We start from the raw sequence: 116,244 nt of genomic DNA on the forward strand, positions 1-116,244 counted from the left end.
CCAAAGGCATTCATCCCATACAAGCGTACTTTTTCTCTTATGTATATTTTAGAATTCTTGTAAGCATCTTTGGGCAGACTTTACTAAAAACCGAGAAGGTGATAGGCGGGGACCAAAAGCAACTCAGAAGAGTCTCCGGGGGCAATGCTGCCCCCCGTGGGGGATTCAAGCAGAATATAAATAAGCCTGGCAGGCGACGATCCAAGAAGGCAACCCGCTTTCCACCGCGGAGGGGCCGGTGCCCGCCCTGTTGACTTCCGCTCGGTAGTAGTAGCTGCTGGAGAGACCTTGCTTGACGTACGAAGCGGGGATGCAGGAGTGAGAAGGCGGCCAGGGAGGAGAGCGAGACTGTGAGGCGAAGAGGTGGGGGGGAGGCGAGCTAGGCGACCCCCGCTTATCATCCCAGGGCCGGGAGACGATCCTGAGGCTCTTCCCGCGCCCACCCCCCACCTCCCGCCTTTCCCTCTTTTGGTGAAGCCCGAGCTGGTGAAGTGCAGCCATGAACGAGACCGGAGAGGAAGGGTAAGTGAGCGGCGCGAGCGAAGAAGGCGAGCAGCCCCCTCTCCCCCCCCCCGATGTGTTTCCTTTGATTTTGATTTCGCCTGGATGGGACGAAAATGCTTTGCCAATCAGGATCGAGGCGCGTTCACACTGGCTGCACCCGCCATCTCCAGTGGTAGAGGGACCGCGTCAGGCAATTTGATGCCAGCATTTTTGTTTTGTTTTTTCCAGGGGGGCTTCTCTCGTAGCTTTGGGCTGCTGAGGCCCGGAAAGGGAGAGCCTGATGTTTAGTAAAAAGTTTCTGAAGAACGTGAAAACGGAGCGATGCGTGTGATCTTTCCGTTTTCTACAGTGGAATGGAGGGATTTAGGGGCAGGGCTGGAGAAACCGGTGGTTCGCTAAATATGAACTTCGCCGTCTTTTATTTTTCCATTTCATTTTTATTTTGTTTTTGATTGTAATGTTTGCACAGACTAACACGGCTAACTCTTCTTGTTGTTGTTCAGTCGTTTAGTCGTGTCCGACTCTTCGTGACCCCATGGACCAGAACACGCCAGGCCCTCCTGTCTTCCACTGCCTCCCGGAGTTTGGTCAGATTCATGTTGGTTGCTTCAATGACACTGTCCAACCATCTCATCCTCTCTTATCCCCTTCTCCTCTTGTCTTCACGCTTTCCCAACATCAGAGTCTTTTCCAGGGAGTCTTCTCTTCTCATGACATGGCCAAGGTATTGGAACCTCAGCTTCAGGATCTGTCCTTCCAGTGAGCACTCAGGGTTGATGTCCTTCTAAATGGATAGGTTTGTTCTCTTTGCAGTCCAGGGGACTCTCAAGACTCTCCTCCAGCACCACAATTCAAAGGCATCAATTCTTTGATGGCCAGCCTTCTTTATGGTCCAGCTCTCACTTCCTTATATCACCACAGGAAAAACCATAGCTTTGACTATTCAGACTTTTGTTGGCAAGGTGATGTCTCTGCTTTTTAAGATGCTGTCAAGGTTTGTCATCGCTTTCCTCCCAAGAAGCAGGCGTCTGTTAATTTCGTGGCTGCTGTCTCCATCTGCAGTGATCATGGAGCCCAAGAAAGTAAAATCTGTCACTGCCTCCATATCTTCCCCTTCTAATTGCCAGGAGGTCATGGGACCAGTGGCCATGATTTTTTTTTTTATGTTCAGCTTCAGACCATTTTTGTGCTTTCCTCTTTCACCCTCATTAAGAGGTTCTTTAATTCCCCCTCACTTTCTGCCATCAGAGTGGTATCATCTGCATATCAGAGGTTGTTGATATTTCTTCCAGCAATCTTGATTCTGATTTGGGATTCATCCAGTCCAGCCTTTCGCATGATGCATTCTGCATGTAAATTAAATAAGCCGGGGGACAATATACAGCCATTTCGTACTCCTTTCCCAATTTTGATTTCTCAGGAGATAGATAAGGTGGTCAGGCACTCCCATTTAAGAACTTGCCATAGTTTGCTGTGGTCCACACAGTCAAAGGCTTTTGTGTAGTCAATGAAGCAGAAGTAGATGTTTTTCTGGAACTCTCTGGCTTTCTCCATAATCCAGTGCATGTTAGCAATTTGGTTGCCTATGAGGGCTATTCCATTTCTTCTACAGGATTCTTGCCCACAATAGTAGATATGATAATTGTCTGAATTGAATTCACCCATTCCCATCCATTTTAGTTCACTGACGCCCAGGATGTCAATGTTTATTCTTGCCATCTCCTGTTTGACCACCTCCAGCTTACCAAGGTTCATAGATCTTACATTCCAGGTTCCTATGCAGTATTTTTCTTTGCAGTATCGGATTTTCCTTTCACTTCCAGGCATGTCCGCAGCTGAGCATCCTTTCAGCTTTGGCCCAACCACTTCATTAGCTCTGGAGCTACTTGTTCTTGTCCTCTGCTCTTCCTCAGTAGCATGTTGGATGCCTTCTGACCTGAGGGTCCCATCTTCCAGCGTCGGATCTTTTAGGCTTTTGTTTCTGTTTATAGAGTTTTCCTGGCAAAGATACTGGAGTGGCTTGCCAGTTCCTGCTCCAGATGGATCGCATTTAGTCAGAACTCTCTACTATGACCTGTCTGTCTTGGGTGTCCCTGCACGCCATAGCCTATATTTTCTCTGAGTTACTCAAGCCTCTTTGTCATGACAAGGCAGCAATCCGTGAAGGGGCTACCTCCTCTACAACTTCAGTAACCATGAGGCTCAACCGGAGCAGGCTTGGTGAATTGTCATATATGACGTCTATGATGGGAAGGGTGATTCATGAACTTCTGAAGGGAAGTGCTTTCCCCTCCGCCCCCATGCCTAATTTTAGGATTAGGAGCCTACGTTCACCAAACAGATATGCAAAATAATCAGAAGGTATTTTTTTTTTAAGGGAAAGGTTTGGAAAGGGTGTGCCGCAAACTTGATCCCCGGAGGGGAGGGTGTGTATGTGTGCTTAATTGACTCCTGTTACCTCGCGTTCTCTGCCAAGGCTATTTGTCTTCTGACGGTTTTTCTTCTCATTTGAATGGTGTGTGTGTTTGAAGATGTTTGTCCTCCCTGGAGATATGCGTATATAAACATTGATGTAGATTATGGAAGGAGCAGCGTGGAAGTAACCAGTTACAAGCAGACTAGTTACTTTTATGGATAATGAGGATGGGTAGACGTTAACATTCCCAAAGCAACATGATAAGCAGGAACAAAGTTACATTGCTGGCTAACAAACAATACTTAAGTTTGACATACATATTTGACATTTTGACAAGCCCCACGCCCGCCCAAGTTTTACACCATGACTGACCCGAGTTTTCATTTCAGAAAGATAACAGAAACTAAGTAAGTTAGTTCCCAAGCTAGTTCCCACTGTTTTGATAGTGAACATTTATATTTCATACGGTAATGAATGAAGAAATGAATTGTTTTTAAAAGCTAAGAAAGGGTGTTGGCTTATCACTTCCCTGGCATGCTGTTTTTCCAGTCAAAACGATCCTCCTTTACAAACTGTTTTTCTGTTCTGCTAAAGGGTATTGGTCTCTGTGTATATTGCTGGATGAATTAAAGACACAGAACATCACATAAAAACGAGGAAATCTTTGTTGTCTGGTTCGATTAGTGTGGAATCACGGAACACTGTCATGGCGCTCTTTTGCTTCAAGGAGGTTGGGGGGGATGTTGATGGAGGGGGGGTAAATGGGGTTATTTCAGGGAAGGGCGTGCACCTGAGGCTGTTTGACAGAGGAAGGGGAGTGCTGAGCCAAGGGTATTATGGGAAAGTTGGTTTTGTATTACATGCATGCTGTATTTGCTTGGCAGAAAGCCTGGTGGAGCTCACTGAGACATTGAGGCATTGTCGAGAGTTCATTGTATTCCATATATATAAAACAAATTTCTTTAAAATGTTTTTTATCTCATTTATTGTATTTCTTTTTACTACATTAAACAAGTATTTTTCAACATCCCCATTTATTTCTGAGGATTCCGTATCCCACCACATTAATTTTTCTTTATTGTGTATAATCTCTCCAATAAATTGATTTGCTATATAATAATTTTTTACATTAGAAATACCTGAACCTCCTTTTTTGTGCCTGATACCAATATCTTTTATTTATTCTAGCTTTTTTACATTGATTACAAAATCCATTAACTAATCCCTGCCAATACAGTGGTGCCCCGTATAGTGACATTAATCCGTTCCAGGATTAACGTCGCTATCCGGAAACATCGCTATACGGAACATAAAACCCCATAGGAACGCATTAAACTCCATTTAATGCATCCCTATGGGGGGAAAACTCACCGGTAAGCGAAGATTCCCCATCCGGCTGCCATTTTCGCCGCCTCGGTAAGCAAGGGCAGGGTGCGAAAACGCTGCAGGCGGCCATTTTCTGCACCCGGCAGCCATTTTGGAACCGCCGATCAGCTGTTTTCTAAAAATCTCAATGCGAAGATCGGTAAGCGAAACGCTTACCGATCATCGCAATGCAATGTTTTGCCACCTAAAACATCGCAAAGCGATTGCATTAGCGATCGCAAAAAACTTGTCGCTATGCGGATTCGTCGTTAAACGGTGCACTCATTAAGCGAGGCACCACTGTACTTGAAATCTTCTTCTAATTGAATTGGGAGCATCCTAAATAAAAAGGCAATTTTTGGTAATATTTTCATTTTAATCATAGCGATTCTCCCAAACTATGATAATTTCAATTTAGAATGCTCTTGCAATTTATCTTTAATATCACTTTTTAGTTAATTAAAAATTTTCTCCTTTAATTTTTGAGGCATTTTAACTATATTTATACCTAAATATTTAACATGATTACACATTTTAAAACTATATTTATAAACATTTCTTGTTCATATTTATTATGATTAAACATCATTATTTGTATTTTTTTGCCATCTAATAGTTAATCCTGTTATTTCCCGAAATTTTTCGAAGTGCTTTTTGATATTATCCATACTCTCTAATGGGTTTTTAATAGTCAATCATCAGCAAATAAATTAATCTTAATTGTATCATTTTTTCCTAATCCTTTAATTAATTCATCATTTCTTATTGCATTAACTACCAATTTTATAACCATACAAAATAATATTGGTGAAAGTGAACAGCCTTCTCTCGTGCCTCGGCCTAGAAAAATCCAGTCCGTTAAACCATCATTAACTATTACTCCTGGGGTGGGCATCACAATACAGGTGGAAAGTAGCACTGTCCTCTCCCAAGAATTCCTGCCCTCTTTCTGCTCTCTGTTCATTGATCCATTGTTGTTTAGTCGTTAAGTCGTGTCCGACTCTTCATGAGTCATATATTATGCATGACTAGAGTTAGATTCCAACAGTGTCTGAGGTCCCATCATTGGGCATCACTCTAGAGCAGGGCTGGGCAACTGTGGCCTTCCAGAGTTTTTGGATTGCAGCTCCCATGATCTCTTACTTCTGGTGTTAGACCACCTCCTTATGAAGGAAGGGAGGAAGGGAGGGAGGGAGGGAGGCAGGGAAGGAAGAAGATGACCTTACTCAACAGGACAGCCCTCAGAACTGACTCTTCCATCTGATTCTTCATTGAAAGATCCTACCCTTCCAGCAGGATTAAGGAGCTCAACTTCTTGCGAGTTATTTGCAGAATTTCCTCTTAATACAGGTGATTAAATCTACTCCCTCTGCTTCTTCTACAAGCGATCTACTTTAGTCTCTCCCTCCTCCTCCTCTATTCTTCCCACTGGGCCCTTCAGTCCATAAGCTCTTCTTCCACCTCTTGCAACATCCAGAACAAGCTCATTGCCTTTTGAATCCCTTCTGCTAAAATCCACAGAACCTTATCTTTCACCACTGCTCTGTTTATTATTCAAAAGCAAACACGTCTGTCATCTTAGGGGCCAGTTGGCTACATGGGAGTTTAGCCCACTCTGTAGCCTCCTGTTGGAATTGCTGGGTGTGATCTAAAAATGTCTGCTACATGACATTCTTGTTAGAACATTCCAACCCATCTCTAATGCGGAGCAATCCATCCCAGACTGGTCTAGGGTTCGCCCCTACTGTTTATTTGGAATGATTAAGATTGGTCCAAATAAACATGGTTTTCTTTCTGTGTGATCACTAGATCACTCCAGTGTAGGATTGGTGTGTGTGTGTTCTTTCTATACATGAAAGGTGGGAGAGAGTGGAAATTGGACAATCGCTCTCTTCTCCCCCTCCTCCACTCTGCTTTCTGCACTTGCACAAGTGTGTGTGTGTGTGTGCGCGTGTGTGTGTGCGCGTGTGTGTGTGTGTGTGTGCGTGCATATGCAAATGTTTGTGTGTGTTTGTGCATTGCAAGGATTACGGGATTTGGTCACCAACTGTGTGCATCAGTTTAAAACTTTTGGGGGCGGGTGGGCTGAGGGAGCAGGTAAACATGTTCATGAAAGTAGATGCACACAACACACTGATCCCCCTTGGCAGCACCTGTGTGTGTGTGTGTGTGTGTGTGTGTGTGTGTGTGTGTGTGTCTTCCCTCTTTAACTAGATCAGTGGGGCCCACTTATATGAATTCAAATGTCTTACTCCATCCTTCTCACCTTGCCCCCCTTTTCTGTCCCACATTCCGCCCCCCCCCTTTCTCTGTCCTCTGCCCAGCAAAGGAAATGCTTAATTTGCCAATATCGAGAAGTGGCTTGTTGATTAAGCCACTTGGCAATATTGGCTTTGGCCCAACCCGTCACATGGAGATGGCGGGAGCCGTTCTAATGTGGTCTGCACCATCTTACTCTCTGCTGTTAATATGCTCTTAGGGACTACTTGTAGAAGCCTTCAGAAGTGGCAATTCACTTTTGAAGTAAGTCACAGCAAACCTTTTAGTAATTGAGTACCAATTTTTCAAACCTGGATTTTTAGGTGTTTCTGTTTCCATTTTTGTGTGTTGGCATTTTGGGTGGTCTGTGCAACCTCCCCTCAGGTTCCAGGGGCAGAAAAGTGGCCCCTGACCCTTTCAAAGTTGTCTGTTCCTTTCCAGACCAAGTGTTATCTGGCAAAGGTTCTCATAGATTGCAGCCTGGATGCAGTCTATAAAACCTTGCACCAAATACCAATCATTATCCTTTGAACTGACACGGATGTCCTGTCTGTATCTCTCTGTTCATCTTAGTACCACTGCCACTGTCCTTCGTGTTGGGCATTTAAAGCCCCGTGAAAGGGCACAGAATGCCAGGATGCCAGAATATTTCTTTGAGATACTGTACCTCTACCCCTTCTGTACTCATTTCCTGCTCATTTGGCTGCTGTAGTGAGCAGAAACACCATTTTTTATTCTTCACATCTTGCTGTTGGCTATACATTTTTAGCTATGGCTGACGGGAGTTGCAGTCCAACAACATCTGGAAATCACACCAGTAATTCCAAATCTGAGTACCAAGGACTTATTAATGGACTTCAAACACTCAACATGTGCATTAAAAAAAATAAACACAGTAGATGCTATGTCTACTGTGCCTCTGCTTTGGCCCTTCCCACCCGCCTCTGTTGTGAATGGCTGACTTTGCCTTAGTTCTGTACTCAGTGTGGCTGGATCATTGTATCTTTTCTGATGCAGAGTAGCGCTAACATAGTTGGCTCTTGGAGAAGGCTGTCTGTTGTATCTCTGCTTGAGCTACTGTTCTGAGCATGTCTCCTTTCAGGCAGTAGACACAACTGAAACTTTAGAAGAGGTAGCCGTGTTAGTCTGCGCTAGCATGTCAGATAAAAATGAAACAAAAATAAAAAAAATAAAGAACACAAAAACATTGCAGCACTTTAAAGACCAACTGCTATATTTTAATGTGAGTGTTCGTGGACAGGCCCACTTCTTCAAACTTGTCCATGAAACCTCACATTAAAACATAACAGCTAGTCCTTAAAATGCTACAACATTTTTCTCTTCGTAATTAAATGTTGTTTGTTTGTTTGTGCCTGACAAATGGAACTGTGAACCACGTAGGATCACAGGAATGGCTTCTTCCAAGATGAGTCATTTTAATTCCTCAAGCTCTCTCTCTCTCTCTCTCTCTCTTTTTTGTGTAAATCTTTCTGTTGTCATTTAGGGCAGTGGTCCCCAACCTTGGGCCTCCAGATGTTCTTGGACTACAACTCCCAGAAGCCTTCACCACCACCTCTGCTGGCCAGGATTTCTGGGAGTTGAAGTCCAACGACATCTGGAGGCGCAAGGTTGGGGACCACTGATTTAGGGTATGATTCTGGTCTCAAGTTGAGGGAAGTGGAAAGAAGTGTGTTTCAGCTAATGGAAGTTTCAGACATGGTTGATCTAGAGACATCTCCAGCAAAGATGGCGATATATAAAAGCAGGATTTTTCAAGCCCTATGCCTTTGTGTAAAACTATTTTATATAATGATAACCTAGTTTACTCGAACAATTACCAAGTTTATTTGCTCATTTCTTGCTTGAATGGCTTTCATGCCTGTTACAGTATCTCCCAATCATGTTGTTACTCTATTGTACCTTTATATTTTTAAAGTGAGATGCAGTGTCCTGGGATTTGCGAAGAGTCTTTTTCTTTAGTGAATCTGAAAAGAATTTATTCTCTACCATTTTTGATTCTTTAATAGGGACTATGACTTCTTCGAAAATGTGACTTGTCAAAGTCCAATAGAAGTGGAGCCTTTTCTACGTTACTCCCTTGCTCCATCGGTAAGTGGATCAACTGCCAAACACATATTGGCTTGACATTTCCTGATTAATGCATGCAGCTCTAGACAAACAATAGGAATTCCCTGTCTGAATCTGGGCAGGGCAAAATCAGTACAGGATTAGATTCAAATAGAGGAGCCAAGGGTATGAGTGGGTGGGTGGAGAATGTATTTATTTCTCAAATTAATTCATTCTGTATGCACCATAAGAAAGGTGCAAGAAGGAAATATATTCTGTTGATTCCATCTTGGAGGGGATGTGAAGGCTGTATGTCTCCAGGAGGATTCTCACCAGCTTTTGTTATTGACTAGCGCAGCCTTGACCAACACACACCCTTTAAGTGTGTTGCACTAGAACTGCCATTGCCTCCTACCAACGTAGACCTCCTTGTTCTGTATTAGAGTCTGAAGGTTTGCCAATGCCTTTGTTATCCTTGTGGCTTTTCTTTTTCTTGCAGCTCCTGATCATAATAATCTTGTCCTTTCTTGAAACAAGAACAAGAAGATGCTGGCTTGATGAAAAATTGCCTCGGTGCAGTGGCTGTATTGGGGTGTTGACGTGAGTTGAAAACCTCGTTTTCTACTGCTCTTTTAAGTCACATATAAAAGAGAAGTGCATCAACCCCTCAATGGCTATTCTTGGGTCAAAGCAGGTCACCTTTTCAGATCTGTTCTTATGCTTGCAGTGTAGAGAGATGTCTTCTATTTTCCATCCAGAATTAAACCACCATGTTTCATACCCAAGCAGAGCAACCTCTATCTGTCGTATCGGGTGGGGGACCTCTGCATGGTCACTTGGGGGGCAACCTTTACATTCATCCTGCCCAACTCCACTGGCCCCAGACTGTCATAATGCAAAGGCAAAAGCTGATGAAAAGAGAGCCTCTAAGTAGGACTTCTGTCTCATCTAAATCTTCCAATCAGGACAGAATAGATTGTTGCAGGAAAAGTTAAAGTTAGCTGAGGTGAAACAGAACAGAATGAAACACAAGTTTCATAAACTTGTATGTCTCAGTCAGGCTCAAGCAGAGAGCTTTGGTGTGAGAATTGGGTTTTTCGAAAGTCATAAGAGTGATTGTCATATTTGTCTCTGAGATGTCAAAGGCAGGGGCCTGATTTATCATTAGGTAGAATGAACCAGCCACCTCTGGCAGTAGATTTTGATGTAATGCAAAGACAGCAAATGGTTAGTTAATATATTTTTTTATGCCGGCCACAGAGACTGGTGAAACGTCAGGAAGAACAACCTTCAGAACACAGCCAAAGAACCCGAAAAACCCACAACAACCATTAGATCCCGGCCATGAAAGCCTTTGCGAATACATATTTTTATTTTGTTTTTTACTGTCAGGAAGGTCCTCCCCAGCCCCCTTTTGCCCCATATACTTAAATAACATTGTTGGCTTCATGTACGCTATATCTTGATTTGGAGGGCACCATTTGTTGCTCTGCCTCAGGCAACCAAATATGTTTGGCTGGCTGTGGTTGGATGGTTTGTGATTCAGGTAATTTCAGTTCTCTGAATTAAGAGCTACAGGACATTTGCGATTGTTACCTGATAATATTGGCCACTTAGAATGAAAGTTCTCCTCACAACCAAGAAAAGAACTCTCTCAAGCACTGTGTTGCTCAGATACCATTTTATAAGCATTTTAAAAAAATACGATAAATGTGATGAATATATTACCTATGAAAAGGTATAGAACAGTGTTTGGCCTAAGGAGCTATGAAAAAACTGTAGACCAGTAGTTTAGATAGTCTAGCATTCTGCTCAGATAATAACCTACTACAGTGGTGCCTTGACCTACAAACGTCCCAACCTACGAACATTGTGAGTTACAAACAGCTCAGTTCGCGAAATTTTGCTTTGACTTGCGAATGGAGCTTTGACATGAATAAAAAAACACGGGGGAAGCAGGAAATGGACTTTGTATTGCTGGGTACTGCCTGGTACTGTAATTTTAAAATGTAAAAATTGGTTTAAAAGGTGCTTGGTTTGGTTTAAAGCTGTTTGGTTTTAAAGGTGTTGAAAAGGTGTTCGTTCCCTCCCTCCTTTCCTGCCCTTTTTTTAAACCTAAGTTCATCTTAGGTTCATCTTAGGTTAAAAGAAGAAAAATTCTCCCCCTAGTGGTAGAGGATGGATTAACTGGTTACAAACTTACAAACCATGCTTTGATATAAGAACAAAAAACAGCCGGAACAGATTGCAGTGGTGCCTCGCATAACGAGCGCACTGTTTAATGATGAATCCGCATAGCGATGTGGATTTTGCGATCGCTAATGCGATCGCATACCGATGTTTCCAATGGCCAAAAATCGCTTTGCGACAATCGGTAAGCGTTTTGCTTACCGATTTTTGCATAGCGATTTTTTAAAAACAGCTGATCGGCGGTTCCAAAATGGCCGCCGGGTAAAGAAAATGGCCGCCCCCTCCGTTTTCGCACCCTGCCCTCGCTTACCGAGGGTGCGAAAATGGCGGCCGCATGAGGGATCTTCGCATAACGGTGAGTTTATCCCCCATAAGAAGGCATTAAACGTGTTTTAATGCGTTCTTATGGGGTTTTCTGCCCCGCATAGCGACGAATCCACATAGCAACGTTTTTCCTGGAACAGATTAACGTCGCTATGCGGGGCACCACTGTAATCGGTTTTCATTGCATTCTTATGGGAAATGCTGATTTGACTTATACACTTTTCCACTTAAGAACATCTTCTGGGATGGATTAAGTTCATAAGTCAAGGCACCACTATAGTTGCCTGTGGCAAATCCACAGGCAGATCATGTGTAAAACTGTTTTCTTCTGGTTTTGGATGTCATGAACATGATAGGGCTGGCTTTCTTATGAATTGCAGCTTTGGTCCACAGACTCCATAATGTTTTTTTTTTAAGTTTTAGTGGCCATTCTTTTGCAGCTGTATGAACATAATGAACACCCAGGATGTATGCACAAGCATATGAAAGAACACAGTAAAGAGACAGAGGCCAAAATCCTGTTCCATAAATTGTATCTGTGTAAGAGTGATCATGTCACTGCTTAGGGGAGACTGCTGCCGCTTAAAGAGTTTCTGCTTCAAATCCAGGGCTTTCTCAACTCATATGTAATCCTCCTCCTTGAACACAAGTTGGGTGAGCCCCAGAATGGAAGCAGGTGCTCTTTAGTTACTAGAAGTAATTACTATTGCCTTGCTTGTAATGTCATCTGCCAGGGAAAGACTGCTGGTAATTGAAGAGTTGGTGTTTCCATCCTGGGATTTCCTCAACTTGCATGTAATGAAACTGATTGTACATGAGTAGAACAAGCTTTGGGGACAAAGCAGGATCTCTGGCAATCTCTCTCTGCCAGCAATACGGATGACTCTTGTGCAGATGTTATTTACAGAACAAGATTTTAGCCAGAGTGTATGGCACAGTAAGTGTATTGTACTTCTTTGGTTGGACTTAATAAAGACTCTTTGTAAATAAGACAACAGCTACATTGTCTTGCATTGGAAACCCCCAATTAAAACAATATTACAGTGAGATCTTATAGAAGAGTGCCAAGATCACTTTAAAATGTTTTGTACTGATATATGAATAACGTTACATTTTAATGTTTCCTTTACTGTCCTCATATCATGCTATATTTTAATAGTGTTTAATAGAATGTTTTCTATAAACCACCAGACATCCAAGGTGCTGGCACAGATGCGTCTTTTTAAAATCTATTTTATTTCTCTTACATCCAAAAATTTAGATTGCTTAGTTTGGGAGACAGGAATGATGGCTGGGTTTGCAGTCCAATGCATGCTTATATAAGCTATTTGTATTTAAGAACATAGAACATCGGGGGGGGGGGCTCAGGTGAAAATCTGGCTTCCATCTTTGAAAAAATTCCTTTTCATACCTAAGTTTCTCCAAGACATAAGTATCATGCACAAGCTGTTTCTCCATTTATCATTGAAAGCCTGGTAAAATGATACAAGTTGCTGGTTCCCCTGGTGTCTCCATTAACTCCTCATTGCTGTTACATCTTCTGTTTTAAACAATGCATAAGGCTGTTTAATTTGCTGGATGGAAAGAGAGAGGACTATATATATGGAGACATATATATATTCTGGGACTCTTCCCCCCCCCCCCATGTAAACCATTACAGGTCAGTTCATTAAAGATAAAGTGACTCCTACAACATCAAGCCTGTGTTTCCAGAGAGATAAAATCTTGTATTTCACAGTCATTGTGATTGGGTTCTTCATGCAGTGTAGGTGGGCCTAGGGATTTGGCGGGAATGACAGTCGGGGTAGACGTTTTTGTTCCGATCAACTCAGGTTTATTAACTTTAACATCGGTTAAATCCGGACCAAGCGGGTCCAACAGCTCTGCATCGGTTAACAGGGTATACTTCTTAGGTTTAACAACTGTTCCAACATTCCCCACTCTTAACGTCTCTTCACTCCAGGGAGGAGGGTTGTGCCCGAGTTCATTATGGGAATACTCAGCACCGCACATGTCGTCCCACAACAAGGATGCTTCACGACAGTACCCTCTAGCCTCGGTAGAAAGGGGCTGGTTCCACAAGGGGTCCCGCAAACCTCCCAGGGTTGGGCGACCGGATCCGCTTCCTTGTTCCATCCCTTCTTTTGCTCACCTGCTCCCCGCTTCTTTAATTCTTTGGGCAAGGGCAGCAGTCCATCCTCCTTCATGAGGTTTGGAAAGCTTTTCACCAACCGGGCTATTCTCTCTCGTTCCGCTCCTGTCTCATCTGTCTGAACCCCTCTTTCCACACTTTCCGTTCTGCCTCTACCTCCCTCCTCCTCCTCTTTTATCTCCTCGTCCCATCTCCATACACCCAACTCCTCCCCCCAATCTCTCGCTCTTTCCACCAGGAACACTTCAATCGCTTTATTTGTTCCGCCGTCATCATCATCCAGTTTTATTAGTTCCCCCACGACACATCCTTCACTTTCTTCCTTTGGCTTTTCAAGTGAGGACGGCTCACTCCTGTTCCTCCACTCACAGTCATAGATGAGGAAAGGGAGCAAGATGCTAGACTCTTCATACAATCTGAACTCTTCAGAAGTTCTTACACAGGGATAAAGGGGCTGGTAACTTAATTCTCTAACGTTCTGTTAGCCTCTTCCAATTATTCATTCGGTAGCTTATTAAGTGTGGAACAAGCCTTCAGTTGCACAATCCTAGAGAGATGTGGAACTCTTTTTCCAGTCACAAGCTACAGTATTCCAATCAATCCATCAAACACCTCTCCTAATGGTTTCACCAGGTGACAAAATTAGGGTATATCACCAAAAACAATTCTGCTGAAGGGCACATGGTAGCTTGAGGATGTTCTTACACTGGTGGTGGGATTTGCCCCAAGCAAGATGACATTAAAATAATATCCGATGGCTCACTCCAGTTAGAACTCATATTCACACTATTAAACCTATTTGCTGGTGGGCGTTGCTCTTTCCTGTGGAAAGATTTGGACACGTTTTGATGGCTCAAAGCAAAGCAGGAAATAGCCAATGGTAGGCAGGCAGTCTTGAACTTCCTTTAGAGAGTTAGCACAAATGTGTGTGGTGCTTAGCACTATTAGAGAAACTGTATAGGTACAACTCAACACAATTTGTCCCATGGTTTGGCCTGCTGGAGATGGGTTTCTTTTCCTTCCAATCACATGGACTACAGATCATCATGAACTAATTCATCCTGATCGAGGTCAACCCACATATTTTGGGGATCTCTGTCAGGGCTAGGGTTTGTTTTTGTTCTTTTGTGAGGGTATGGTCACTCTGTTTTGTTTTGGTTCCAGCATGTGTGATTGTTGGGAATGAATCAAAGTTGTCCTTTTGTTTAAGCCACTTCATGGTCTTGGGAAATTGAAATGTGGATGCAAGGATCACCCCACATCACACCTCAAAGCAACTGTGTTTAGCACAATCTAGCCTGACCCGGGCCAGAATAATTTAGCTGTCTAGTCATACCCTAACATAGGAAATCAGGGAGGTCAGAGACCAAAAAAGACTTTGAGTGTTTGGTTTCCTTTTCTTTGTTCATCTCTGTACTTCAAAGTGAAAGTATCTAGAAAGAAGCATCATTTGCACTTTGGAATACTGTACTTGGGAAAATTCACTTGGCTGAGTGTGACTTCCTGAGTCTCAAAAAACAATTGGATTTTTCCATGTCATGATTGAGCTTCAGAGAACAACAATTTCCTCTGAAGAACCACTGGCATCTGTGCAAAACTCAAGAATGCAATGGTAATTTTACATTGTGTTTTGGTTATGTGACTCTTTATAAAGCCTTGTTATTGCTATATCTGCACATCTGAGCTATTGCAATATGTCTGTACTCAATAAAGAAAGTCTGTATTGCTCTAGATGCATATTTTCCAAGAAAATCAAGACATATCCTAGAAGTGTACACTCCCAGATGTTCAATTTCAGAATTAAAAACTTGAGGAGAACATGTAGAAAGGGTGATAAAAAGAGGCATATCAATAGGTTTTGCAATTTAAAACACCATTAAGATATTAATTTCCAAATCTTAAAGTGGTGTTCAAGAGTTGTATTTTTGTGGTGGACTTGAATACTGTTTGTAGGTTGTGTTTTTACAAACGTTTCCCCATGCGGTCTGTGACCCCTTTTATGTATGGCAGAATACTCCCGCCCACCTCCTGCACGCACTCCTGCACTCCAGAGCGCCCGTGCGAGCACTGTGCCACTGTTTGCACATGCGCGTGCATGCACACTCATTCTCGAGAGAGAGTCTGTGTGTGTGCTCGATCACGCATGAGTGTGGGGAGTGCCCCGCCTTCCCCAGCCACTCCATGGGGTGAAAAAGGTTGGGGAGCCCTGCTTTAAAATGTCCTACACTGTGTGATCCACCTTTGGAAGCCACTCTTAACATGGTGAACAGGCCTGTCAGACAAACGTAGAATAATATTGTCTGGAAGCTATACTCTGTCTTATTTATTTATTTATTTATTTATTTACTTACTTACTTACTTACTTACTTACTTACTTACTTATTACTTACTTACTTATTTTATTTATACCCCACCCATCTGGTCTAAAAGACAACTCTAGGCGGCTATATATATAAAGATTGATCCAAGCATCCACCCAGTAAACCAGCTCCCTTGTCAAAAAGGCAGCAGCTAGATTATTAGTCCAGGTCACAAGGAGTTCCAAGGGATCAAGGCAGGCAGTAAACAAACAAGCCCCTTATCTTCAACACCAAATCAACTGTGAAAGGAGGATTTATTTTATTTATTATTATTATATGGTCATAGACCCGAATATACAAAGATAAAAACATTATATAAGATATACAGAGTAAGTTGTTAAAACACATGAGCAGTACGAAACTTGAGTCATGTGGTTGTCTTAGTATAACATTTTACCAATTCTTAAAACTGAGAATAAAAACTTAGCCACCGACTGTGTGAAAGGAGGATTTACAGCTCTCAGGATGACTATCCCAAGTGTCCAGCTGTTTTCAGTTAGTTATCAGGAGCCTGTTGGATTTTGAGATCCCGAAGTTGTTTCTGCTCCAACAGCAACAGGTGATGTTGCTCCCTCAAACAACTACCCTGCTGTCATGAGTGCAGCTGAAGACCTGGAACCAGAAGGGTTAACTGAGGCTGAGGAGAATGCTGAGCAATCAGAAACACTTGAATCGCCTCCAGATTCTCCTTCCCCAGCAGACAAGCTTCGGGCCAGGCTTCGGGGAAGACTTATGGCAAAAAGGTCAGAGGATCGCTCAAAGGCTGTCCACAGAAACATCCGTTCAACTAGCCCTGAGCACTGACAGGATGGAAAGGTTTCCAGCAGCTCAAGGGGCTGTTTTACTATAAAAACAGCTCCTAGTCATCTAGAATTTCGTGGAAGCAACAAGTCAAAACCTCTGCATCCACGCTCCTACAACTTTGAACCGTGTTTTCCTGAACTCCTGACTCTGGACTCTGACCTTGGACTACGTTCTGTGAGTTGGTTTAGTAATTGGATATCAGCTTTGCATTCTTGGTATTCCTGACCTTTGGACTGGTTTATCGGACTTTGGCTGTTGTAACCCCCGGGAACATGACACCTGCACGTAAATTAGGCCCCCTTCATCCTCTTCTCCTGAACCTCTGAAGGAATCTGCCCAGGTGAGGTGGGGACCCAAATTCCCCCTTAGGTTCTGGCTCAGCTTGGTGAGGTAGGACACTCTTCAAGCAAATGGAAACAAATCATCAAGCATAAATGAGATAGTGGCATTGCTATTTGATGTTGTAGAGAGTACGTCTATCAAAATTCTAACAAGAATATGCCAGCAATGAAGCAAAGACCAACAGACTCGAAATATTCATTATACATATGAGTCTCAAATGGAGATGGGCATGAACCTTGGTTCAGAGGTCTGGTCCAGTTTGTCACTGCCCTTGCACATGGCCCCCTCCCCTGCACACTCATCCATTCCTCGGGTGATGTGCGCTTCCCTTCCTGCCTACCCAGAGCCACTGGCCACTCCCCTTTTGCTGCCCGCTCTCCCCTCTTTCCTCTTCTCCATCAGCCACCCACTCAGACAAGGAGGTGGGACAGGGATTCTTGCAGTGCTGCCTTTGAGTGGGCAGCAGACAGAGAACATGGAAGAAGGAAGAGCAGGCAGCAAAAGGTGAGTGGCCAGTCACACTGGGGAGGCAGGGAGGGTCACCCGAGGAATGGGCGAGTGTGCAGGGGAGGCAGGAAGGGGAAGGGTGCCGTGTCCACACAACATCGGTGCAAATGCAGCGACGATTGGGATGGGCCTCTGAACCAAGATTCGCACCCATCTCTAGTCTCAAAGAAACAAGATCTAAAGACAGCAGTAACGAGAGCCTCATTAAATTAATTTGCCATGCAAACAAAGTGATATTCAAAATTTTACGAAAAAACTTGTTTTGGTTTGCCCCATATGGAACGGAGAAGGAAAAGGAAGATGTGATGGAGACTGTATTGCAAATATACATTGGTTACTGGACCATACAAAAGACTTTAAAAAGAAAATCAATTTGTACTTAATAGATTACAATAAGCCTTTGACTGTGTGCATCAGGAATAGCTACAATTCTTTCTAAAATAAATGGATGCTTTTCTTCTGATAAAATGACTATTGCTTCCCAGGGTCCTAAAAATGTTTCATTGCTTTGCAGACCTATGGATTCCCTCAACGTATTCAGCAACCGATGGACCCTTGGATTCGCTTTTGGAGTTATTGCTGATAAACTGATATTTCTGTTTGAAAAAGATTACTTTCCAGAGGGATTTCCTTCCTGGGCTAAAGGTAATCCACATTATTAAGAACTTGGTAGGCGTTTAGGGTAAAAACTGTTATAAGAGGAAGAAATATTAAGGAAGCATGTGGTTTTCAAAGAACAAAAAGGATTAAACATATGGAGAAGCTGAAAAGGGAAATAAAGGATTTGGAGAGAAAATATATAAAAGAAATATATATGAAAATATATAAATATATAAAAGACAAAGAATCTTACCAGAATTACAAAAAAAGGTTACAAAACATTGAAGTGGAAAAAATACAGAGGATTTAAATATATTTGAATTTAGTAATAAGAATTCAGGATTATTGGCCAGAGTCACACACTTGAAGAAAAGCTGACATTAATTGGGGTAGTTAACAATGAAAACGGTAAGAGCTGTAATTTAGCAAAATTAAAAATGGGCACATTTTATAGATTTTTTTGTATACAGGTGAAAAACATTTGATGGGTAAAATTACAGTATATATAAAAATGTTGGGAAGAAATTGCAACAGACGGATAAGGATTTGATGGAACCACTTACTTATTAGAGAGGAAGAAACAGAAGATACTATTAATATGTTTAAAATAGGGAAGACTCCTGAGATAGATGGATTAGAACAAGAGTATTATAAAACTTTTTTTAAAATGTGTATTCCAAATTGAAGTCTGTTCAATATGATTTTGGAAGGAGGAAAGATACCATTATCTTGGAAATATTCTTCTATAGTATTAATTCCAAAACATAATAAAAACTTAATTAATCCTGGACCTTACAGACATCTTTCACTGGTAAATCAAAATGCACAATTTTGCACCTGTTTTTAAAGACTGTGTTAAACATATGGTACAAGTATAGAAAGAATTTATGTTTGTTTAACTCTCCATTAGGATTAGTGACTGAAATAGAGAATTTTATTTATTTATTTTTGTTTATTTATTAAATGTATACCCCGCCCCTCTAGACCATGTCTACTCGGGGCGGCTTACAACATAAAATAAGACAATATAAAATATAAATAATCATAAAATACAATTAATATATTAGTTAATACAATTAGATTAAAATTAGCAGAATGGAATGAGATGAGAGAAAGAAAGAAAATAAAAGACTTAGCTGACTGGAGGGAAGGCCTGCTTAAATAGCCAAGTTTTTAACTGTTTTTTAAAAACACCCAGCAAGGGTGCCAGCCGAATTTCTGCTGGAAGGGCATTCCACAGCCGAGGGGCCACCGCCAATATGAAAGTTTATGCAGAATTATTTAAAGAAAAAAGTGATTAGATTTAAAGACTGGTTGTATAAAATGAGACTGAAAGATAAAATGAAACAAATCCTTTAAAATAAGAATATATCATGGTTGAATTATATGCAGTTAGAAAGACGGACTAGTGAATGGGTAAAGAAGTATAATAAAGGTAGAGAATATACGAAGTACTGTATGAACAAATTTCTATTATCATATGGAGATATTCAGATGACTGATTCAGTAAAGGGTGCAGTGAGTAAAATTTATAGATTCCTGCTTGATCTGGAAGAAGAGATTGAGAAAGAAGGGTTGAAGTTAGTGTGGGAACAAGACTTAGGAAAAGAATAAATGATGAAGAATGGAGGAAGATGTGGCAAATGAGGTTTTTACGATTTATGTTGGTAAGAATAAGAGAAAAAAATTCAAATAGGGTTTAAGATGTTATTTGACACCGACAGAATTGAATAAAATTAACGCTAGTTATCTGAATGTCTGTTGGAAATGTGAGAAGGAAATTGGTACATACTTTCATATGTGGTAGGAATGCGAAAAAGTCCAAAGATTTTGGAAACTAATCTTTAAAGAACTAAATGACATATGTGAAAAAAATATAGAATTTAAACTAGATAGCTCTGTTATCAATATTTGAGAATGTGGAATATGATAAAATGACTAGAGAATTGATTACCAGTTTATTAACAGCAACCAGATTAATAATAGCTAGGAATTGGAAATCAAAGTCTGAATTTCGAATGGAAGAATGGTACAATGAAATATGGAACATTACTATAAATGATAAATTAACTTGTAACTTAAAGATTAAGAAAGGAGAGCTGAAAAAGAATAATTTATGTGATACATGGGGCAGATTTCTTGAATGTGTGCTAACAAGAGGAAAAGGGAAAGCTTCAGATCAAGAATCAATGCAGTTCTGAAGAAGAGGACAATAAAGGAAGAATAATAATAAAGATAGAGGAAGAAGAGGATTACTGGAAGAGGTCCTGATTATGGTGGTGGGGAACACAGTCAATTTGTATTTTGGTTTATATATTTTATATTTATGTTGTAGTTTAAGGGAAAAAAGTATTAATGGATGGAGAAGGAACCCCCCCCCCCAAAAAAAAAGTGCATTCCAAAATTGAGGTCTGTTCAATATGATTTTGGAAGTTTCCTTTTTCTTTTAGTTTGTATTTTTTTTGTATTGTACTATAGGGTTTTTTATTTGTATTTTTTTCTTTGCTTTAAATAAAAATTACTTTAAAAAGCAATAGTGGAAGGGTGAGAGAACAAACAGCTTGCATCTTCTCTGATATTTCAGTTCATCTATAGTACTCTGTTTACTATTAGTTTAGCTATTAGATATGCTTAAGGCTGCTTCTGAGAGTACACTTTCTTATCCACTACAAATCGCGAAATCCCAACCCCACATTCAACTATGAAGCCAGTCAATGACTAGCCATCCAATATTTCCATTACTACAGATAAGGTAGTCTTCCCCATCTAGTCCTCTCCCTCCTCCATGATCTGATCCCTATGGTGTAGAAGTACACTTGGGTTCTTGTAGCAGCAGCAAGGAGCTGATCTTGCAAAGAGCTCTTGTGCTTTTGCCTTTGTGCCAGGGCAGAAGGCTCAAATGTCAAGCAGAGAGAAATCTATTTCTAGAAGGAGTGCTCCCTCACATGGTGAAAAAGGTGTAGTTGTGAAAGCATCTCAGAAGAAGGAGCATCAGTGTCATCTAGATTATCTCTGGATTGGAAGCAATAACTTCTTTCACATACATAATTTACAGTAGAAACACCAGGAACCAAGCTGTGCTGATTTTAGTGTTGTCATACTTTGACCACCACATGGAAAAGTGGAGCATTTTGCAACCTTCATGCCCTTCTGGTTAGTTATGCGAAGGAAGGGGAGTTCCTATCAGGACAAGGAAGGTCAATAATTCAGTTGGATCGGAACCAGGCATTTGGACTGACTGGGAGCTCTGAGCCGAAACAATTGTAGAAGTAGCTGGTGTATTATGGGAAAGTGGAAGGTCAAACACAATGGTATAATTCTTCCCTGTAGCTGCTGTAAAAGTAAAGCTGAAAGGTTTTAAAAATTTGATTAGTTTCCAAGGCCCAATTTTTTTTTGAAGTGATAGCAGCAGCTGTTCTGTGGAAAATGCGAGGCCTCAATATGGAGTAACTATTGTTTGTTTACAGTGACGGAAGAATGGAATCAAAATACGCTCACTTGCGCTCTCTTTCTCTCTCTCTCTCTTTTGCAGTTTTCTGGGTGATGCTCTTAGCCATAGAAGTGGGTGTCTCTTCATACCCTTTCTTTGTCTGTCTTTCAACAAGATACGCCATGACGGGAGCGGTGCTTGGGTTCCTTTACACAGCAGCTTGGTGCGCAAAGTATTCGCTAGAGCCGGTGGTCGGAGGGCCACTCCTAAGAATGACTAAAGTTATGGGAGACGGGCTATGACAGGAGAACCTGAAAGGCATCATCACTGCTGGAAGAGGGAAAGTTATGTTTGAAACAAGACAGGAGGGGCAAATGCCAACTAGCCAAGATGGGCAATCTCAGCCTGCACAACAGTTGTGCCACCAGGTCTGAAATCAGCCAGCCCAAGGTGGTTTTGTAGGCATGTGAGACTTTTGGCCATTCAAACCCACTCTAGCCAGCATAGTTTTGAGTCTGGATTGCGCTGAGAATCCGCTGCTTAGTCTAGTTACATCTATAACTTCTCAAGGGGGTTGTTACTTATTGTGGAGTTCCTTCTGGATCAAAACAACCAGGAATGGGACTGTTGTGATCCCCCCAAATACAGTGGTGCCTCGCATTGCGACGTTAATTCGTTCGAGCCAAATCACTGTTGAACGAAAACGTCGCAATGCGAAATTTAAAAAGCCCATAGAAACGCATTAAAACACGATTAATGCGTTCCTGTGGGCTTAAAACTCACCGTTCAGCGAAGATCCTCCATAGCACGGCCATTTCTGGTGCCTCTAAAGCGAGGAATCCGTCCCAGAAAACAGCGGGCAGCCATGTTTTTTCCCCGGCGGTCATTTTGAAACCGCCGATCAGCTGGCTGAAAATGGTCGCTTTGCGATGATCGGTCATCGTAAAGCGAAAATACCCCGTAGGGAACATTGCAAAGCGATCGCAAAATCTTTGTCGCAAAACGATTTCATCGCTAAAAAGAGCGCTCGCTAAGCGAGGCACCACTGTATGTGGTTCAGTCAGTACAGGGGGCCTAGGACATGATAATTTACCCTTGGTTTTTTCTGTGCTCTTGGGCATGGGAAGGAACTGGCATATATCATCCTTATTTGGAGTTGCAGCATTAAGTTTAGTTTTTAATCTGCCTGCCTGCCAGCCAGCCTATCTATTATCAAAGACTTAAAATCAGTATTTTTCTGACTTAGATAGTTTTCCATACTACCTTTGATTAATATTAAGGAATGGGCAGATGGGTGATCAAGTCAAGAATGTGGTACTGTACAGTGTTACAGCAGCTATCAATTACAGCTGCTGCCCAGGATGAAACAGTTGTGTCTTTGTTTACAGGCAAAATTCAGAAGCATTTTGTACCCCCTAAAAACGTAGGCCTAAATCAAGTTGATAGTCCCTGTTAGGGTAGACCTATGGAATCAGTTGCTGAAATAACTGGAATAACTATGGAATCAGTCGCTGTAATAACTTACTTTGTTTTGCTTTGTTTATATCCCACCTTTTCCCCAGTGAAGGGACTCATTTATCTGAACATATAAAGATATGTTCAGGCAAAAGAAAGAAAAGAGAACCCCACTGTTTTAGTTGGTCTGCTCTAACTGGGAACAGAATCTCAGTTTAAGCCTAACAGATTTTTAATGACATGAGGTTTGAGTAAGATGAATCTATTTTCCTAGAGCTGCATAAAGCTGTATAAAGAGTAATCCTCAGCTTTCACATTTATCAACACATGGTCAGGAAATGATGAAGAGGGAGGAGTGATGTTCAAGAAGGAAATTAAAACCCACAATCAACATACAGGTATTGTTACAATTACAGAAAAGCAGATTAGTCACAGTGAACATTAACTTAGCAGCAATGGTAATAATAAAAACATCTTAGCATTGGTATGCAACTTGCCACATGTAAGAGGATTAAAATAAGCAAAACTCCAAAGACCCTTCTGGCAGGATGAGCCCAATCCAAAAGGTGTGCTAACTTTGCAGCCTCTCCAGCTTGCTCTCTATCTTGTTGTGTATAATTTAGGTCTCTATACAATTTGACGAGGCCACAGTGAGGGGAATCCCAGCAAGCAGGTTGAAAGTAGCGTTGTGGCAATGTCTCTGTGAAAAGGAGGCAGGTTGGAAAGTTGCTTCTTAGTCCTTAAATTTTGAAACTTTCTTTTTATTGGAGAAGATTGGCTTTCAGGTAGAATGCCATAGGGACAGTTTGAATACTTTGGTCTTGATCTAGTTTAATTAAGGCAAACACCACCATCTTAGGGGGCCTACTAACTCCTGTGTTCTTTGCAGGCTAGCAGTCACGATTGTAGACAGTCTGCACTGCCCTGAGGAAGATGTAAGTATATACGTATTGTTATTACACTTGTTTAATGAACATTGCGGGCTTCAGGGCCTAGCGCAGAGGTGACATCTTAGTTAGGGTTGCCAGATGTCAAGCAAAAGGAGGACATGTCCTCCTTTTTAGCCTAATGTCCTCCGTCAGGCAGGCAAAGATAAAAATCTTTAAAATGTCAGGCTTTTGTTTATTTTATGTTAGAATTTTGGATGGGAGGGGGAGAGGTGGAAGGACCCCAGTCCCCCTTGCTTTCCCCACCCCCACCTGCCCACCCACTCCCGGTATTTTGAAAAAAAGCCTCCATTGAATTTATTTTTATTTATTTAACTTGACTGTTTCTTGGTCGGTTCACTAAGAGACCTTTATTGGCAGCTATTGTAATAAAATTGTATTGATTGTGGTTTTAATCTGGAACGATTCAAATGAAACATTCAATATGTCCTCCTTTGTCCTCCTTTTTGTCTTTCTATGTCCTCCTTTTAGTACCCATGTATCTGGCAACCCTAATCTTAGTGGTTATGAGAGTGGCAGGTTTTTGCCACTCATGGACTTCTGGGGTGGGGTGGGGCAGCATACTGAAAGAAAGAAAGAAAGAAAGAAAGAAGCCATTTAACTAACTAGAAATGGCTTGACATTCACTTCCAATTTCCAGAAAATAATGTTTGGGGAGTGTTAAAAAATGCAGGCCCTATTTCAAAGGTAAACCATCATTCATGGAGGCTTCCAGAATGTGTAGCTTTTCCTTTTTTGCTGGGGGAGGGGGAGAAGGGGGCTGGGGCATGGCTCCCCCCTCTGCGAAAATAGCCTTCAAGGTGCTAGCCAAGCTTGAAAATGTGTGACACAGCTGTCTCACCAAAGCTTAACATGTCTGGATCTGATCCCTGGAGCAGAAACGCTTAAGGACCCCTTCCATATGTATGGTGCAAATGAATTCCTCCTTGAAGGCTCTCTAGTTATATTAGCTGAGCGCTTCAGGAATCTATAGCACTGGTTCTTAACCTTGGGTTACTCAGGAGTTTTGGACTGCAACTCCCAGAAGCCTTCACCACCAGCTGTGCTGACTGGGGTTTCTGGGAGTTGCAGTTCAAAAGCATCTGAGTAACAAAGGTTAAGAACCACTGAATAGTTTAAAAAGTAACTTTTTGAAACACAGTGGGGAGTTCGATTCCCCACTGTGCCTCCTTGATGATCCATAAGATCCCTTCCAGCTCTGCAGTTCTGAGAGGAGAAGGATGATTAATATTACAGTTCAAAACAATGATGAATGGGGCTGTTATGCTAACAGGTTACGGAGAGACCCAACGTATTTTTACAGGTTATCACAAGAGTTGGGGATATCCGAGGGTCCGGTCCCTCTGGGACCGGACCCTGTCCACTCACATGTCCTGCTGCAGCACCAGTCCCGCTCATCCTTCCAATGGCACCTGGAGCTCCGCTCTCTTCCTGCTTGGCTGGCCACTCCAGGCAGTGGGAGGGAGAACAAGTCTCTAGTTATCGCCTTAATACAGTGGTGCCTCGCTTAACAATTGCCTCATTAAACGACAAAACCGCTATACGATGACTGTTTTGCGATCACTTTTGCAATTGCAAAGGGATGTTTTAATAGGCAAAATCCGCTGTGCGACGATCGGTTCCCTGCTTCAGGAACTGATTCTTCGCATTAGGATGCTTTTAAAACAGCTGATCAGCGGCTTCAAAATGGCCGCCCGCTGTGTAAAATGGCTCCCCGCTGTGTTTTTGGACTGATTCCTCGCTATATAGGCACCGAAAATGGCCACCCCTAGGGAGGATCTTCGCTGGACGGTGAGTTTTTCAGCCCATTGTAATGCATTGAACGGGTTTTCAATGTGTTTCAATGGGATTTTTTATTTCGCTTAACGAGGATTTTGCTCTAATCTGGAACAGATTATCCTCGTTAAGCGAGGCACCACTGTATTTGGTCTGTTATTAACTACATGCGTTGTTTGAATGGGTGACCTTCCTGTAGTCAAGCCACCGGTCACAACATGAGTTTGATCTTGATGGGCTCAGTTGGCTGGCTCAACGTTGCCTGCCATCCTTTTGAAGTCAGCTGAATAACCAGCTTGCTGGGAAGTTGGTATAATTCTTGTAAACTGCCCAGAGTGTGCTTTAGCATTACAGTGGGGTCTTGACTTAAGAACGGCTCGAGTTAAGAACATTTTGACTTAAGAACCACTCTCATAGGAAAATATTCTTGACTTACATACTTAGATTTGAGTTAAGAACTGAAAAAAACCACGTGGGAGGCAGGGAAAGTGCAAAATTTGAACTTTCAGTTAACTGTTGGCCAGTGAAAAGGGTGCCTGTCTGCTTCCTCACTCCTCCCAGCGTTTAGAGAGTGGATTGGGAGACAGTCTTCAGACTGCCTGGTACTGCCTGGACTGTATTTTCCCTGCCTTCCCTGAACCTTTCTTGACCTAAGAAAAAAAGAAACAAAATATCCCCCTCTAGTGGTCGAAGGCGGAATAGCAGCTTCCCATTAGTTTCTATGGACAGAAAAGAGCAGATACGGATCAAATGGTTTTCAATGCATTCCTATGGGAAATGCAGATTTGACCTGAGAACCTTTTGACTTGAGAACCACCTTCCAATACGGATTAAGTTCTCAAGTCAAGACCCCACTGTATAGGGTGGCATATAAATTGAATCTGTGACCTTTCCTGCTAATAAAAAATATGCCCCGCTCCCTATATATTGTTGTTTCCCAGTTGGAATTTGGACCCCAGACCAAAAAAGGGTTTTCTCTTCCATAAAGATTAGCAGATATTTATCACTGAGCAGGCCAGGATGAATGTTCAGACCAGCCTGGGTATCGCCCATTTCATAGATTAAGCCAGCTTTACAGAATAGAAGCAGTCATGGCAAGTGGTGTGCATTGTTAATTTTGTTTTCTTTGCATAGGTTTGGGGCGAATATAACAAAATAATTCTGCTGTGGCCATCCTTGGTGTGCTACGTTTTCCTCCTAGGACAATTTGTTCGCCTTTTTGTGAAAGCCATAAGAGCACGGTATGGCCTAGATTCTCTAGATGTGAGTATTACAGTATCTGCTAAGTAGTCTATTCTCTTTTCTTAAAAAAAACTAAATGAAACAAAAAATCCTCCCCGCCCCCTTTGTTGGGGTCTGTGTATCAATGTGTAGCCTGCATAATTAAATTGTAACTCCCCCCTCCGAAGAAACTTTTTTTTGAAAAGTTGCCAGTCATCTTCAAAATCTCATTCTCCTGTTTTTAAACAGACTTGCATGGTCTGTTGGAAGCTCACTTGTGATTTTTTTCTGAAGATTTCCTGAGAATACAGTGGTGCCTCGCTTAACGGGCACCCCGTTTAACGACGAAATCGCATAGCGATGAAGATTTTGTGATCGCTTTTGCGATCGCTTTGCGATGGTCTGAATGGGGTTTTTTCGCTTTGTGATGATCAGTTCCCAGTTTCGCTTACCGATTATCGCAAAGCGATGATTTCCCCCCGCCGATCGGCGGTTCCAAAATGGCCGCCGGGTTAAAAAAACGGCCACCTGCTGTGTTTTCGCACGGATACCTCGGTTACCAGGCAGCGAAAATGGCCGCCGTATGGAGGATCTTCGCTTAAAGGTCAGTTTTAAGCCCATAGGAACGCATTGAAGGGGTTTCAATGCATTCCTATGGGCTTTTTTAAATCGCATAGCGACGAAATCGCTTAGCAGCGATTTTTGCTGCACCGATTAACGTCGCTATGCGAGGCACCACTGTATAGATACCAATAATTATAAAACATACCTTTTGTATGATTGCTTTTTTTTAAAAAAAGGATTGTACTTCCCCTCCCCCTTCTTTTCTTTTCTAATGGTCTCATCCTGACTGTCCTTGGTTGCCTTGGTTTTCCACCGGAAACTGGTACATCCTGCGGCAGTTTCTCATGCTCTGAGTAATCACTAGAGGGATCTTACAAGTAATGAGTTACAAGTGATATAGTTACTTGGAATGAGTTACTCTTTTATGTGTGTGGTAACAATGGCAAACAAAGGGCCAGTACATGTTTCACATAGCCCATGGTTATAGGAAAGAATTCCTTGACAGCAGATTACATGATATTGTCACAGCAGGCAGTTTTCTTGCTGCCTGTAATTTGCAAATTAACTTGGCTTTGTTTCGTGATTAGTCATCAGGACCGAAGCATGTTCCTTGCTGCATGCTTGACTTCCAAGACAAAAGTCCGCCTGAATCCATTTCTTAAAAATTAAAACTATTTTAGCCATAATCATGGGGGTTACCCGTAATGTATAATTGGACTGAAAATTACATTTTAGATATAACCAAGAACAGACTCACTTTCCTGATGTATGAAGTAATGTTTTCTAGTTGCCTTTAAATGTTGCCTTTAAAAGATGTCGTAGGCAACTTTACAGATATTTTGACAAATCCTAATTTTTTAAAGAAAACAATGGAAAATGAAAAGAACAAGGAAGAAAATCAGTAGAGAATTTGCCTTTGTATTAGCAGCAGTGAGTTGTTTATTTTAAACATTATAGTGTGTGCCAGGCATAAATTAATTTATAGCAGTCAGTTTCCAAGCTCTAGTGATATAGCACATTAGTGGGAACAGGGAATTGTCCCAGTTTATTGCTGGAATGAGAGGCCAGTGGAGTGCATTGTGCTGCCTGCACAATATAAAATAAACATTTATAATTAAAAGCCTCACATCTGTTTTCCTCAGTTAGAACCCTGCAGGTGGGCAGACGCTGAGTTTCGCAACTATAAAGTGTCATTCATGCAATAAAATATGTCTGTTTTCTTCCACATGCAGGAGGAGACATCCCTGCTGGAGGCATCTCAGGCTCAATATGTCCATCGCCTGCTGAGGAAACCTCCCTTGGAGTGAGATTCATTTTTTTCTTGGGGTCTGTTCCTTTTCAAAGTGAAAAAAAGCAATACAGTGGTGCCCCGCTAGACGCTTACCCTGCATGATGTCAAAATCGCTTAACGATGACATTTTTGCGATCGCTATTGCAATCGCAAAACGATGGTTCCAATGGGGAAAATCTGTATTACGTTGATTAGGAGCCTGCTTCGTGAACCGTTTGTTCGCTATATGATGATTTTTCCGATTCCACAAAATGGCTTCCCTCCGCAAAATGGCTTCCCTCCCTTCGCAAAATGGCTGCTTTCCGGACCCCTGCTTCGGAAGACAGCCATTTTTAACAGCTGATCGGCTGTTTTATATGGGCAGTTTTCACTGGACGGTGAGGTATTTCCCAATTGGAACGCATTGACCGGTTTTCAATGCATTCCAATGTGTTTTTTTTCCGCTTGACGACTATTTCGCTTAACAGTGATTTTCCTAGAACGGATTATCATCGTCAAGCGGGGCACCACTGTAGGTAATGTTGATGTAGTCATCTGGTGGCAGCTGAGGGGCACGTATCATGAGCGCTTAGTTTGGTGAAACAAGCAGGGGCCACGTGGGGATTGTGATAGTAATCTGTATTCCATTGTGGCTGAATGTCTCTCCTTTTGCTCTTTTTCTGCATGGGTAGAAGGGTGCTGGATGGCAGAGACAGAAAAACTGGCGTGTGCTGTATATGATACTTCCATCCTGTAGCCTGGCAGAACCCCAGTGACTGGGATCATCTTCCTTCTAGGCCAGTGGTCCCCAACCTTGGGCCTCCAGATGTTCTTAGACTACAACTTCCAGAAGCCTTCACCACCACCTCTGCTGGCCCAGATTTCTGGGAGTTGAAGTCCAAGAACATCTGGAGTCCCAAGGTTGGAGACCACTGTTCTAGGCCATTAAATGAATGCCCATTCTCAGTAGGTGACACAAGTTGTCAGCTTGGGCTGAGGCAGGGTGGTAACCTGTACGCACCTTTGGACTGGCTGAGTCTGCTTCCTCCCTCTATTTTTGAATTTAATGGCCTGGAGGAAAGCAGGTCTCAACTTACTGGGCAGTCAAGAAGAGTCTTGGTAGCCTCCTGGTTTTCCTCCACCTTGCTTGCCTTCCACCAAACCAGGAACAGTTACAAATGCTCCAGTTTTTGAGATGATCATAGCCACAGACTGACAGAGCTTCTCTCCTCCTGGAAGGAGGCCAGTTTTTTTTTTACTGCTTTTGGTCTGCCTTCCAAGGAAGAGGGAGTTATTCCTCCCCCCAATTGCTATGTGGTCCCTCCCTGGGTAAGACAAACACTCACAACAGGTTCTGTTCACACCAGTGGAGGCTGGAGACTCTTATTTCAGAGGTGGCTGGGAATCCAGTATGGGTTTTAATCTGTGCTTTACAGGAGACAATCCAGATACTGAACCTATTCTTGGAGTAGGGTTCAGTACTGTGGACAGCTTCTGTAAAGTAAGGACAAAAAATGGGAATGGATTTGTAGCACCTCTGAAACTGGAGTTACCAGCCTCCAATTTAAAAAAAAAAGACATATGAGTAGGAGCCTCAGCCATAAGGGGTTTGAAATTCTGAGCAAAAAAGGGGAAAGAGCTTCTTTCTCCAAGCATTTGGACTGGTCATCAGCAAGGCAAGAGGTGCTTCAGAGCACCCCTTCTTTGAACTATGTTAATCTCCCACTTTATATCTCTGTCTACCAACAGGCAACCTCAGAAATCATGGTTTCGGAAGAAGTTGTACGAATGGGATCCTTACTTCCAGTTCCCAAGCAGGATCATTAGCACAACTGTGCTTATCATCGTTAGCCTTTATATAGTATGTAAAAGAAAAAATTCTCTGAAGTATTTGCTACTGACCCGAAAAGCAGTCTAATGGCTGGTTTTGCTTGGAAGGAAAGCTGGCTGGTCCAAGCAAGGTCTGCTGAAACCAGCAGATTCCCGATGAATGGCATCTGTGATAGCCATTGTATCCCTTAAAGATAGTCCCACCCTGTGAGACAGGGTGGTTCCACCCGATGCCCTCCAGATTGGTATTGTCTCAGTCTGAGAGATCTAGGTGGAGTAGTACTGCAAAGCATCTGGACGCTCACAAGAAGGAAAAGGCTGAAAATATGTTTATATCATTCATTTGAGAGGCATGATTATTTTTTCAATTATTTTTAAAATTATTATCTGCATTCTTTATTCGAGATATACCTAAGTAACTTTAACCCATGACAACTTATTGCATGATTTGATCTTATCACTTTCTTCTTGAGATATTCAAACCCACTACTGATATTGGCTTTCATTCACCCTCCAGTTTGTTTTAGGTGAATTTATTATGGTCCAGAGTCTAATGAAAATGATCAGAAAATTATTTGATATCATCAAAGTGAAATTCTATGACGGGTCAGAGGAAATGACATCGTTTTTCTATATTATTGAAGAATTTCTTGATATCACCAAAGGTACAGCAAACATGATTTTTCAATTTAATGTAATGTTATATGGTCTGTTGGGACTGTCTTTGCATAAAAATGGTGGGGAATGTGTTGCAACATAATCCATAGATGAGATGAAACAAAACCGAACAAGCAAAGAGAAAGTGACAGTGCTTACACACACTGGCCCATTCTTTTTTCCTTTTGATGGGAAAAAGATCAACGCGATATGGGAAAAGTCTCTCCTTCAGGGCCAGAAAAAACTTATCTCCTTGCTGCAGATCCAAACTCATATCTGCATCACAGGAGATAGCTTCAGTTTTCTTCTAGAGCCTGTCCCCGCCATCAACAAAGCAATAAAAAGAGAAAACAACAATTTCTTCGTCTTAGGGCCTTTCGACATTTCTCCAAAACCCCCACAATATATAGTGAAAATAATTTTATTTCTAAGCTTCATGTGATTTTTGAGCCATTTTCTGCGTTCCTATTTAGTAATTGAAATGCATCTTTTCTCTTAATGTACCGATTTTGGAGGCAACAAACTTTTCACTTGTGTTCTTAAATCGGCCATGCATGGACAAGCTCCCTTTTAAAACTGGCTGTAAGGTTCACAATGAGCTTAAGTCGATTAAGAAAACAGCATGCTAAAATAAACGGCCCTCTAGTGGTTGTTTGTTTTAACTTGCTTCCTAAGAAAATAAACCAAGTCAGAGGAAAAATCAATATGCATTTCGGAATCCATTGTGTGAATGTGAAACTTAGCACAGTTTTTAACAAAGGTCAAATCCCAGGTTTTTTTGGCTGTGTGACCAGGCTCAGAGAAGAAGGGTAACTCCTGTGTACGTTTTCCATCTCTCAGCTTCATCCGTAGGAGAGCCTTTTTCATGCCTTGGCCACCTTCCCCTTAGCCTTATGTCAGTGCTGAGGCAATTTAAAATGGCTGTGCCTTGACACCTCCTCCATTGCAAACTTTGTATTGGCTGTTTTGGTCACTTCCAACAAAACCACAAAATTCATTCCAGCTGCTATCCCAGGCTCTGAATAAGCATTTGACACTGTTAGGTTTTGTGGCTGAAGGATACTCACAGTCCTAAGGAGGTAGAAAGAACAAATATATTTCCTGAAGCTTCTCCCTCCAGATTTCTGGTGGCACCATCTTTGGCCACCAGAAGGGTAAAATGAATCAATTCCTTCAGCTTTTGGTTACTTGGATGAAGACCACTTTTGACCCCTGTTTTTGTATAGGATGCTATACAACCACATTCTTCCTATTTCCCCTGAATGCATTTAGGAGGATCCTCTCCAGAATCCACTTGAACAGACTGACAGCTTCACTCCCTGTGTGTATAGATTTTTCAGCGACCCATTTCTGTGACCATTTCAGGAAAATGTAGAAAAGTGAAAGCACTACTTTCCTTCTTCTTAGAAACATAAGTAACAAAGCATATTCTCTGTTTCCTTCTCCAAGCATTATTTCTTTGAGATGTCTCCCTCCTAGGTTGTAACTCTTCTTAGAGGAGAGAGAGGATGGGTAGCACTCAGAGGAAGGTCAGTCACAAGGTGCTGACCAGTGCTGTGGAGGAGTACAGGAAGCTTCCTTAAAATACGTCACATCTTAGGTTCACGTAACCTAGTATCATTGACTCTGCCTGGGTTTCAAATTTACTTCTCTCCGTCCGTCCGTCCGTCCGGCGGTCCGTCCGTCCGTCCGTCCGTCCGGCGGTCCGTCCATCCATCCATCCATCCATCTCCCACCATTCCTCTTAAAAAGGACCCAAGGAAACTTACAACCTTGAAAGACAATACAGTGGTGCCTCGCATACCGAGCGCACCGTATAACGACGATCGCTAATGCGGAGGCATAGCGTCTGTCCATATGGAGAAAACTCGCTTACCGAAGAGTGCCAGGAAGGAGCCGCCGCCGCCGCCGCCACAAGAGTGATGCGGGGCGGTGCTGGCTGGGAAGAGGAAAGCAGGCTGCAAGGCAGGCAGGCAGGCGAAGGGAGGGAAGCCGCGCGTTTGCGCGTCCTCTTCCTCCTCGTCCTTCTCCTGCCGCCCCCAGGGACGAAAGCAGGCTGCAAGGCAGGCAGGCGAAGGGAGGAAAGCCGCGCGTTCGCGCGTCCTCTTCCTCCTTGTCCTTCTCCTGCCGCCCCCAGGGACGAAAGCAGGCTGCAAGGCAGGCAGGCGAAGGGAGGGAAGCCGCGCGTTCACGCGTCCTCCCCCCCACTTTCCCTCTTCCTCCTCGTCCTTCTCCTGCCGCCCCCAGGGACGAAAGCAGGCTGCAAGGCAGGCAGGCGAAGGGAGGGACGCCGCGCGTTCGCGTGTCCTCTTCCTCCTTGTCCTTCTCCTGCCGCCCCCAGGGACGAAAGCAGGCTGCAAGGCAGGCAGGCGAAGGGAGGGAAGCCGCGCGTTCACGCGTCCTCCCCCCCCACTTTCCCTCTTCCTCCTCGTCCTTCTCCTGCCGCCCCCAGGGACGAAAGCAGGCTGCAAGGCAGGCAGGCGAAGGGAGGGACGCCGCGCGTTCGCACATCCTCCCCCCCACTTTCCCTCTTCTCCTCCTCTTGCTGCCCACTCCCCAAACCTCCCACAGAGTCAGGCGATCAGCTGTTTGGCGGTTCTAAAATGGCCGCCTGACGCCCGAAATGTCCACATGCAGCGTTTTCGCGCCCTCCCCTCGCTTACCGAGGGCGCGAAAATGGCTGCTGCTATGGAGGAAACCTCGCTGAACGGTAAGTTTAGGGCCAATTGGAATGCATTAAACCAGTGGTGTCCAACCTTGGCCCTCCAGATGTTCTTGGACTTCAACTCCCAGAAATCCTGGCCAACAGAGGTGGTGGTGAAGGCTTCTGGGAGCTGTAGTCTAAGAACATCTGGAGGGCCAAGGTTGGACACCACTGCATTAAACGATGTTTAATGCATTCCAATGGGCTTTTACATTCCGTTTAGCGATGATTTCACATAGCGAGGATTAATCCGGAACGGATTAACCTCGCTATGCGGGGCACCACTGTATTTAAATCTGAAAACAATGAATATACAACCATGATTTACATCATTAAAGGGCAATATTTAAAGCTAAGAACAATGAGTATAAAGAGGCAGCTTACATAATTAAAAGGCAGTATTAAAGCTAAGAACAATAAGTATACAAATATTAAAAAGAGAAAAAAAAACTAAATGCCACTCTGAGAAATGGAAAACACAAATAAGTGCTAAAAGAACAGTGAAAGAGGTAATGCATAACAATCCATGTATTACGTATGTCCCCCCCCCCATTTAGCCTTTTGGAGTGATAGGATACGTCTTCATTCTCTTGTTTTCGCTCCCTTTCTGACTTGCAGATACATGTAGGTGTGCAAATATTCCCACTGTTACCATCAAACTATTTCTGCCTTTGTGTGAACATGGGCACTCATGTTCAGAAAATCAAGCTTCTCATGTTGACAAACTCCACAATGTTTGCATGGTTGAATCCCAAGATGTATAGCAACCACTGATGCGGTCAGCATTGTCACTGATTGAAATCTGCCCTGAGCAGAAAGCACCCAGTAACCAAGCCCAGTCAGCTCAAAAATTTGGTAACACCTTTCATAATTCAATGGCCAGTACCCGTTTGTGTAACTCCACCTGCACAATGAGATTCATGTCACTGGTTGTGGCAAATTGCCACTAATTATAGAGTTTCTTTTTAGATTTTGGGTTGCACCCAACTTTGCATCTTTATGTGTGAATGCACCCTACAATTGGAAAAGGAACTCTTTAATTAGTGGCAACCTGCCACAGCTAGTTGATGTCACTGCTATTGCCTAGGTGGACTTATGCAATGTGATACTGGCCACAGAGTGTAAAAAGAAAGGGCAACACTTCAGGTGCCTAGAACATATAATGATCAATATTTACTGCTATATGTATATTTCACACATAGAGTGTGTAGTACTTTTCTAATTTAGGGTGATTGGGAGGTTAGAATGCTACCAGTCTGGGGTGTGAAGGCTAGAGGGAAATATCTTTGAATAACAATGATATTGGTTGGTTGTTTTGCAGGTGCTTGGTTTTTCTCCATGGCTTTTTCCTCTGTCACATGCATTGGTTATATATTTAACCTCTTAGCCTGTTACAGGTATGGATCTATTTTGTATTACAGAGGTCTGGTGCAGAACAAATACTGATCAGTGACTGGGTGACCAGGAGTGCTTCTCCTGCTTTCCACTTGCATGGCATTCCCTCTTTCATTTGGGTTTAAAAGATAATATGGTTGCCATGCAGTTGATGCTGGTCGTTCCAACCTTAGCTAGCGAAAAGCCATAGTTCCCAATCATGGGCCATAACAGGTTTGCAAAAACTGTGCCTTGGATTAACTATGGATACAGCGTATTCATGTGCAGGCATAATGTTAATTTTAGTTAATTCCACAACTGAAAGAAAAGATGAGATGTCAGTATAAAAGGAAAGAAGAGAGATGGAAAGAGGGCAGGATAGCTCAGTGGTTTAGGTCTCTGGCTACCAAGCCAGAGGTTGGGAGCTTGATTCCCCTTGACAGGGGCTGGACTCAATGATCCATAGGGTTCCTTCCAGCTTGGCAGTTCTAAGATTATCATTACTATGAGACATTTAACCTCTGGTTTGCGTTGTGACAGTCAGGCCAGAAGTATTCAGCCTTATTGGTTTCTTGCAGTGGTTTCTTGTACCACAGAAGCTCATGGTAAACAGCTATAGTTGGACCAATTTTTTTCCAGGCCTTCCTACTAAAAATAGAGGCAACAGAACATGGGGAATTTCTGGATCCCAGCTGACCTTTCTGTCTACTCTAGTGGTTCCTACCCATGGGTAACCCAGGTATTATTGGACTGCAACTTCCAGAAACCCTGGCCAGCACAGCTGGTGGTGAAGGCTTCTGGGAATTGCAGTCCAAGAACAGCTGGGTGACCCAAGGTTGGGAACCACTCTCCTGCTCCTTCTGCCATCAATGTATATGGACACTCCTTCTATTTTCATTCTGGGTCTTTCTTTCATGTCACATGTTCATCTTCTCCCATTACAGTCATGCCCCGCTTAACGTTTTACCCCGCATTTCAACGAATTCACTTCACGACGATGTTTTTGCGATCACAATTGCGATCGCAAAATGATGTTTTAAATGGGTTTTTTTCACTTTGCGAAGATCGGTTCCCTGCTTTGGGAACCGATTCTTCGCATTACGATGATCAAAATAGCTGATTGTCGGGTTTTCAAAATGGCCACCGTGTGCTCAAAATGGCTCCCCGCTGTGCTTAGGGATGGATTCCTAGCTATACAGGCACCAAAATTGGCTGCTGTATGGAGGATCTTCGCTGGACGGTGAGTTTTTAGCCCATTGGAACGCATTAACCGGGTTTTAATGTGTTTCAATGGGTTTTTTTATTTTCGCTTTACGACGTTTTCGCTCTAAAGTGATATCGCTGTGAAATTAATGTCGTTAAGCGAGGCTCCACTGTATTTTCTCCAGCTTCCTACTGGTTTTACAAGCACTTCCAGTCAATGCAGCTATGTGTTGTGAGTCCTTGGCTTTGCCAAATTCGGCGGTTTTTTACAGTGCCACACTCTCACCCTTCATAGCACACCCGCACTGTTGGATTAAGCAGGGTTCCTGCCCCAGTTTAGACACATGCCCTTCTGCTCTAAGCTAGCGATCGAATCACAACCAACTTTTCCACACCGTTGGAGAATATTGTTCATTCTCTCTGTGCTCTGTCCAAACTAGTACCACTCCTGCTACGGTTCAGTCCTTTTAAAAAAATCCATGCAGTTCTGATGTAAATACAGTGGTGCCTCACTTAGCGATTGCCTCGTTTAACGATGTAATCGCTTAACGATTAGTTTCCCGGAGCGATCTTGCGCTCCGTTTAGCAATGTTTCCTATGGGTGAATTTTGCATAGCGATGTTTGGGACCTTGCTTCGCTTAGAGATGACAGTTTAGGTCCCCCTGTTTCGCTTAACGATGGTTTTGACAGCCCTGTGTTCGCTGTTTTTTAAAGGTTTTAAAATGTTTAAAAAGGGTTTAGAATGCTTCAAATAGTTAGTGCACTTAATAAACCCTTTGTTAAACTAATTTGGCTTTGTTCTGACTCTTTTCGAATTTTTTGTAATTTCCCCCCATTGAAATGCATTGAATAGGTTTCAATGCATTTCAATTGGGGAACCGCGTTTTGCTTAGCGATTTTTCCTATGGCGATTTTCGCTTAAGGATGGCAATCCGTTCCTATTGGAACGGATTATCCGGTTTTCAATGCATCTCTATGGGAAAACGCGTTTCGCTTAGCGATGTTTTCCCTTAGCGATGTTTTTTTTTTTGCACCAATTAAAATCTTTAAGCGAGGCACCACTGTAAAGACATCAGTTGGTTGAATGTGCCTGTGCTAGACATAGGTTCGCTTGTCTTTCGTAATAGCCACAGTGTGAATTTTCCAAAGGAAGTGAAAAATGACTGGTGGTAATTCCATAATAAATCCTTGCCTGGAAGTCATCCAAGAATAACTTCTGTTTTACTGACTATTCAGTTGAATGATGTCCTTCTCCTCCTCCTCCTCCTCCTCCTCCTCCTCCTCTTTGCAGCCTTGTGGTCCAAGACTTCAAATAATAACTACATGCTGTCAAATTAATTGTGACTTAAGGTGACCCTTTGCAGGGTTTCCTAGGTACAGAGCACTCGGAAGTGGTTTGCCATTCTCTTTTTCTGAGGGCACCTTGGGACTGCCCACCTCCCCCAAGGTTGCGCAGGATGAGTTGTCTCGTGGGAGACACCGTGGGGAATCAAACTCCTGACCTCTGTCCATGCAGCCGGGTGCTCAATGCACTCAGCTATCTAGCCAGTTCTACTATGTCAGCAAATGTCAGATTTTTCATGCTTCTCATAAAGTAATTGCTTACTTCTCCAGCTATGGTAGCAGAGGAAGTGAAATGGAGGATTCATGCAAATGGTGTAATTTTTTAAAAAAATTTAAACAAAAACAAAAGCAATGAAATAATTATAGGCAGGAGAAGCCCTTCCTTGATTGAATTTTAAGGTTTTTGATTGCTGATGCCAAAGAAAACCGGAGACATGCAGTGGAACCGAAAGTGAAGGAGAAATAAAATGTAATGACGTTGAAGAAATTGATGTATGATACGTACTTTAAAAACTGCTTAACGCATTTTGGCCAGATCTCCATGAGACCATTTCCTGGGGCAGTAATTAAGCGATATGTAATGAAAATCTCTTTTGGTCTGGTTCCCAGCTAGAGATGGGCACAAACTGAAAAACGAACTAGAAAGTTCATGGGAAATTGCTTGTTTGTTGTTTTGGGTCAGTTTGGGTTCATCCAAACCAGAGAACCCGAACCGCAATTTTTTTTAGCAGTTTCCTAAACTTCCTGGTTCATTACCCCCTCCCCCACAGCCTGCTCTGCTACCTTCCTTCCCCCCCCCCCCGGTTGCCTCCCTACCTTTGGCTGTGGACACCTCTTCCTCCGCCAACACCATCTTGAGAGGAAGCCTGGTTGGCTCCCACAAGCCAGGCTGTCTCTCAAAAAAAAAAAAATGTTGTGGGTGTTTTGTTTTTTTTGAGAGGCATCCGAGTGGCCTTCCCCACCCCGCCAGTTCTGCCTCTGTGCATGCGCTCACCTCTCATCTCCGAAGATGGCGGTAGTAGCAAAAGGTGAGGAGGAGACAGGAGTGAAAAGGGGATGAGGGTCAGGATTTCTTCTTGTTGTTGTTTGAAAAGGCACAAACTTTTTTAAAAAATGAACCGGTTCATAGTTTGTTTGTTTTTTAAAAAAAGTTCAGATGGTTCGTGGTTTGTAGGTAGCCACGAACCACTGCAAACCATAGTTTTTATGGTTCATGCCCATCTCTAGTCCCAGCAACACAAAGCCTCTAACGTTACATTTGAGACGTCTCCCTCCTGGCCATGTAAACGGGTGGCGGCGGCGGCTTTCATGCCACTATAAACTAATAATTCTGTAAAAGTTCTGTTTTATTGGTTTCTACCCTAGGAAACAGATAAAGCTGCTCCGGGCTGGCAAGAAGTACCTCCTAGTGCCAGAATCTATAACAATATCTCCTTCCCTAAGTGTGGTGAGTTTTCACTCTTTGTCTCTGAAACATTGTCCACCATTTTCCTGGCAGACCTGGATTCGGAAGTGTGACAACCCCAGACCTACTGGGATATATCACCCTATAACTGAGCTGCCACCAACCATTCCCTATAAGGAGTCACACAGACCAGGAATGGATTTAACAAATAAAAGAACAAGGTTTATTTAAATAACAAACAGGGTAAATAAAAAGATCAAGTAAATAAGATACTGTAACGTGGCAAAATCCCAAACATATACATATAACAGTTTGGTTCACACAGAACACTTTAAAGTAAAGCACAGACCCTGAACCTATCAGTTCTGGCTACCTATAAAGAAACCTGAACCTATCAGGTATGTACAAACTGACACACAGTTGTACTCAGTCTGACACACAGACTCCCACTCCAGCTTCTCCACACAAGCTCCACATATATATACAGTACAGCTCCTCCCCCCTGATGTCCCGCCTTCCACTCCCCATAGGATGGAACTTTCCCTCCAAACCCATGACAGACAGGTACCATCAGTGCTGTATGTGACACCTCCCCTCTTTATAAGTTGTTTTGCAGGGGAAAAGCTAAAGTGCTTTTCTCCAAAAAACAACCAGGATCAAAACACAAAACAGTTATACAATATCATACAATCACATAACCCATACTTACTCACTCTAGGTTAAACATATCAATTAGGCATTTAAACATTAACATTTACAATACATTAAGTTACCTTTATTAATACAAACCAAGCATGTTTAATAAACAGGTACAATTAACTTTTAGTCACTAATATATACATAGTCCATGGTTTCTTCGTCGTCTTCATTCTTCGGGTCTTCTTGACAAGGCGTCAGCAACACAGTTCATTGACCCTCTGACCACCTTCACTTCAAAGTCATAATCTTGCAGGTTTAAAGCCCACCTCATAAGTTTACTATTGTGGGTTTTCATTGTCTTTAACCGTTGCAGTGGTGAGTGGTCAGTGCACAGAATAAAATGTCTTCCCCAGATGTAAGGTTTGGCCTTCTGAATCGCGTATACTATGGCCAGGCACTCCTTTTCCACGGTTGCCAAATGTCTCTCACCTTTCTGGAGTTTCCTACTCAGGTAGGACACTGGATGCTGGTCACCATTTTCATCCTCCTGGCAAAGAACTGCTCCTACCCCGCTGTTAGACGCATCGGTGTAGATGATGAACTCCCGGTCGAAGTCCGGAGCACGCAGCACTGGATAATTGATGAGCGCCTCCTTCAACCTCTGGAACGCCTCCTCACAGTCGCTGGTCCACGGGATGCGGTCATCAGTCTTCTTCCGCGTCAGATCGGTCAACGGAGTCGCCATCTCGCTAAACCTCGGGATGAACTTTCTGTAGTAGCCTACCAACCCAAGAAATGATTTGACTTTTTTCTTGGTGTTGGGTCTGGGCCAATCACGAACAGCTTCTATCTTGGCCTCTAGGGGTTTGATCACTCCTCCCCCTACTATGTGACCCAAGTATTTTATTTCTGGGCTACCCAGCTGACACTTGCTTGCCTTTACTGTTAGCCCTGCTGCACTTAACCTCTGCAGCACTATCTCCAGGTGTTTCAGGTGATCTTCCCAGGTATTGCTGAAGATCCCTATATCGTCAATGTAGGCCACAGTAAAGTCACTGAGCCCTGCTAAGGTCTGGTCCATCAGCCTTTGGAATGTGGCTGGTGCATTTCTGAGACCAAAACTCAGGACTCTAAACTCATAGAGACCAAAAGGGCTGCAAAATGCGGTCTTTTCTTGATCCCTGGGATCAATCCTTAATTGCCAGTATCCCTTTACTAGGTCCAATGATGAAATGAACCCCCTATGGTTTCAATCAGGTTGTCTAGCCTGGGCATTGGGTAGGCATCAGGAGTGGTTACGCGGTTTAATTTCCGGTAATCTACATAAAACCGAATGCTCCCATCAGGCTTGTCCACTAGGACTATCGGAGAGGACCAAGGACTAGAAGAGGGGACGATTATGTTCTCCCTAAGCATCTTGTCCAGCTCCTTCCGCACCTTGTCCCTATAGGGTCCCGTCACTCGGTATGGGGATACTGCTTGTGGGGTTGCATCCCCTGTATGGATCCGATGCATCACTCCCTTCACTATCCCCGGCTTATTTGAAAACACCTTTTGATATTTGGTGAGCAGCACTTTTAGTTCTTGCTGCTGGTCTTGGGTGAGTGCAGGACTGATCTTTACCTCATCTGGGTTGTATTTTACTTCCCCTCTACCCTCCCAGAAGGGTAATTCAGCTTCCTCACTCTCAGCTGCTTTTATTGCAAATAAAACCCTCTGTTCCCCTCTGTAGTAGGGTTTTAGGGCATTCACATGTACCACCCTCCTCGCTTGGTGTTCCTCCTGCTCTATAAGGTAGTTCAGATCCGACATCTTGGAAATGACCCTATATGGTCCTGCCCATTTGAGCTGCAGTTTGTTCTCTTTGCAGGGCCTAAGCCAAAGCACTTCCTCCCCTGGGTTAAAGTGCCTCTCCCTGGCTTTCTGGTCATACCAGGTTTTCTGTCTGACCTTCTGAGCTTGCAGGTTCTCTGCTGCTAGCTCTAGGTTTCTCTTTAGGTCATTCATTAAAGAGTCTATATATGTCACAACGTCTTGTGGGTCATCCTGGGTGATCTGCTCCCAATTCTGCTTGATTAAATCAAGTGGCCCTTTCACCCTTCTCCCAAACAAAAGTTCAAACGGACTGAACCCGGTACTGGCTTGTGGCACTGATCGATAAGCAAACAAAAGGGATTGCAGCTTCTGGTCCCAATTGTTTGGATTCTCTGCCAAGTAAGCCCTAATCATGCGCATCAGAGTCCCATTGAACTTCTCCGTTAACCCATTACTTTCAGGGTGATAGGCAGTGGTTTCCTTGTGTTTAATTCCACAGATTTGCCATAACCGTTTCATGAGCTTTGATGTAAACGATGTGCCCAAATCTGTGATTATTTCTGAGGCAAATCCCATCCTGGACATATACCCCACCAAGGCATCTGCCACTGTGTTAGTTTCAATGTTAGTCAAGGGAATGGCTTCGGGGTACCTCGTGGCATGGTCCACAATGGTGAGAATGAACCTGTTCCCCCTCTTTGTGGCCTTGGGCAAAGGTCCCACAATATCCACTCCTATACATTTGAACGGGGTGTCAATCACAGGCAAAGGGCACAACTTCGCTTTGGTCCTGTCACGGTTATTCCCCTGCCTCTGACACACATCACATTGTTTACAGAACTCCTTGATCTGCTTCCCTATTTCAGGCCAGTAAAAATTTTGTGTGATTCTCTGCTGTGTTTTGTTCACCCCTAAGTGCACAGCAAACATGTCAAAGTGCCCCCTTTGTAAGATCATGGGGCGATACTTTTCAGGTACCACTAGCTGACTTCTGATCCCATCTCCCCCTTTTAAGATATTCAATAGGGTCTCTCTATATAAAATTCCCTTTTTCTCACGAAATCTCGCTGTGGTTTCAGGTGTTAGCTGGGTGTCTGTCACCTGTTCAAAACACTTTTGGAGAGTGGCGTCTGCCTTTTGCTCTTGGCCAAATTTGCTGTCTGTGGTTAAGGTTTCCACCACAGCTTCGGGACTACCCTCATCTGCTTCCATCTCGGGCTCGACAGTACCCCCCTGAACTGTCCCCGTGGTAGCTTGTGAACGTGTAATCACTAGCACCCGTTTCACATGTTCAGCCAGGTCATTTCCCACGAGCACGGCTGCTGGCAGAGTCGATGAAATCGCTAGCCGCCAAACTCCCCTCCAGCCTTGAAAGCTCACAGGTACCTCAGCTACTGGCAGTGAGATCACCTGCCCCTCAATCCCTGCCACCTTCAGGCTCTCATTTGGGATTATATACTTCCCAGGAATAATGTCTGGATGGCACAGGGTCACCTGGGAACAAGTATCCCTTAGCCCCCTATACTGATGGTCAAGTATTCCTACGTCCACCCCTGCGGTCTCAAACAATTGTGAATCTGTTCTCACTAGTAAGCAGCGCTTGACCTCCACAAGAGGACCATTTTCCCCAGCCTGATCAGCAGATGTATCTGTTCCAGATTGAGTAGCCATGGCAACAGGCTCCCTCAATGGCAAAGAGCTTTGCTCTGTCTGGACACAGAACACAGCTTTTGGCTTGGTTCCACTCAAATCATGAGGCAAATTTCCCTTTAGCTGCTTCCATTTCTCACACCCTGAGATTAGATGGCCCTTTCCCTGACAGAAATAACATTTTCCGCTGTATTTTGAGTCTTTCTCATCTGGTTTTGGTTTTCCCTCCAAAATCTGAGGTCTTTGTGGTTTCATGTCTGAGGGCTTCCCTTCACCATTATTGTTATTCCTATTTCTACTCATTATTTCCATCTTCTTCAGCTCAAACACCATTTTGTCTACTTCCAACAGTCTCTGTTTCACTTCCCTTTCAAACGCCAGTTCCCTCACCCTCAGTTCACGCAGTTGGGCTCGGAGCATTTTTCTGAGTTCTGGGGTCAGTTCTCCCGTGCTCTCATCCCCCATTTCTGCCATTTGGCTTCGAGTCAAGGGCATAATCCCCCCCAGAACAGGCTGCCTTCAAAAGTCAAGCCTCAAAATAAAGCGACGACTTTTTTCCTTTTGCCTCAGAAACAGCCTTCTATAGATTGCTGCTGTTCCTTCAGCACTAACTTGCAACTGTTGCCAGGCAGAATCCACCCCCCTCTGCTAGGCCTCTCAGCAGACAGGCTAGATCACTGTTACTTCACACAGCTTTGCCTCAGCTCTTTTCCCGCCAAAACGGGTTGCCTCAGAGCTCCCTAATCTAGTTCCCCAATCTGAGTGTGCACGTTCTTCCACTAGCGCACCTCCCTGTGAGGTAAGCCTAGAAGATTACCTACGCGCCCTCAGATTGTCCCTGACTAGACCCCCCTTGCTCTGGGCACACTTGCCAAGGCTTTGCTGGACCACTGGACAACTGGACTAGTCGTTGTGACAAACCCAGACCTACTGGGATATGCCACACGTTAACTAAGCTGCCACCAACCATTCCCTATAAGAAGTCACACAGACCAGGGATGGATTTTCAACAAATAAAAGAATAAGGTTTATTAAATACAACACACAGGGAAAATAAAATGATCAGGTGAATAAGATATAGTAACGTGGCTTAGTCTCATTCATACATGCATACAGTTTGGTTCACACAGAACCCTTAACTTGAAGCACAGACCCTGAACCTATCAGTTCTGGCTAACCAACAGACACCTGAACCTATCAGGTTGGTACTCTGACACACAGTAGTACCCTGTCTGACACACAGACTCCCACACCAGCTTCTTCTTCCCAGCTGCTGCTTTGTCTCCCAGCGTCTCCTGAACTTCACCACACACGCTTCACATATATATACAGTACAGCCCCTCCTCCTGATGTCCCGCCTTCCACTCCCCATAGGATGGAACTTTCCCTCCAAACCCATGACAGACAGGTAACATCAGTGCTGTATGTAACAGTCGTATCCCACACGCTGGACACCAATCAATGTGACAACCCCAGACCTACTGGGATATATCACCCTATAACTGAGCTGCCACCAACCATTCCCTATAAGGAGTCACACAGACCAGGAATGGATTTAACAAATAAAAGAACAAGGTTTATTTAAATAACAAACAGGGTAAATAAAAAGATCAAGTAAATAAGATACTGTAACGTGGCAAAATCCCAAACATATACATATAACAGTTTGGTTCACACAGAACACTTTAAAGTAAAGCACAGACCCTGAACCTATCAGTTCTGGCTACCTATAAAGAAACCTGAACCTATCAGGTATGTACAAACTGACACACAGTTGTACTCAGTCTGACACACAGACTCCCACTCCAGCTTCTCCACACAAGCTCCACATATATATACAGTACAGCTCCTCCCCCCTGATGTCCCGCCTTCCACTCCCCATAGGATGGAACTTTCCCTCCAAACCCATGACAGACAGGTACCATCAGTGCTGTATGTGACAGGAAATAAATCTGCATTGATTTCACTGGAGCCCAGATTCATCCGCCGAGACTCCAGGGAGCCTTCTCTTTAAAGTCACTGAAAATGATACAGTTGTCTGCAGAAGCGACTGTATAACACAGAGACAAGGGACACATGGTCCTTCAGGAAGGAATGGACTGCAAGTCCTAGCATTCTTCACCACTGGCTACGTTGATGAGTACTGACAGGAGTCAAAGTCCAACGACATTGGGAGGGCTGCACTTTGTTCGTGTCCGCTGAAAAGGCAATTAAGCAACATACAGTATTCTATGGAGAGAAGGCAGGGAATTCATTGTGGGGCAGTTTCACTTCATAAGGGCCAGAATCCTGTAGGAGATTTATGCTGGCGTAAGTGTAATTGTGCAAAAAGAATTGTCGCTAATTGACAAAAGACTTTCTGTACTACTGGTCATACACCACCTGGAGTGTGTGTTCAGTGGCAGCTCATTAATTAGTGACAGTTAGCTTCTGTGTTTGTGCTGACGTAAATCGCAATAGGATTCTGGCCAAGATGTGTAACAATTTTTTGAAAGCCTCTGGAGCTTGACTTTTAGATTATAGTGGAAGCTGTAATTCTGAAAAGTGTCCTATAGATCACAGATTTACAAAATGCATGTGTTCTGTGTCTTCAACGGAGTAACGAGACATGTACAGTATATATGTTGTTTCCATAGCATGACTGTGTTGAATATGTTTTCATTTGTGTGAATCATTTCCGTATGTGATTCGATGCACCTTTACCCTGGTCCTTATGCTGTACAAGAAAGGAATGTTAATAGGCCCTGTTGTTTCTTCTTTTTTTCCAATTTAATATTGAACATAGGAACTAACCTTTCAATGGTTGACATCTCCCTTTCTTCGTGGATTCTACCCCTGCTGAAATCTGAAACTGTGTGTCCAGCATATCCATTTCAAAACTAGAAATTGCTTCCAGGCTGTAATGTTTGAAAGGCCATGATTCTGTACATGCTAATTTTAAAAATATTCAGTATTTTGTTAATAACTGACAGTCAAGATGGTGGCAACACTACAAAGATACCACAAAAGTCCAATACATATTTAATATTTTGCCAGATTCAGGACCCTCTAGACATAATAGTGTCTGATCAAAAATTGGTCTGAATTGGTCTACTTGTCCAGTTAGGTGATATTATTTTCAGATAAGATATTCTGATGATGTGAACAGGGAGTCTGGAATTATGGGGATCATCCTCTGTTAAGGGGAGGAGATACCTTAGACTGCCGGAAAGACAAAGAAATAGGTCCTAGATCAAATCAAGCCTGAACTATCCCTGGAAGCAAAAATGTTGAAGCTGACACTGTCTTATTTTGGGCATATTGTGAGAAGGCGGGATTCTCTGGAAAAGACAATAATGCTGGGAAAAGTGGAAGGCAGCAGGAAAAAAGGAAAACCACATATGAGATAAACTGGCTCCCTAAGAGAAGTTGTAGGCTTCAGTTTGCAATTCTTGACATTTTGAATTCTTGGACATTTTGGAGAGTACTCATTCATGGAGTTGCCATAAAACAGGACAGAACAACATCCCTGTCAAATTGACCTTTGACCTTCTTGGCTTATTACATCTGCCAAAGTGAGACTGATGTCATGATTATGGGATTTGATTAATGACTGTTTGTAAAAGGGAATTACCCCTCCAAGATTCAAAAGAGGGTTTCATAAGATCTTTATTAAACAACCCTCCCTTGGATCTGGTATTTTTACTGAATGATAAAAGTCAGTCTGAAATTGATCATACTTGGCCAAACTGATAAGTTGGTAATGGTATAATTCCATGCAAATCCAGATGTTGCTGATTATAGCAATCAGGTTTTCAAATGGAATATCAGATTGAAATTGCTTTGGACACCTAGTTGGGCAACCTGTGCCAGAGACTGGATGAGAGAGTGTTGCCTCTCAGTTATCCTAGACATCTTGGTAGTTTTTGGTACCATCAATCGTGGTATTCCTTCTGGAACTCCTGGCTGGTCTTGGACATTGGGCAACGTGGAGAACATTGTCTAGAAGGGCTGAGTCTCCCATTTCTGTTTGGGCTTCCTTTAAAATTTCACCCTTTTGAGTTCTTGGAAATTGCAATGAGCCCATCCTGAACATGCATATGCTGTTGTCCTATAAATACGTTGTGCTTTGGTCTTGACTTTGTAGGATTCCTACATAAAAGAGCTGCCCTTCTGTCTGTTTGTTTTACCTACAGATATCACTAGGGATATTCACAGCCTGGCAAGTTGCATATATCCTTTGGGGTATGTAGACACTTCTGCTGTAGGCATTGGGTGTAGTTGTCTAGGGTTGGCGGGGCGGGGCTTGCCATTTCCTGTCTGTTTGGGAACAACTACTTCTGTTTTTCTTTGCTAGGCTACCTCATCATGCATCTGTTGGAAACAGTGCTTGGAATGGTTCTCATGTATGTTCTGATTTTGCCCATGAAGCGTGGTGAGTGGATGGAACTTCTCAACAAGTGGGGACTTGTAATGTAAGTGCAAGCAATTAAAACTATTTTTCCTTTAAAGACCCCGGCAGGCAGAGCATTTCCGCATGTCCTCAAGGAAGGGCCAATTCTCGAGGGGCCAAATGCGTCTGTAAAAGCAGCATTCCCTCAAGTGGTGAAAGGCGTCTGTTTGTTGGAGCTTCGGTTTTTACTCTCCCTTCTGCGGTCTGTATATTGCGGCAAACTGTTTTGTGATTGCTATGGTAGGAAGGGAAAATAAGTTTAATTTGCAAGTCTGAGGTGCTTGTCTTTGAGGGAATCGTGCTGTAGGAGGGAGAAGAGGCAAACTGCAGGGGGTGCACATTCCCTTTAATGTCTAATTTGATCCCCAGTCACACCGCTGCTGCGTGCAAGGCAGTCTGGCTGGAGACCAACTGCAGGAAAAGAAGGCTTCAGCCACTGTGAACTGGGGAGCATCAGACAATAAATGCTTAACCTTGAACCCTGTCTTGTAAAAATGCATGAACTGCCATGACAAATGGTCTCTTGTGTTACATTAAATGGGTGCACATTTCCAGGATAAGCTTCCAGACTGATCCTTGTGTTGCTCATTTCAGCAAAAATGACCAAGAGCCTTGTGACACTTCAAGGACTAGGACATTTACTATGAAATTAGTAAGCATTCATGGGCCCCTCCCTTTGTTTGATGAAGTGGATCGCATCCACAAAAGCCATCATATATTTCCATGGTCTTTAATGTTGCAGAAGATTCTGTTGTTTAAGATGACCCTGTAAGCTAGGATCCAAAGAAGGAATGCACACATCCAGGAAACTTCTGTGTACGCAACTCCAACTTTCCTTGCTATGCTACTGTCCCTAGTGAGAGGCAACTCCCTCTCTCGTTCTTTCGTAAAAGCAGCACACCTCTTTGGCCGCGAGAAATGAACTGAAAGCTTTAGTTGCCTAGGTAGTTGTTTAATAATAATCATGTGCTGTCAAGTCAGTTTGGACTTAACGGTGACCTTTTTCCTGGTAGAGAATAGTGACAAGAGGTTTACCATTCCCTTCTTCCAGGGGTGCCCTGGGGCTGTGCAGCTTGCCCAGGGTTACACAGGCTAGCTCTACTTGAGAAATTGAACTCCCAGCTTCTGGTTCTGCAGCCGGATACCTACTCAGCCAGCTATCTTTACCCCATGCATGTAGTTTCCCCTTGGATCCTAACTTATCAAAACACCTTTAAAGTGTTTCACTATAACACTGGATGTAATCCCTGCCTTTGTCTACATCAGGGCAGTCAGGACCTCTGAGCCTCAGGATACGTAAGCAGCTTAATGTGGTTCTCCTAATTGTCCTTCCGTAGCTTCAGACTTTGCCACAACCTTCGTTTTAGTTTGTCTATTAAAATTGGGTTTTTTTTTCTTTGTTTTCTGTCTCTCAGCCTTCCAATCATCATCGTCATGATTATCAAGAAGGTGCAGATTTTTGTAGCTGGCAGGGTTTTTCTCCAGCCAAAGATATCACCTAAAGACAAGGAGAAGCCTTTGGCGCTTGACAACCGGTTAGTGCCAGGAAGTGAGACTCTTCCTGCTGTTTACTTCCTTGAATAGTTATTTCACTGCATGACACCTCTTTGTTGAAGGTTACTAAGGAGAGCTGTAGAACATCTACGAGGAGTGGCATGGAAAATGTGGCTGTTGTTGGCATCTGTGTTAATTTATTTACAATGGAATCCTCTTTGTGTTTACTCAGAAGTAAATCATATTGTGTTCAGTGGGGCTTACTCTGAAGTAAGTTTGTATTGGAATGGCACTACCAAACGTACAGGTTTTGACCTCATAAAACTCAAAGCAAGCAATTATGGAGTCCCTTTTGCGTGGAGAATCTCAGCTAGATAATTGCTTGTGCATCATTAGATGACAGATAAAGCAAGGCTTGTTCTGGATTGTGTTTCCTTTCCTGGAGTTCTGGCTCTTTGTACATTTTGGTTGCCAGACAAGAAGGGTTTCAAATGCTAGTAGAAAGACCTTCATGTAATGGCCAACTTACACCCTCTTGGCAATGATTTCCAATTTCCTGGGAGTGGCTGCAGAGAAGGCCTGGTCTCATGCTCCCACCAAGCGAGGCTTTGAAGATGATGAGACTGAGAGAGGATCCTTCCGATCTTGAAAGCCTAGGCACACTTGGTATGAGCAACTATGATCTTTCCATCAGTCTGGACACAAGTCTTACAGGGCTTTAAAGGAGATAACTAGCACCAAGAATTGTGCCCCAAACTAAACTTGATAACCAGTGAAGTTGTTGTAACACGAGTTTTACATTCCCTGTCACTGACCCCGGTTAGTAGCAGCATCATTTTGGATCAACTAAATAGTTTTCAAAAGCAGCCCCATGGACAGCGCATTACAATAATCCAGATGGGATGTAACTAAGGGCCTGTCCACACTGGCATGTAGATATGATATATAGATTGTTGTGGTCACAGTTTGGATCTGAGGGGAAAAGACCTTGTCTGCAAGTGTGTCTACTTTTAATTATCCATCCTTCCCATTTAAGAGCTGTCACACACCTTTCTGATCCAATGGTAAGGCATGTATTCTTTTTGGTATGCTTGTTGTTTAGTTGGGAGATTATAGCCTCCAGCAGCCTCAGCTTCCAACTGCCGTTGTGGATAGAGAAAGTAGAGAGAGGAAGAATAAAGGAAGGGAAGCAAGTGAGGGGAAAGGAGAAAATGGAATGGCACCAACAGAGGGGGATAGGAGTGATGTAAAAATAATAATTTCACTTCCCCTGACCCACCACAAACAATTAGAGGAAGTGCTTAATTGACAGCTGATCAGGCTACAAGGGGTTGTTTTCTGTTCAGACGGGAGAAGCAAGGCAAAGGGCACATCCCCCCTTCCCTTGACTTCAGCAGACCATTTGTAGCCCGATCCAGCACATGCCCAAAACAGCCAGTCTAGATAGGCCCTAAAGGCATGTATATTTGAGCCAGATCAGATAACTCCAGCTAATGTGTTAGCTTTAAATGGGGAACCAGATTCAGGGCTCTACAGTGGTGCCCTCGTTAAGTGAGGGGAGGGCGCGAAAATGGCTGCCGGCCATCCTGGAACATCGCTGAACGGTGAGTAAAGGAGCTTTTTGGAACGCATTAAACATCGTTGGCTTTTCCTGCCCCGTTCAGCGATGTTTTCACATAGCGAGGGTTAATCCGGAACGGATTAACCTCGCTATGCGAGGCACCACTGTATCTTGGAATATTCATGTTCTATGAGCCTGCATCTTCAGGGGGGAATGTAACCCTATCCAGTGTCTCTGAATCCCTCTGTTCCTTGATCTGTCTTTCAGCTGACCAAGAACATTGCTGTCATGCCTGGCTGATCCAGTCCACTCTGATGCCTTGTTCAGAACGCAAATAGCTTCCTCAAATTTAGAAGGAAGGGAAAATAATGAGGGATATCTTTTATTGATAACATGGGTCAAAATCCTCTTCTTCAGCAGAGAGGAAATGATGCTAATTAACAAGTCCCCATTTGGATTCCTAGTTATGAGCCTGGTGGGAACTTGCTAATTAGCGCCAACTTGCCACTGTGAGCAATACCACTTCCCTTCTGACAGTGTAACTACACAAGAGGATTTTGGCCATTGCTGTAGTTGCTGGGTGCTGAGAAAGAACCACAGCAGAAGTTCTGAAAACATACTAGCAAACATCAGGTCAGCAAAAACTCCAGGGACAAGGGTGATCATTCAGTAGTTTTCCCCTTCTGGAGAGCTGCCCTCTGTGATGTTGAACCCAGTGCATAATGGTAGCATAAAGCAGAGAGCAGGGGAGGAACGACTGTGTAATTACTTTTCCACGGTCGTGCAAAATAAGCCAGTGTTTGTTAACAATTTAATTTTGTCTATGTCCATATAAGGCTTTAATCTTGATGAAAATCATGCCGACCCTTCTGATTTTAATTTGCCTTCTCCTCTGTGAAATCCAAAGTGGTCTGTCTACCCCATCATTCTTCTGAATTGTAGGCAATCTCTGGTTTTATCATCTTCATCATCTTTCAACAAAAGAAATTGCACTGGCCCTGTTGGTGCAGCCTATGCTCAAAGCACTTACACATATTTTTCTGCTACTCTACACAGGAGCATCACATTATTTTCAGATGCCCACTGTTTCAACAACAGGAATACCAAAATGCCTCTCTCTGTCTCTTCCCTACACCCCCTGTTTTAAATTTAGGCTGCTGAAACCAAGAGTCAAGAAACCAAGACTTCAAGAGGAGAGGAATAGAATTGTATGTGAAAGGATTTGTGTGAGAGACCCAGTTCTGATACTGAAAATACTGAGCTTGGAAGTGGCTGATTCTTCCTCTTGCTCTAAATGAGTTTTATAATTTGCATCCTATAAGAAATGGCAAAGGACTCCTGAACATTTTGGCCAACTTACCTTGCCTCTGCTCCAAATTTAAACTCCCTGAATCTTTGTACGTCATCCAAAACTAACTCTGGTTCCACCCAAAGGTGTGTCAACCCAATCTGGCCTCTGAATTCAGGGGGAAATGGTAACAACTGTGCTGTTATTCACTGGTGATCTCCTTTGCTCTGCAGGAAAATATTCGTGAACTTCATCTACTTTTTGTTCTTCCACTCGGTGGTGGTCGGCCTGGCTTCTTGTCTCTGGAGACTGCTGCGTAGTGTCATTCTCGGAGCTTGGCTGGTGGGACGAGTTGATAGGCCCATTATGCCAAAAGGGTTTGAAGAATGGGATAATGGTAAGTGTCAGGGCTTTGCAGAGAAGGTTCTCAAAGTCTTTCCAAGGGAGGCTACCAGACAGGGCAGTTTCTCCTTTCAGTTCACTCCCCTCCAATTGACCCCATGTTCTCTCCAGAGGGGAAAAGGTGAAACATATTTGGTGACTTGCTCAAAGGAACTCTTCTTCCTTTCACCGCAGGGTTCAAAACCTGGATTCAAATGCTGTTCCTGGACCATTACCACACAAATCCCATCCTGGTTTGCTTCTGCCACATCCTCTGTACCCAAAACAGAGAAAGACAATTGCAGACAGTCAAAATGGACATTACTGGTGCTGAGTGCATGAAGACAGGTAAACGAATAACAGCCGTCAGGGATAAAATTGAATGCTGAACAGGATAGAAATGGCTATTTTCTACTGGCAAGGAAACTTTCCTCATTGCAGGTCTTTCCGCCACCAGTTCAAGACCAACCTCCATGCAGAAAGGAGTAACTTACTAGTTACATATTCAATTGTAACTGAATGTTCCTTCAAATATACAACTTGGCTTGTTAACAAAAAAAAGTACTTCCAAAACACTGAGCTGATAGTATAGTAAGCAAACTGAAATACAATGGGAAAGCATGCAACAACAACATAAATAATCCACCTGAGCCTTACATAGTCCTTTGGGTTGCCAGTTTTTAAAAAATTCTGAAATTTGAAAGGCCTCTTGTTGTGTAGATATTAACTGGCAGCTATGCTTGCTTTTATGCCACAAAAAAAATCCATTTCAGTTTCTGCAGACCATACTGCTATTAAATACTTGAAAAGTACCCAAGCCTTTTATTTGCTGGTTTGTTTTTCTTGCCTGCTTGACAACCCCACGTATTATGTAGCCAAATTCTACTCTCACACAATATGGGTCAAATTCCATTCTAGTAGAACAAACAAAAATATATTTCCTTTATTCTGGCCACATCCTAATTTTTGAGGGTTTGTTTTTATTGGCTTGAGGCTCACAGGTACAGCTGGTCCATACAGCTGTGTTATATTGTCTTCAAAAGTATTCTTGGGATATGCAGCCCTTTGAGTTGCTTTTTGGTTTGGAACAAACAAAAAAAGGGAATAGATTTGGATCTGGATGCTGAATTTGACAGAAAGTAATTGCTGGTGTTTTTGTTTCAGTCTCTGGGACACGAGACAAAGCGAAGACAAGATGGCTGCTGCTCTACACACTTTTGAACAATCCTACTCTCCAGAAATTCAGGAAGCAAAGATTAGAGCCTCTGTCCATGGATTCTCTACTGCATTGATACTCTACCTGTGGCTGTAACAGAACTAAATACTAAGCCTGCCCATTGCACACAGTTTGTCTTCCTGGGCTCAGGGTTCAGCAGGATGTCAGCTGTCAAGATCCTGGCCATAATGCTACAAAGTGTTTGCAATATAGGGGGGGGGGGGAGTTCCTAAAGCATACCTGTTTGGAGCTGCTTGCTGATAGCTTGTTTATACAGTACTGTTTTCCAAATAAGCACTTCCTATGTTGCCAGTATTTTGTATGCCATGAAATGCTCCATACCTTGACCCCAAGACATTTTGGCTTGTCTTGGCACAAGGAATTGCTAACAAACTATGCACAAACCATTGTTTTTGGGTAGATTAATTGGTCTCTTAAGATTGCCTGTGAACATAATTCTTTCATCTTTAATTGGGCAATGATCTGACTTGCAAGGTCGTTTGAAATGAAAAGCCAAACCAGTGTCCATAGTATTGTTATGATAAAAATAGTAAGCTTTCCAAAAAGGACCAACTTGGAATATTGATTTCCCAAATCAGTGGTTTGGACTCCATGAGGGCATAGTTCCAAAATTATTTTTTCCTAAAACATTTTGCATTAAATTATTGGTGCTTTGAAGCTGAATTTGCTGCTTTGGCATAGCTGATGTCAGAACAAGGAGAACTGTGTCTTTTCTGCTGTCATAAATTGCACTGAAACTGTGAGTGTGTTGGCATAAGGGCCTTTTCGGCAGCTGCCCCCAGACTATGGAACACCATCCCGAGAGAGATCATCAACGTCTGGCGCCGACGTTGATGATATTTTGGCGTCAGGTGAAAACCTTCCTGTTCCAGAAGGTTTTTAATTGAAATAATATCAACTGTGGATCTTGGTGGCAATTTTTAGAGCAATGTATTTTTAATTGGATTTTTATTGTTTTATCTTTATATCTTTTTATTGTATTCAAATTGTTGTAAACTGCCCAGAGACCTTTAGGTAGTGTAGGGTGACATATAAGTTAAATAGGCAGGCAGGCAGGCAGGCAGGCAGGCAGGCAGGCAGGCAGGCAGGCAGGCAGGCAGGCAGGCAGGCAGGCAGGCAGGCAGGCAGGCAGGCAGGCAGGCAGGCAGGCAGGCAGGCAGGCAGGCAGGCAGGCAGGCAGGCAGGCAGGCAGGCAGGCAGGCAGGCAGGCAGGCAGGCAGGCAGGCAGGCAGGCAGGCAGGCAGGCAGGCAGGCAGGCAGGCAGGCAGGCAGGCAGGCAGGCAGGCAGGCAGGCAGGCAGGCAGGCAGGCAGGCAGGCAGGCAGGCAGGCAGGCAGGCAGGCAGGCAGGCAGGCAGGCAGGCAGGCAGGCAGGCAGGCAGGCAGGCAGGCAGGCAGGCAGGCAGGCAGGCAGGCAGGCAGGCAGGCAGGCAGGCAGGCAGGCAGGCAGGCAGGCAGGCAGGCAGGCAGGCAGGCAGGCAGGCAGGCAGGCAGGCAGGCAGGCAGGCAGGCAGGCAGGCAGGCAGGCAGGCAGGCAGGCAGGCAGGCAGGCAGGCAGGCAGGCAGGCAGGCAGGCAGGCAGGCAGGCAGGCAGGCAGGCAGGCAGGCAGGCAGGCAGGCAGGCAGGCAGGCAGGCAGGCAGGCAGGCAGGCAGGCAGGCAGGCAGGCAGGCAGGCAGGCAGGCAGGCAGGCAGGCAGGCAGGCAGGCAGGCAGGCAGGCAGGCAGGCAGGCAGGCAGGCAGGCAGGCAGGCAGGCAGGCAGGCAGGCAGGCAGGCAGGCAGGCAGGCAGGCAGGCAGGCAGGCAGGCAGGCAGGCAGGCAGGCAGGCAGGCAGGCAGGCAGGCAGGCAGGCAGGCAGGCAGGCAGGCAGGCAGGCAGGCAGGCAGGCAGGCAGGCAGGCAGGCAGGCAGGCAGGCAGGCAGGCAGGCAGGCAATTTTCCTGTGGTCTTGGGGGGCAGAGTGTGTGAAGGAATTGAGTGTGGCTTTAATTAAAATAAAACTTCCTCTAACTATGCAGCAGATGAAATGGTTCAGTCAGGAACCTACAGAGCAGATTGATGTCAGGTTTCCCTCACTAGACCATCCCTTATTTCTTAGTTTACCTCAACTGGCACTTACATTCACTGAGAGACTAATGAGAAAGAATAAAATGTTTTTATTTACCTACAGTTCTTTATAGGTGAAAATAAACATGATATTGTGTGAAAAATGTTAGCATGTTACATCACTGAACTTAACTGTTTAACAAGCTTTATTACTGATTAACTGACTGGTTACATAATTGACCAAATACTGCACTCTGTCTTCAGACACCATAACTGGGGGTGCAGTTACATGTCCATTTAACTTTGTGTTTGTGTTGGGTTTAACACACTTTAAATCAATTTATAGTTATCAGTCTACACCAGTGGTCCCCAACCTTTTCTGACCCGCAGACTGGTTGGGGTGGTGGTGAGTCTGTCGTGGGGGGTGGGGTGCGCATGGATGGATGGTGGGGGCGCTCATGGGGGTGCTTGCATGCATGTGCGGATGGCACAGGGCAAGCTCACGGGGATGGGGCACGCTCGCGGAAGCTGAGCATGTGTGCGGGTGGGTGGGCCATGTATGCGTGGGGGTATGTGTGTGTGTGGAGTGGGTGGGAGATCTGTCTCCGCAGCCTGGTCCTGCTAAGGCCACATTTTGTGTGGGTGTGTGGGTGTTGTTCAGGTTTTTTAAAATCATTTTGACATTTCTGAATGCTTATGTCAGTGTATATTGTGTCTGTGTAACCAGCTACCTGTGTGTGAATTTTAGGTAGATTGTTATGCAATAGTGCTTTGACTGGATTGTTAGTACTGCTTGTGTTATCCATTTCTCAGAGTGACATTTTTAAATTTTTTGTATACTTAATTGATCTTTGCCTTAATATTGCCTTTTAATTGATGTAAGATGCCTCCTTATTCATTGTTTATATTTTTAAAATATTGTCTTTTAGTGATGTTAACCACTGTTGTATACTCATTGTTTTCAACTTTAAAAAAATGCCTTTCATTGTTGTAAGCTGCCTTGGGTCCTTTTCAAGGAGAAAGATCGGGTAAAATAAATAAATAAATAAATAAATAAATAAAATAAAATAAATAAATAAATAAAATAAAATAATAATAATAATAATAATAATAATAATAATAATAATAATAATAATAATAATAATAATAATAATAATTATTATTATTATTATTATTATTATTATTATTATTTAGAAAATAACTTTAAAAATCTGCTTCTATTTTTTTTAAGCACTGCATCATTTTACCAATATGCCACTTAAAAAGTTAAATAAATCCATAAAGCAATAAAGCAAGCCAGCTTGCAGCTTGTCTAGTATGAACTGCTGATACTACTTTGAGCAGTGAGTGTTTCTCTGGAGCTGAGGGGCTGGCTCAAGGTTGCTGCTGTCATTTGTCAGGATTTTAAAATCTGTTTTTGCAATCTCTCTCTCTCTCTCTCTCTCTCTCTCTCTCTCTCTGTGTGTGTGTGTGTGTGTGTGTGTGTGTGTGTGTGTGTGTGTGTGTGTGTGTGTGTGTGTGTGTGTGTGTGTGTGTGTGTGTGTGTGTGTAAGGGGGGGAGAGCCCACTCACACAAGGAAAGAAAAAGAAGGGGGGACTTGAGGAATTTGTCAACTCCTTGGCTGACTCTGTGATCCAGGTCTTTAACTAGAGATTTGGGGATGGGGGGAGGGAGAGAAAAGGGAGAGAAGCATGAAAGGAGGCTCACCAAAAAACGCCCTGCCTGGAGATTCCAAAAGGGAGTGCTTTTGGAGGAGCTCAGGGGGAGATTAAAAGTTTTCCCAAAAGAGGATGCAGACGCTGACCCCAAAACGACATGACTACCATGTAACTTTAAACCCAATTAGAACGCAGCAGACCAGAAGCTGATAAAACTCAGCAGTGCCAAAGTGTCCTGACACTGACAAGAGTATTAGAAAAATTATGAGTATGCGTGTGCAGAAAATTGCTCTAAAACAGCCCGAAAATTACAATACTTTTAACTCTGTAGCATGAAAAATAGTTTATATAAATTTTCAAAACAATGAGTCAGCTCCAGCAGAGTGTGGTCACTGAATTCATCACATTTCTTGGCAACTGCCTGTTTAGCATTTTGATCTGTAAATGGAGATGCCTCGCTTAACGAGTGGTGCCTCGCTTAACGAGTGCCTCACTGAGCGATGAAATCGCTTAACGAGGCACTCTGGGCCATCGCTGGAGCATTCGCTCAGCGATGGCCCCTATGGGGTTTTTTCGCTTTGCGAAGATCGCTAAGCAATTCGCTTAGCGATCTTCGCATAACGAAGCCGGGGAGAACAGCTGATCGGCGGTTCCAAAATGGCTGCCGGAAGGTCCGCGCTGCATTTTCGCGCCCTGCCCTCGCTTAACGAGGGCGCGAAAATGGCGGCGCTATGAAGAAACATCGCTGAACGGTGAGTTTTCAAGCCATGGCTTTTTTTATTCCGTTTAGTGATGTTTCGCTATAGCGAAGGTTAATCCGAAACGGATTAACCTCGCTATGCGAGGCACCACTGTATGATTATAGTAAGCATTGGATAGAAGAAAAAAAGTTACACAATAGCATCACCTAGTGACTCTATCTTGAGTACAAGAGAGTAGTTAGATTTGCTAAAAAGCAAACCCAATTGTCAAGTGACCTAGACTTTAAAGACTAACCACAAAAAGACAAAACAAAATACCTAGAAAACAATTATCAATGCCAAGATTTAATTGATTTTTGCCAGGTATATGAAGGTTATGGCAGCATGGGCCCTCTGCTGCTCCAGTGGGAAAATTAAAATAAGGTGAGTAATGTTTTGGTTATGATAAAGCACACTAGAGGGTATAAATATGGGAAGTAAAAATTTCCTTCCAATTACCTATGAAGCTGTAGAACACTTGGGCCCTGCCCCATTAAAGCCAAAAATTAGTAGTATAGATGTGGCTAAGCAAATGTCTAAACAAGCAGACTAATAAAGTTCTTTATTTTTGTTATGAACAAATGCATATGGTGTACTTAAGTTATTTATTTACAATATTTTTTTACCCCACCTGTCTCCTTACAAAGGACCGAAGACAGTTTACATGATTAAAGAAACAATATTTAAAGCTTAAGAACAGTAAGTAGACATTGGCTAGAAAGGATCAAATATCACACCGCATCATGGTAAACAAAAATAACACTTTCCCACACTTAGAGTTCACCCACTTAATATAGATCTCAATGCAGCTTTTATGTAAAATAATAAAATATTGGTTGATATCCTCTTGTGCAACTTTCTGCCATGCAACAAGAATGACATCAGGTGTGGCCATCCTGTGGCTGTTTTTTTAATAATAAAACTTCATAGAGCCCCCTCCCCTTGGTTCTGGAAATCTCTGTGGAGCTCATTTATCCCAGGGTAGCCTTCAGGAGTAGAGATAGGGACGAATAAAAAAAAAATGGCGATTTGTTCTGATCTGTTATTCATCAACGTTAAAGAATCAACCAATAAAAATATATGAATATTCTTTGACAAATCAATGAATCGATCTGTCAGTTTATCTCCACTTTAAATGGCTATGACGCTGGCCCCCGGTGACCTAGAGACACCATATTTGCAGGGAAGCTTTCTCAGACGCATTTCAACAAGTCCTGAAGGTTTGGTGAACATTGAATCAAGGATCCCTGAGTTACATAATCACAAAGAGGACCCCCCAGAAAGCTCCCCCCAGGTACTTAGAAACTCCAGAATCATGAGGGAGCTTCCTATGTCGTTCCCCAACATGCCTGCTAACTTTGGTGAAGATTGGATATAAGAACACCGAGTTATTCACCCACAAATTGGGAAGTTGGCAGCAAGGTACACAGTGGCGCTGCAGGTTAAACTGCAGTGCTGCTGAGCCACTGAGCTTGTTATAGGTGCTGCTGTTGTCGTTGCTGTTGTTGTCCACCTTGGTACAGGGGACGCCCGGACGGACTTAGGGGGCAGAGCCCGGCTCTCAGGGAATCAGGAGAAAAGGGTCCAAGCCTGGTGCTACCAACGGCGGTTCATCCGTGGGGCTGTCAGAAACAGATGCTCTGCAATCTGAAGCCGTGCAATTGGGTGATGCCCGGACAATCTTTGGGTGAGTCTGAGACAGGCCTAGGAAACTCACCTGTCACTCACCACCAACGTCTAACTAGACTTGCTGACAACCTTCCAACAAACAAAGATGCTCGTTTAGGACTAGAAAGCTGCAACTTTGCTGCTGAGACCACCCGGATATGATAAAGATAGCCCTCAGAGGTTTGGGGGGACTTAGACAGGCTGGCCCTCTTGGCACGTTCGGGATGTCAGGGCCAGCTTTGGGTTTGCCAACTGCCAAGAGGCCTGGCTGGCCCTCTTGTCATGTTTGGGGATGGCGACAGGCTTTGCGTGTGCCAAGAGAGGGTTGGCTGGTGCTCATCCAGGGGTGCCGGGACAGGCTCTGGGTGCTCCAAGAGAAGGTTTAGGCTTGAATGCCAAGAGGGCTGGCCTAGGTCTGCCCCAATTAAAGGCTGTCTGCACGTCACCCCATCACCATATTGCCTGGCTTCAGATTGCAGAGCTGATCTGGTTTAACCCGTGCCAGGCAGGAGTTCTCTCCTCCCAGTCAGAGAGGTGGAAGGTGGAACAAACAGCCCGCCGGGATATGTAACCCAGCAGGCAGGCAGGCAGGCAGAGAGATAGAAGGTGGAACAAACAGCCCGCCGGGACTACGTAACCCAGCAGGCAGGCAGGGAGACAGAAGGTGGAACAAGCAGCCCGCCGGGACTATGTAACCCAGCAGGCAGGCATGCAGACAGGAGTTCAACAGTTCTCAGCCTGCTGGTCTGACTTGATCCAGCAGGCAAGCAAGCAGGCAGGTATGACTTGGTTTGAAAATAACCCGACTGGAACCGGCAGCTGGAGTTCTGATTCAGGAGAAGGTTTAAAGATCGGCAGGCAAGTAGGCAGGTCTTTTTTTTTTCCTGGATGACTGGAGGGTGGGCAGGTGGGCACGCAGGAGGCCACAGGCAGGCAGGCAGTGTGTTAAGGGAGAGACTGTCATTGGAACCCTACTTCTTTGGGTTCAGTGAGAGGAAGCCCAACAAGGGAAGGTTCACCTTGATGAACGACAGTCTCTCCACAGTAACGGGATCCAAACGCAACTGGCGTTGTCGGAGTATGTCTCCGAGATGGGAAAACGCACGCTCGCTCTGGATGCTGGTAGGGGGAGGGAAAGGAGATCCATGGCCATATTGGACAACTCTGGCCATATGAATAGTTTCCTAGCCCAGTAATGGAGAGGATCTGACTGGTGGGGCTGAGGGGGCTCAGCCAGATATTCCTGCACCATTATCTCTGCTGAATCCTCCTCAGCTGTCTTTCCTCTAAGACAAGTGCCAAGGTCACCACAGAGCTCCAGTAATATTGGTGGTGAAGGGAACCTTCACCAGGTGAAGTCCTTCCCTGCGGTTTGAGCAAACCACCCTGCCCCTCGTGGCCTGACTTTCCTGTCACCCCACGCAAGTGTTGTGCCCCCAACGCCCTGTGGACCTCAGTGGAGAGCTCTGTTCTCCACTCCTCAAAGTCTGAGGTGCGTGCTGCCAAGCCCCCTTGATTCGAGGATTATACAGGCAGGCCATGCAGTAAACTCTGTCACTGTAGACAAGATGGAGTCACTTCTGCAGGCCTGCCTGCAACCTCTTAACCAAAGCCCTGGTCCGTGGAAGGAGGGAGGATCCTGGTGCCACAGCAGTCTCCAGGGACGCATCGACGGCATGAATCAGGGGTATGACCTGCCCCAGGCTTGCTGTATAACCACACAAGATGTCCATGGTTTCCAGGAAGGGCTTGAGCACCTCCACCATCTGGGAGAGGGCCAGCCAATCCATGGCACTGATGCCCGCCTCTCTCCCCCCAGGCAGAATGGGCATGGAGGACATGATGTCCTCCAAAACGGCCTTCTGCTCCACCAGGCAGGACACCATGGTGTAGGTGGAGTTCCACCTGGTGGACAGGTCTGTCAGGAGAACGTGTGTCTCCTGACACAACTCCTCCTGCCTGTCACGCAGCTGGCAGGCAGCTTTCAGGCTACGGGAGAAGTGGCCCACCAGTTGGCAGCATTGTTCCAAGAGTGCCCATGTCTCCCGGGTGCCTGCATCCCAGTCAGGCTTGATGTGGCTGCCCAGGCCAAGGACATTGCACACCACAAGGTTAATTTGTGTGCCATGCATATGATGCCCTCAAAGCCCGCCGCATTCAATGCCGCCAACATGTTCCACCCAGCATCTGTGACCATGTGGCCACGGGTCACCTCCCCCTCCGGTGCCCACTCCTGCAGCATGGACAGGAACTCATCGGTGATGTTCCTCCCCATCGCCTGAGCTTCCATGTGCCGCACCTGCAGCAGAAGAGACCTGTAGCCTGGGGGTAGGACAAGGCCCTCCCCCTGTGGCCCTGTCACCAATGCCCTGCCACTATTCAAGTCCTCTGGCTGCCACCAGTGGGCTGTGAGTGAGAGGTAGCCGTGCTGACCTCCACTTCACAGGTCCGCTGTGAAGTGCACCTTGCGCTCCTGTACCCGTGAAAAATGGTCATGCACCATCTCCCTCACAGAGTCATAGAGTGGGGCCAGCACTCTAGAACTGAGAATACTTAGTGAGGGGAGGTTGTATGGGGGCAGAGGGGAAGCAGCAACCGGCAGAAGGCTTGGGATTCCACAATGGACAGTGGGAGTCCAAGCAGGGTGATTGTCTCAGCAACGAGACAAGTGGCCACCTGCTGTGACTTGTCCTTCCACCACTGGCTGAGGGTCATGGCAGACCCAATGGGTGCCACTTCATGGAGTGTGGCCTGCCTCATGCTCCCGGCCCCATAAACCCCTGTGGCTGCCATTTTGAAAGGAGGTGCCTCCTGCTGCCTCCCTTCTGCCTCCCCTGGAGCTGCTCTTTTCCCTCTCCCAGACGGTGTGGACAAAGTGCCTTCCCTGGACAGGAGCCTTGGGTGGCGCCTCTCCAGATGTCAGCGGAGGAGCACAGATGCCTGGGGTCTGACCCCCTCCAGACCACCCCAAGGCAGGTATTGCAGTGTGCCAGCCATGGATCATCACTGAGCGCTGTGAAATGATCCCACATGGCCCCTCTGCCATGTTTGCTCAAATGAGGACCCACTGCCTGCCCCTGACTGCTGGCCTGGGAAGAACTCTGTGTCCCAGGGGTGCTGCTGGTCTGGAAGGAGGGAACAGATGACTCTGGGGACTGGTGGATTGGGGGCTATGAAGCCTGCCCTGCTGTTTTATTGTTAAGTCATTTAGTCTTGTTTGACTCTTCGTGACCCCATGGGCCAGAGCATGCCAGGCACTCCGGTCTTCCACTGCCTCCCAGAGTTTGGTCAAATTCATGTTGGTCGCTTCAGTGACATTGTCCAACCATCTCGTCCTCTGTCGTCCCCTTCTCCTCTTGCCTTCACACTTTCCCAACATCAGGGACTTTTCCAGGGAGTCTTCTCTTCTCATGAGATGGCCAAAGTATTGAAGCCTCAGTTTCAGAATCTGTCCTTCCAGTGAGCACTCAGGCTTGATTTCCTTCAAAATGGATAGGTTTGTTCTCCTTGCAGTCCAGGGGACTCTCAAGAGTCTCCTCCAGCATCACAGTTCAAAAGCATCAATTCTTCAGTGGCCAGCCTTCTTTATGCTCCAGCTCTCACTTCCATACATCGCTACTGAAAAAACCATAGCGTTGACTATGTGGACCTTTGTTGGCAATGTGAGGTCTCTGCTTTTTAAGATGCTGTCTAGGTTTGTCATCGCTTTCCTCCCAAGAAGCAGGCGTCTTTTAATTTTGTGGCTGCTGTCACCATCTGCAGTGATCATGGAACCCAAGAAAGTAAAATCTGTCACTACCTCCATATCTTCCCCTTCTACCTGCTGTTACTGGTTCCAAATCGGACTGGGGATCTTCAGAAACCAGTAACTCCTCAGATTCCTCTAGGAAGAGGAGCGGCAGTTCTTTTGGCACCTCTGTAAGCTTTGGTTCCGTGCCTACCTACAAGGCCACTGGAGGAAGGACAGTGGCACTGGTTATCGTAGACGTGGTTGTGTACATGGTGGTCGTGATGACGGTGCTGCTACCTAGCCTGCGTAGCTTCACACCCTTCTTCCCCTTGGATTGTCCCTGAAGAAATCCCTTCATTTTCTACTGCCTGCCTAACAAACCAGCTAAACAAATAAAGCAATGGAGATTGAGGAAGGAAACTAATAGAAGGTCAGAGAGTGTGTATGAATTTTATTTTTAGAATGGTGGTGGTGTAATTCTTTTACTAAAATGTGACCTGCCTGACTAAACAAAAAAACCCTCAGTATAATATAATTAGGAAAATCCCCCCCCCACTGTGGCAGAGAAGCCAAAAAAGACCAAAAAGTAAAGCCCTGCCAGCTAAGTCTCAGTCAGACACACAGACACACACAGACACACAGACACAAATGAGTTTTGGAAGAAAAAGGAATGATGGATCCAGCCACCCACCACATTCCATGAGAGACACAAGCCTCTCTAAAATGAATTTTTGAAAACTGAATATAAAGGAAAAGAGATTCCACTGTCACACGACGACAGTCTCTCCCCCCCCCCCGGACCCTCCCCCACAAGCCTCCAGGAGTAAAAAGGTTTGATTGATTTGAATTTGAAATGAAATTAAGCCCTTCCTTAGCCTAAGCCACCTGAAATCCCTCCCCAAATTCCTGGTAAAGTTGATAATGATTGATGAATGATGATGAAGAAGAAAGATATGTCTTTGCTTTGCTACTGCAAAAGTAAAACCTCAAGAGCACCAGTAAGCCAGCGAGCAGCAACTGTTCTCACTCCGGACAGCATGAACAGAAGTGGGGAACGACTTTTACAAGCATCTGTAAAAGTAGATACATCTTTTAGCAGCGCTATTGGCTGCCAGACATGCCAGTCCAGGATCTCTGTCCTGATTGGCCAGAGCTTCGAATTGGCGCCAGCAAGCTCAGAGAGGGCCTCAAAAGGGGTAATGAATATAGATGAATATGAACGAATAAAACCGAGGAAATATCCGTCAAGCCATATTCGTCCTGATTTAAAATTTTAGAAATACGGATCAATGAATATATAACAAATCAGCTAAAAACTGAAAAACTGATCCGTTTTTTATATTCGTCCCCATCTCAATTCAGAAGGCATGGAAAGGCAAGGGAAGTAATCTTAAAACTGCTGAGCTGAATGGGACCCTATGGATCATCAAGTTCAGCCCCCATCAAGGAGGCACAGGGGAGATTTGCCGGAGCCAGTAAAAAATCTTGCTACAGGGATGGGTGGTGGTGACTTTCTTGTCCCAAAACAGTTGCAGTAGAGCTGAAACTGATGACATCACCCTCATTGTAGGGTGTAAAGTTCTGCAAGAGGATTTCAGACACTAATTCAGCAATGCGGTATCGATGAGAGAGAAGTATAGCTTGACATCACAAACTCACAGGCTGACGTTGCAGCTGGTTGTGTATTACCAGATGACACCAGCACTTCAAGATAACTAAAAGGTGAGATGGAACCTTTGCAAATGGCCCATTTGCCAGCTGTCACTTTGTATTAAATACAGGACCCAACCCTTGTTTGACTCATCGAATTTTGCAGTTTGTACAGCCTTTGGGGCCTTCCAGTCTTAAATTTGCCCTCTTATTTAATCTGCTTTATCGCTGTTTAGAGAGGGCTTTTCGCTAATTGCGAGAATAGCATCTGTAAATGACCTGGATATCTCTCAGTCGATGGGTCGCAGAATCCTCTACGGTTTCTTTACGATCATGTGACCCAGGTGAATCTTTAACCAAATGTTTGCTTTCTGTTTGCTCTCTGGGAGCTGAGAAATGCCAGGCATTCGTCTTTGCAATCCTGAATTGTCAAGGGTAAAAGAAAGGCACCCACTAGAGACCTTCAGAGGGCAAATAGAGGACCCAAGATATCTCCAGCACGTCTACTGTTAGGGGCCCCTAGACCTGCATCCACTAAATTGGTACCGATCTTCTCAGGAGGGCCACAATGGCCTCCCTCCAGGTTTGGTAAGTTTGAGTAGCAAAGTTGCTATAACACCAATATTTCTTCCTTGTGCAGGGAGAGCGACTGGGTTTACAAACCTGGCTTTCTAATGATGCATGTATTACAATGTCTCAAGCAGAGGAAGGGTAGGATGATGTGCTTCAAAGCAGGCATGGTGTTCTTGCTTCCCAGCCGTATCTGCTTGGAGGGCAAAGACGTTTAGCAGGAAGTACTTGAGAGTTTTTCTTTCCAGGTATAAGCCTCATTAGGAGAAACAAGCACCTTGATGGTGAAGAATCAGTGGATTTAATCCACCTGTCTGCTCTAATGATTTTTGGTGACATTAAACTAATTTGAACTGTTTTTTTTTTTAAACAAAAAAAAATACAAAAATCTAAAATACTTACTGTACAGGCTAAACCACAGTGCACCCCATACCCACAGGACCCTTTGGAACAATATTTTTAATACAAACTTCCTTGACAAGTGCTAGAATATTAATAGCTAGATTTTGGAAAGACAAACATGATATTAAATTAGAAGGTTGGTATAATGAAGTATGGGACATTGCGTTAAATGATAAATTGACTACTGAACTTAAGATGAAAAGAAGGGAAATAAGTTCAAATATTTTTATGCTATTTGGGATAGATTTGTGGAATTTGTATTAATGAAAGGAAAGGGGGAAGCCTCTAAACAACAATCATTAACAATTTTGGAAAGGAAATTTGAACTAGTTTTAAACTATAGTGCCCACTCTATTTTATTTCAACAACACGGGTTAGAAAAATGTATGTGTGTCCCCCTTTAGAAAAAAAAAGATGCAGAGGGGAGATAAGATGTATCCTCCGTCTGTCTACACTGCCCCTGAGCTGGGTTAGGGCCACGCAGACCTGCACCAGAGGAAAGAAACCAGGGGAATTTAATCTGCATGCTACATATTGAATGTCATTTAGTTCCAAGATTCAGCCGTCAGGCAGATCAGCTCCTCTATTTGGAATGGGATGAGATGTTGTGATGGCTTTTGTCTTAGACAACAAAGTGCCCTGTTTCTCCCACTTCCCCAATGCCTCTGTCATGAGACCAGGTATCTCAATATACAGTACATTTGATTCAGGTATGAGAGATCCTGATTTGAATTAACTTTTAGTTTCTGGCAGGAACAGAAGGGAGAACGGGCTTCAAAGAGATCAGAGAAACTCCCCAGCTTGCTGCACCTTAATGGCCCATTCTCTGTGATGTGCTAATCCAGCTGAAACAGGCAAGGGAAGGAAGTGAGTTGGCTGCAGTTCACACCTTCTGGAAAACAATTGACACCTTGCAGATCAAAAAGTCCCAGGTTCTGATGCGTGTTCCTAAATTCACTTCTAACCATCTTTGATCCACGAAACAAAGTTTCCAGAGAGAGGCTAAGGGCAGAGAGTTAAGGAGAGAGAGGAGGAAGTTGAAGAGAGAGAGAGAGAGAGAGAGAGGAGGCATGCAAGCAAGCATGCCTTGAAGCAGAATACCTGGAGAATAAAATACTGTAAGATTCTTAGACCATTATGGACTTTGGTTCATGGCAGTTAGTTTATAGATTCATGTGCCTTGAATGTCTTGCCTGAATCATTGACCATAGGCCCCCCCCCCCATTTTTTAATGTAACTATTTCTGTTGTGTTTGCAACCAAAAATATCCCTGGCTTTGGCAGATGTAACCTTCTGTTTTATTCTGTTCATTTTACTTTTGTTCTCTTTTAATACAGTTTAGTTAGACCCCTTTGGTCTCGATGCTGTTGTTTTTTCCCCCCAGAGAACATCCAGGTTATCTAAATCTTATTTGTCTCATTGAGACTCATTAATTACTAGGATGCCTCTGATCATGTGAAGAGGGCTTTATGCCCTGATTAAATATGGAATTGCGGCAGCAAGACTACTAATGAAAAAATAAGCAATGAAGCCCAGTCTCTGGATCCTGAGTGGGCTAAATCCACAGACCTGGGTGCCTTCCAAGGTTTTCCCCCACCTTGGAGGCAAAGGGTGCTTGTCTTGGGAAGCCCCACTGGAAAGGGCTGAGAAGTGGGCTCTCTTCTTGTTACAGTCATCACTGAGGATTTTTTCCCCCTGTGCCTCGTGGTGCAGTGGTTAAACTGCTGTACAGAAGCCAAAACTGCTCACGACCCTGGGTTCAATCCCAGGTAGCCAGCTCAAGGTTTACTCAGCCTTCCATCCTTCTGAGGTCAGTAAATTGAGTATCCAACTTGCAGTGTGTGTGTGCACGTGCAGGGGGGCAAGGTGTAACCTGCATAATTAACTTATAACCCCCCCCGAGAGTGCTTTAAGCGCTATGGGGCAGTATATAAGCAGCACACTTTACTTTACTTTACTTTACTTTACTTTACTTTACTTTACTTTTCTTTCTTTCTTTCTTTCTTTCTTTCTTTCTTTCTTTCTTTCTTTCTTTCTTTGCAAGAGGAGTAAAAGATGTGGCTAAGGAGTTCTGCTTTTCTAAATCCTCTCCTGCCACACTGCTGCCTAGGTCTCTTTCCAAATCTTCACCCTGGCTTATTGGAGGATACAGAGGAACTCCCTTGTCCCCCCTTTTTTGTAATCCTGGAGCTGCAACATCTTCTGCTGGTTTGGGATATTCTCCAAATGCAGCAGAGTGTTACCTCTTTCAGTTGGGCAGTAGCGGTATTCCTTCATCCTCTTCCAATGATAAAATGAATTGGAAGTGGCACCGTTGTACAGAATGTTGAATTAAATCTTGAGTGAATATATTCCCACTAGCACTGCTGATAAGAGTAGCATTGTATTAGGACATTTGTCATCTCTTAAGGTCAAACAAAATATAAAGGAATTTGCATATTTCCTGCTATCAGCGTGTTTTCCCTGCACTTCCTGGGGATATGCCAAAGCTGAGTGCCTCAGCAGTAAGACTTACAAATTAAGCCCATGTTTACTTCTCAATGACCAATCACAAAACAAAGCCCTTTGGAATGCAAGATATGGAAATAAGAAAAAAAGTTTGTGCTGGATTAGGACAAACAGGTGTTTTTTACCACTCAGGGAAGTGCCATTTTAAAATGAGAATTTACCATCTTCTCTTGTTTCTTTCAGTTGTACTTTGCAGGTGTTTCATTATTGACACAAACAGGGTATATAAAATCATGAATGAATTAGAAAAGAGAAATATATACTAAAATAATTAACCACAGGGTCCTTTGAAAACAGAATATTATACAAGAGGAGGAAAGTTTGGATTTTATTTATTTATTTTATTTATTTAATTTATACCCCGCCCATCTAGACCAAAGCCTACTGGCTTGGGCATTAAACTGACAGTGCGACCTTCAGAACAACACTGTATTTGAGCTTAACCCATCTCTTAAAGTTATTTATAAGGCAGATTGAATGACCCCCATGGCCGACAGATTAATAACACTGCCCATTAATAAGAGTTCAGGAACATTATGGAATATTCTGTTTTCCATCTGTCACACCCAATGATTTTCAATATTTGATAGTTGGAGAACTCTGGCTGCACACCTATGAACATTTACTTCAAAACAGCCACAGCTGAGTAATTCTACTTTTATCAACAGTTAGGCAGTCAGCCATGTTAACAGCAAATATGGAATTGTACGAAGGAAGTACTTGATCTAAATATTCAACGTATATCACTGTATCTTCACAACAACCCTGTAAGGTAGATTAGACTGAGCAATTGTGATGACAGACCCCAAACTGCACCCCATGTGTTTTGTGGCCAAAAAGAGAATGGGATCCACGTTGGATGAACTGTCAAGGCCACACCTAAGGTAGATATCCCACGAAAGATCAGGTACAATCCTTTGGCATAACAGCATCCTGGACTTGGCCAGAAGATGGCTCAGAGCTTGGAAGTCACTGTTTACAGGTAGCAAGTTGCTGCTCATGAATACTCTCTACCACCACCAGATTAAAGTAAAATTGCATTATGTTATAACTACAACTTTATTGCTGTGCAACCTGGACTCCTATGCCTCCATTTAAAAAAAAAAAATCTGCTATTTAAAATTATATATATATTTAACTAGTCTCCCTTTTTGAGTCTTGGAATAGTAAGTTTAACTCAATGACTTTGTAAAGAAACTTTCTAAGTTTCTAAAGCTGCCTTGTGTTCACTAATATTGACTCGGACCTCTGATCCTTCTGTTGCCTGTTAGAGTCCACAGTGACTAGTAGTGGCGCTCCAGAGTTTCAGGTGGAAGCTGAACCCTTCGTAGCTGAACCCTGGAGGAGCTACTAGAGATCCAACTGGGGGAAACTCTGCATCTGAAGTAGATGCTTAACTGCTGAATGGCAGGAGTTCCACTAATGTGATGGGCTTGGGGACACTGAAAGCTGTTCCTGACATAGCATTTGTTCTCTCATATGTGCTTAATTCTGTACTGATATTATCAGCATTTTCCCTGTCGTCCACAGAACGTTCCTCTTTTCGTGGTTAGTATAGTGACATTTTTCTGGGACGTTTTGAGGGATTTCCCCCCCTTCCTGCAAGGTATTTTATTTTAATCTCACTTTGATCCAGAGGGTGGAGTTTGGTGCTTTGGTACTATACATTTTGAGTTTATTTCTGTAGTCAAAGCCTCCTGGTTGGAAGCTTTTGATTCGCTTTCAGTTAGCTGCCCCTGTTAACTTTAGTACAGAAGATCTAGTAGGGAAGCGAATTTCTAATATATGTTCCAAAGGAGTCCAAAGATTTCCTCAAGAGAAGCAGTTTTCAGATGTGGCTTTTAAAAGTGCAAAGTTAACATGAATCCTAGGAACTCCTGTGCTCCTACACCATCAACCAGGACTAACTGGGAGTTTTTGGCCCACCTGGAAGAGTCCTGATACAAGGACCCCGTTTGTGTTTCTAATATACACTTTTGTGTTTTCCCTTCTTCATTCATCTCACCGACTCAATAAAATTAAATGGAGGATTTGTTTTCTAGCAGAAAGCGTGTAACAAACAAAAGAATTCCCCAGAGTTTCTGCCACAAATTCAGAAAAACTGGAATCTTGGTGAAACTTCCTCTTAAACCTGTGTCTGCTTTTGTGTATGTGTGTGTGTGTTTGTTTGTTTTTTGAGTAGGCAGGCACGAAATGAGACCTGCGGTTCCATCGACCTGGGACTTTTTCTGCATTATTCGCTTATTCCATCAGTAAGTAGACTCGTGTAATTGATGGCTTTATGCCGTGGCTGGAAGGATGGCTTGACACACCTGCATTCATGACTTCTCTTCCATTTTGTAGTTTGCCATAATTGTGGTGCTGTCCTGTCTCGAAAGAAGAGCCAGGAGAAGTCCAGTGGATGAAAAATGGCCCCTTCTCAACAGACGATGTGGGATCGTGGTGTGAGTATCTTGGGAGCCATTTTGCTGTAGCACCTGGACCTTTGGCCTTTAATGTATAGCAGTAGGCTTTACGCTGGAGAGATCACAATGTAGGAGTCTTGGCAGAGGACTGGTTTAAATGAGGCAGATCCTAGCAAAAAGCTCCTTCTCAAATCGTATATAGTAGTGCCTCAAATTACGACCATAATCCGTTCCAGAAGATGGGCATAACTCGAAATGGTTGTAAGTTGAATGTGATTAATCTGTTCTGGCCAAACCTCCCCCCCCCCATAAAATAAAAATAAAACACTGCAAGCCCATAGGAACATTCTGGGGCTGCAAAAAAAAAAACCCCACAAAAACCTAAAATAAACAGAGTAAGTCCCACGCTGGGACTGCAAAAAACAATCACCTAAAAACAAACAACACAGTACAGAAACATAACCCCCCCAGCCCAAGACCACCCTGCAAAACCTACCCAGAACAGTTTTTAAAAAGCAAAAAGCAGCATCTTACTTTAGCAGGCTTCCTTCGGCGCTGCCTCTGGGAGCTGGGATTGGGGCCCCTCTGCCCCTGCACTGAGGCGAGGTGATGAGTGCCAAGGCCTGACATGGCCACCCTGGCGAGCAGCTGCTGGAGCCACTGCCGGTGCCAGAGCAGGAGGCGGTGTCTGGCACCCCTGGTGGGTGAGCCACCTGCTGCTCAGGCACCCAGCAGCAGCAGCATTGACACTCCTCGCCGCCCTCCACGGGGCTGATGCTGCCGCTGATGCTGGGTCCCTAAGCAGCAGGTGGCTCACCTGCCTTTTTTTGGTTGTTACTTGAAGCTCTGGCCACAAGTCGAAGCAAAATTTTGCGGCTGGCGTTGGTCGTAACTCGAAATGGTTGTAAGTCGGGATGGTTGTAAGTCAAGGCACCACTGTATCGGGAAATATTTTTCACATGCATGTACAGTCTCAGTCCTGGAATAAAGTGGAGTGTAGCATTCATCCTTTGTTAGGTAAAAAAACAATGTATTATTCATGTTCTATGTTAATGTGTTTGAGAGGCATGATCACTGCAAATGGTGACAGCAGCCATGAAATTAAAAGACACCTGCTTCTTGGGAGGAAAGTGATAACAAACCTAGACAGCATCTTAAAAAGCAGAGACCTCATCTTGCCAACAAAAGTCCACATAGTCAAAGCTATGGTTTTTCCAGTAGTGATGTATGGAAGTGAGAGCTGGACCATAAAGAAAGCTGACCGCCGAAGAATTGATGCTTTTGAATTGTGATGCTGGAGGAGACTCTTGAGAGTCCCCTGGACTGCAAAGAGAACAAGCCTATCTATTTTGAAGGAAATCAAGCCTGAGTGCTCACCGGAAGGACAGATTCTGCAGCTGAGGCTCCAATACTTTTACCATCTCATGAGAAGAGAATACTTCCTGGAAAAAACTCTGATGTTGGGAAAGTGTGATGGCAAGAGGAGAAGGGGACGACAGAGGACGACATGGTTGGACAGTGTCACTGAAGCTACCAACATGAATTTGACCAAACTCGGGGAGGCAGTGGAAAACAGGAGGGCCTGGCGTGCTCTGGTCCATGGAGTCATGAAAAGTCGGACATGCCTTAACGACTAAATAACAATAACAACAAAGTCAGAGACAAAAATCGTAAAACTCTACTAGAAGCAGGTGAACAGGTGGATTACATTAATGAGTCCAGAAACCCCAGGTTTTCTAAGGTAAAATTTCACAGGCAAAACTGGGACAACAATAAGAGACCCTTCAATAAAAATTACCTCAGAAACACATCAGGGAAAGAAGGCCAGAGTAGCACCTTGCCTGAGTTGTCAGGGCCTAGCCCGCTGAAGAGAGTGAACCCTGAGGAAAAGTTTAATAGGTCTCCTCAGAGTGAGTGAAAAACTTTTAGACAGTGTTATAACTGTGGAGAGTTCGGGCATTATCAGTCAAATTGTGCTAAAAGCAAGAATAAAAAAAGAAAAAAGATGATAGACCAAAAAGTTTTACTGCTTGAAACCTGTAGAGGCCACTGAAGGAAGTTGTAACAATGGTTCTGTCTCCATGGCAACTAGCACGACAGAAAATTCTGATCTGCCACTAGCCCAAGTCGTTCAGTGTTTTCTTGTAAAGACAGAAGATATTTTAGTACAGAACCCTGTTGAGAGGATTCTTATTAATGAGAAGTCTTATGTGGGAGTTGTTGATACCTGTTCCAACATAACCCTGTGTCAATCTGAAGTGGTTCCTAATGAACAAATACTTCCAAACCAAACTGTTACAATCAAGGGAGTGACTTTACCTATGAACTATAGAGATTGGGTCAGAATTTGGGATATGGCAATTTCTGATCAAATTCCAGCACCTTGTTTAATTGGGCTAGATCTCACTAAGCATGTGCAGAGTGCTTTTAGAGTAACATGTTCCCTGGGAGAGCAATTAACAATCCCTGAGGGAAGAATGGAATCCCTAATCTCTGAATCAAACAAGGGATGCCCCAGGTTAGAGAAGAACCCTGAGGTAGCAGAAATGGCTGATAAGGTTATCTTGAAACCCCCTAATGGTGCTTCCTGTATTGGTGAACAGAAGGAAGATAGTACTTTAAATGATTGTCTTACAAAAGCTAGAGAGAATCCCATTCCACTGACCCCTGAACACCCAGAGTGGTCTATAACTGATAGAGACCTGACGTATGGAGAGGATTTAAACTTGATAGAGCATGTTAAGAGTGCTTTTGTATTTACACGCTTACAAGGGGGCCAGAAATCACCCACTGCAGTAGAAATGGATACTGTAGCAGAGGGAAGCCTGGAAGGAGAAAGTTCCCTGGATAGTCAGCTTATTAGCTGTAGATGGCAACGGGAGTGTGCAAGATTTGGACTTTGTAATTCACAGCATAAAAGGGACTCAGAGTATGGATGCTGGTATCTTGCCTCAAAGGCCAAATGTCTAATGGGGGAAGAAACCTGAATGGATTATGGAGTAACCGTTTAATTATCTATATAAAATTTTCATGAATATGTTATATTTCTGTAGGATTGTAATATTAAATGTTGTAAGTATAAATTAAAAGGTAAAGTATGTAATGGAACTGTATTGGAATGTTTGGAGTGAAAAGATCTTGTCTGTGATATTTAATATAGAAGATTAATATTGATGCTTGGTGAAACTGAAGGAATATGCTTATGAATTATCCTAGAAACCATTTGTAATCAATAAACCTGTTCTGTTAAAAAGTCAGTACTGAATGGACCTTTGTCTTTCCTGAGTAAAGTACGTTGATAAGGAGATCAACTGGTGGCAGCGTATCAAGAGGTGTTTTGGTTTGCCTTTGTGAGCTCCGTGTTTTGGGAGACAAACAGGGGCCATGAGGGCGGACTCCACATGGAGCCACATAACATAGGAGCCAATGGCAACCAGATGCCTACGTGGGGCTTACAGGCAAGGCTTCTGAAGACATTGGCCACACAGGCACTGTTGCAAAAGACAGTAGAGGTTTGCATATGATTTGCCTGTGTTGGTTTGATTGCATAAGAATTATTATTTGCTATTAGGAATCTGGAGTGTTCTTAGTAGTAAGTCTTTCCGCTGCTGCACCCACCTTATTTTTGCCCTGATCATGCCACACTTGCATCATATCATATGCTGAGTGGCATGAAAAGAGCAGGTTGAGTTTAGTTAAGCTGTTTTCCAATTGCAACAAATCACTCTGAACTCAGAGTGGAGCTTTATTATTGGGTTGTCCAGCTATAACTGCTTTTTGCTCCCTTGTGGAGTTACATGTCTGGTCCCTACTCAGTCTCCCACTCACTCATGGGCCAGACTTAGACAAGGTGGCTACAAACCTATCCTCAAACTACGGTCTGGAGACGACTTCCTTATTTTTATGCAAGAACCCAACTAAGCACCATTATGAGCCGCACTGTTGTCTTCAGATTCTAGTTAGGTTGATGCCCTCAGATGTTGAGTGCTCATACACAGCTAATGGGTTGCTGTAGAAATAGAGAATCAGTAGAAATAGAGAATCATTAAAGTGGAAGAGCCTTCCAAAGTTATCTAGTCCAACCTTCTGCCACTGTATGAAATTTACCCAGATTGTACCCTTGATGAGTTCCTCACTTCCTGATGTGGTCTTACTTAACTGTCAAAGAGTCCTTCCCATAAGGGCAGTCTTAAAATTTAATTGAAACCCCCCCCCTTTCTTTTCTTTTGAATTTGTTAACATTGACTGTTTTTGTTTATAGACCCTTGGATTTTGCAGGGGCATTCAAAAATCGGTGGTCGCTGGGTTTTGCCTTTGGGGCTACCGCCAACAAAGTCATGATTCTGTTTTCAGAAGGCTACACTCCACTGCAAGTGGTGCCCAAATGGATGCAAGGTAAAACTCTCCTTGATAAAAAGTTATGTCTAGCCCATCCAGCAGCTCTGATCAAGCCCTAGATGAACAGAATGGTGGGCACAAAGAGTTGAAAGGGTAGCCACCTGCCAACCTGGAGGGGAGAGGTTGAAATTGTTTCTCAGCCTCATAAAATGAACCCTCTTTCAATGGTGAAGGAGCGTTTAAGCATGTTTTCCCCTCTAAAGTGAAGACGTATTTGCCAAAGTTGATGCAGGTTTCTGATCCTGCTTCTTTCACCTTTTACTTTTGCTTCTCATTTGTCCTTTGCAAATTTTAACTATTTCATCTGTCGTTTCTTTTTACCTTCTCACAATAGTTGCCCATTTTCTTTCTACTGAAATTTTTTTTGCAAGCATTCATAACACCCTTAAACCAAAGCATGTTGTGCTCCACCTTTGACTTGTGAACCTTCCTGACACCATCCCTTTCTGTATTTCTACCTTCAGTGCCTTCTCACTGGGGATTTCAAGACCCACCTTCTGTTTTCTTACAGCCATTGTGCTCCTCATTGGTGCCCTGGAAGTGGGACTCTCCTCCTACCCTTTCTTCGCTTGTCTTTCGACACACTCCCAGATTGCAGGACCTGCATTGGGATTCCTTTACACAGGAACATGGTGAGCAGTCCGAAACATTGGTTTGAGTAGCACCCATTTGAATGATAGGCATTTGATGAGACTGGAGGTGGGTGTGAGCAGATGACAAGAACCAAAGATAGAGTGGCTTCACTTATTGGCTACAGATAAAATATTGAAATGTTTCCAAGTCTGTATTACTATTGGTGCTGGTGAGCTCCTGTAGGACATGGATGAAACCCTCAAGCTGGAGCTGATGGGACTCCAACTGTAGAGCTGAAGGGTGTTGTGACTCAGACTTGTAATACTGAACCATTAAATTCTATTTGTTGTTGTTGTTATAGGTTTGTGATCATGAACATACACATCATACTATGCCCACATGGACAAGTGAGTGTGTGCCCGTGCAGTCATGCCAAAAGGTTTGATGTCGCATATATTTATCAAGCAGAGATAGACTTTTCCTGGAGCTCAGCCTAGCGTCTGGTTCAACCCTCAACCTATGAGTGTACGTGTGGAGGCTTCCTGCGTTGTTTGGTGGGGCGATGGCCACCTCCAGGGATAGCATTTTCAGAATTAAAGGACTTCTACTCCCATGACCCCCCGGCCAAATTGTGGGAAAGAAAGTCCTCAAGCTAGCAGGTCAGTATAGGCTCATCAGATGGACGAAGATGGGGGCGGGGTGAGTGAAATCTCACCTCTGCAGTTCTTCTCCACCCATTGTCAGTCCTTAATAGCAGTCTCTGTGGTGGGCGTGGTCCTGACATTTCTGGTATCCTTTGTCTTTCAAATGAAGGAACATGGCCGATTATAGTCCTGAGCCGCTGCCCCTCCTGTGCTGGGCTGTTCTCCTGTTTAGTGGCTGGTCGGTTTCTCCAATGTAGAGCTCCCAACACTCCTCTTGGCATTGGAGCCTATACACTATATTGCTCCTTTTGTGTTTTGCTGTCCGGTCTTTTGGGTGGACGAGTCTCTGCCTTAGTGTGTTTGTGGGTTTGAAGTACATGGGTATGTGGTGTTTACCAAAAATCTTTTTGAACTTTTCGGACACACTCATCATGGAAGGAATGACCAGGTTCTTCCATCAGCTCTGGATCTCGGGCTGTTCCATTGTCCTGCTGGGTTGGGATATTGCCTTGTTAAAGGCCCATTTTGGAGATCCACAGGCCTTGAGGGCTGTCTTCAGACGGCCATCTTCCTTCTTGTCTTCTATGGAGGTTGGGATGTTTCTCGCTCTGCGGTTTAATATCCTGATGACTGCTAGTTTGTGTTGCAATGGGTGATGAGAGTCAAGCCGCAGGCATTGATCAGTGTGTGTAGGTTTTCTGTATTTCTGTTCCTAAGCTGCTGTTGGATCCAATGATGACTACACAGTCCAGGAAAGCTAGCCAGTTGTCTTTGGTATCTTCCCTGGTGAATTTGATGTTTGGATCCTCTGCCTTTATGTAGTCTGTGAAGACCTGTACTTCCTGAATCTTGATCTTCACCCAGGTGTCATCCACAGACCTGTACCAATGGGTCAGAGTCGTCCCCTGGAAGGTGTTTAGTGCCTTCTTTTCCACTTTTTCAATGTATAAGTTGGCAACCATGGGTGACACCAGGGAACCCATAGCATAGCCATGTTTCTGTCTGTAAAAGACCCCTCTGTAGGTGAAGTAACTGGTGCTCGGAGAGAGGTCCAGGAGAAGGCATATCTAGTCCGTGCTTCTAGTGGAGAGGGTGTTGTTTTCTTCCAGTCACCTTTTTACAGTTGTTAGGGCTATGACAACGCTGGTGTCACAGTTGTTAGGGCTGTGACAACACTGGTGAAGAGGGATGTGACATCAAAGGATACCATGGTTTCATCAGTATTCAGTTTCATTTCCCCGACCTTGGACACAAACTCCTCTGAGTTGTGAATGTGGTGGTTCGAGTGTCCAACCAATGGGGCTAAGATGGCGCACAGGTATTTAGCAATGTTACTGAGTTTGTGCTGCTGCTGCTCGGTCTAAGGGGGGGGGCTCCTTCCTTATGCATCTGAGGAAGTCCATAAAGGCAGGGGGGGCCTCTCCAGAATATAACCGGCCGTAGGTCACCCTACGGAAGCCTTTGAGGGCCTTGGGATTGGGAAGCGGAGAATGGGATTGGGAAGCGGAGAATGTCCCAAATTGCCACTACTGGGTCCAGTTCAGATATGAAAGACTCTCCCCCTCTGTCCTGAAACCCCCAATGGCTTCCCCAGGTCAAATGGCATCCTCGGGGAGCCGGGGAGCCTGTGGCAGAGAAGTACAAAACTGTTCATTTGTGATAAACGGTTGCTGCTGATGGAGCTGCACCAAAAGGATTTTGGTCTGCAATTTGTTTTTTAACATACCTTTCTATGGATTCCTCTATAGCTTTTTAGATGATTTTGTTTTCAGCTACCTTGAGTCCTAGTGGTGAGCGAACAGTGGGATATCAATCAAATCAAATAATATAAATAAGATTTACAAGATGGAAGATGAAAAGTCATATCTTGTTCTCCTGGGAGGCTTAGAGAGGGTAAAAGTTCCACTGTAACGGCCCCTTTATAACTTCTCATTTGGCCAGAGCTTTTAGCCTAGCAAAGTACAGTGGTGCCTCACTTAACGACGATAATCTGTTCCAGGAAAATCGCCGTTAAGTGAAAACATCGTAAAGTGAAAATAAAAACCCTGTTGAAACTCACTGAAACCCATTCAGTGCATTCCAATGGGGTAAAAACTCACCGTCCAGCAAAGATCCTCCATATGGCAGCCATTTTCGCTGCCTGTATAGTGAGGAATCTGTCCCTAAACACAGTGGGGAGCCATTTTAATCACTCGGTGGCCATTTTGAAACCACCAATCAGCTGTTCAAAAAATGTCATTTTGCGAAGAATCGGTTCCTGAAGCAGGGAACCAATCATCGCAAAGCGAAATTCCCCCATTCAGACCATCGTTTTGCGATCACAATTGGGATCGCAAAAAGATCGCCGTTAAGCAGTTTCGTCGTAATGCGGGGCAATTGTAAAGCAAGGCACCACTGTAATGTACATTCAGTCCTTCCCTGAATACTGCTGGGGGGCGAGCAGGAAAGAGTGAGCCAGCTTCTGCTGATTGACAAGCAATGAGGCGCTGGGTGTGGGGAATAACTCACAGTCTGTCATGGCATCAGGAGGCAACCCCTTTGATCTGATTTCCTTTGCACAGGTTGCAGGACCCTATGAGAAGATAATTTTTTACTGGCCCTCCTTGTTCTGCCAGGTCTTCTTGCTGGGCAAGTTTGCTTATAAGTTTGTGAATGCCTCATGGGTCCAACTCCAGATGGGTCATCTCAAGGTGAGTATTCAGGGCGAATAGCCCATGTCTTTTCCACTCCTCTTTATGAAACCCCCCCCCCTCCCATTGCATTTTTTGCATTCACTCCTTTTGTATAACATACTTAAGGCTGAAGGAAGATTCTATGCTTATACTTTGAGATTTATGGCTTGCCTTAACATAAACAATGGGTCACCTCTCAGGGTTCAACCCCCAGGTTTCCCTTTGTGCTTTTGTACTGCTTTATTTTTTTATCTTCCATGAGAGAGAGAGAGAGAGAGAGAGAGAGAGAGAGAGAGAGAAAGCCTAGAATAACACTAAAACCGTTCAAGGAAAAGAAGGTGGGCTGAGCTGATCATGACATAGACACTAGCCAGTAAGCGCTCATCATTGCTGACATTTCCACCCAAACAAAGAAACTTTCAGAATTCTAGGATGACTTCACTTTTGCCCTGGGTACCTTTGTAGATCTCTTGAAAGGCAGGTATCAGAAAGGTTCTTCAAGTGTGATAATTTTGGAAACAACTTTTTATCTTTTCCTGGAGATGTATGTACTGAATCCAAATTCTGCATTCATTGTATTTCTATGATGTTTGCTTAGCTGCTTGACCAACATCATGGTAGTCTCATAGACTGATCTCCAAGATGTCTGTTGTCCAGAAGACTCACCCTTTCCCACATTTATTGAGTCTGCCAGGTGAGAAGTGTGATCTCTGGAATAATAAGTAGCTCCTTCCCTTTTCCTGCAGGAGGAGTCCTCTTTCCTGGAGGCACATCAGGCCCAGTATGTCCAGCAACTGATGAGGAAGGCTCAGCTTCAGTGAGGACTCTATTACTTCAGGGTGGGATGGGGCATTTTCCATTTCAATCGTGAAAAAAAAATTCCCACTGCAGAATCTTCTTTGTGGCACACAATACAGTCCAACTACCTAGTTGTTAAGTATCTGTGTTGCAGATGCCTGCATCTCTGACGAGCATGTGTGGAAACAAATGCACAGAGACCTCTGGGTAGTGTGGGTGGCATATAAATTGAATAAATAAATAAATAAATAAAAGTGCCAGCATCCTGTTAACCTGCCATCTAGTCCTTCCCCTTTCCATTGGTTTGAGATGCATTTTGTAACAAAGGAACCATTTAATAAGCTGGGAATAAGATCTCAGTGAAAACAATAGGATTTATTTCTGAACAAATATGTATATAATTGTGCTGTCCATATTCTGTCAAATGTTTTAGAAGCAATGGTTATAACAAGTTTATTATCTAGTTCATTGTGGGGAGGGCATGTTGATACAAAGCACATGAATGTTGTACATAGTAGGTGGAGAAAGGGTAACTAGCGTGGTGCAGTGGATAGAGTGACGGACTAGGACTCTGGAGACCAAGGTTCAAATCCCCACTTGGCCATGAAAATGCATTGGGTATGTGTATAATTGGTAAAACCATTCCTTAAACGCATCACTTGCTTTCAAAGCCCTATGGGGTCACTATATGTTAGTTCCAACCTGATGGCGTGTAACTAAATAGGGAAAGGAAACAGAGTGCAGGCAGTGGTTCTTAATTCCTGACCATCTGGATGTTTAGGTCAGAGCCAAACATTGCCAATGGGTAGGGATTCTGGAAGCTGCAAATTCAAAATTCTGGAGGGCCAGTGAACTACTGAGGTGGGCAACAGCTTGTGATGTGAGCAAGAGTCTCTTATATCTATGTTTTGATCTGGGAAAACCTGGAGCACCAAATTCTTTTACCATAGAAAAGATGTGGTTATGGATAATATCCAATGTGTGAGTCTAGCTGTTGTTCATATGTTCTCCTTTATCAACAGGCAGCCTCAGAAATCCTGGTTTCAGCAGAAAGTATATGAATGGGACCCTTACTTTCATTTCCCCAGCAGAATGATCATCACAGCTATGCTTGCCCTAATATGCCTCTACATGGTAAGCCAAGGACCTGAGTGCCTCCCCCCCCCCAATTCATGAATAGAGAGACATTTAAGAGTGTTGAAGTTGAGAATTCAGGAAACTGTGTTCAAATCCACACTTGACCCAGAACATTCATGAAGAGTGTCAATGGCAAACCATTTCCTGCTCATTTCCCATATCTCGAAAACCCTGTTAGGATCACCATAAGTCAGAAGCTCCTTGATGGTGCATAACACAACTTTCCCGTGTGACATCTTTCTCTGTTATCCTTTTGTTTTCCAGTTTGTTGTGACTGAGTATCATGTTTACAAGCTTGTTTTGCATGAATTGAAGAATGTGCAGATGTTTCTTGAGGAATTTACTACTTCCATCAATGTATCCAGTAACACATCAGAAGCTGTTGCAGGCATCCAGAGCTTCACAGAATTCATTCATGTCACAGAAGGTACGATGGTATCTCTTTCACACACCAAATCTGTGATTTACTGCAAGTGTGAGCACTGACCACACCAAGTGGTGTGGGTGGTTAATTTGAGCAACATCGCCTTTGTTCCTCACAATTCCCAGTTGTTCAGAGTTCTTGCAGCTGCATTTATAATTAAAATTATATAAAAAATCAAGAATGGCTATAATGGACCTTCTATTTAAATATGTATCTCTTCCTTCCACTGGTATTGTTTTGGTGTCCACACAGACAGTGTGAGACTAAGGGCATTTCCAGATGGGGAGCTCCTCATAACAGCAGTGAGAAGGTAATGATTGGAATCTAATTTAAAAATTAAGTCAGCTTAACCCCATCAGCATAAATGTCATCTGTGAATCGCTACCGGTTCAAAAGCCAGTTGAAGGTGTTTGCTGTTGAGCGCTGAGCTATGTGACTCAATGTGTAACTCCAAGGGTCTGTCCTGACTTCTTATCTTGTGGCAATTCACAGCTGAGATCTATATCAATAACAGTCACACTGACCAGCATAACTAACAAGATTCTGGCCTTCTTGGAGTTACAGTTATGCAGTTTGCTAGTGGCACAACAGAATTTAGGGTGCTTGTGAGACAAGTGGTTTGCAAAGAGCTTCAGAAGAGCCTCCTCAGTTGAAGGAATGGGCCTTACGATGGCTAAATGCTGTTCAGTGCAAGTAAATGTAAAGTGATGCACATTAGGGCAAATGAAATGAAATAAAATAAAATATTTAAAAATGCCTATCCTCACATATTTATGAATGGGGTCAGAGCAGGCAGTAGCTGCTACCAAAAAAAGAGCAGATTTTGTGACGGGGAACCATCAGGACAAGAATTTAAAATAAAACTGCCCATATCATGGTGTCCTCACATGAAAGATGAGCAACCATCGTAGCCTTCCAGGTTGTCGGAGGGCAGCCCCCATGATCCTTCATGACTGGCTGTGCTAGATAAGACTGATGGGAGCTGACATCCAAGAAGACTTCTAGAGTAGCTCTAGAGTTGCTGCTTTGTACGAATCTGTGGTGGAACCACATTTGGAATATTGTGTTTAACACTGGTCACCATCATCAGATTGATGGCTTTCGGAGGGAATTGGCCAGGTTAATTTAATATTTATTTATTTACTTAAAATATTTGATCCCGGCTTTCTCCCCAAAAGGACCCAAGGCGGCTTACATCATTAAAACAGTATTTAAATGCTATAAATAGTAAGTATGCATGTATCACTTATTCATGAATTATTATTACAGGTTAGTGAAGAAGAAAGTGATCAACAACTACTGTTCATGTTTGTGCTCTTGCCCCATGTTCAGTATCTGTTTTTCTACTGTATGAGCCAATGCCTGAACTAACCAGACCCTTGGGCTGTCCAGCACGACTTGCATTTTGCTGTTCTCAGCTTTGCAATGGCCACAACTGCTGGATAGCTCAGTGGTTTAGGTGTCTGACTGCAGAACCAGAGGTTGGAAGTTTGATTCCACCCCGTGCCTCTTTGACAGGGGCTGGACTTGATGATTCAGAGGATCCCGTCCAGCTCTGCAATACAAAAGTTATTATTTTTTTATTAATCCAGTATTGTTCTAGCTGATATGGAGGCTTCTGGGATCCTATGGGCTTACTGTGACTGGACCTAAATTTTTCTGGTGGTGCCCTCTGTCCCACCAGTGTTCCCTAGGATTCTGACCTTTGTTTAACAAGGGGAAAAAGCACACATACACACGAAATTGTCCTGAGGCTTACAGGTAGACTTGTATTTTCCATACCTGTGAAGATAAGCTAGCTGTGAAAGTTTTTTTTTTTTTGCCTGGGTTGGGGTGCAGAAAGGCTCACATCTTGCTTGTCTCACAGGTGTCTGGATGTTCACCACCTTCAGCGCCTGCTTGATGTGTGTCAGCTATGTGTTCCATATCTTAGCCTGCTACAGGTAAGGACATGTTTTGTACCTGTATTTGTGAGAATCCATACCTGTGCTGGAGCAAGGTGTAGCAGGAGGGACTACATATCTCTGGCCTGCCTGGACACCTTTTTGTTGACATGCCAGTCTTCCTAGTCCAATCTCAGGCCTCAGTTTAAGAGCGTTAATGTCTGCAATACATGGTGTAGAAGTTTGCATTGTTTGTTGTTGTTTAAGAATGTTGAAATTTTCTGACTCAGACTTTTACTTCCTTTTTCTAGAAAACACATGAAGAGGCTGTGGGCAGGACAGAAGCAATTCCTTCCTCTGGCCTTTGGAAAAATTTCATCTTCTCTCTGTGTGGTGAGTTTCCATTTCTCTGATCAGTTCCCTTTGAATATCAAATCTGTGTCCAAACATATTTCTTTAAATCCTCCCTGACCTATATAAATATAGCCTTTATATGACCTATTTGGCTGCTTTTTGCCCTTTTTCCTGTGTGACCCAGATGAGCACTGTCAGTAATTTGTGTTTCTTATTTTCTTCTGTGCCGTGGGGTCACAGGGCTGTGTGAAGAACGTATGTGTGCTTGTGTGCAAAATTTTAAATCAGTAAAAACATTGATTGCTAAACAGGGCTACAAATTAAAGAGTCATTTGTATGATATGTTGCTGTAGTAGGAAAGGAAAAGGACAACACTGATCATTGCAATGGGCAGTTTGCTTGCACAACTTTATTTCAATGTCATTATAGTGATTGATTGATTGATTGATTGATTGCTCAAAGTGTGGGTGGATAACCAACTTAGAGTTGTTTGATTGCCTGAAATCCTTAATTAGTGCCTGATTCCATGTGGCAGGAGTGGAGAATCATGACCCTCATGTGACTGGACTACAAATTCCATCATCCTTGCCCACTGATGGCAGCTGGAATGCATCAACAGTGCATGGGCAAGGAAAACTGGGGGCTACATTATATTAAAGGGTGACTGGCTATAAATTTAAAAAAAAAATAGCTTATGCCTGTCAGGATGACAGTGTAGCAAGATGCCCTGGGCTCTGCTATCAACAACGGGAGAGTCACAACATTATCAAGAGTGGAGAGCATATTCTGCCCTCTTTGCAACCACATCCCAAAATGTAGAGGTTTACTTTCATGCCAGGAATGAACAATAACTATTACTCATAGGGGAGAAAACAAAGGAACAATTTCAAGCGCACAGCTGACTAATGATTGAACCCCATTGGGTGACCTTACGTCCTGCAAAGAGCAAGCTTTTCTCCTGCCTGCCTAAGTTCATGTTGGGGCCAGGCTTTTGGTCACACTGGGGTGTGAAGTAGAATGTCAATTGCTGAATTCTATGTATACGCTTCCAAATGTTTGTCTTTTCATCACTGCTCAGCATTGTTATTAAGGATGACAATAAAAAGGGATTTGATCCACTGCCAAATTTCCATTAGAAATGCAGGTCAGGTTATGACTATAGAACAGAATTGCAGAATAATGGAGTTTGGAAGGGGGCTTCATGGCCATTGAGTTCAACCCCCTGCTCAATGCAGGAATCCAAGTTAAAATATACAGTATCTGACAGACAGTTGCCTAATTTTCTCTTGAATGCCTCTGGCACTTGAAAGCTCCTCTCAAGGTAATTGGTTCCATTGTTGTACTGCTCTAACAGTTCGCAAGTTTTTCCTGATGTTCAGTGTAAATCTGGCTTTCTGTGACTTGAGCCCATTATTACATGTTCAATCTGGAATGATCAAGAACAGAACCTTCCCTTCCTCTGTATGACTTTCTTTTAAGTACTGTATTTGAAAAGTGCTATCACATCTCCTGTCAGTCTTCTTTTCTCAAAGCTGAATATGCCAGTCCATAGATCATTCCTCTTGCCCTCCTCTGAACTTGCTCCAGTTTGTTGGCATTCTTCTTAAAGAGCGATGTCCAAAACTTAACACAGTATTCAAGATGAGGTCTAGCTTGGGCTGAATAGAGGTGGGGGGGTAAGTACCTCATGGGATTTAGAGACTATACTTCTGTTAATGCAGCCTGAAATAACATTTTCTTCTTTTTTCCTTTTTTTACAGTTCCAAGATCCTTCTTGAATGTAGTATTGCTGAGACAATATATGACTATGTTCTTCTCTTCCTTAGCATAGATTGGGAAAAGATAATGAACTATTGTAATTTAATTTTTTCTTTAAAATATTAACAGGCATCAATAGCAAGATACTCTGGTTGGCAAATTGCATTCATCTTGTGGGGTACGTGAAGTTCTATGTTGTGGGAAAGGATTTTGCCTTATTTATTTGGCTTGCTCTTTTATTTCCCTTTGTGCTTTATTTCCTTTTGTCCATTTGTGCTTTCTTTTTCAGGATACCTGATCCTCCACATAGTACAGTGCCTCTTTGGAATCTTGTTCATGTACAGTTTTGTTTTGCCGATCAAGCACGGTGAGGGGATAGAAGTGGTTAAAAGTTTGGGAACTGGAATGTAAGTGCCCTTCATTTTAGTGCAGCTAATATGCTAAGGCTGACTAACTGAGGCTAACCTATGAACCAGGAAGTTATTCAGTCTTGCATTTACTAAATTGTCTTGGGCACAGGAGAAGGACAATGTGGTATGTTGTACGGTCTTCCACTCTGCCCCATTGAGGCATTGCTCAAATCTCTGTTTGGAGAATACCAATATCTCTTATGCAGAATGTGAATATTATGTTTTTGTGTTTTATGTTGCATTACTCATCACTTCTTAACAGCCAGGATGTATATTCTGTATCTTCTTGTGGTGTTCCACTGGTGCAATGACAATGATGACACCAGAAGCTGCAGATTGACACTAATTAAAGAGTTTCCTTTTTGATTCTGGGGTGTACACAATTTTGTCTCATTGCATGTGAGTCTTGTGCACTCTGAAATAAAAAAATTGAACTCTTTAATTAGAGGAAAATTGCCCTGCCAGTCATGTCACTCCCACTATGCTACTAGAGTTCCACAAGATGATACTGGCCATTTTATAATTGCTTCAGGGTGTGGGTCCACAGTGAAAGAAATGCACATTCCCTGGCTGTGAAGTCATACCAGGGAATTTGGGTCTGTTTGATTTAAGCAGACACTTAAATTGAACTGCTTGCAGCAGTATAGAGGGCTCTGTTTTTTTAAAAAAATTATGAATTGACAATGAGCTTTTCCTGTATGGTGTAGTGGATGGAGGGTTGGACCAGGACTCAGAAGATCCAACAGGAATCTCTATTCAACCATGAAAACTCACAGGATGAGTGGCAAAAATAAAACTACTCCTTGAACTTCTCATTGGTCCTGAAAAAACCCTATTAAGGTTGCTGTTAAGTCAAGAGACCTGAGAATAACATATATGCTCTTTCTGTGAATTCTTTCTGACTGGAAATAAATCTTCACATTCAGTTCCCTGTGGTTTTATAATACCCTTTTAAAACTAAAACATTTGTTTCCTTTTTCTTCTCTTAGCCTCACAGTTGCCATTGTCGTGGGACTTATGGTGACGCAGATCACGACTGCGAGGAGCTTCTTCCTTCAGCCGAAAATTCTACCAAGTGACAAGGAAAAGCCTTTGGCCCTTGATAACAGGTCAGTGGTAGGAGGTTGCTTTGCCAACTGTTACTCTTGGTAAGGGCCCCTTCCCAGGAGAAGACGGTCTCAACACTGGGCCTTTGTGTGGTGGAGGGAAAAAATGGCCGGGGTTGATCTATTTCTGCTTTTCTTACAGTTGTTAAAGGCACTAGAGTTGTGCTAGAAAGAAATTTTGGTATTTCTATTAGGGAGAAACTCAATTTTTGGTCAGCTGCATCATAAGATTTCTATTCTAGTGGAAGCTCTGATTGATGGAGGGTTGTCAGTCAAAATGGCAGCCTTCACATAGGCTGGACTTGATGATCCATAGGCTCCTTTCCAGCTCTGCAGTTCTAAGATGATGATGATGATTCTTCCTGCTTCTATAACATTGAAGTCTACTTACTGATGGTGCAATGTCTTCATGTTCTGCATGCTTCCTTGAAGACCCACAACCTGATGACACCATGATATAGACAGAACTGAAAGGTGATGCAGGACTTGTAATGTGTGTTGCTTGGACATGTATTTAATCCAGGGGTGGGCAACACATGACCCGCAGGATGTGTGTGTGCAGGCCCACATCTTTCGCTGTTAATTTTTTAAGAAAGAAAGAAAAGATGGACTGAAGTAAGCGAAGGGAGGGAGGGAGGGAGGGGGCAGTTTCGGCATGCTGGAACCCTCCAACATATCTATTCCCCATAAGTTTATTTTTATCACTAGAGAGTACAATTTGTCTTTTTCCAGTAAAAACAAAAGCATGGAAAGTATTACAGGTGGGTTAAGGGTGTGGGAGATGTTGCAGCCTTCCAAGTTCCATGAATGGGAGTGTGTGACTTCTGGAATTTTGGAGATCGTTCATCCTGAATTAGACACATCCTTCCAAACCAAAATCTCTGTAAACCTCAAACGGGGCAAATCCCAGTTGTTCTTGATATCAGAATGACTTGCAACAAGAAAACTAATTTTTACGCACATTTTCTTGGCATGTGCTTTCCATGTTGCCCCTAAGGGACCAACGCACTGCAGGAGCAAAGCTGCATGCATGCTGGGGGCCTTCCAAAAACAGCCCTGACCTCAGCTCATACTGGCTGTGATCCCTTTGCATTCCTCAGGCAGAGGAAAGCTGGAGACAAAGGGCCTCTACAGAAGAGGAGCTGCTCCCCAGGACAAGCTGTGCCCAGAACTACAAACTATTGAAACAGAGAGGAGAAGGTTACTTGAGGAATTAATGTTCTTTATATCCTGAGGAGAAAGACCCTGGCCAGATGACTGACAAGAAGACCGTACTCCAAATGTTTAGGTTAAACCCTATTTGTGTAACATTTTGTGCTTTCATTCATAAGACAACAAAAGACAAAGGCATCAAGAGGCCACTTTCGTTCTTCCTCATTCACTCAATACTCACAAGACAGAACTCTTCCCTGATGGGCAATCTGTCCTTCAGTAACAGCAATGGGAGCAACGTTGCCACGCTGTTCGAAGCCCACCATCTCTTCCTGGGTCATCCTTCTTGTAGGCATCTTCCTTGTGGGCTGTGCCCATGGTCTGAACCTGGGGGGACACAGGCAAGCAGGGGGCAGACCCTGATTTTCCTGGGCAGGTACAGTCTGTGGTTGCCATGCAGGAATGCTTCTAGAACATGCACAGTTTGTCCACTTGACCACAGTTTCAGTTCGAGTCAGCCTGCTACCCTTTTCTTGTCTGGACAACTGGTTACATCCAGTCTTCTTTCCTTTTCCCTATTGCCCTATGAAGTCCTAAATGGTCTGGGACCAAAGACCATATATTCCATTATGAGCTGGCTTGGGTGTTATGATCACCAGGGGAGGCCTTTCTCTTGGTCTCACCACCTTCACAGGTGCACTTCGTGGGGACATGGGACAGAGCCTTCTCTGTTGCTGCTCCCAGACTTTGGAATTCCCTCCCACAGGAGGAAAGACTGGCTCCATCTTTGCTATCCTTCTGCATGCAGGCAAAGACTTTCTCTTCAGAAAAGCCTTCCCTCAGTAACTAGCCATCTGTGTGTAGTTTTTAGATTGTTATGCATTACTGCTTTGACTAGATTTTTAGTACCACTTATGTTTTCAATTTTGGGGTTTTCCATTTCTTAGACTGACTTTTTATCCTTTTTAATATTCATATATTTATTGTACTTAATATTGCCTTTTAATGATGTAAGATGCGTCTTTATACCCGTTGTTTCCAGCTTTAAATATTGTATCTTGATGATGTAAACCACTGTTGCATATTCATTATTTTCAACTTTATTGTCTTTCAATGTTGCAAGCTGCCTTTGGTCCTTTACAAGGAGAAAGGTGGAGTAAAAATATTTTACAACCGACCGACTGACCGACCGACCGACCGACTGACCGACCAACCAACCAACCAACCAACCAGAAACATTTTCATTCAGATGACAACAACAATACCACTTGTTCTCATCATCTGTTGACTCCCATATGCCACCACAAAAGTCTCCTATGATGATGTTTTGTTTTGCTTTGTTTTCAGGAAGGCATTCCATAATTTCAATTACTTCTTGTTCTTCTATAATGTGCTGCTGGGCCTGAGTGCCTGCCTGTTTCGGTTGCTGGGCAGTGTCTTTGTGGGAACCTGGCTGATTGCACGGATAGACAGGACCATCATGCCCAAAGGCTATGAAAACGCAGACAGAGGTAAGGTCTATAGCCAGGTCTATCGAGTCCTCTGGCCCAGACCTAACAACCAAGTGAACAAACCCACCTATAAAGAAGAGAGCCAGCTAAGGCTGCATGTTTTCAACAGCTTAATTTGGGCTGGAGGATATTTTATCACTCATTCATTCATTCTATTTAAACCCTGCCTTTTTTGTCAATAAAGGTGACCTACAAATTATTACCTTTATAAATGTTGTCAGTTAAAAATACAATAGATTAAAAAATTAAGAAACAGTTAAGCAGATAACATAAAAACAGTTGAAAACAAGTTAAAAGGATAATAGGTGGAAAGTTCCCTATTTATTTTAAAAAAATCAGACTCAATATATATGAGGTACCTATATCTGGTTTTAGAGATTGATCATGTTGCCTTGAGAGCAGCTTTACTTCCTTCCTTTTTTGCAAGGAAAAGGAAAATATTCTTTCTCTCCCCCTCTTCCTGCTCCTTGGGGCTTCCAGAAAAGAAAATTTGCGCTTGGGAGCACATACAGCCCAGGGACCACATAATTCACATTCTGGCTTAAAACATGATTTATGACTGAGGGGTAGCAATTGGTCTGAAACATAAGATGCATCCTAAGATCTACTTGTGGCTGGTCCAAGACATTTTGCTGCCTGAAGCGAAGGACAGAATCGTGTGTTTCTTCCAGCCTGCCTGACAGAGGGAAGAGAAGCAGACTGGCACTTAACTTTTGCTTCAGGATTCTTTAATGTTCATGAACTATATGGGACACAAGCTATTTTGGGAAACAAGAACATGTGCCAGGCACAGCTCTGTCCATAAATCAGAGGAGCATGGCTGAGTGAAAATTCAGAAAATGGGAGGGAGACCAGAAAAATTTCTTCCCCCCAATTTTCCCTGCAAAAAGGAGGCAGAGGTTTCCTCCCTAATTTTTCCAATTTTTTCCTCCTTCAAATCTTCTCATATCTAGTTGTACGTATGTTTAAGTTCTGGGCTTTTCCTAGGTGTCTGGGGCAAAGGAGACTGTGGTAAGAGCAGGCTAGACTCTGGACTGGCCTTTGTGTGCATCTAGGACGACTCTCTTGTGTCCTTTTGTTCTTGGATTCTCTTGAGTCATTCAGTGAATCTGAATAGTGAGAGGGACAAAAAAGGAAAACATTCTCTCATGCTTCACAGGGGGAACGGCCCTTCCCAGAGGGAGTGATGGCTTTAAAAGTGCCCTAGGCAAATAGAGCTGCCAGTGGCCATGAGCAAGGCTGAAGTAAATACACTTGCAAGAAGTTGTTTCTTGACACCTCGCTGGGGAAAAAGAAAGTCTTTTAATGTAAAATGCAAACTTTCCCCCCCACAAAGAATGCTTCTGTAGATTTTTCACAAAAAAAGAGAGGCAAAAAATGCACCCACAGTCTTCTAATGTTGCCCAAAGTGGAGGAGAGTTTTTTAAAAATGTAATTCTCACCCAGGAAAATGAAATGACAAAGATACGGTATATATCCTTAGCTGTGAGTAATGGCTATGCTATCCCCAGAATAAGAAGCAAATTTGAACCCAGGTCGCACCATTGTGTTCTAAAAACTAAAACAAGTGAGGTTTCTGAAGAAATGCAGCCTGCTTCCCTGAATGTATTATATTTTCACTGCAGGATTTAGAACATGGATTGGGATGCTCTTTATGGACCACTATCACACAAATCCCACCCTTGTGTGCTTTTGCCATGTTCTTGTGGTTGCAGCCAGAGGAGGACTGCAGCAAAAAGCCACCGGCTTCCGTAACTTCAGCAATGCAGCAGGTAGGCCCTAGTGCTGGTTGACAGATGTATATACAGTATAAGGGTAAACACATGGGAGAGATTGACATTTGTCAACAGTTCTTAAACGTTTTAAGGTCTTAGTAGGAAACATTAGAAAATTCTGGCATTGACTGGAACCTCTCAACGTTAGGTAAGCCATTTTGGTGAACGCTAACAATGCTTTCTCCCTTTTTTGCCCTGTGTTGGTAGAAGATATTTACCTGGAAATATTCTATCTCTTAAATACCCATGTTAGGAAAATGTATTGCATCATGACATATGCTGTTGAGGAGCATGGGGGCAGGAACAGTGGTGGAGTTTCCCTCATTTCATACCTGGAGACAGACATTACTGGGTTGTGTTCAGTGGCTTCTTGTAGGTGGTCGTCTGTGCCAGTCCCTGCTTGTATCATGGAGAGGACTTTGAACTACGCTAAAGGTCATAGTGAACATTAAACTCTGGTTCTTTGTTTTCTTTCAGATTACAGGATATCCAGCAAAGCCAGGACAAGATGGCTGCTGTTATATACTCTTCTAAATAACCCTAGCCTCTCGAGCCTCAGGAAACCGAAATCATAACTGCTTTATGGAAGCGAATGATTTTGCCTAATTCTGCAGACACACTGGAGCCACGAAGAAAGCTCCTTGCACCTGCATTAGACTACTCTTTGCATTGTACTATGTAACACAGCCATTAGTTCATCAGGATCAGTCCACTCTGGATGGCAGTGGCTCTTTCTATCTGCATTTCTGGATTTCTATTAAAAAACAAAAGAAAAGACATTTCCATGAATGGAGGAATATACAAATAGCTACGATTGAGGGTTGTTGGGGGTGAGTCCTGCTGTCTCTCACCCTCTCCTTTGGCATCAGACGGGTCTATGGTTACTGTATTACTTTTGATTTCTCCTTTCCTCAGTTTAGTTCACAGACCATCTTTTTAACTCTAAGCAAATGCATGGGATATGTAGGATTGGCTATTGGGTGTTGTTCTACCCTAGGAATGAAGAGTAGCTCTTTGCTCCACCCTGTAGTTGCCCTGCATTTGCACAAATAGGCCTAGTTTGATCCATTTTGCACACTGGTCTGGAAACAGTGCAGATGCTTAGTCAAGAGAGTCTTGAGCTTTGTCCCGCTTCTCCCCTGAAGTTTTATATATATACAGTAATGATACTCAAAACAAATTCCCGGGATTAGGTCTGTTTTAATTGTAAGCATAGGTTTCTCTTGTACAGGTTCCAGCTGATGGATCTAGGTAGTTCTAACTTATATATATATATAAGTTAGAACTACCTAGATCCATCAGCTGGAACTTGTACAAGAGAAACCTATGCTTACAATTAAAACAGACCTAATCCCGGGAATTTGTTTTGAATATCATTACTGTATGCAGTTCATAGTCTTTATACTCTCTCCCCCCCCCCCCGCTTACTACAGACTTTCTTCATTTCAGAAGCCTAAAATAGGTAGGTATTCAATTTTCCTTTCTTTTAGTGTTAAAGAGTTGAGAGGCAGGAATCCTTGTCTGCATATGACAGATCACCCCAAAATACGTATCTACCTCTTGTTCACCCTCTACAGACCCAAATGGAGTACTAATCTAGGTGTGCGTGGTGGTGTATGATGATGAACATATATGTATAATAGTTGTACTGACTTGCTTGCTGTCATCTTCCTCTTACCATGTTGCTTGGTACACCCCACTATTTTATTTTTAGGGGTCCAGTGAACTTCACCTCCAAGTAGTTTTGGATCAGAGTGCTGTAATCTGACAGCTTCAGTCCCAGACACTACATCTTTCTGATATATCCAGTCTCTTCCAGTTAGCAGAGGTAACATTATGTCACTATACATGCTGATGGAGTCATAACACATACTAATGATGTCACATTATTGTTTCAATAAAAACACCACATGTCAGCAAGACAGAGGCCCTTCCCATTGTTGGTAAAAACATTGTGATTCAAAATGAGTTTGCAGAAACATTGTCAATTTTTACCTTCGGGTTGCCGGCCTCCAGATAAACACCAGCTCTCTGTACGATGACAAAAAACCAGAGAGCTTTTTATTGTAATCTGTTTGGCATCTTACCCCTACGGCATGCAAAGAGTATAACAAAAGGTTTTTGCCAGTACAGAGATGGCCAGGTTGATGATCTGTTTCTATCAGACTGAACAATGATCTTCTGGGATACATGTCTTGCTCTCTGAACTTTCTGTGGTCTTCCTTATGTGGTCTTACTGCCTAGAGAAGACCCAGCCCCCGCTCCTTTGTTGCTCCTTTGTTTCTGTTGTCTAATAGAACCTCGTCAGGAGAGGAGGAATCTCGCCAGCTGGCTGCCTTGCTAGATCCTGGAATCCTCTCTGGAGGCATAATTAGTCAAACATGAATCTTCTCATCAAGGTCTGTGAAACATTTTCCACACTCTTATGTTTTTAAAAACAAAAAAACAAGCACTTGATGCTGCTTGGGGGGGGGTGTAGAAAAACACTGGGAGGCAGCGGGGAGAGGAGTTTAACCCCATCATTTTCTGCCAGTTCTTTACCCCCCCCCATACTTGCCCTTCAGTTGATTTTTTTTTCCTGCAAGGAAAAACATGTTTTCTGCCTTCCTCCACTCCCATGAGCTGGAATGGTGGAGGTTTGCTGCTTCACCCATTTTGGATGCTCTGCCTCAGGGTTACCGGTACATTCCTGCTTGGGTTTTTTAGGAGTTTTAAAAGTCTTTATAAAGAATGATTGTGTCTCAAATGGTGTGGCTGGCTGACTACATAAGCCTGTAGAAACCTGCATTAAAAATCGTAATTCCACAAATGAATAGTGATTTCAGGAGGCAATCAGACAAGCATAGTGTAGCATGCGATTTGGTTCGCTTTTGGTGCAGTTTGGTTTGTCCTATTTTCTGGCAACCACGTGTGTTTTAGGTACGCAATCCATCCTGCCCGTTTTGCAAGCTGTTCTGCTCCTTCATTTCCTGTTCTGCTACCATGTATTTGGTGCAATTGGGAGTGCTTCTTATTATCTCATTCTGCAGTCTGTGTGGCTGCTTCATCTGCTCGAGTTGTGCGCGGCGTTCCCCTCGGTGACAAACCTGTGACGTACGCAATGGGTTGCGAGAGTAGAAAGGCCAGTAGAGAGACCCTCTCTTCTATTTTCAGCTTCTCATAAATATTTAGAATGTTTTCCCAAGTGACACACTGCTATTTCAGATATAAGATAGCTTTCATGCTAGATTGATGTATTGCTGCATGCCACGTATTAAATTAAAAAACAAATCAAAAAAGGGAAGTCACTGCAGCTTACGGAATGACAGCCACGAGAACGGGGGAGACAGGGGAGGGAGCATAAACAATCAAAAGGGGGTTAAATTGGTGTGATTTGAAGTGCTATGTGGATCCTTCTCATGGAAGAAGAAACACATCCCATGTAAATGGAAGGATTGCTCAAATGGGAGATGAAACAGATTGCATTGAATATAAGAGCCTTTTAAATGTGACCCACATCACTCCAAATTCCCCCATGTAGTCACACCCTCAGTTCTGCAAGCACCCCTTCTCCAATAGCTAAAATGGGTAGATGTAAATTTCTAAACACGAACTCCCACCACCGATGAGGCAGGCTCACGGAAGGGTACATGGCTACTTAAGGGGGCCTAACCTCCTTTGAAGCATATGTAATTATTTGGTAAGCTAGTCTGGAATGTCCTGCCACTAGACCTGTGGCCAGTTTTATCTTTCCCTGGCTGTTTCTTTGAATGAAGAACCTTTAGAAAAAGGATTCTGGAATGAGGAGGGACTTCAGAAGAACCCCTGTGGGGAGTGAGCATGTTTAATGGGTACAGAAATCTGAATTTTGGGGCAAAATAGAAAATTGGGGTGTCCGCTGGAATGGTGTATCTCTGCAGCAAGACATTCTACACTGCAACGTTCCACTCCTGAAGGAGGGGCCTCCCACAGCGCAGGTCTCATCTGTGCCAAGAATAACAGCCACGAGGAAAAGATTTCATACCACATTTTTTATTTCAAGTGGCGCAAGAATAGAGACTGCTGTCCTTGAACTTCCAGAGGGCATCTGCAAGCATGTACATCTGCCCCTTTTGGCATGCTTCTCTGGGAATTAATTTCCACGCAACTCCATAAATAAGGCATAAGAAACTCCATAAGTACAAGTCAGTGCTTAGAAGTAACTCATTCTATGAAATGAGGTATTTGTAATTAGTTCTGGTTTCCAAGGTAGGATTGTAACTTAAGAAGAGATCATTTTCCTCCTTATGCAGTGTAACTGTAAGATTTTCATTCCTTTTATAGTTAACGGGTGTGTGGACTCACTAACTAGTAGAAAAGAAATAGCACACAGTTCAAGTTTTGTCTCTTCTATCAATTCTGAATGTAACAAAAATTAACTACTTAATGGGAGTCCTTTTAATTAGATCAATGACAACTTACTTTTTCAAAATAGTCCCCCAGGCTCTGTTACTTCGAATTGCAGTCTTAGACTTAAATGTGATCCCCATTGCATACATGTAAAGTCTATGATGGTTGCAGTCAGAGGCATATTTACTTGGGAATGTGTGTCCTTGAATTTTCTTCTGATTAAATATTTCATAGGGCTGAGCTGCACGGCTTTACATTTATTTGCTAGTAAGCTCAGCTAAACCAAATGGAACTTACTTCTCAGGAAACATGCAGAACATGGAATTGCTTCGGCTGCAACACTAGACAAAAAACACCCGGAAGCAATCTATTTTAAGCTGAAAATATTTGCTTAGGGTGCAATCACACATGCCAAAAGACTCCCAGTTATACTGATTCTCCCATTCTTTACAACATTTTATAATTTTCCATTCACATGATGCACGGATAACATAGATTCATTTGGCAAGCTAATCAGATTTTTTTTCCACCTTGCTGACATGGCCCTTAAAAAAAGATCCAAACTCTGTATCTGTTATTCCTTATCATTTCAGGGCTTTGCTGTTGATTTATTTACTTTGTGAAGGGTTTGGGGCACCACAACCATTGCATGGCCGCTGTGCTTGTACCCTTTAATTTAAAAAAAATGCTCAGCAATAAATCACTTTGTATCCATGAACATTTCTTTCAGCAGCAGAAGCAGAAACTCGAACTACATTGTTCATAAGGAGACAGCCTTCCCCACCCCCCTTGCGAGTGTAAGAAAGGGAAAGAGGGCTTGAGCAGAGAAAGAGCTGCTTCCTGCTTGGAATTGTTTGAGGGGAGAAAGATATGGGTGTTGCATTAACGTTTCTCCCTCCTCCTCAAAAATATTTTGCTCCTCACAATATTTTGCATGTCTTTTAAAACCTACTTCTTCCTCCCTGCACTGTTCAAAGAGGAAAAGGAAAATGAAAGCCAAGAATTGATAGGAAGAGATTTGCAGGAAAATAAGGAAAAAGTGATGAATGGAGAAGGAAGACAAAAGGGGAGGAAGACAAAAGGAAAAGGAGGGAAGGGAAAAGGGGAGGAGGATAGAAGGGAGGGAGGGAGGGCTGGCCACAAGTGATATAATCCACCAAATTGTGCATTGACTAACAGTTGGAAGTGACAGGAAAATAACGATATATCACTTAATTTTTTTAAAAAAAGAAAATGTTAGGACAGCGGGAATTCAGAAACAGGATAGAAAGTTAATTGATTTATATGACATGGTATGTGTAGCATCTGCTTCATTGACTATGCAAAAGCATTTGACTGTGTGGACCACAGCAAACTATGGCAAGTCCTTAAAGAAATGGGAGTGCCTGACCCCCTTGTCTATCTCCTGAGAAACCTATATGTGGGACAGGAAGCAACAGTTATTTATTTATTTATTTATTTATTTATTTATTTATTTATTTATTTATTTATTTATTTATTTATTTATTTTATTTTATTTTATTTTATTTTATTTTATTTTATTTTATTTTATTTTATTTTATTTTATTTCTATCCCGCCTATCTGGTCATACTAGACCACTCTAGGCGGCTTACAATAAAAAAGCAACAATATAATTTTAAAAACGTTACAGCTTAACAGAGATAGAAATCAAAGAAAGGTATATAGAGAAAAATCGTCAGGAGTTTTCTGTTGGGAAGGCCTGCTTATACATCAGCATTTTTAGTTGTTTCTTAAAATTGCCCAGCGAGGGAGCTGCGCGAATCTCAGGAGGTAAGTTGTTCCAGAGGCGAGGAGCCACCGCCGAGAAGGCCCAATTTCTGGTCTTTTCCTTCTGGGTCTCTCTCGGCGTTAGGCTCCTCAGCCTCACCTCCTGACTCGCACGAGTGACACGGGTAGATCTTGGTGGGAGAAGGCGTTCCACCAAGTATCGAGGTCCTAAACCGTTTAGGGCTTTGTAAGTAAGCATCAACACTTTGAAGTCGATGCGGAATCAGATGGGCAGCCAATGCAATGCGGCCAGAGTGGGTGAAATATGTTGGTATCTTCTCACTCCACTGAGTAATCTGGCCGCCGCATTCTGCACCACCTGTAATTTCCGCAGCAGCCTCAAAGGTAGCCCCACGTAGAGCGCATTGCAGTGGTCTAATCTTGAGATTACAAGCGCATGCACCAAAGTGGTGACAGCCCCAACATCAAGGTAGGGTCGCAGCTGGGCTATCCCCCTAGGATGGAAGAAAGCGGTGCGGACCACGGACACCACCTGGGATTCCATAGTGAGCACCGGGTCCAGATGGATCCCCAAGCTGCGAACCCCATCCCTGGTGGGCAGAGTCACCCCCCCAAAAGTGAGGGAGTTTCCCATGTCCCCAGTTGTGGGAGCGCCCACCCTCAGTACCTCCGTCTTGTCCAGGTTCAGCCTCAGCCCGTTCTCCTGCATCCATTCCAATACGGTCCCCAGGCAACGCTGAAGGGACAGAACGGCATCTCCTGCAGTTGGAAAAAAGGAGATGTAGAGCTGCGTGTCATCCGCATATTGATGGCACAGCGCCCCACACCCCCTGATGACCCCGGCTTCATATAGATGTTAAACAGCATTGGGGAGATGATCGACCCCTGTGGGACCCCACAATTGAGACTCCACGGGGCCGAGACATTCTCCCCAAGCTGTGCTCTCTGGGGACGGTCCTCCAAGAAGGAACGGAGCCAGGCGAGAGCCCGGCCACCTATTCCCAACTCGGTGAGCCTCCCCAGAAGGATACCGTGGTCAATGGTATCAAAGGCCGCTGAGATATCGAGGAGGACCAGCAGAGACACTTTGCCCCTGTCGGCCTCCCTCAATAGGTCATCACACAGGGCAACCAATGCCGTTTCTGTTCCATGGCGCGGCCTGAAGCCTGACTGGAATGGATCCAGGGCATCTGTTTCATCCAGGAACGCCTGAAGCGGATCGGCCACCACCCTCTCGACTACCTTGCTCAAGAAAGAAACATTGGTGATGGGCCTATAATTGCCAATTTCGTCCGCCGCCAAACTAGGTTTCTTTCTGATGGGCCTAATGAGTGTTTCCTTGAGGGCAGAAGGAAATCTGCCCTCAAGGAAAGACCCATTAATTATTACAGTAGCCCATTCCATTGTTAAGGGCCTGGCTGCCTTGATTAGCCAGGCCGGGCAAGGGTCCAAGGAGGAGGTGGTGGCACAACAGCGATCAAGCGCCCTGGCCACAGTGTCGGGCGAGACGGGCTGAAAGGAATCAAAAGTCACCGGACAAGGCGGAGCGCTGGACATCTCAGCTCGACTCACTGTATTCAAAAAAGGAGAGAGGTCCCGGCGGATGGCCTCCACTTTAGATTTTTAAAATGCTGCAAATTGGTCCGGTGTAAAACTAGGGGGAGGCCTATCACCCGGGCCAATTCCGGATAGGTCACATACTATACGGAATAATTCCGCCTGCTGGTTGGATGCCTCACTTATCCGGTTAGCGAGGTAAGTTCGACTGGCAGCCTTTACCTTGGCCTGGTAAAGGTTAGTAGCAACCTTAACAGCTATACGATTGAAAACCGTTGGGTCCTTTCTCCATTTGTGCTCTAGCTGTCTCCTGACCCGCTTCGACGCCCGGAGATCCTGGTTAAACCAGGGCGCCGGGCGGTCTCTGCGGTGGAGAGGGCGTTTAGGCGCGATCGTGTCTACGGCACTAGCTGCGGCGGTGAACCAGCCGTCGACCACAGCCTCGACAGGAGCGCCAGCGAGGTCAGCCGTGACCCCTCTCATGTTAGAACTGGATATGGAACAACTGATTGGTTCAAAATTGGGAAAGAAGTATGACAAGGCTGTATATTGTCCCCCAGCTTATTTAACTTATATGCAGAATATATCATGCGGAAGACTGGACTGGAGGAATCCCAAGCTGGAATTAAGATTGTCGGGAGAAATATCAACAACCTCGAATATGCAGATGATACCACTCTGATGGCAGAAAGTGAGGAGGAACTAAAGAACCTTGTAATGAGGGTGAAAGACGAGAGTGCAAAAAACGGTCTGAAACTCAACATCCAAAAAACTAAGATCATGGCCACTGGCCCCATCACATCCTGGGAAATAGAAGGGGAAGATATGGAGGCAGTGACAGATTTTACTTTCTTGGGCTCCATGATCACTGCAGATGGAGACAGCAGCCACGAAATTAAAAGACGCCTACTTCTTGTGAGGAAAGCGATGACAAACCTTGACAGCATCTTAAAAAGCAGAGACATCACCTTGCCAACAAAAGTCGGACACGACTAAATGACTAAACAATGACGATGTGTAGCTTACAGAACTGGTACAAATAGCAAGAAATGTACCAATTGAACAGACAGCCTGTCCTTTCCTGTCACTTGTGCCTGTTTGACACTCTAATGCTGCATGAACACAACACAGATATAAATCCTGTTGTGCTGAACCACTTACAGTGGGTGGGTGGCAGGCTGGGGTGAGAGGCAGGGGGTGCCCAGGTTCTACATACACAAAAATAAAATGTTCCCCTTCCCAAGTATCTCTTCACCCTGAGACTTGCTTCCCTCACTGGACAGCCAGTAAAACCTAGCAGTTCCTTGTCACTACGGTCATCATCACTCTGAGACATCTGAAGGCTTGGCCTCTTGCTTGGCAGGATGGACAGTTCCTGATTGGTTCATGAATTTGACTCTTGGATGGTCTGCGTTTTTTCAGATGCATAAATAAAAAAGAGCAGGTTAAAAAAGAAAGTTCTTATTTAGAAGAATGTTTGGGAAAAGGGTCTGTTTCTGGCCTATATTCTGTTAACAATACAAATTTATAGTACAATTCATAAAAAGCAAAAGGATAGGTTTCATTTCTCACTTTTTTGTTCCAATATGTATCATTGCCCACACTCATAAAATATATCTTTACTTTGGAAATAATTTATTTGCCTCCTCTGGTAACAAGTCAAGTTAGTTAACAAGGCAATGTTCTAGCTATATTTAAATTAGTCATTTATGGAAGGAGGCTTTGTTTATTTCTAATTTGTTTCTATAGCCCCTTTGGAAGTAGTCTTGAAAAGAGTTCAATATCTGAATGCCTCTTTGAGAGAGGGAGTGGTCCCTACCACTGTGAAAGAGGCGGTAATTCGACCACTCCTTCAAAAGCCTAACCTGGACTCAAGGCTGGTGGTTAACTACCGACCAGTGGCGAAACTCCCTTATTTGGGTAAAGTTTTGGAGCAGGTTGTGGCTGGGCAACTCCAGACGCTGCTGGATGAAATGAATTTTCTGGATCCATTTCAAACGGGTTTCAGGCCAGGTTTTGGTATGGAGACTGCCTTGGTCACCCTGTACGATGACCTTTGCCGGGAGAGAGACATGGAGAGTGTGACCCTGTTGATACTCCTGGACCTCTCGGCGGCTTTCGACACCATCGACCATGGTGTCCTGGATAGGCTGGCTGGTTTGGGAGTAGGGGGCACTGTTTTACGCTGGTTCCGCTCCTTCCTGGCTTGACCATGTCCAGAGGGTGGTGCTGGGGGACAGCTGCTCTGCCCCATGGCATTTATGTCATGGGGTTCCTCAGGGCTCGATACTGTCCCCCATGCTTTTAACATCTACATGAAACCGCTGGGAGAGGTCATCAGAAGGTTTGGGCTGAGGAGTCAGCAGTATGCTGATGACACTCAGCTCTACCTCTCGTTTTCCATCAATCCAGGTGAGGTGGTTTCTGTGCTGAACTCATGTCTGGACCAGATAATGGACTGGGTGAGGGTTAATAAATTGAAACTCAATCCAGACAAGACGGAAGTGCTGTTAGTGGGTGCTTCACCGGACAGGTTGGAGGGACATTTCCCTGCCCTGAATGAGGTAACACTCCCCCTAAGGGACAGGGTCCGCAGCCTGGGGATGCTCCTGGATCCCAGTCTAACTCTGGAAGCCCAGGTGGATTCGGTGGCCAGGGGTGCCTTCCTTCAGCTGCGGAAATTGTACCAGCTATGACCCTACCTGGACGAGCGGAGTCTCATGACAGTTACACATGCACTGGTAACATCTTGTATAGATTATTGCCATGGCCTCTATGTGGGGCTGCCTTTGAAGACGGTCCGGCGACTGCAACTGGTCCAGAATTGAGCTGCGCAGCTGGTGAGTGGTGGGCTGCTAGAGAACACATCAAACCGATTCTGTTTAAGTTACATTGGTTACCAGTTGCTGCCTGGGCCCAATTTAAAGTGCTTGTTTTGACACATAAAGCCCTAAACGGCTTGGGTCCTGGATACCTGAAGGACCGCCTCCTTCCATATGAGCCTACCTGGCAGTTAGGATCTAGCCAGGGGGCCCTTTTGAAAGAGCCATCCCTCAAGGAGGTAAGAGGGAGGGCTTGTAGACAAAGGGCCTTTTCGGCAGCTGCCCCCAGACTATGGAATGCCCTCCCGACTGAAATTCGTTTGGCACCGACGTTGATGACATTTCGGCGCCAGGTCAAAACCTTCCTGTTCCAGAAGGCTTTTAATTGAAATAACATCAACTGTGGGTCCTGATGGCAATTTTTAGATTGTATTTTAATTGTGTTTTAATTGTTTTATCTTTTATTGTATTTTAATTGTTTTTTAATTGTGAGCCACCCAGAGACCTTTGGGTAGAGTGGGTGGCATATAAGTTGAATAAGTAAGTAAGTAAGTAAGTAAGTAAGTAAGTAAGTAAGTAAGTAATCCTTTTGGATTCAATGGCATATTGCTACCTAAGACATCATTAATAAACTCAATCACAGTTTGAAGAAAAAACTATATTTTCAAATAAGACCAGATTTACGAGGTGGAAGGTGCTGTTTAAAGACCATATTACATTCTTACTCAGACTTATTTAATTTAACTTTGAATTTACATTTTCTCTAATCTATCACCATTCTGTTAAACTGATATAAGTCCTCTCCTCATGTAATTTAAGGGAGTGGGAAAAGAATCTTTTGTGATAAATAACTGGTCTATTTCAAGTAGAATGCTTCTATTCCTCCACTATCTTATGTTCCTTTTGCCTCTTTAAGGGAACATCTGCATATCCCATTTACTCCACAGTTTGTAGTGGACCTGGCACAGACAATATCAAATTAAAAGCTGTAGACTACATAACATGGAGTGTGGAGAAATTCAGTGATTAATTGTCTTTTTTAGTGGGGAATATTATATTTTTAATTCAGCTGGCAGGTATGGTTTAAACTTTGCTCTGTGCTGGCATTACTTTTCTCTGCTTTCGGCCTTGTTGTCTCCAAAAAGGGGTGGGGAGTTTTAAAACAGCACTGAAAGGAATCAGCAGTAACTCACTTTGGAAAAAAATAATTTAAATTAGGTGAAATTGCCAATTAGCACCTTGTCAGATCAAAGCTGCTGGTGGTGGGAGTAAAAATTAAAACTTGTTGTAGTCTTCTGAATGACAGAAATTTCACTCAGAGAAACCAGAAGGGATCTATTTTGAAAAACTGCAGATCAAAGTATATTTTTCCTACTGTGCAGTCACACCTACGGTAGCAGAAATATTGGAATTCTGCCTCAGAAATATTGTTTCTTAATCAAAAAAGAATAGAAATGAATGGCTTGGTGAACTTCCCATTGATTACCAATATACCATAAGATGAATCTTCAGCCAAGAGTAAAATTCAACGCCAAATTTCTTAGGGCCTGCACTCCAATGGTTGGTGGTGTCAAAGGTGAGGGGGGAGGAGGAGGAGGAGGAGGAGAAAAGTAAAGAAAAGGTGGGAACAAAAATACCAAAGCACTTTAACATACATCTTCCTGCCATGAACCAACTTTTTAGGAGAGGCTGGTCAACCTTTCTGAGTGGGAAAATCCCCATATAGAAGCTGGACAACCCACTGAATGACAGGAAGACAGCATGGCCATCTGGAGTATCCAGCAGGTCTAGACAGGCATCACAGGAAGGGCACATTTGGTTCTTAAGGTACCAACATTTGATCTAGCAGAAACTAAAACTCTACCTGCTGGATTTTTATAGGTGCCTAGAGAAGTCAGGGGCAAGCAAGTGTGGCCTTCATTAAATATTCCATCTCATCCAGCCTTTCCTATGTTAAAGCTGATTGGTTGTATCATATTCCAACACTAATTGTCACTCAGACAGCAAGCTGGGAGTTGTAGTCCATCGGGTTTTTTTTTTAAATAAAAAACTTTTCTTTTAATTCCTGAATTTTGACTTGCTATTTGATGAGCAACTACAGAAACTGGCTGAAAAGCCAGAAACTCTAGTCGGGGCCCCTTGGCAGAGGGTGGAATGGCACCATATATCTCATCTGTGCTTAATGACAATCCTCCTTAGAAGGGGGGGGGGAATCATATTTTCCACCTCACTCTCTTGAATCTTGCTCTCCTGTTATCTTCTGCTTTCAGAAGGACCTCCCCAGGTGGGATCTTTATGGGAAAGGTGGAGGGAATTTCTTCTGTTTTGGTAATAGAATAGAATAATTAAGGACTGGTCTTAGAAACTGGTCTGAGACATTTGTGTGTTCTAGCCCCACTTCCCTGTCTTTTTTCTTGAAATGTTTTGTGTCAGGATTGGATACTCTTTCCCTCCATGTGAAGGGAGTACCTAGTACTAGTTGAAGATCCCAGCAGGAGGGAGGAGAGGCAGACTGACACAACTGAAAGACTTGAAAAGACCTTGCTTAAAGCAGCCAATCAACATTCAGAATGATGTGTGGGCAAATGACTGGGAACCCAGCAGAGGGCTATCTTCCTAGTGCCGGTTTAAAAATGGAACTAGGCCTACACTTCTTGGTGTACTTGATGATGATGATGGCAAGACTTCGAAACTTTATGCCTGATCTTATTAAATTGTTGTAATCGTATATGTTTCGTTTTATTCTGTTCTGACCCTTGGAATCGGAGCAATGTGCTTGGGCTCTGTCCATCTGAAGGAATGGGCTATGTCAGTGGTCCCCAACCTTAGGTCCTCAGATGTTCTTGGACTACAACTCCCAGAAATCCTGGCCAGCACATCTGGTAGTGAAGGCTTCTGGGAGTTTTAGTCCAAGAACATCTGGGGGCCCAAGGCTGAGAACCACTGGGTTATGTCCATGAAAGCTCAAGACATGTAAAATAGACCCATGTAGGCTGATCACAGCATCCTTGATGTGTCCAAGCAAATGTTGATTTCCAATATGCTGTCCTGACTCCATACTGTTCCTGTTGCTGCTGGGCCTGCCGGTGCTGGAGCTCTCTGCGGAAGCAGAAGCCACTGGCCCTTTGCTGGCCATCCTTGCCTCCTGGCCAGGCTCAGGCAAGACACAGTTTCGCAACTGAACCTGAGGGTCATGCTGGACCTCTGTGCTGGAACCTCCCATGGCCCATGGCTGATGAGCTCCATCGCTGCTGCCAGAATCTCAAGCCAAGTAAAAGATGTCAGTTCTAAAGGTATCATAAGACGTGTGGTTGTTGTTGTTGTTTTCCTGCAAGGGACTAAGAGGGCCTGCCCAAATCGAAGCAATTACCAGCAAGCAGTGGCTGCCACCAAGTGTGCGTGTGAAGAACTGCTGCAAATCTTAAAATTTAACCGGAGCGTACAGAGCCGTCTCTTCAGTCTCTCTGCCCTTCGTGAGGGGCTACCAATGAAATGGAAAAGAGTGGGCATGGAGTCAACATGGCATCCTACCATGCACCTTTTATTTAGGTGTTTATCTGGGAGCATGTGGGGGACACGGGTGACCGGAAGGAGCCACATATCCTAGTGTTTAGTTAGGTTCTGTCTGGCTGAACAGCTGAGTAGTTTAGATCTCTGCTGCAGAGTTAGATGTTGGGAGTTTGGTTCCCCACTGTGTCTACTGTAAGTAGAGCCAGCCTATGCAGGCACCTCCAAAAAAAGAGAATGGTAAACCACTTCTGAGCTTTTTCCATAGAATTGAAACAGCTTGCTAACTATTTCCTGGTCTATCAATTAATTTGCATGTGTAGGAAGCTGCTTCCGCTGAGTCAGCCCCTTCATCCCTTTAGCCCACTCTTGTCAGCTCTGACTGGAATTGGCTCTGCAGGATCTCAGGCGTGATTCATTCTTGGCCCTATTAGGAGCTCCTTCAGGGCCTCCCTTTCGGCCCTGTTTTTAGCTTAAATCAGACAAGATCATGTGTATTCATGTGCTCATGACTTTCCATCATCTCAGCTGCTGATCAGTCTTAGGCTGCTTGGAACAGAATTGGAGAAGGTCCATCTACAGTAGTGCCTCAACTTACAAAATTAATCCATATTAGAACGGTGGCCGCATCTTGAAATTTTCGTAACTTGAATCACCATTTCCCATAGGAATGCATTGAAAACCATTTAATCTGTTCCAGCTGTTTTTTATTCTTATGTAGAGGCACCGTTCTTAAGTCGAAGCGTTAGTTCCCATAGGAACTAATGCAAAGCCGGTTAATCCATGCTCTAACACTAGGGGGAGAATTTTTCTTCTTTTGACCTAAGATGAAATTAGGTCAAAAAAAAGGGGGCAGGAAAGGAGGGGGGGAGGGAACACCTTCTAAACAGAACACCTTTAAAAACAAGCACCTTTTAAAGAAAACCAAGCACCTTTTAGCTTAAAAAAGGGCAGGAAAGGAGGGAGGGAGAGAGAGAGAGAAGGAGGGAGGGAACACCTTCTGATCAGTACACCTTTAAAAACAAGCACTTTTTAAACAAAATCAAGCATCTTTTAGGCTAAAAAAAGGGCAGGAGAACACCTTTTAAACAGAACACCTTTTAAAAAGCCACAGAATCCAGCAAGCATTATTCCAGCACAGAACTCCTCATCACAAAAAGAGAGCATAGAAGGGGAGAGAGAGAAGACAATTTTATTTATTTATTTATTTATTTATTTATTTATTTATTTATTTATTTATTTATTTATTTATTTATTTATTTGTTTGTTTGTTTGTTTGTTTGTTTGTTTGTTTGTTTAATATCCTGCCTATCTGGTCGGTTAAGACCACTCTAGGCGGCTAACAACATAAAATAAGACAATAAATATATATAAAAACAATTTTTACATGATGGAAACATTAAAAAAGAAGGGAGCTAATGGTAGGAAAGAGAGAGAAGAGGACATCAGGAATTGTCTGGAGGGAAGGCCCGCCAAAACATCCATGTTTTTAATTGATTTTTAAAGATACCCAGCGAGGGAGCCGCACGAATTTCGGGAGGTATGTTGTTCCAAAGGCGAGGAGCCACTGCTGAGAGGCCCGATTTCTTGTCTTTTCCATCCGGGCGTGTGTGGGGATGAAGAATCCTGAGTCTACAATAGAATCCATTTAAAAACTCCATTTTAAAGCCTGCCTGGCTACATCAACAAGCACCACAGCTCCTCACGGAAAATGTTCTGGTTTTAAAACAAAAAGACCTTGGAGTCACATTTTAAACACACATATTTTTAAACAAAAGACAGGTCACAGTGCACAAACCCTAAAAGCCACAGAGCAAGCATTATTCCAGCACAGAACTCCTCATCACAAAAAGAGAGTCTAAACTGCATTTTACAGTCTGCCTGTATTAACAGCCAGCACAGCCCCTCACAGAATATTTTCTGATTTTAAGGAAAAAAAGGCTGTGCAGTCTAAACTGCATTTTACAGCCTTGTAAACCAACAAAAATGCAAAAATTTTACATTTTAAAATTACAGTCTAATTTTCACATTTAATTTTAATTTAATATTACAGTCTACTTTTCACATTTTAAATCCACACTGCAAGATGCATCAGAGCACAGAAACATAACCCCCCCAACCTAGCCCTACCTGCCCCAAGCTGCAAAAAACCCTGTACAGTACAGTAAATACAGTGTATGTACTCACCCAGTACAGGCAGTCTCTCTGTTTTAAAAAAAAAGTCAAAAGCCAAAAATAATTTTTAAAAAAGCCAAAAAAATACAGTCCGTACAGTACAGTACCAGGCAATACCAGGCAGTACCAGGCAGTCTGAAGACTCTCTCCCAATTCACTCTCTAACCGCTGGGACGAGCGAGGTAGCAGATAAGGAGCCTCTTCGCTGACCAACAGTTAACTGAAAGTTCAAATTTCGCGCTTTCTCCGCCTCCCCCGCATTTTTTTCATAACTCGAAGCTCTGGCCACAAGTCAAAGCAATATTTTACGGCTGGAGCTTTTTGTATCTTGAAATTTTCGCAACTAAGGATGTTCGTAAGTTAAGACACCACTGTATCTACAAGATGGTGTGAGTTTCTTGGTGTATAACAGACCACTTGGTGGTGGTAATAATCCATTTTCCTCTTAGTACAATGCACACACTTAATGAACAGTACAAATCTCTCTAAAATATTGACTCTAAGAATTTTACCCATACCAATATCCCTGCCCTCAGTAGAGAAATGAAATTACAGTGGTGCCTTGCATTACGACGTTAATTCGTTCCAGCGAAATCGCAGTAGAACGAAAATGTCATAATGCGAAATTTAAAAGCCCATAGAAACGCATTAAAACCCGATTAATGCGTTCCTAGGGGCTTGAAACTCACCGTCCAGCGAAGATCCTCCATAGCGCAGCCATTTTTGCTGCCTGTGCAGTGAGGAATCTGTCCCAGAAAAGAGCGGGGAGCCATGTTTTTTACCCGGTGGCCATTTTGAAACCGACGATCAGCTGGCCAAAAATCAACGCTTTGCAAGAAATGGTTCCCGAAGCAGGGAACCAATCATCGCAAAGCGAAATTCCCCCATAGGAAACATCGTTTTGCGATCACTTTTGCGATTGCAAAACCTTCAACATAAAGCGATTTCGTCGTAAAACGTAGCACTTGTAATGCGAGGCACCACTGTAAAGGAAATTAAAATCTAGTTTACAAAATCACAGAACTGCAAACAATTGCTATGATTATCATTGTAGGTTCATGCTTGTCATGTGGTTGGAAAGCTATTTGGACATTGTACAATACAGTATTTGGTTTTGGCCAAGCGTTAATAATACAATAAATCCATACATTTCCTTTTATTGGGCATTATTTAATCCAGATAATTAGTCCATGTTTTCTAACATGGCGAACTCTCTAATTCACCATGTTAGAAAAACCAAGAAATATTTTATTTTCCTGCTTTGCAAACCGTCACACAAGTTAGGGTTACCAAGCTGCCTTTTAAAATCAGCCTGTTATTTATATTTAATTGGTCAGGAGTCTAGCTGGCACAAAAGATTTTAATGAATCCTACCTGAAGCTTGACAACAGGTTATTTTGGAAGTCACTGCTCCTTCGGGTTGCCATAAATTGGAAGCAACTTGACAGCACACAATAACAAACCTTAAGTCCGGACTTAACCCAATCTGCTTTAATAAATTTCATGGTTGTACTCCTGGATTTGTCTTTGAGTCTTGATGTTCGGGTCTCAGTGGCAGCCAGGAACGCTTTAGTCATGCTTAAGGCTGCTGCTCCAGTTCTGCCCATTCCTGGAGATGTCTGACACGGGCCTTAGTTACCTGCTGACTGGATTCTTCTAACACACTTTGTGAGGGACTGCCTTTGCGGATTGTTTGAACGTTCTTAAATTTAGTCCAAAATGCGGTAGGTAGGTTGGCCAGGTACAGGGGAGATATAATTCCATTTTTACAACAGCTTCACTGGCTGCTAGTATGTTTCTAGGCATGATTCAAAGAGCTGGTTGTGACTCATAAAGCCATATCGGATGGGTCCAGCTTATTCTGAAAGATCATATCTTCCCATGCATGCTGGCCTGGGATTTAATTTCTTCTGCGGAGGCCCTTCTCATTATCCCACTACCTTCAGAGTCCTGCTTGGTGGGGACTTGAGGGAGGGCTTTCTTGGCGCCCCAGGGCCAGGCTCTGGAACTCCTTGCCCAGAGACGCCTGGTTTGCTCCCTCCCCACTGCTTGTGCGGTGGCAGGCAAAGCCCTTTTTATTCAGGCCGGCCTTCGGCAATTCAGTGCCTCCGAAAATAACATTTTACCCCAACATGCTGGTTCTCTTTCGAAGGTGACTCTAGTGTTAGTATTTTTAATTACATCTTTTAAATTGTTTTAATTTTAATGTTGTAATGAATTTAATTCTACTTTTAACATTAGTTATTCTGTTGCATTGAAAATTTTCTATTTAAAAACAGCTGCTTTGGAAACCACCTTGAGTTCCATTTCTGATAGAAAAATGGCATATAAATGCAAGGTAACACTATACAGATGTTTGGCTACCAGCAGAGCTATTATATACCAAAAGCAGGTCTCCCAGCACCTCACAGTAAGGGAGCCCAAATGCACCTCCTTGTTTAAAATTTCTTAGTCGAAAAAGCTCTTTGCCCCTCATAAGGGGCACAAAGGCAATTTTACCATCATTTGGTGACCCACTCCCCAAATGTTTTAGGCTGAATGTTATAGCCAAAGTCGTTTATAACTGCTCTTGAGCAGCTGAAACAAGATGAAATTGCTTCTGAAAGGGCCTTTTCTGTTAATTAAAAAAACAAAACAAACCCAGAACAAAACAAACATGCTTTTGGAGATGGGTGACTTCAGAGATCAGGGAGGTATATTTGGTCTCTAGAAAAGGGATGTGGTGGCGCTGTGGGCTAAACTGCAGAAGCCTGTGCTGCAGGGTCAGAAGACCAAGCAGTTGTAAGATCGAATCCACGCGACGGAGTGAGCGCCCGTCGCTTGTCCCAGCTCCCGCCAACCTAGCAGTTCGAAAGCATACAAATGCGAGTAGATAAAATAGGTACCATCTCGGTGGGAAGGTAAACAGCGTTCCGTGTCTAAAACACACTGGCCATGTGACCACGGAAAGATCATCTTCGGACAAGCGCTGGCTCTATGGCTTGAAGAGCGGGATGAGCGCCGCCCCCTAGGGTCGGACACGACTGGATAAAAATTGTCAAGGGGAACCTTTACCTTTACCTTTTTAGACCTTTGAAAATTGTATACCTCACCCTAAACATATATGATAAAGATCTGTATGGAAAACATGCAAATGTATGGTGTAGTGGGTGCAGTGTTGGGCTAGAACTGAGCAACCTGGTTCAAATCCCCACTTGGCCTATGAACTCAAGGCGTGACAAGTCACTTTTTCTCAGGCTGACCTACATCACAGGGTGGTTGTCCGAATGAAGTGGGGAGCTAGAGAGCTCTGTACTTCACCTTGATCTCATTGAACAAAAGGCAGAAAATAAATGTCACAAACAAATAAAAATATACTACTAAATAGTTTGAAATGGTTGGCTCTTATGCCCTGAAAAGATATTCTCCCCATCACTCCACACTTAGCCACAAAATATTCTCACAAAGCTGCATGAACGTTAAATGGCCGCAAGTGGGCAGGAGAGTGTCAGGATTGAGTTTGGAGAGAGGCGTGAGAAATTCTCTTTGCTGTCAGTAACAGTCTGGCGAGAAGGTGTTAAGAGTAATAGAAAGGGGTCACTGGGGTTAAATGGAGATGGGTGGCAGAGAGTGTGAATAAATCTCTCTGATAACATTTGCATGGCAGTTGCTCTTTGGGATATCGGAAGGGCTCCGTAAAATCAAGGAAAGCAGCTGGAAGAAGAAGTTGTCGTAATGGAAAAATTCATGGCAAATTCTGATCTCTTTCTGTCTTTTGATAAAAGGGAAATAAGCAGCAGCATGATCCCCAGCAGAAAAACCAGCCTGTGTGTAGGGAAAGCAAGAGGCATTTGGGGTGGATTTGCTACTAATAAATGCTGGCAGCATGATACCAATTACGGTCCCAAAAGATGGATGGCTCGTGTAAGGGGTCAGTTCACTCTCTAATTTTTTATCTTGGGTATAAAACGCACTTGACGTTAATGGCTAGATATGCAAGCAGCCCCATCGACTGAATAGCATGCTTATATTGAGATAGCGGGAATTTATTTAGCATTACTCAGAAGTAAGAACGCCATCTTTTCCTGGTAGCTACTCCAGTTTTGATTACGGTCACACCCCAGCCATCGAAACGTCCCTGTGCAGCTCAGAGTTGGCTGTGGTGTGAAGGCATTCGCTCTCTGTCAGGAAACAGTCCCTTGGCAGCCTTAGAATACTGATTGGGCTCCTGGGTAGATTTAGATTCATAGAAATATAGAATCACGGAGTTGGGAAAGGGCCTATAAGGCCATCAAGTCCAACCACTCTGCTCAATTCAGGAATCCAAATCCAAGCGGATCTGACAGATGATGGTCCAATTTTTCTCTTGAATGCCTCCAAGTGTTCCATTTGTGGCATTTGGCCGACACACACGGGTCCCTCTGACTCCGTTCTAATATATACCAGATCTGTGGGGTGTTTTCCTGAGAGTGTGTGGCAAACCAGTGCTACTGAACCAGAAATGGTTTTGGCCTGGGAAGGGGGAAAAAAAATAAAAGCTTCCCTGCCCTTGGCAACACCATCAGAGAAGCTGTATGGAGGCTCCCTTGGGCAAAGTCTGTCCTTCTTTCCAACCATTTTCACCGGAGCAAAGCTTTTTACCACTTTATCTGGGGAAGTGGCTAGGGCGAGGGACCTGCCATGCTTTTAAAAAATAATAATGGTACTGTATTATAGTTACTACCTTCTAGTTCTCTAACAAGAGGGTTGATCTCAGCAGTGATGCATACTGTACTTAGATCCTCTGCTTTAGGGCTGGAAAACATGTCTTTGTCCTGTTGAATGTTAAATTTCTTCGGGGAAATCTGAAGGGGAAGCAGGGTATCTCACACCAGCAGCTAGAGGCAGAACCAAAAGTTGACAGTATCCCATCCTCTCCTTTTCCTATAATTTCCATTTTTTTCCCTGCCATTCTTCTCTTTTTCTCTGCCACCGTTTTGCTCCTCCTCTTCTGCCACCACTTATTTTACTCTCCCCGCCTCCTCTCTTGCTACCTGAAGCTGCCCGTCCCTGTTCTAGGTTAATCCTAGCTTGCTAGAGAGTTGCTAATTTTTAATACAGGCACTAGCTATTAAACAGCTGTATCCAATCCACTAATTGGCTGGATAGCTCAGTGAGTTCGTTTTCCGGCTGTGAAGCCAAGGTTTGGTAGTTTTAATTCCCCAGTGAGCCTCCTGTAAAGTAGAGCCAGCTTGTGTGGCCTTGGGCAATCTGCCGAGTCTCAGGGTTACTCCTGAAGAAGGGATGGGTAAACCACTTCTAAGTACTTTCTACCTGGAAAAGCCCAGAAGGACCCATCCTAAGTCAGATTTGACTTGATGGCACATGAGGATGATTGTTTATTATCCAACCTGGTGTCTTCTAATTGTGTTGGTGCACAGTTCCAGTAGGCCGGTGGGATAGCTCATTGAGTTGGGTACCTTGGCTGGAGAGCAGGAAGTTAGGATTTCCCCACTTTGTCTCCCGAGAGAACAGCAAATTTATGTGGCTTTAGGTGAGTTGCTCAGTCCCAGATGAAGGGAATGGCGAATCAGACTTGAACACTCCGCATGTAGGAAATAACTGGAATGGGTTGCCGTAAGTTGGAACCAACTTGACTACATGCAATACGGTTTCAATCAACCCCATCGAGCCCAGACATAGACTGAAGGGAGTTGTAGTCGAAGACTGTTGAACATTGGGAAAGGCTTCAGATGCCCTTTAAAAAGCTCACTTAAAAATCTGTATTTAACACAGTTCTTCAAGTGCAGAGCCCTATAGCAAGAGCCAGAAAATACTGAAGACTACGGGAAATATTTAATTGAACTTCTCTGCCTTTTCTCTGGCTTCTTTCTTAGTTATACTGCGCTGCTTTTCAGACTCACTTCTGAATTCTGGTGGCTCTGATTCAGGTGTATTTGTGCATTAACAAGACATTGGTGTGCAAGATGAGTTATGCAAGAATGTAGGTGGCAAAGCGCCTTTGACGACACATCAAGACATGCACTCCGTTCAAAGCAGTGGGGGTGGGAGGGAGAAGGAATGTGCATTTGAATACCTATCTAGATCCAAATCCATTCTCTGCTTGTAGTTCCCAGTAGGTTACTCACACCTGTAGGCCTGCCTAGGCCTGCAGATCTGTAGAACAAGCTGTGCATCTTTACACTTGTTCCATTGTGTGTCTTTTTTTTTTTTTTTTTTTTTTTTGGCAGGGGGAAAGCATCTCGAGCAATTTGGTCCTCACATTCCTTCTGTGCTTGATTTATTTGAAGTTTGCGTTTCCTTGGCAGGAATATGGGCTCTTGTAAAGAAAGTCCTCTTGCTCCATAAAGTCTCCTTGGCCAAGCCAGCGTTCTTTCAGACCAGTTTATCCAATGTATTAAGTCATCTTCCATGGATCTGTGTCGCTCCAGCAGGCACAAGGGAAGCCCATTAAAAACCAGGCAGTCCCAGACTTCCTTGTCTGACTCTCTTGGTGCAATCCATACCCACCTTAAGTTGCCACTCAGCCCTATAGCCCAATAGGTAGAACTCTCATACTTAATATATTGCAAAACCATCTGCCAGCTGAGCTAAAATCTCCTTGGGTGTTCTTTGCTTTATCTCTCCTTCTCTCTGCTGCTGCGTGTCAGCTCTGTAGGTGAAAGATATGCCATGTAGCTGCTATCAGTTAACACACCGCCTTCAAATCAGGGAAGTGGCAACGCTACAAAATATATTAGTCCCAAATGGAATAGCAACCTATGAAGAATGCCCTTCGTAGCACACATTCTCACAGCTACAGAAAAGGAGATTGTGTATGGAAAACAAGGCACATTTTTTTTCCATTCCTGGGTTTCCCCAAGCATTTCTTCAGACAGATAAGGTGTTAAGGGATCTATCTTTCTCTTCCTCTCCCTGTTCACATAACAATATGGAATTATAATTGAAGTACAACTAATTTCTCAACCTCTTTCCCCCCACAATTGCAACGAAACAAGTGGCAATTAAGTATGAAAAATACGATCTTCCATCATGAATATTAATTAATAGCTTAAAGTCATATCTGTAGAGTTCTTAGTTTAGAACTCCCAGCTGTTAATTTGGGAAATCACACCATCCATATAAAGCAATGACATGCAACTGGCACAGAAGGCAAGCCGGGATATTTGCCTGGGGAAGCACAGCAGCATCCAAAGAAATGGGCTAAGCCATGAAGGTGTGCAACCCCTGGAAGAGAGAGCAGAATTCCCCCCATGATTTGGGACTCCCATGCAATGAGAACATTTAATAATGTCCATACATTGCTTTGACTAGCAGTTCTCTGTACGGGGCTGGAAGATCTCTTTGTGATGTTGTGGCACTCCTGGCACTATCAGTGGTAGAGGAGTCAACTAATTAGGGCTGGCCGTACCATTGAGTAGAATGAGGCAGCTTCTCTCCAGTGTCAGCTGGCAGGAAGCAGCAGTGGCATCCCCATCACTGGGTGGTCCTTCTGATTCCTACCTGGCCATTCCTCTCTTTTGGGAAGACAGAGCTTTGGGTAGGTCCACAAAGCCTGTCTTGTCCAACCAGGCAAATTCTTTCTCAGTCCCAGTATTGGGAGTAAACTTCAATTGCCAGGCCAGTTGACTTCTAGATACGGAATGGAGAGTGGCCATCTTGGGTCATCTCTGCCCCAAATAGTGGACATGCATGTGTGAGCTGCTCTCGGGAAGGAAAGCAAAGGACAGCAATCTAATAGTGGAGGTGAAAAAAGTGAACTCTCAGGAAAGGGTGCTTTCCTGTGGGGACAGAATGGTGTACCGAATCCCATTGTATCTCTGTCCAAGAGTGGATGTTCTCGTCCAGGAGAGGGCAACCCAGAGATGTCTGTGGACCTTGGAAGGCCATGTTCCCTCTTGTAGCCCCCCCCCCAAGATCTAACTTTAAAAGCCCTTTGCACCCTCTGGTTGCCAGCTTTTAAAATTTGGGGGCATGTGGGGTACCCAAAGGGTACTGGGGGACTCATAAAATACAGTAAAATTTCACTCCTCTGAGGGCATAATGTAATTTTTAAAGCCAAAATTAATCTCTCTCTCTCTCTCAACTGTGGGGGTGCTTGTAGTGATGAAGGGACTCTGGTGGTACTGTAGGCTTCATCTGGCCCTTGGAGGACAATCTTCAATCCCTGAACTGTATGTTGTCCCCCCCCCCACCTCACTTCCTTTAGGCACTGGGCATAGCCCCTTTGTTCTGCTTTCCAGCAGAGAAGATGGCTATAGGCTGCCTTTGAGCTCACCATCTTGAGTAAGGGCACAGGGAATCTTTGGAAGCGAAATATTCCTTGGGCAGAATAGCTGCCTTGAGCATCCTTTTTTGAAGACAACCAGGTGATAAATAGAAAGAAAGAAAGACACACACTTTCTCTTCTCTATGCACCAATTCTTAGCACTGCAAGTGAAACAGATTTATGAGGTAAGAACACTGTGTTGAGCAGATACGTTTTCTCTAATAAGGTTGTATCAAAGTTATATTTAGGGCGAGCCAAACAATGGGTGTTCAGAATGAG

At 43.7% G+C, this 116,244-nt stretch overlaps 2 protein-coding genes and 1 long non-coding RNA gene across 4 annotated transcripts; all 3 read left to right on the top strand.

The window, feature by feature from the left end:
• The first annotated feature begins 360 nt into the window (after positions 1-360).
• Positions 361-53,767, top strand: LOC110077858 (stimulated by retinoic acid gene 6 protein-like). 2 transcript variants are annotated; one of them, XM_072991909.2, is made up of 18 exons: positions 361-522; positions 8,572-8,653; positions 9,111-9,211; positions 17,805-17,935; positions 21,423-21,543; positions 23,665-23,710; positions 26,633-26,761; positions 28,516-28,586; positions 30,303-30,414; positions 30,901-31,048; positions 35,066-35,141; positions 39,032-39,113; positions 47,351-47,399; positions 47,512-47,629; positions 49,023-49,142; positions 52,184-52,347; positions 52,527-52,679; positions 53,496-53,767. In XM_072991909.2, the coding sequence occupies exons 1-18, from the start codon at positions 500-502 to the stop codon at positions 53,621-53,623; spliced, it is 1,854 nt and encodes a 617-aa protein (XP_072848010.2). In that variant the 5' UTR covers positions 361-499; the 3' UTR covers positions 53,624-53,767. The 2 variants fall into 2 exon arrangements, with proteins under 2 accessions (XP_072848010.2, XP_078240937.1); XM_078384811.1 differs by having other exon boundaries at positions 30,931-31,048.
• Positions 53,768-65,041: 11,274 nt separating this feature from the next.
• Positions 65,042-92,313, top strand: LOC110077818 (stimulated by retinoic acid gene 6 protein-like). The gene is made up of 18 exons (XM_020791319.3): positions 65,042-65,646; positions 70,721-70,790; positions 70,882-70,982; positions 75,205-75,338; positions 75,853-75,973; positions 76,276-76,321; positions 79,120-79,248; positions 79,977-80,047; positions 81,051-81,162; positions 81,430-81,592; positions 83,457-83,532; positions 83,784-83,865; positions 85,714-85,762; positions 85,874-85,991; positions 86,984-87,103; positions 89,600-89,763; positions 91,389-91,535; positions 92,016-92,313. The coding sequence occupies exons 1-18, from the start codon at positions 65,627-65,629 to the stop codon at positions 92,111-92,113; spliced, it is 1,821 nt and encodes a 606-aa protein (XP_020646978.3). The 5' UTR covers positions 65,042-65,626; the 3' UTR covers positions 92,114-92,313.
• A 493-nt stretch (positions 92,314-92,806) lies between these two features.
• LOC144586496 (uncharacterized) lies at positions 92,807-98,292 on the top strand. The gene is made up of 2 exons (XR_013541352.1): positions 92,807-94,788; positions 96,000-98,292. It is a non-coding gene; the product is annotated as an uncharacterized LOC144586496 (long non-coding RNA).
• Positions 98,293-116,244: the final 17,952 nt, after the last annotated feature.

This window comes from Pogona vitticeps, chromosome 2 (assembly GCF_051106095.1).
Source record: "Pogona vitticeps strain Pit_001003342236 chromosome 2, PviZW2.1, whole genome shotgun sequence".
NCBI classification, from domain to species: domain Eukaryota; kingdom Metazoa; phylum Chordata; class Lepidosauria; order Squamata; family Agamidae; genus Pogona; species Pogona vitticeps.

Excerpts from the sequence above, each read along its gene's own strand:
- LOC110077858 (XM_072991909.2), top strand. The coding sequence starts at position 500 with ATGAACGAGACCGGAGAGGAAGG. Across the intron at positions 8,654-9,110 it reads GTTACTCCCTTGCTCCATCG|CTCCTGATCATAATAATCTT; the intron begins GTAAGTGGATCA and ends TTTTTCTTGCAG. Across the intron at positions 39,114-47,350 it reads TATCTCCTTCCCTAAGTGTG|ATATCACTAGGGATATTCAC; the intron begins GTGAGTTTTCAC and ends TTTTACCTACAG.
- LOC110077818 (XM_020791319.3), top strand. The coding sequence starts at position 65,627 with ATGGCCTCCCTCCAGGTTTG. Across the intron at positions 80,048-81,050 it reads ATGAGGAAGGCTCAGCTTCA|GCAGCCTCAGAAATCCTGGT; the intron begins GTGAGGACTCTA and ends CTTTATCAACAG. Across the intron at positions 81,593-83,456 it reads ATTCATTCATGTCACAGAAG|GTGTCTGGATGTTCACCACC; the intron begins GTACGATGGTAT and ends CTTGTCTCACAG.